At 35.6% G+C, this 121,896-nt stretch overlaps 5 protein-coding genes and 1 pseudogene across 16 annotated transcripts; 3 read left to right on the top strand and 3 right to left on the bottom strand.

Moving 5' to 3' along the window:
- Window positions 1-321: 321 nt before the first annotated feature.
- LOC114245193 (uncharacterized) lies at window positions 322-14,796 on the bottom strand. 3 transcript variants are annotated; one of them, XR_016323158.1, is made up of 8 exons: window positions 14,415-14,796; window positions 9,272-9,502; window positions 8,902-9,190; window positions 7,334-7,660; window positions 6,734-6,896; window positions 3,479-6,647; window positions 2,509-2,839; window positions 322-1,553 (listed from the first exon to the last, which is right to left on the bottom strand). XR_016323158.1 is itself a non-coding variant. In XM_028177269.2 (8 exons), exons 1-8 carry the CDS (start codon window positions 14,478-14,480, stop codon window positions 2,567-2,569), a joined length of 4,344 nt encoding a protein of 1,447 aa, XP_028033070.2. In that variant the 5' UTR covers window positions 14,481-14,796; the 3' UTR covers window positions 2,014-2,566. The 3 variants fall into 3 exon arrangements, 2 of the variants coding, with proteins under 2 accessions (XP_028033070.2, XP_028033061.2); XM_028177269.2 differs by lacking the exon at window positions 322-1,553 and having other exon boundaries at window positions 2,014-2,839; window positions 3,479-6,177; window positions 6,352-6,647; XM_028177260.2 differs by lacking the exon at window positions 322-1,553 and having other exon boundaries at window positions 2,014-2,839.
- Window positions 14,797-15,576: 780 nt separating this feature from the next.
- LOC149503466 (uncharacterized) lies at window positions 15,577-21,207 on the bottom strand (annotated as a pseudogene).
- A 4,981-nt stretch (window positions 21,208-26,188) lies between these two features.
- Window positions 26,189-39,428, bottom strand: Cypl (peptidyl-prolyl cis-trans isomerase-like 1 Cypl). 6 transcript variants are annotated; one of them, XM_089727726.1, is made up of 3 exons: window positions 39,182-39,416; window positions 29,164-29,393; window positions 26,189-27,377 (listed from the first exon to the last, which is right to left on the bottom strand). In XM_089727726.1, the coding sequence occupies exon 3, from the start codon at window positions 27,374-27,376 to the stop codon at window positions 26,933-26,935; it is 444 nt and encodes a 147-aa protein (XP_089583852.1). In that variant the 5' UTR covers window position 27,377; window positions 29,164-29,393; window positions 39,182-39,416; the 3' UTR covers window positions 26,189-26,932. The 6 variants fall into 6 exon arrangements, with proteins under 6 accessions (XP_089583852.1, XP_089583849.1, XP_089583855.1 ...); XM_089727723.1 differs by having other exon boundaries at window positions 29,164-29,359; XM_089727729.1 differs by lacking the exon at window positions 39,182-39,416 and adding an exon at window positions 29,452-29,594 and having other exon boundaries at window positions 29,164-29,359.
- LOC149503465 (uncharacterized) lies at window positions 31,126-32,707 on the top strand. Its single transcript, XM_089727714.1, has one exon. It carries the CDS (start codon window positions 31,286-31,288, stop codon window positions 32,705-32,707), a length of 1,422 nt encoding a protein of 473 aa, XP_089583840.1. The 5' UTR covers window positions 31,126-31,285.
- A 1,442-nt stretch (window positions 39,429-40,870) lies between the features above and the next one.
- RhoGAP68F (Rho GTPase activating protein at 68F) lies at window positions 40,871-70,344 on the top strand. Its single transcript, XM_028178004.2, has 9 exons — window positions 40,871-41,228; window positions 41,862-41,978; window positions 50,343-50,464; window positions 54,616-54,773; window positions 55,690-56,007; window positions 57,917-58,155; window positions 60,308-60,508; window positions 64,189-64,295; window positions 66,184-70,344. Exons 1-9 carry the CDS (start codon window positions 41,180-41,182, stop codon window positions 66,352-66,354), a joined length of 1,482 nt encoding a protein of 493 aa, XP_028033805.2. The 5' UTR covers window positions 40,871-41,179; the 3' UTR covers window positions 66,355-70,344.
- Window positions 70,345-75,507: 5,163 nt separating this feature from the next.
- Window positions 75,508-119,666, top strand: rno (PHD finger protein rhinoceros). Of its 5 annotated transcripts, none has more exons than XM_028180443.2 (6): window positions 75,508-75,841; window positions 76,622-76,930; window positions 79,743-79,937; window positions 83,237-83,453; window positions 104,184-104,373; window positions 106,020-119,666. In XM_028180443.2, exons 2-6 carry the CDS (start codon window positions 76,755-76,757, stop codon window positions 113,153-113,155), a joined length of 7,914 nt encoding a protein of 2,637 aa, XP_028036244.2. In that variant the 5' UTR covers window positions 75,508-75,841; window positions 76,622-76,754; the 3' UTR covers window positions 113,156-119,666. The 5 variants fall into 5 exon arrangements, with proteins under 5 accessions (XP_028036244.2, XP_028036257.2, XP_028036250.2 ...); XM_028180456.2 differs by lacking the exon at window positions 75,508-75,841 and adding an exon at window positions 75,971-76,054; XM_028180449.2 differs by lacking the exon at window positions 75,508-75,841 and adding an exon at window positions 76,004-76,318.
- The last annotated feature ends 2,230 nt before the right edge of the window (window positions 119,667-121,896 follow it).

Below are 121,896 nucleotides of genomic sequence, written 5' to 3'. Positions count from 1 at the left end.
AAGCTATTAACATCTGTAAATAACCATTTAAAATATTTTTTGTGTGAATTCAGGATTGATTGAATTAAATTCACGGCACACTTAATAAATGTACTATTTTCAGAAATCCTTTAGCAATTTCGGCAAAACATGTGAAAATAATCTCAGCACTAAAAGGGTTAAGTTACATCACAAACATTTTAATGACATATAATATAATAATAATAAGTCACAGTCTGAACAATAAAAACAGAGTTATTATTTTAACACAAAACAAATTGTTACACGTAAAACAAACACTTATATTAAAAACTTACAAATTTATTTTATCAACAAAAATTAAACAGCTTTTATAAAACGAAATTTCAAGTCTATGGTTTATGTATAATTCTAATAGAACTATTCGCTAATTCGGACACCGAGCACGTATTCAAAAAAGTACAAATTCTCAACGACCCAAAAAAAAAAGAGCAACTTCTCCTTAGCGGATGGAAAGCAGTATTCACCAGATCCCTGACCACACCATCGGCTAACACAAAATACCCTTTTTTAAGCCTTGGTTTATGTTTAGTGTAATATTCCTATAAAAATCTATAGATAGACCTCGTCTTAATCTTAAATGTATGAATGAGAGTGAAGGAATAAATGAAATTCTTCTGAGCTATTTTAATTTGATTAGGATGTCTTCTTTTGTAAACACATTTACCATATGGAAAAAAAAGTCCACCGGTTATCGTAACGATAGTCGTCAGAGCAAATGCGCCATCACAGAATACAGAAAGGGGGCTTTATAAGCGAAAGGGGGTCCAACAGTAGATAATATACAAACTTCGCGAATTTGTCAAACACAATATTTAGTCTCTCACAGAATTTACCAAGCTGAGTATTAAAAAAGAGCTGCACATAAAAGTTATAAAATTGAATCTCATCAAATATTTATTTACAAAATCTTTAAGGTCACATAATAATATATTTATTTTGTTATATTCCCAAAAATTACAGTTAGCAACTTCTATTAATTATTCTTCTTATTTAAGGATTACTTGTGGTGCTATTGAAAAAGCAGAACTCGGTCTAGATATTCATACCAGTGCTGCACAAATTGTACTGGATACATACTTTAATGAAAAACTATTATTTGTAATAAAAAGTTACTGAATAAGTTCAATTTTATCATTAGTTACAGATCTTCTACCAAACATTTCTTTAACTTTATTTTTAAGGATATTAATTAGTATAGTTATTATTGGAATTTAAGGAAAACTTTTAAAGTAGTACCAGCAATATATGATATATGAGTATTTTCAAGAAATGAATGTATTTTGTACTTTTAGCGGGGTAGTTACCGCGCAGCAGGAACTGGTTTCTCCAGTGTAATAATATAATATTCAATTAGTCTGAGTAATTTGTAAGAAGGAATTACTTGCACACTAACAACTAGAGATCTTAAGTAAAAGGGAATTTCCTTTTTTTTGCTGTCTTTGTAGGCAGACGAGCATACGGCCCACCTGATGGTGAGTGGTCACCAACGCCCATGGACGTCATCAATGCCAGAGGTACAGCCAAGCTGCTGCCTACAAAAAAATGGATAGTACTAGATAGTGCTTGGTTACTTGTATAGTCGTATTGGACCCCGCACGGCTAGGTACCACCATATTGTCTACTTCAACCTGTACTACTGTTATATACCACAATAGAGACTTCATCCTTTTAGCGGTAGGCAGCGGCTTGGCTCTGCCCTGGCATTCCTGACGTCCATGAGCGAGGGTAACCACTTACCATCAGGTGGACCGTATGCTCATCTGCCTGCTAGGGCAATAAATAAAAAAAAAAACCTTATAGCGAAGAGCGGCGGTCTTCATGTTGAGATGTCTATGGGCTACGATAACCGCTGTTATCAGGTGTGCCTTGACTATGTCCACTCATCAAACGCAATAAAGAACATAGTTTAGGATGTTTATTTTTGTTCCGGACCGTCATTTTTGAGTCTTTACTCTATCTCGGCTTATCGTTACAATACAGGTACTCTTTTTAACTATTTAATATCATGTTTAATTTCATCTACAAAGGGAGATGAACCTGCACCTCATTTTAAATGGTAAGTGTTTACTGACAATAATGCCTAAGACTCAGCCAACAAATTCCTACTGCTAAATACTTTTAACCTCCCTTAAAGAAGAACATGTCATAGCATCTAAAAATTTACGGAGATTCAGAAATCTCTGGAAACACTCTGGACACACCCAGTCACTGGACTGTCACTGGACAAACCCAATGTTTCAGTTATTCTGGATGAATATTGCTTTAGGGGCATTGTGGTACACTAGAAACAAAAATGTAACTTTTATAATTCATTGTTAATTTCTCTGTTCTATTTTGGGTAATAGTTTGGTGTGGTCATATAAAATTTATCTCTATTGTATATGTACTCGGTGCTTACAAATAACGCGAACCATAAAGGATGTAGCTTATTTTATTTCTTGTGCACCCTTACTGGTTTGCAAAAACTAACATTAGGAGGACACTTACTAGGGGTAGTCATTTCAGAGTCCATATTGCGATCCCAGTCAAGGATCGCAGACGTTCCTCATCGTTGCGGGTTTCGACGGATAGCCTTTCTCACCCGACGTACAGCTGTGTTAGGAGTCGGTGCAGTGCCCATCTTGAATTGAACCTGCGGCGTGGTACCCGACATGCCTCCAAAATTATACACACTAGTTTGACCCTGTTGCAGTTGTTGCTGATGCTGCTGCTGTTGTTGCTGCTGTTGTTGTTGTTGCTGTTGTTGTTGTTGCTGCTGTTGCTGCTGCTGTTGTTGAGGAAGTTGCGGCTGTTGCAGAGGCTGAGGCGGCTGCTGTTGCTGAAATTTATAAGGTACGTCTTGGTATGCGAATAAAACACTACTCTAATCATTTTAGACAGATTAAAAATTACAAAAATGTAGTACAATACTATAATTTTTTCGTAATCATACTAATATATACAAACTACATCATTACGCGGCATAGTATTTAAAGCATTAAAAAATCAGATTCTATGGGTCTTAGTGCGAAGTGGCTTACAAGCTCACAGCCCACTGGAAGTGGTCACCAGAGCACTGCAACCCATCACGTCGTACGTCACGAATGCCGCTACTTGAAATTACTACCTTGAAACAGACATGGGGGTGAAATCTCAATGTAATGGATTTATGAATCTCAACCTTCAAACCTCAAAGAATTATGTTGGAAATATACAAGATTAGGAAATGTGGTTGCAGTTTTCCAGTATAATACTCAAAGAATGCTGCTAAAGATTGCGCTTTTTACAACACCCCTAGGAGTAGGCGGGGAAATGTAAATCTAGGTTAGAAAACACACTGCTAGTAGAAGTTTTAAAACAGACAGTACCATTTTTACTGTTTTAACCAATTATTCTGTATCGTTTTATTTTTTCTGTGTGCTAAATAAGTTAATTTTGGCTTGTTTATTAATGTATAAAATTTTAGAGTTATTATTACCTGTCCAAATCCAAAAACTCCTGGAGCTTGTGAGGCGCCGAAATTAAAGGTTGGTGTCAGTGCCGGTGTTAAAGATGGCATAGATTGGTTCTGGTTTCCAAAAGTTGGTGTAGACCCGACATTTGCTGTTCCAAATAGTCCCACAGAATTGCTAGGAGGTACAGGGCTACCGAAGATATTGGGTGCGTTTTGGTTCTGTGCTGGGCTAGGAAAGAGATTTGGTTGACTAGCAGGATTCTGTTGTGTTGCAATTCCGAAAATATTCTGCGTCGACTGCGTACTGCTGCCAAATACTGAACTCGTATTATTATTATTAAATGGCGATAATGATGATGGCGCACCAAAATTAAACGCAGCTGGTTTTTGCAAAGGATTAGCTGTCGTACTTGCTGCAAACAAATTAGAAGTGTTGTTTGAAGTACCCCACAAATTTTCATTCTGAGTTGATTGTCCAAAGAATCCACTTGATACTGTATTACTAGCAGGTAATCCATTTCCACCTCCCAATGTATTTCCGGATAATGCACCACTCGACCCTAGAGGTTTAAGTACATCACTGCCTATAGAATTGCTTACAGGCATAACAGTATTTCCAATTGTATTGCCATTATTAGGACCTATCATATTGCTGCCACCACTTAAAGCATTTCCAGTTAGACCATTGACAGTAGGAATTATGGTACTTGTAGGTAAAGCAAAGCTACTTGTCGAATTTCTGTTGTTTCCAATAGGAGAAAATTTATTTTCGAAGGTGAAGTTCTCAGTTTTTCCCAAAGTAAAGTTGAATTTGGGTTTCTCTACAGCAGTCGAAGCTGGTTTAAAAGAGTTAGCAGTAAAACCAAAAACGGGGGAATTTGCCGTAGCAGGTTGGGATGTCGTAGTTATTATATTATCACTATTTTGAAATAATGATGCAGTGGAAGCTACAGAAACATCACTTGCGGGAAACATAATCGAAGATGTGCTATTTTCTGGTTTTTGGAATAATGTAGAACTTGGTGTGGGACTCTGGAATACAGGCGAAGCAATTGAATTTTGAAAGGGTGATTTTTCAGTTTCAGTCTTCTTGAATAGAGAAGCATTACTATCAGTTTTGAATGCTGGAGTGTTAAATCCTTTTTGTTGAAATAACGAAGTTGCTGGTGCCTCCGTAGATTTCACTGTCGTTTGTACTGGTAAAGCAAAGGAAATTGAAGTAGTAGCCACAGTAGACGGGCTCTTAAACATGTTAGTCACAATATTTTTACTGCCCGCCGAGAATGTGAAAGTATTATTCAACAGTGCCTTTTCACTTTTTTCTCCAGATTGTGTGTGTAAAGAATTAGTAATTGTATTTTTATTCTCATTTACAGATACTGTTGGAAGTGCAGTTACAACCGCAGGTTTATTATCACTTGGCTTTAACAAGTCACTTCCCAATTTAGGATTCTCAAACATTGAAGTATTGACATTTACTTTTGTCACTTCTTCTTGTTTGTCTTTTTCTCCATGAGAATTGCCAGCTCCTACTTCTGATGCAGTGGAAGCTTTTGGGATTCCAAATGAAAACTTCACTTTCGTGGCGTCAATATTTCCTTTAACATCATCAATTTTATCTTCAGATTTCTTAGAAGGCAAAGTAAATGTAAACATTGGAATTTTTTCCAATGTGTTACTTTCAGAAACTTCTGGATTTGTCTTTAAAGCAGCACTAGATTCCTCAGTTTTCTTAACTAGATTAACTTGTTGCTCAACAGGATTAATGCCAAACTTAAATGAAGTATTTGGATTAATCCCGAAATTAAAAGATTTTTTCTCTGGAACTGAATTGTTAGATGACTCAGCTCCACAGCAGACACACGATGTTTTCTCATTATTGTTCCTAACCAAACAACTTTGGCATTCCCATGTCAGATTTTTCTGTGAATTCACAGTGGAAAGTAAATCATTACGATTTATAGTTGATGCTGAAACATTTAAAAGTGAGGAATTATTATTTTTAAGGCCAGGCTTTGATCCACCACAAGCAGCACATTTTTCTACACTGCTCTTATTTGTAATCCAACAGTCATCACATTTCCAATCACCATCTGAAATACTTGGATTTCTTTTTTCAGGGGGCACTTCAGAAATTGTATCATTAGTGTTGGCACTGCCACAGCATTCACATTTAACTGCTGTTCCTTTATTCATAACCCAACAGTCATTGCATTTCCATTTTCTACTATCATTTGCCTCAGATACAACTGGTGCGGGTAGTTTGTTAGAATGGGCACTGCCACAGCATACACATTTTTCTATATTTGCTTCATTCAAAGCCCGACAATCATCACACTTCCATGTTATCTCATTACTTTTTATACTGATGGCATCTGCTTCTGATTTCTCACATGTTTCACATTTATCAATATGAGCTTGTGTGTCACTAAGCTTGCAAGAACACTTAGTCACTTTCCCAACAACACTTGACGGCCGTGTGACCCCACAACAAACACACTTGTCAACATCTTCTTTGTTTTGTACCCAACATTCAGCACATTTCCACTCTGGTTTTGAGTCTTTGAGACTGTTATTAACTTTCTGTACTGGAGTTTCCTTTGTTATCCAGGTGGTGTCCTTGTCTGTAGATTTCTGTATGAAATTCTCTTTTGTAGACCAAGCTGAAACTGAATCCTTGGAACTTTCAGTATTTTTCTGCACAAATGATTCCTTTGTTGCACCTACAACAGGAAAGTCATTTTGCTTATTGCTGGCAATAACTTTATCTACTCCGCGTTCCGGACTGCCGAAAGTAAATTTGGGTAGTATGGCACTTTGTGTTGAATTCTCTGTAGTTACTTTTACAGGGCTTGAAAATTTGAATTCTGTGCTACTTATTACTAAATCAGGTTTACTTAGAAATGCTGTAGATGAACTTGTAGTGGTTCCAGAAAGGGGGTTTGTATTTTGGGCTACAACCAATTTGTTCACTGATGCAGCAGGCGTAGATGTAGATATTAAGTTGGGCGTTGAGGAAAATGGTTTGCCTAAGGTAAATTTAGGCATATTATTTTTATCAATTTGCAAAACTCCTGTTGGCAGTTGAACTGGAGTCAAAACATCATCGAACTTATCGCCTCTATTTGGTCTTGTTAATCTAGTCTTTACTTTTGTTGTCAAATTGCTGTTTTGTTCGTTAACAGCTAATTCCCTGCAAAGAGAAATATGTTAACATTTCATCCATTTATATCTTTTTATTCTGTTTAGAATTTAACAATTTAGGTTAAATATACAAACTTTTGTGTAATGGTTGTTGGATAAGGGCTAAACTCTGGCGCGGCACTACTATGTGAGGCAATAAGTTGTCGTGCAGCACTTGTTGAGTCCATTAAGCGAGATTTCTGTTTCACTCGTAAAATTGAAGCTATACTTGGAATGTGCAGTTCTTGAGTTCGGTAGGCTGGGAAAAAAAAAAAACTAAGTGCTTGGTGTTTTATACATTATGTCTAAAAAAATTAAAGGAACATTAACACTAATACAGGTAGCTAACTTGAATTATGTAAAATTGTCATAGGTTGATTCATGTGTATGGATACAGATTATCAGCTATTACAGTTATATAGTTCACCCAGAACAGGCCCAACTTAAGCCTATAGACATCACAATGTGAATACCCGAAACTCATCTTGAAACATGAGGTTGAACTCTGAATTGTACCATACAACAGGTGTTCCATACTACAAACTGGAACGCGTAATTATTTCATAAATAAGATAGTAGTAACTACCCATGCTGCATTACAAGATTAAAAGTCACTCGGTAACTGGACATTAATATCATCCCAAATCAAATACCTCAAATTCCCAAACACTCCATAGCCTCAATTTCTTTACTCACCAGCTGGTTTAATTGTATTTGCGGTACTATTTATACTCTCATTTCTAGGTGACTTCTGATATCGTGGGATTCTTTTCGCTTCCGCCAATGGAGAGGAATATTGTTCAAGAAGGTCCATTATCTTTCTCGCAGAATTACTCATTGTTACTGTCTCATTAGCTGGAGATTCATTTATATGAGCGACTTTTCTTTGTTTAATATTGGGCTGATTCATGTAGGATGAAGAAGCACCCCCATACACGGTTCGTCCTGAGTAAAAAGGCGAACCAAGGAGACTAGCTTTGAATGATGGATTTCTATCTTTATGGACAGTTTTCATAGAATTTGCTAGAAAAATAAGAAAATATTAAAATTGAAAAACTAACTTTTGTCGATTTTATTAATGTTTATTGTAACATTAGTAAATGTCAACAACGTCAAAAAGAACGAACAAGTGAAGGACCGAACTTATCTAAAACAAACAATATGCTGAAAATACTTAGGTCACATCAATAATCCTCAAAAGTAAAGTATATTCATTATTGTGCCAAAAAATATTATCTCAAGTAATAAAGGAGAAAAGGCAAGTTCTAAATTTAACAAAACTATAGTAGAATTATTTTGTCCCTGCAGTTTGGGTCATAAAACATAGCCCGGCTAGGGCGGTGAACATGTTGCGCGGGCGCAACGCCATAATCGATAAAAACAAATGAGTCATCGAAGGCAAGTACACAGCGGCGGGGCGGTATACGAAGGGTGGTGAGACATTGTTATGTTATGAGTCATTTGTTGTACCTACCTGCAAATTATAGTACATATTATTTTTGATTTTGTGCATTGTAGCTCTCTGAATTTCTTTAGTGACACAATTGCTACTCGTTTGTTTTGTACCAAAACGGCAGAATTTATTCAAAGTTGCTTGTTGGCAAAGATATACCAGCACAAGCACGTGTGTTAAAATTCAATCAACAATAACGTATTTAAATTTTTCACTGAAATGAGAATACATCCCGAAAAGTTACAGTGTTCATTTCTGCCGTTCTCGTTACTTACTGCGGCGATATGTGGTGTAAGTGTTCGATTAGTGATTTTTTCTTTCATTTTTATCACTAAACCACAAAAATGACAACTAAATACACTATCGATACCACTTATCGACAACAATAATGCGCATCACTATGCCCGTCCATAAAGCTCGTGAGTGGAAGAGAGAGCGAAATACTCACTGCACCGCTCCGATTTTTTATGACCCAAACTGCATGGACTAAATAATTCTACTATAGTGAAAAAATTAGATACACTTAAAAAAGTCAGAAAATCATGGTGGAGGATGGAATGTTAACAAACAAAATAATCTAGAATCTACATTGGAAATCTACATCACAATGGATTGTTTATTCTTGCATTGGTATCAGATTTTTGTAATGGCTTAAGAAAAAAACCAAGAAGATCTACCACAAATCTACCCCAAAGATATTGATTCTTACCTTTGGAATTCAAATTATGGCATAGTTATATTGCTCAATAATAACTTTAGGTAGCCCCTTTGATAATCAAATATAAATATAATGCAATTTAATATCAATTACCTTGTGCAGTCTCACTATTATTAGTAGATAATTCAAATATAGATTTCCTCTTCACAGCTACAGAATGACCAATTGTTGAAAGTGTGTGCTGTTTTTTAAATACTGAGGAAGAACTTGTATCCTTTCTGTCCACATTGGAATCATCTATGGAACGAATTGTACTAGAAGTCTGTTGCGACATAAAGTTAGTATTTTGTCGAAATGTATTTCGCCCAGGTGTTGACTGTATAATGCTAAAGGTTGAGGAGCATTGTGAATTGGCTTCAACTGTAGTCGGCACAGAATTCCCCTGAAAAAACGTTTCTCTTATACCAAATGACAAATGTACAAAGTAAGTTAAAACAATTTCAAATTTTAAAAAAATTCATACATCTGCAGAACCAAATTGATTGTATTTTCCAGGAGTACTAAATCGCATGCGTTTTGCTGGAGGCTGAGTGCTGACAGGACTTTCTGGTGATTCATCTTCAGTGGAAGAGTCTGTGACATCAGCTGTTGGTGTTGCTCCATTAGCATTTGACGTACTAGGACTACTGAACCATTTAGTAATGGTACTTGGCAATAAGCCTGACATTCTTGCTGTCACATTTTTCACGAATGACTGCAAAAGGGATACAGAAGCTTAATAGAATTTAGTAAAAGAATACACTTCATTATTTTTTTAACCCTTTTAGTGCTGAGCTTATTTTCATATATTTCACAGAAATTGCTAAAGGGTTTCGGAAAAAAAAATGTACGTTATCAATTATTAAGTGTGCAATCGTGATTATTTTTCTCAAATGTAGATGGATCTTCGTAATTCTTGCTGTTATGTGTAAAGGACATATCAAACTACTCAAATGAAACAATATTATTTTACTATAACTATATTTTTATTAGATAAAAAAACAAGAAAAAAAAAAAAACATTGACATAAAAAATTTCCCACGCAAACCCAATGGACTCCCTTTTTAAGGCACCCACAAACTGGCGAAGATCGAGGCACTCCTTTTCCTCCTTTATTACTACACACTACACAACGGCGAAGCATCGTCTCTGATAACTTCTCTAAGCCAAAAATTTGTTCAAATCTGGTAAGTGTATCTGGAATGTTTTTACTAGTTTTGATCAGCAGAGAAGGAAAAAATTAATCAGAATATCCACTAGGCTTTTCAATATCGGCGGATAAATGTTTTGATCCAGATATTTCGAAAAAAGGAATTGTTTCATTGGAAAAATTGTCTACAGGAAGTTGCACAAATATACCGGTATCAAGGTTGTCCAAAACTGTAGACTCGTCATCTGAAGACTACCAGTTTCGCTACAAATACGCATTCTTCGATTTGTAAACATTCTAATCTCATTGTCGCTGTAACTATTTTCATGAAGAGAAACATTTTCACTCAAAGATTCACAAGTATTTTCATCAACACTATTTGACAAATCTGACATTTTGCAAGTAGAAATAACTTTAACTTAAAAAAAATAAAAAGATCAATACATGAAAATAATTTTAAATAGTTATTTAAAAATGTTACTAACTTATTAATAAATAATATTTAAAAAAAACTCCAAAAGCATCCCTTTAAAGAAAATCTAACTAAAAAATACAAATTAAATTTATTGTAAAAAAAAGAGTGGAGTGCATGGTATCAATAGTTATAAATATTTTATTAACAGATATGAGTAGAAGGATTATTCATTTTGATAATAGCTAAAAATCACCCCATGGTTTTTTTATATTAGATTTATTTTGTATCTTTTAGTTGGATTGTCTACAAAAGTCTGTTTCTTTGTTTTTTTTAAACTATCATTTATTATTCATTTCTTTAGGTTAAGTAGTTTTATGTATCATAAGTTATTCATTAATCAAACTCATCACTTAAACACCACAGTTTCCAATTAGTTATGTGGAAAAAGAAGGCGCTCAAATTAATTTATTTGGCTGCCGAAAAGTAAATAACGGGTCTTTTTAAAACATTGAATTGTCATCAGTCCTTGATAAGTATGCTAAATTTCGAGTTAATTCGAAGTTTTGAAGAGGGTCAAAATCACGGTCAAAGATTCCGTTACATACATACTAACATACGTACGAAGCTAATAAAAGCGTATTAAAAACGTTATACATGCGCGCACTAAGACACGTCCATGCAGCTCGATACCTACCAGGTGTACCGGTATGACAGCTTTTTTTTTTTTTGGGACAATAAAATACTATTTTTTTAATGGAAGTGTAAAAACATTTTTTTTAAACTTATTCGCCATTGCTAGCTACACATTTTTCCCTTCTTTCATGCAATTTCTGGATTCCATGTCAATAAAACTGTTTGTCTTTTGAAGCAATCCAATTAATTACCCAATTTTCGATTTCTCATAGGAATCGAAGAGCTATTCAGGCAATGTTTCATCAATGAAAACAAATACTAGTCAAGGAAGGAGCTAAGTCCGGTGAATACGGTGGGTGGGGTAGCAGCTCCCAGCTTAATGCTTTGATTGTATCCCGAACCGGGTTTGCTTTGTGTGCAGGTACATTGTCATGTTGCAATACTACCTGGCCGTATCTTTAGCCCAATCTGGTTGTTTTTCGATCAATGCATGGTTCAAATTGATCATTTGTTGTCAGTAATGTACTAATTAGATCACTAAATTTTAGGAGCTTATGATACACCACACCTTTCTGGTCCCATCAAATACACAGCATTGTTTTACTGCCGAATCGTTCTAGTTTTACAGTCGAAGTTGATAGTTGTCCCGAATTAACCTGCTTAGGTTTCTGAAAAAAAATCCATTATTCATCGCCAGTAAAAATCCGATGCAAGACTCGTTTTCTATTGTATCTTTGAAGCAAAACTTCACAGTTGGGTTTCGGTTTTGTATCTATCTGTCATTTAATTCATGTGGTACCCATTTTCCAGAATGGTCAGAAATTGTTTATTGTGCAACCCTTTAATTGCCATTTGTTTCTGATTCAAAGTGTCATCTTCATCCAATATTGTTTGCAATTCAGTCTATTCAACAAACCTTTTTTGGTAGTCTTCCACATTCTTCATTTCTCACATTAAAATCCTTATCTCTGAACCCTCGAAATGATCTCTTGTAAGTTGCTTCTGATAGAGCATGATCGCCATATGCCTCGACAACCATTCAATGCGACACTTTGTAATCGTCGTAGCCTAAAGGATAAGCCGACTGATGCATTCGTATTTAACGACGCACCGTTGTTAGTATTCCGCAGGCGGGTACCAATTTTTCTAGTGAAATACGTGGACTGTGAGCTCATCTACCCATCTATGCAACAAAAAAAAAGGAAAAAAATTGTATCTTGACGCTCACTTCATACCGGTACACAGAAGGACATTCCCGGTCATCGTTCTCGTCGAACCCGTCGCTTGCGACGAAGGGCTCGATGAGTAAATTAACCCTCAGACACAGCCCACTGAGTTTCTCGCCGGATCTTCTCAGTGGGTCGCGATTCCGATCCGATGGTAGATTCTGCGAAGCACGACTCTTGCTAGGGCTCGTGTTAGCAACGTCGTCAGGTTTGAGCCCTGTGAGCTCACCTACTAGTTAAGGTTACGCTGATATAGCCTCTCAAGGCTCTCAGCTTAGGTAGGAAAAAAAAGCAGACGGACTAAGCGTTACACACTGTAAACACATTAAAAGAGAGTAGATCTATTGACGGTTTGGACTCTAAGGGTTAAATAAATATTCCTTGCTCTAGCTAAATCAAACAATCTCACTAACAATGGTAATGCCGCTACCCACATTAGCTATGCTTTAAACCTCGATACCAAACGGCTTTACAGTAAAAACAGAACGAGTAATACGAAGGTGCGTTTTATGCTCGCGGAATGGGAAATATAGGATGGAAATAGAAAAATAAATTATTTTTGTTTTCTAATATATTCACCTGCAAAAATACTTACGAATTCATGTTTCACATCTTTCAATTAATTTGTTTATGGGTATAAATATGTTATATATTATATATAATGGGGCATAAAAAATATTTTGTCTTTATCTTCAAAATAAACCGAAACTGCATGCTTGACTTCATCATCGGTGGTAAATTTCTTACCCCGCAGCTCTTTTGTCATTTTTGGAAACAGGTGATAATTACTCGAGGCCAGGTGAGTAATTCGAGTGAGTCAAAATATCGAAGCCCACCTTATGCTGATCAGCCGACGCAATATGCTGCTCTTGTGGACGGGCGCGTTGTCTTGCAAAAGCAGTACATCTTTCGTAAATTTTCCCCTTTCTCTTTAATGACTTCTTTTAATCGCTCTCATATTGAAGCGTAGTATTCTCTGGCTATAGAAACACCTTTATCTTAAAAGTCGATCAATAGTATTCCTCCCGATGTCCCAAAAGACCATTGTCATAAGTTTCACAGCTGACTGTGACACCTTAAACTTTTTGGGTGACACTGTGCCTTTTTTATGCCACTATAACAATAAACTCATGTTTCGTCTCCAGTAACAATTCTACTCATTACACCATCTTTGTCTTCATTGCAGAGGTCCAAAAATGAATGTGAACACTCTAAACACTGCCACATTTGCGTTGACGTGATCATTCTCAGCACTCATCTTATGCTGACCTTAGTCATACCAAGGTAATTGTGCAGGATTTTAAAAATAGTTGTATCAGATACTCCTACTATTTCTACGAGTTGTTTGTCTTAGCATAGTTAAGACTTGAGATGAGTTCTAGCATGGCCCACCTCCATGCTCATGCCTGATGACCTCTGGTCGTTTTCAAGTGATTCCCTTCCTTTTTTAAATAAACTGTGTACATTTGTACATAGTTTACATTTGTACACCATGGTTTTTCCTGAGCAAGAGTTGTCGTAAACCAATGACATCTCATTCAGTATGGTAGGAACTTATTTTCTTTACTTTTTAAGGAACTTTATAGCTGCATGATATTTAATTTTATCCATATTACACTTTTCACTCCCAATTATGTTGCTTGGTTGACAATAGCTCAAAGACTACTCTGATAACAATGAAGCCTCATATTTATATTAATTATGAGTCACTAAATAAGTTACAATCTTAATGATCATAATCATCCCCCTCCAACTCTCATTGCACAAACTGAAAAACGCACCCTCATATTTTTACTTGTGTAGGTTCATAATTTTCACTAGTTCATTGATATTTTGCATATGCATTGCATACCCTTGCAAATTCTTCTACATTTAACTATATTTAAGATTATACTAAAGTAAAGTTCATGGTAATAATTAATTCATATAAGGTTCAAATGAATTAATTATTATTAGTAGCAAAAAAAAATCGATGGGAGTAGATTAATTTTACTTGTGTTACAATTGAGGAAAAATCCAAAACCGAGTACCATATGAACTTGTTACTACAAGACGTGACTATCGCAAAAGCGAGCTTATCCGAATTCGCGATGACTCCACTATAGTATAAGCACCATTCGCTAAGCTGAACATGGAAATACAATAACGCGTGTGGAGTTTTTGTAGACTGAAAATATATGGAAATAGCAAAGCGCGTACTTACGCTGTTAGAATTGCCAGTAGAAGAACGCGTTCTCTTTTCCTTGCTTCTTGAAAACACCATACTCATTTTTTATCAACTTACAGCACTGATGAATACTTTCAATGTGTCGTATTAAAGATCTAATTTCTGACTAAATTTATTCATAACTGGCAAAAACGTGACAAACATGGCGTCGTTAAAAGTGTCAGATTAAATGCTGTGCTCAACGGGAGGTCTAACAAATTTTCACGGCTCTTTGTGGGACGTAATAATCACAAAACATGAATGTCACTCGCCACCAATAAAACTTATTTATATTTGAATTCACTAATAATAAATTTAACGCAAAATTGGATGAATTTGAAGAATTTAACCAAAACTATCCATCCGCTGGCATTAAAATAATTTTTTTTAAAGTATTTTATGACCTGGTAACTAAGACCTTTAGGTCAAGTCTTTTTTAATTTAGATTCTTATTTTTGTGAAAAATGATAATATGGAGTGAAATGAAATGAAGACGATTAATTTGAGACATTAATCAATTGAGATGAAATTAAATTAAATGAGGTGATATGATAAGGGATTATATATAATCTCAATAAAATGGTGGTCATTTACTGAGATTTTTTCAGTGGACTTTTTGGAGAATCTCGAGAAGCTACGTCCAGCAGCTTTGTTTCAATTTCCCACATTTGTGCACTTTCACAGATATTAAAAAGTGAATAAACCACCGCTATTACACATTTAAACCTGAAGAAAGACTAAATAGACAAAATAAAACAAATCACACAACATCACTCCTCGCGTTCCCGGCAAAAAGTCCTCGCCAAATATATTAAGTGTATAATCTATGGTCTTCGCATTAAATTTAAATATTTTTTTAAGGGATTTGATGACCCGGTTACTGAGTTCTTTAAGTCAAGTCTTATTTTAAATTATATTCTTATTTTTATGAAAAATGATAAAATGAAATGAAATGCCTATTGCTAGAAAATGTAAGCTGTTCATAAGCATGCTCGTATTGACCATACTCAAAAGCACGCTTTTTAGCATGCTATTTTAGAGCATGTGTAACAGTATCAGTGTAAAAGTAACAGTTAACAGTATCAGTACCGGTAGCAAAGTTAAAGAACACTCCGATAGAAAAAAGACAACTCCTTTGAAAACTAAGCACATCTTCTTCTCAGTCGCATGCACTCTTGGCAGAGTGGTCGTGGTCATCACTTCGGGTGGTGGCGCGCTTCACCAGACGTCACCATTCCTCGGGTACCGCGGCCCTTCTTGTGCACTCGTTAACGGGACCGTTTAGAGCTGCCTTTATTTGGTCGGTCCATCGAAATGGTGATCTGCCGCGCGGTCTTATACCCTATATCATGCCCTGCACCACAAGACGCTCAACTGAGTCGTCACCACGCTGCGACACATGCCCGAAGAAAGTGAGAATGCGACCCTGAACGATGGAGGATAATCGCTGCTTGATGCCGAGTTCCTGTAGAATTGACTGATTCGTTCTGAACTCCGTCCACGATATTTGCAGCATTCTTCTCCAGCACCACATTTCGAGACCATCTATCCTCTTTTTCTCACTTTCTCTCAATGTCCAGGTCTCAGCAGCATAAAGAAAAATGGGGAAGACCAGTGCTCTTACAAGTCTGATTTTAGTGGCTTTGGTGATATTTCGATTTCCCTATATTTTCTTCAGCCTGTCCATGGCTGACCTCGAAATAGCCATACGCCGCTTGATTTCATCAACGCACCCGCCAGTGTTCGACATCAGTGCACCTAAGTAAATGTATGAATGTACGACATCGCAGTTCGCAATTTTTGTGGCCTCTGGCGAGTTATTATTAGCACGGTCGACAATCATGACACTTGTTTTGTGCAGTTAATTTTAAGTCGGAAATCAAGACTAACGCGTTCCACTCTACCGAGTAGCTCTTCCATCTGGCTGATACCTGACGCGACTAAAGTGATGTCGTCTGCATAACGAAGATTTAAAATCTTCCGACCTCCGATAGTTATTCCATCCGACCAGTTTTCGAGGGCGATTCTCATTATAAGCTCCGTATATATATTGAACAGGAGCAGTGATATAATACACCCTTGGTGAACTCCTGCGCTAGGGTGGAAGTGACGCGACAGAATGTCATCTATTCTAACTGAAGCTGCTCCTTCCTCACAGAGTCGCCTCAGCAGATGGACCAAGTTTTTGGGGGTACCCATGGCCAAAAGAGTGTCCCAAAGTTTTGGCCATTTGACAGAATCAAACGTCTTAGAGAAATCCACAAAGCATAAGTACGTAGGCTTGTTGAATTCCCGGGATTTTTCGATGATCTGTCGAACGGTTAATATTTGTTCTCGTGTACCTTTACTCTTCACAAAGCCGGCCTGTTCAGGAGCAATTTCTTTAGAGAGGTATGATTTAAGGCGCTCGTTAACGATACGCAGCAATATCTTGCATGCGTGTGGAATCAACGCTATGAGACGGTAATTACTGCAGCTTCGAGCCTTTTTTATGCAGTGGGACGAAAACAATATGAACCCAGTCTTGGGGCCAAGTTCCAGACTGCCATATTTTATTACACAGGGTATGGAAAATTTCAACGCCATACTCCCCATATGCCTCAATCGTTTCAATTGGAATGGCGTCCTTCCCTGTGGCTTTCCCTTTCTTAAGATGTTTTATTGCAGCCCTAACCTCATTCTTTAGAATGCTCGGCTCTATCTCTTCATCTTGAGGTGTTGTTGGATCGAAACAGTGCGAGTTAGGATCTTGAAACAGAGATTGGCAGTACTGTTTCCACGTTTCGGAAATATCCTCAAGGTCTGTTACTGTTTCACCTTGTGAATTCTCAATAGCCCATGTTTTTGAAGATAGAGTTTTAGTTAGGGATTTAATTTTCTGATGAAGATCTTTTTTTTTTTTTTATTGCCCTTGTAGGCAGACGAGCATACGGCCCACCTGATGGTGAGTGGTTACCGTCGCCCATGGACTTCAGCAATGCCAGGGGCAGAGCCAAGCCGCTGCCTAAAATCTCGTGTTTCATGCTTATTAGCGTGTATTTCTAGTTCAATACAGAGGTTTTGGAGATACTGATTTCGGTCCCGTCTGCATGCCTCTTGTATTCGAGCTGATTTAGCATTTAAGGTCTTCAGATCAGCTCCCGATGTCTTCAATCGTCGTCGTTCCTCTACAAGAGCAAAGGTATCGACACTCATCCAGTGTTGACGCTTATGAGTTTCATTCGGTACCTTTGATGCAGAGACTGCAGTCTGCTCGGCTCTAGTAGGTGAGCTAGTAGGTAAGCTCACGGGGCTCAAACCTGACGACGATGCTAACACGAACCCTAGCAAGAGTTGTGCTTCGCAGAATCTACCACCGGATCGGAAACGCGACCCACTGAGAAGATCCGGCGAGAAACTCAGGGGGCTGTGTCTGAGAGTTAATTTACTCGTCGAGCCCTTCGTCGCAAGCGACGGGTTCGACGAGAACGGTAACCGGTGCTTGAAGTACCTAGAAGCACCGTCAGTGGATCGGGAGGATCCGAGATGACATGTTTTGGACGACGTCGACTGCTTTCCATTTTTTCCGCAGGATCGGGAATGTAGTTATCGGCGGCCACGATGAGAGGGTTCTCGTGTCGTGCCGCTTTATCGAAGTGGCGCATCGACGCCGACTGTAGATACTTACTGATGGACTCTAAGTCCAGGTCGTCATGAAGGTCGACGTTCCTGACGAACCACGGGGCTCCGACGGCTATCCTGCAAAAACGGGATTGAATGATTTGGAAAGATTTTAAGTGAGTGCGGGCCGCGTGAGCGAACACTACACTTGCATAGGTCATGACAGGGCGTATGCAAGTTTTGTAGAGAGTCACCTTATTTCTAAGGTACATTTTACTTCGTCTGCACATCATCGGGTAGAGACGTCCTAGAATGAAGGCGGCACGGTCGCGTACCGCCTTAATATGAGGACGGAATGTCATCCTTCTGTCGAGGGTGACGCCTAGATATTTGACCTTCGGGGCCCACGGTATGGGCTGGTCGTACATCGTGATTGGGCGAATGGCGTGTATTTTGTTAAATTTTATGTCATGTTTTACCGAAATATATTTTATTATTTTAATATATTCACATAGTAAATTTGTTGCAATTAATGTGCATTGTAATTGTTTCTGTAATTAGCAATTATATTGACTTTTTTACACAATAAGTAACAATTTTGTTTACACTGTGGAACGGAACGTGAAATGACGCATTTTTTATAGTGTCTCTTATCTGTCTCTGTCTGTACTAACTTTTTAAATAAGATTTAAATATAAAATAGTAAAATTGCTCGTGTTGTAGAAATAAAATTGCAAAAATATTCGAAAAATATCGAAAACCGAATCAGAGCACCCCACTTTCCACCTGGTCTTGTCTGCCCTACCCCTAGAGTGTAAATAAAAAATCGGAGGCGCGGAGGGAGAGCAGTCTTCACCCGCTGTGACGGAACACGGAAACAGTGCGAGGCGGAGCGGCTGAGGCTGGTCGCCGTAGGCGACCATCAAGCCGAAGCTGCGGAGCAGAGCACGAGTGACCGTGCTTCGGCACGCAAGGGCAGAAGGGCTGCTCTTCCCGCAGCGCCGGAGATAAGGCGAATTCGAACAAAAGCTCCCTTGGAGTGTAACTAAATAATGCAGTTTTAATCTAAAAAAATAACCATGGATATCTTCATAGCCATGGGGATCTGCGGCTTGGTCTCCCTCCACAACTCAAAAATAATGGACCATAATTGAAATTTTAACCCTATGTTGACTAAATAGTGCTATTCTAACATCAAAACATTAACCGTGGATATCTTCATAACCATGGAGTTCCGCGGAGTGGGGATGGTGCAGGGGATTAGCCCTTACTCCCCTCCCTCTCGACTCAAAAATTGATGGACCCTGAACTAAATTTTAACTTTATTTTGACTAAATAGAGTTATTCTAACCTCAAACATTAACCGTGAATATCTTCTTAACCATGGGATTCCGCGGGTGGGGAATGGTGTAGTGGGTAAACCCCTAAACCTATATGTAGGTACCTATGTAGTTTATATTAAATTATTACAATGGACTTTTTGGCGGGAACGCGAGGAGTGAAGTTGTGTGATTTGTTTTATTTTGTCTATTTAGTGTTTCTTCAGGTTTAAATGTGTAATAATGGTGGTTTATTAACTGTTTAATATCTGTGAAAGTGCACAAATGTGGGAAAATGAAACAAAGCTGCTGGACGTAACTTCTCGGGTTCCTCCAAAAAGTCCACTGATAAAATCTCAGTAAATGACCACCATTTTACTGAGATTATATTTCATCCCATATCATCTCATTTCATTAAATTTCATCCCAGTTGATTAATGTCTCAAATTAATCATCTTCATTTCATTTCACTCCATATTATCATTTTTCATAAAATTAAGAAAATAAAGTAAAATAAGACATGACTTAAAGGTCTTAGTTACCAGGTCATAAAATCTCTTAAAAAAAAATTATTACAATATCCTAGCGGTTCCATCTGGAAAAGGCAAAAGTAGCACACCGTACAGCCTATTTTTTAAGTAATTTATTTTATTTAAAAAATTGTATCGAAATGCAATGCAGTTGATTAATTTTAGCCATTAATCATATCGGATGAAATCAAACTGAAAATAAAACAGCCTCAGTGAAATGCTGCACTTTTGGCAAGACTCCTAAAAGCTACGTCCAGTGGCTTTGTTTTATTTTCCCACATTTGTGCACTTTCACAGATACAGAACAGTTATTAAACCACCGTTATTATACACTTAAACCTGAAGAAATACTAAATTAATAAACAAAACCATTCACACAGCTTCGCTCTATGCGTTCCCGCCAAAAAGTCCCATTAAGTTGTTGGAAAATGTAAATTCAAATGTATTTTTGAAAGTCATTCTTCTGCCCAGGTTGATCCCTAAAAGTATTAGATATGTTTACCACGAAATTGCCTCTTAGGATACAGAAAATTAAAGTTATTATCATTTAAATATTCTTTATTTCTATCAATCAACATACAACGCACCCATGAAATCGTGCATCTCTGTAAGTACAGTGGTAATTTTTCAATGCTCTTCTTAACTAATTCAGGTGTACGGGAGCTAACAAACTCCATAGGCATTTTTTTCGTCTCACGGATATTGATTTTTTTACACCAAGAGTTATATTTAAAAAAAAGTAGAAGTCTGCGGGCGCAATGTCTGGTGAGCACGACGGAAGCCACTTTGAGAAGGCGGCACTGCACGAAAACTCCCTTTTCTTTGCTGCCGGAAATTACATCCCCGATCCTGCGGATCGAATGGTTAACAGTCGACGTCGCCCTAAACGTGTCAGTTCAAATCCTCCCGATCAACTAACAGTGTTTTTAAGTTCGAGCACCGGTCACCTTTCTCGTCGAACCCGTCGCTTGCTGCGAAGAGTTCGGCGAGTAAACTAACCTATTGACATAGCCCACTGAGTTTCTCGCCGGGTCTTTTCAGTGGGTTGCCTTTCCGATCCGATGGTAGATTCTGCGAAGCACTAGGACTAGAGCAACACCTCCAGGTTTGAGCCCCGAGAGCTCACCTACTCGTTAGGGTTACGCTGATATAGCCTCTCAAGACTATCAGCATAGGTAGGTAGGGAAAAAAACGATGGATGACACATACTTCCAACTCTAGCTCTTGTAGCTTCGAGACCGTCGGCTGTTGTGTCGTATGAGGTCGAAGGTTGTTGTGTAGGAGCAGCGGGAACGAGCGATTAAACAGGACTGGCGGGATATTAGCGATCTTCTCCATCATTGTATCCAGTTCCTTACAATACACATCGAAATTCTGTTATGTATATATATGTATAATATATATAATATGTATAATATATATATGTATAATAATGTGTCCATATTGATTAATAGATACAAATGTGGTGAATACAAACACTAATCGATAAACAAATGAGTGAATTAACAAATTCCGTATTTATAAAATAAAATTGGTGGCCGAGACCTGGAGCTTATAGATGGATGAGCAGCATATTCTTACTGCAGTAAGTAGTAAATTAACATATTATCGCCGAAGAAGGCTGGCTGGGTCGTGAGCGACCGCGGTATATCACTGATAGTCAAACTTAATAGTACTAGGGAGAAAGCGGAACCTTACGGGATTCCAGCCGATATTTGACGGGGGATAGAGCTGGTTTCGTTGACTCGATACCTAAACCAACTAATTATACTGAGATCTTAGACTTCTATCTCTTCTATCTATGTATTTACGTTGTAGGTGTGTATGGGCTCCAGTAACCACTTAACACCAGGTGGGCTGTGAGCTCGTCCACTCATCTAATCAATAAAAATAAAAAAATAAACAGGCTATTTGATAAGTATGAGACTACTTTTGCTTAGGATGTATCCACCTTTACTCCGGAACTTTTATAAACAGCCATTGTAAAAAAAACAGTCATTGTAACATGTAAAAATAGTTGGTGTGCAAAATCTTGATAACAATTAAAACACACTTTAATAAAAAAACACTATCCTGTGTAAAAAAAATTAAATTAAAAAAATGAGAAAATTCGCATTTCTATTTTAAATTTTTTATTTCCACTCGAAATCGCCAACTGCCCTTTTATTATCTTATGATTCTGATTACTAATGTTAGTACTGAGAGAGTAATAATAAACTAATGTAAGTTATACAAAATCAAAACTGTTCTATAAGTTTGAAAAATTTTTATACTGGGCGGGAGCTTCGAGAGTGATGTGCTGAAAAACAATATTTTCTTGGTTAAATATTTTTGTATTATGCGCGACACGATAACCCTCTTATTGTGGCCGCCTCCTATTGTATACCAACCATCGATTGTAGATCGATGATATCAACATTACCGACACAAACGACGCGGCGACGAGGCATTTCACGGCCGCTGTCGCCCTATACATGTTTTATCGGATTCTCCCAATCCACTCTCGGCGCTTTGAGGCACCCCAAGTTCCAGTAACCGTTCTCGTCACACTCGAAGTCTGACGTGTAACCTAACCCATAGACCCATCTATAGTTTCTCACCGGACCTTCTCAGTGAGTCGTGATTCCGTTCCAGAGTGATAGATTTAGTGAGGCACTGCTCTTCCTAGGGCAGATATTAGCTATGTCTCACAAGTTGAGCCCCGTGAGCTTGTCTAGATATTCAGTGAATCTAGTATAACCTCTTGAGGTTACTAGCAGTGGATTGGCAAAAACAATAGAAGCTATTGATATTTTAGTATCTAAAAGTACTATATATCAAAGTAAAGTTTTTACACAAAACTGATAAAATCTAGATTCCAGAACACAATTTCTGAATTTGTTTCAAATCGTAGGTAAGTAGTTTTAGTAAATGGCTACAATTTTACCAAATATAAGATTTAACATATTATTATACCTACTGGAGGTTTGCATAGCTTTGTGTATAAAGAGCTAAGATTGCAGCAACGGGAACCCGCAGGGCGCAACTTTTCTCGCACTTGTATAGTAAGCGGCAAGTAAGTTGGCAAGGTTTTGATGTAGGGGGGGTAATGTCGCGCATAGTGCACATTGCAACAAAAAAATGGTTACTTTTATTGCCCGCATATAATTTAATTTAATTTTATTAAATATTTTATTTGCCATAATTTATTTTCAAGCATTTGTGTTTAGAAGAAAGTTAAAGAAAAGAGAGCAATTCGTGAAGTGTATTAGGTGTTATAAATCAAATACAATTAAAAGTTAAGAAGTTTATTTAAAAAAATATACTTAATATTAAAAATTATGTGTCGCCGTCGTCACTATCATTTTCTAATAGTGGATTAAATTTATGGTAGCACCTGAGCTGGTGGAAGGAGTTGGCTCCTCATCTTCGACATAACGAAAAGTGGCTGTCGTCACTGGCGTAAATAATAAAACGCTCAGTGACTGAATCGACTATATGGTCATTGGTATTTGGTCCTGACATTGCAAACAAATTTAAAACAATAACACTCGTAACAAAAACTAAATTTAAAACAATAATAACAACTCGTAACAAAAACTCAATATAAACAAAGGGTTCCTACAACTTTAGTATAGTAACCGGCAAACTTCTTGAGCAAATGACCTTGACTGCGCAGAACCGAATTTTAGATCACTTTGGTGGTGAGGGTGAGGCGCGACGGCAGGGGAAATCGTATCGAGCGCGTTATTGGTAGATCAGTCGAACCTTGCGTCCCGCACCGCGCCCTCTTTCCGCTTGCTCCCAAAAGTACGCTTGCGTACAGTAAAAATTCTGTCGTTATTAATTGTTACGTTATTTGTTATAATTGCTTGTTGACTTTGTTGCCATTGCTATATGTTGAGTGTTTGTTGATTTTTTATAAAAAATAAACTATGCCGCGACAAACTGGTGTAGTATTCAAAAGAAAGGGTAGAAAAATTGTGTACGACGTATATTGCTTCATTATAAAACAGGGGAAGAATGATATGGAAAAAGTAAAACAGACTTCGGAAGCAAGAAAAACATCAGTGAGTACTGTTAGGTGCATTATTAACGAAGCTAAAGGCTCTCGCCGTGTTTCGGACTCCGGGTAAGAAAAGATCAGGGAAGAAGAAAGTTACCAGAATGGATAGTTTCGTTCAATCTGTAATAAAAAGATGTAATCATAATAACTACATAACAAGCAGCGAAACTCCGTATCGTAGAAAGGCTTCGAAAAATTTAAAGAAGATATAAATTTTAATGGCTCGGAATGAAGCTTACGACGAATTATGAAAGAGTTAGGCTTCAGATGGAAAAAAAAACAGAAAGTAATCGGAAGCTGGTAATTGAAAAAAGTAACATTCGATTACTACGAATCGAATATCTTCAAAAAATAATTAATTATAGACAAAAAAGAAGACCGAATCGACCGAGTTGTAAACTACACCGATGAGCCCTATGTCGACTCATCACGATGATAGCGACTCGGGTGATGAAAACAGTGATGATGATGATGGTCAAGATTATGATAACGAAAAAAAAATTACAAATACCAGCTTCGCTTCAACTGAACGAAGACCTGGCAATAGCTCTAGTTTTGACTTAATAGAAGGAATATCTAGTTTACCCCAAGATTAAATTATTACAATTATTAACCTATATTTTTTGTTGATGTTCTAATAAATATATAAATAAATACATAATATGTTGATTTTAATAATTTAATAGCATTATGACGCAGAGTAAATAATGTTTTTGCACGTGAGTGTACCATGCGCAAACTTACCCCCACTACGTCGACAAATGCTCAAGAAGTTTGCCGGCTATTATAGGCGCATGTGTAACCGGGAGCGAACGGAACGTGGACACGGTGCGGGAGTGGAGGGTCGACTGACTCACCAATCGCGCGCTCGGAACGGTGCTACGTCTTTCCCGGCGTCCCGCTTGACAACCAAAGAGACCTAAAAAACGACTTCTGCGCACTGAAGTAGGAAACCTATGGAAATGAAACGTCAACAAAAAATTCGTGCCACTGTGACGTCATCTGGCCACAAAACATGGCGGTTTTAGTGCTGCCCAGAAGATTTTAATGTTAGTAGGTTTTATCGATAAACGTTCTTGGCTCATTTTATTTTAAATATTGTTGAGTATGAATATATTTGTAGACTTTATACTTTAATATGAAGTAAGTATATTTTTATGTGCAAAGATGATGTGATTTAGATATTATGTGAAATCTAAGACGAGTTCGTGCTTCAAATTTGCCAAGTAAACGATATGACCATTTTTTAAATTTGCTACACTGACTATTACAATCTATTTTAATTGTTTTGCTGACTCCGTAACACACTACCGCAGCGCACCTCAAGGAAAGTGCGCCGCACCATTTGAATCACTCTCACTTGAGAGTGATTCAAATTTTAAACTTATCAAGGGACCGCCTGATTAAAAAAACACCTACAGAACATTTATTCGTTAATAAAATTACAAACGTCATTCCTTTTGACTTCCTCTCTAAAATCACTTAATTAATAAATATTTAACGAATTTACAATAGTGTTTTACTCACTGCGGAATAAAACTATTTTATTTAAATAGTTCCGACGACTTTCTTGAGATCCTATAAAATATGTTTTAATTATTATTTTTGTATGTTTTAAGCATGATAAAGTTAGAAATTTTATATAAGCAATCATATTAAATCGATATCAAAGTCAATAAATAATGTACAACCCAAAACAGACGGCCGAACTGACGTGACAATGACATTTGGCGCGCTAAACATGGCGGATTTTCGGCCTCATTAGACGGAGACGGAGACATTTACGTATATTCATGTTTCATTTTATGTACGCACTGAAATACTGTTATATTGTTTTCCTGCGAGTTAAAGTGCTGAGTAAGAACGAGATAGATATATGTTTATGTGTGTGCCTTCAAAATGGGTGCTATTTATTTAAGCAATTGTACGTATAGAACAATATGTCGTGTCCCTACTATATAGGTCTATGCTTCTGCGCATCTAGCGACTCTTGCCAAGTTACGTGCCGGGGACTTATACAGTTTATATTTTTATATGTAACATAATGCAATGATAGGGAAAGGATGGGTATAAATATATTGTTATTCCAACTTAAGTTCCTGGTTAGAGGCCTCTCATTAAGAGCATGCATGACTTCATGATGATAAGATATGAAAACAGAATCGAACAATAAGTACCGAAGAACTTTTCTTTTGAAAGTAAGTATGCTATATGCATACTCATGTATGTACAAATTTCGATGAATACAAGTGTGTGTAAAATTAAATTTATATGATATTGAAGCCAATAGATTTATTTATATTAAAATTACAAGCATCAAAAATACAAAACAGTAAAAGGCATAATATACTTAATACAGTGAAAGATGAAATATTTTACAGGAAAGAAACATTTTGCCAACCTTTTATCTTTAAAAATGGCAAAGGCTACAATCAATTCCTAATTTTGCCCCCCTTTCATTCTGAATGCTTCCAGACATAACAAGAAAGTTAAATAACAAAGTTAAATAAAAACTACGATATTGCATTCCTTTAATTATTTTTTTTGTTATAATCTCTAATCAGTAAAGGCATGATCCATGCTCTTAATTTCGCAGTAAATGTTTTGTTGTATTGATCATATACTTAATATATAATAGATATTCGAGCAGTATAAGAGCATAACATACGTAAAAACAAATCCATCCCCTATGGAAGGGGGAAATGCCATTACAATTACTTCCAGAATCTGTTAAGTTTGTTGCAATGCTGCAGTTTCACATGTGTTCTTGATTTTACTTCCCAGTGGCCCTTCACGCTTTATATTATTTATTGTATAACCTGGCATTTTACTAGTAGTTATGTAATGAGGATTGATACAATTTAATGGCTTCATGGTAGGTACCTAACATATAAAATATCTTTAATCAAACAAAAAAAGGCAAATTTTAGTTTAATTTTTTATTTCTTCTGGAAGTATCTCCTTCATATTGATATTTAGGGTTAAAAACTATATTATTATGCTCTTAAGAATATAAGGAAACTATTTCGGAATGTAGGCTCTTTCTATTCGAACATCGTCTACGGGGCAATCATTTTTATCACACTCTACTAACCCAATTCTCTTGACAACAGTCATTCCGTTTTGCACTCTGCCAAAAATTGTATGTTTACCATCAAGCCATTGTGTTGGAGCCAATGTTATAAAAAACTGTGATGCGTTTGTATTAGGACCAGCGTTAGCCATAGACAATATACCTGCACCAGCATGTTTTAAATCTGATGTTATTTCATCTTTAAAGTGTGGTCCATATATTGATTGTCCTCCTTTTCCTGTTCCAGTTGGATCACCACCTTGAATCATGAAATCTCGAATAACTCGATGAAATTTAGTGTTGTTGTAGTAGCCTCGACGTACCAATTCCATAAAATTTCTGCATGTCAAAGGTGCATGTTTCCAATACATTTCCAGCATAATTTTTCCCATTCTGAAATTGATAACTTATATTTTATAAATTGTCACTTTTATATTCTTTCAATAAATGTTTTTACTAAATGAGTGTTGGTCATGGATATATTATTATAATTGTTAAAAAAAGAAAACTGGTATTTGCCATAAAATTTATAAGTATGTAGGAAATTGTGACTTTATTGCGCCTTTCATATTTTATTGATTTGTTAGTTTGGGTAGATGTGCTCAGTCTCGATGCGATCTTACAAAATCTGCACCAAGCCTGTTATATTATTACCTAAGCCAATAGACTCGATTATGATTGCCAATATCGGCTTTGCCACAAGGGCGAATATTCAGTAGAAAATCAAATGCGTATTTTTATATAATGAGAGAAAACAAAGTTGCAAAACTAACAGGATGCATAAAACTTGACCTACTTCTGTAACATGTCATTAGGAATATTTAAAAAGGGCCAGCAGTCAGATGCCAATTCTAATGTGAAACATATTTTGTTCTCGGTAATTTACTGGTTAATATTGTGACCGTGCTATTTTTAATATTTTATTAATCATCATCATCAGCCCATAGACTTCCACTGCTGGACATTGGTCTTTCCCAATCGACACCCTTTGAAGGTCATTGCACTGCGAAATTAAGGAGTGTCCCACATTAAGTTTGCTGCTATACAGTCTCCTCTAAATTTTACTATGAGTGTCAATAATTTTGATTCTCTATTTCTATCAAGGTTATATTGTACTGTTCTGTTTATCATCTATATATATGGTTATTTTTTGTTGGTGCTTAAGTGATATTACATTCGTGATTTAGCGAACAGATTAATATATAAAATGGTCTCATCAACCACCATAGTTTGTTAAATTAATACCAATAAAATAAGAAAATACTCTACAAAGTTAAACAAAGAAAGCTCAATAACCTTTAAGAGTTTTGGATGTGCCTATTGATTGGAATTAATCACCAGGGCCGGATATAGGGGAGTGCAACCGGGGCGAAGCCCCGGTGCCTCCACAGACCGAGGGCCCCGACGATAGAGACTAGATAAAAAATCTTTCAAATCCAACAACTAAACACTACTAAACATCTTTTCCTTCTCCTTTGATATTCTTTTTTTTATTGTTTCACTGTTACCTACAGTACTTAGTACATACACGATTATCTTATTGTTCAGTATCAGAAATAATTAATCTATATTTGTTCACTCCAATCAGGCAATCAGTAAAATATCGAAATCTCAAATAGCCCTGATAAGCACTTGAAATTTACTACCCATATGTGGATAAATACGGAAATAAGGAACAAAAAGAGAATTTAATTCGAACCAAGTATAATCACAGCAAAATACCAGAGATGTACAGTGTGGACAAAAGGTATTAAACTGTTGTCTTGCATAATGATATAGATCACTGCCATTTGAACTTTACCAAATGTGTATAATAATATCTGACCTGAATTAATAAAACATTTAAATAACTTTACTTAAGTTATTGTAAAATTGTTTAGTAAATATTAGTGCTTTGCAATGGATACACCTAGTATTAACCTCATCATAAAGGAGGAACAGAAAATGAAGGTACTTGAACGACAATATTTTATGCAGTGTAACAACAACAACAATGTCAAGAGATGCAGCGTGAAGTTTTCACATTGTTTATCGACTTCGAAAAGGCCTTTGACAGTGTCAGTTGGTCCAGCATTTGGACTGTTTTGAAGAAAAAAGGCGTGCCCGACAAGCTCATAAATGTCATAAAAGCGCTTTACTATGGATCGTCGTGTAGAGTGCTCCACAGGGGAAAACTCACGGATAATATCGTGGTCACCGCAGGCGTCAAGCAAGGTTGCTTGCTGTCTCCCCTGCTGTTTATAGTGGTGCTTGATGATGTGATGCACAGAGTCACCTGTAAATGCCGACAAGGACTGCCTTGGACCGCGAATGAAGACCTAGAGGACATCGACTTTGCTGATGACATTTGCCTACTAGCAACCAATCGGCAGCAGCTACAAAACAAAGCAGATGATCTAGTAGATGAAGCTGAAAAGGTAGGGCTGCGTATTAATTTCTCAAAAACAAAAGAAATGCGCATAAATACCACCGATTCGGCTCCTATGTCGATCAAAGGGAGGCACATCGAGCAGGTGGGAAGCTTCTGTTACTTGGGCAGCATTGTGGACGATAGGGGAGGCACCGAGGCAGACCGTTTAGTCAACTTAGGCCAGTGTGAAGTTCCTCAACCTTAACAAGACGAACAAAGGTGAGGATCTTCAACTCAAATGTAAAGTCTGTATTGCTGTACGGGAGCGAAACTTGGTTTATTCGCAAGGACTTGATCAAAAAACTTCAAGTGTTTGTGAATAGGTTCCTGCGTCAGATTTTGAAAATCTTTTGGCCTGAGAAGATCACTAACAAAGAGCTGTGGAGGATCACTAAGCAGACACCAATGGAGAAGGAGATCCTTACGCGGAAGTGGCATTGGATTGGTCACACTTTGAGAAAGCCCGATACCCACCTATCAGAGAGCACTGACCTGAAAGTGTCTGGCAAAAGGAAGAGAGGCCGCCCCAGAACAACTTGGCGTCGCTCGGTGGAACAGGAGCTAGGGTTCTTGGGCATGACGTGGGAGGAGCTAGAACAGACTGCCCAAGACCGATATAAATGGAAAAATTTGATTCGAGCCCTACACCCCAGCAGAGGGTAATAGGAAAGAATGATGATGATGATGAACAACAACAACTACGGCACTTTATCATAATACTACTAAAGTTGACACAGATTACTTGCTTTGGCGATGCTCGACTTCTGCGAGTCCACCATCTCGCAAAAGTTGGCGGCGGAACGGGAGAGGGAGAACTCTTCCTCCCTCTCGACGCCGTGCCGCCACCGTCGAGCCAGGGGTCGGAGGAGGGCGTTTGTCCAGCTCCGGCCCCTATGAGGAGGCAGTCTCCTCCCGGTGATGGTCACGGGGCGACCTAAGGGGGTTGAGACTGCGCCGCACGCTATAGTCACTCTAGCGCGCTGGCACCAGGAGGAGTGGGCGACGCGTCGGCGACTGCGGACTGCGATGCGGTCCGCATTTTCGTCGTCGCTGTCGTCGCCGAACATACTGTGGAAGAGCAACCCGGTCGGAGGTGTATCGCGTTCTGACCCGGCAGGCTGGTTCTGGCCCAGCGGGGTATGCCGGAACAGCAGCGGCATCGCCCGGGCGGCCTGGTAGGGCCGCTGTACCGCGGAGACCGACGTCGTTGGTCGTCGACTGTCGCCTCGACGACCCGTCGGTCGGGCGTCCTCGGGATGGCGCCGCGTGTCTGGTTGTAGTGTTGACCGCGGGAACCCCCCCTACTCTGGCCGGGTTTTGACCCCAGACGAAGATCGGACGTCGGTGTAAGAGTGCAGGGGAGTCGTTTAGTGGGTGGGCCCTAAAATTCTTTGAGCCCTCGGTCTGCTCTCAACAACTGCAGATCGTTGAGTCTCACATAACCCGCGCGCCCCTTAGGTGCGGGGACCGTGCAGAAGGTTCAGACCTCGGCCCGAAAAAAAAAAAGATTATTTGCTCTTGCAATGGTAATGTTTTTTTTGAACATTTGCATGTATGCTTAATTTCTTCCAATTAACTTTTTAATGGATTTGAACATTTGGGATATCTTTTGATTAATCTCAATTGTGAGAGTGGCATACAGTATATAAAACAATGCAATATTTAATACAAAAAAGTCATAGTTTCTCATTCTATAATATTTAGTTTTTTTTCTTCGGGTGACGTCGAGTGTGAACACAAGTGTCTTCGAAGTTTCCCGGTGTTTTAATTAATAATATTTGTTTAAATTGCTGTTGACTTGCGCTACTGATTCGTGTTGGTGTTGGTATATATCTGTTGTGCCGTGAGTGTAAATATATTGTGTTTGTTATATTATTAAAAGGTAAGAATCATGGATGACCCGCACGATCCCGGGGGAGGTTATAAAGGACCACGTGCGCCCCACTCACAAAACTTTTCTTCTCAGATGGATATAGATCCACCCAATTCCAGAAAACGACCACCACAGTCTGAGGAAAACATTCCCCCTAAAAAAACGATTACTAATCTTTCACAAACTTCGCCGTCGATTCAGTCCACGTACACACATCCCGATTTTGTTGAACGTAAGACCCGATACTGTGAAGATGACATTGCCCCTTTTTTAGTCCACGTTAATAAGACGGTAACAGATGTGTCTGCTGGTCCCACCTTGAAACCCATCAAATTCGGACACTTTCTATTCAGAAACAGCATAAAAAATGTAATACAGGATGGTGTGAAACGCATTGGCCGCAACAGGGTTTCAGTGGAATTTAAATCTGCTGCTGCGGCTAACGCTTTTCTAGAACACCCAGCACTTCAGCCGGCTAAATTTGAAGCGAACATCCCATCTTATAATGTTACACGAATGGGAATTGTGCGTGATGTTCCAGTAGAATGGACTTTAGAGGAGCTGGTCCAATCGGTAGAAGTTCCTGCTGGCTGCGGTGCAGTCATTAAAGCACGCCGCTTGAATAGGAAGAAAATAGAAAATAATGTCCCTACCTGGATACCTACCCAATCTGTAGTTTTAACTTTCTCTGGTCAAAAACTTCCAAATCGGATTTTCTGCTTTTTTACTTCTCTCCCAGTTGAAGTTTATGTCCTTCCCATTATCCAGTGCAACAAGTGCTGCCGATTCGGCCATATTTCAACGCAGTGCCGATCAGCCCCTCGTTGCTTTATTTGCTCCCAACCCCACGAAGGAATTACCTGCTCGAAGTCATCCCCTCTATGCCTGTTCTGTTCCGGCCCCCACTCTGCCACTGACACATCCTGCCCAGAGCACAGTCGACAAAAATCGATCAAATTAGTTATGTCACAGGAAAGCATCTCATATTTAGAAGCATCGGCTAGGTTCCCACAGGTGAGAAGATCATTTGCAGATACTGCCCGAATGACTCAATCATTTCCGTCCACGTATCCTCCGACAATCCACACTGATCTCTCTCAGCCACTCCATCCCAATTCTCAGTCCTCTTCTTATAAGAAGACTGTTAATATAGCCCGACGCCCATATTCTGCTGCTCTAAGCCCAGGCTACGATAGAGAAGCCCACTGTCGTATTGTAGATACTCCAGCCTCCACCACCCCCAATGGATGCGCTCTGTTATCTCCCAACCCCCCTCAACAAGAAAATCTACTAGAACTTCTCTTGTCCACCCTCATCAACATCATTTCGAAAATGAATGATGTAGCCCTACCGAACAACGTCTATCAAAAACTGACTCAGCTGATTTCGATTTTCAACAATGTTCCCAACAATCCTACAGTGGAATTGTCGCAGCATTAGATTAAAAAAAGCTGAACTGATTTTTCTCATAAATAAGCATAACCCCTTGATTTTTGCTGTCCAGGAGTCACGCCTACTCCCGGGCTCCCGCTTCAGGGTTCCCGGTTTTGCGTGCCTCCGGGATGATAAGAACAACGGAAAATGCGGTAGCTGCATTTTAGTTTCGAGATCCATCCCATATTCCCAGATCACCCTCCCTCCACATGACAGTAACTGCTTCAATGTAGTGGCTGTTAGAGCCTTAGATATATCTTTTTTATCCGTTTATATACCTGATCCTAACATGTCCATCCTAACAAATCTATTCTCAATCATTGGTGCCCTCCCCCCTCCTGTTGCTGTATTGGGTGACTTTAACATCCACCACAGTTCATGGGGTTGTTATCAGAATGATTCCCTATCCTCCGCCTTCCTTGACCTAGTTGATGACCACAACCTCTGCATCCTCAATGACGGCTCCCCCACACGTAGAGTTCTTCCTGGCCAGAACCCAAAATCCGCTGTAGACCTTTCTCTATGCACTCCAGCCACCTCTTCGCGCCTCACATGGCTTACGCTGTGCAATACGCATGGTAGTGATCATTTCCCCATCCTTATGTCCTTTCCTGACTCCTCTAATTATATACTCCCTCCTCGCAACCCTCGACTTAAATTTAATTTGTCTAAGGCGGACTGGACCCTGTTCTCTCAGTCTGTTGACGCTCTTTTGGTTCATCTTTCCCCAGTCCCCCATGAGAACACCCATGCTGCTTACTCCATCTTTAGGAATGCTTTACTTTCAGCAGCAGAGACAGCGATTCCTACTAAAAACGCTTCTAGGGGTAAAATCCCATCACTTCCCTGGTGGGACTCTGACTGCTCTGATCTATGTAAACAACGTAAAGAAGCCGAGATGGAGTACGCGTTACACATGTCTCCAGCTAATTACATAAGTTATAAAGAAGTAGCTGCAAGGACAGTCAGAACACTATCTGAACGAAAGAGACTGGGCTGGAACATGTTTTGTGAGTCTCTTTCTCCCAGTTCCCGCCCTTCTTTGGTCTGGAATAATGTCAGGAGATTTCGCGGATCCGTATCTGTAGACCACAATTCTTCTTCGAACGACCCATCGGTTTGGATCGATTCATTCTCATGTCGACTTGCTCCCCCTTACGTTCCCACCTTAGCTGAGTCCTCTTCCCTTCCCCCTCCGCTTTCACCTACTCCTGATACTCTTGTGGCCCCTTTTTCTCTGGACGAACTAACTGCAGTTTTGGAGTCTCTTAAGGACTCGTCCCCGGGAATCGATGGAATACCTTATTCATTCATTGTCAAATGTAGCTTTACGTCCAAATTAATATTTCTAAACATATTAAATAATATTTATTCTTTAGGAATCCCTCCAGATGAATGGAAAACCCAAATAATCGTCCCTATCCTCAAGCCAGCAAAACCTAATAACGAGTCAAGTAGCTACCGTCCCATCGCCCTATCATGTACCATGAGCAAAATTTTAGAACATCTTGTTAAAAATAGATTGGAGTGGTTTGTGGAGAGTAGAGGCATCCTCCCTGCAAGTCAATTTGGCTTTAGGAAGGGATTGAGCACTATGGATAGCGTAGGTTGCCTTGCAACGGATATACGCATTGCTCTCTCTAAAAGAGAGTCCTTGGTCGGGGTTTTTCTTGACATTGCATCCGCATACGATAATGTCCTTCTTCCTGTACTCAGGCAAAAAATGCTCCAGCTGAGTATCCCAGAGAAGATGGTTAACTTCATATCTAATCTATTTTCATCTAGAGCCATTTTAATTTCTTGCCAAAATTCTTTACTTCCTCCTAGACTTCTATGGAAGGGCCTCCCTCAGGGATCAGTTTTAAGCCCTCTATTATACAACTTGTATACCTACGACCTAGAACTTTCGGTAAATTCATTCTGCAACGTACTACAATATGCGGATGATTTGGCTCTATACGTCTCAGCCAGGGACTTAGGGGATGCCTCTGCTCGCCTCAACTCCGCTATTAACTATCTCCATGACTGGTTAGGTAATCATGGTCTATCCCTTTCAGTTGAGAAGAGCAGCGTAGTGACATTTTCTCGCATGCGATCTATTCCCGACGTCATTGTCTCGTTTGATGGCAAAATATTCCCAGTGCGAAACTCAGTAAAATTTCTCGGAGTTGTTCTTGACTCGCGTATGACTGGTGTCCAACACATTAACCACATCATCAAAAAGTGCGAAAAGAACATCCATATTCTTCGCTCCCTGTCAGGCGTATGGTGGGGATCACACCCCTACACTCAAAAACTGTTATATAACGCCTTGATTCGCAGCCATTTTGATTATGGCACTCACATTCTAGAACCTTGCAATAAGTCTGCCTTAACCTCCTTGGACAGGATCCAATCAAAGTGCCTACGTATCATAATCGGAGCAATGAAGTCTTCCCCCATTAACGCCCTTCAGGTTGAATGTGCAGAACCCCCCTTGCACTTGAGGAGACAATACTTATCGGACAGATTCATTTACAAAAATTTTCAGCTTTCTAACCACCCCCTTATTTCAAAGTTACATACTCTTTCGGAACACATCTATTTCAACAGTTACTGGAATCATAAGTCCCACCCATGCCTCTTCACCAGTTTTGTTAAGTTTATCAGCCTCCCCTGTCCCGTCTATCAATGTAGGTTAAATCCATTATTCCTCACACCTTATAATGCAATTCTATACCGTCCGGACATTGTTCTAAATATCGGAATAAATAAAGATGACCCCGGTGCAAACGCCAAATTTAACTCTGTCGTCAATAGTAAATGGAACGGTTGGCATACTATGTTCACTGACGCATCAAAAATAAAAGCTGACGGCTGTGTAGGCTTCGCTGTCTGGATACCGGAGTACAAAATCATTTTAAACTTTAAGTGTCCCCCTCAAGCCTCGGTTTTTACAGGAGAGGCGCTAGCTATCCTTGAAGCCCTGATGTATATAGAATCACATAAGCTACACAACACGGTGATATTCACCGACTCTAGAAGCTGTCTACAGGCAATCCTTGCAAACCAACTCAGATCCAAGTCAAAACTCCCTTTTGTTCTGAAAATTAAAGAAATTCTTTTTCGGTGTCACGTGTCTGGCATAAAAATCACCCTAGCTTGGATCCCGGGACATAGCGGTATAGTGGGTAATGAGGGTGCTGATCAGTGTGCTAAGGATGCCACGACAATAGGTAGTGATATTCATTACACAACCTATGCACAAGATCTAACGTCTCTAGCCAAGGCCGATCTCATATCGCGCTGGAATGAAGCGTGGAACCTTTCGAAGCGCATTAAAGGCAAACATTACGCGGATGTTCAAGACTCGTTGCTCGTTCGGCCTTGGTTTTTTAAATACAGGAAAGCCAACAAGAGAGTCACGTCCACAATATGTAGGTTAAGATTAGGTCATGCTTGTACCCCGGTTCACCTAGCTAAAATAAGGGTCAAGGATAGCTCCCTATGTGAGTGTGGGCTCGACGAGGGATCAGCAGAACACATTTTCTTTAACTGCCCTAGAAGACCTTCCCTTTACGAAGTTCTACCGGACATTATCCCCAGACCGACGAATTTCAAATCTTTGTTGAGCCTTGTACATACAACTTTTGTAAATATTTTATGTGAATATGTTCACCAGAATAACATTAGACTATAAGTTGTTTGTCCTTACTAATCTTCTGACAATCTTTTCTGTAACATATATATATATATGTATGTATATGTATATATACATATATTGTTTGTCCTGTTTTAGGTTAGTAATTCAACAGTTGATTACTTTGTAAAATAATAATAATTAAAATTGATGTGACCTTGTGCAATCACGAAGCCCACCCAACAAAAAAGAATCCAAACTTCACCAAAAGACATCAGCTGAGCATAATCAAAACCACAGACTATAAAACTTGACTTTGGCGAAATCAAAAAGGACCGCCATTACAAAAGAAAATGAAATATAATATTTATCAAAAAACGAATTTTGAGAGATCTAAAACATTGTAAACCAAGCTTAGTAGAAATACAGTAAAGAAAGTGTTTTGATACATTAGTGATTTTATTGTTGCATGATCATTCATATAATAATTATTATTATTATTATGCCGTCGCTTCTCTTTTCATTCAAAGAAAACAGTGGCTGAAATGATCAAGGGCTCCAAAAATGAAAATGAAATGAAGTGTCTCGATTGGTTCCCTTGCTAAAAAGACGGTGATTTCCACATTCAGGAAAGCCTCCAAAGGCACTGAGTTGGAGGCATTGCTCGATGAGGATATGTAGCAAAAGCAAGATCAGCTTGCTTCAGCATTATTACTAGCCAAAGCTATATCCAAACCATTGCATGCATTGGGAATGATTCAGAAGGAAGTAGCTTGGGTTCTTTATGAGTTGAAACCAAGAGATAATGAGCATTATCTTTTCCGTGAATAAAGGATCCAATGGTGTAAAAGTAAGAGTTTTCTTCATCACATCATGATAGGTGATGTAAAGTGGATTCAATACAGCAACCCAAAGAGAAACGTATCTTGGGGACTGTCCAGTCACACATCTACATTCTCGGGTCAGCTGAATATTCATAGTGCAAACGTTATTTTGTGCATTCAGTGGAACTAAGTCGGTGTTGTTGATTATGAGCTGTTGGATCCAAACAACATATTCACTAGGGAACAGTATTGAACTCAATGCAATTAAGGCGAGCACTATACAAGTAAAAATTATCACGATACCTTCAAAGGTATGATAAAATAATAATTCTCTTGCATGACAATGCTGTCTCATGTTGCCAAAACCTGCCTGGAAAGGCTAACAGCACGACTTGCCCCACCCACCATCTGATTACACTACTTTACAAGGTTTTTTACCCAGAGATGAAATTGATATGTATCGGTAGAGTTATAAACCCTTACTTAAAAACTGAAGCTGGAAAAAAATTTGGATGTCCAATTTTATAAATATTGATTATATTTATTTTTTATCATTTTCATACATTTATCTCAAAAACAAATAAAAAATGGGTCGTTTTACTTCTTCTTTTATACTGATTCATATCAGTTTCCCTTATTATAGACTAACAGTAATTCACTAACATATTTTTATCCCAAAATCCTTGGTATCTTTCCTCGAAAAACTTTAAATCCTGGTGAAAACGTTCGCCATGCTCATCACTCACGCTTCCCAGGTTCTCAGGAAAAAAGTCCAGATGATAATGTAATAAATAAATTTTTAATGAAATATTCACTCCCGTTCTTTGGTAATTTCTCAGTAAATTGGAAATAATATCTGCTTAATTGTTTCCTATTCAGATTTATTGTTTCCTAAGAACTTTTTCACTAATGCTTTAAATGAATACCAAGCATCTTTTTCGACATTGTATAAGTTACCATCAAAATTTTCATCCTTTAATATTTTTCTTATTTGGGGACCCACAAAGATTCCTTCTTTGAGTTTTGCATCAAATAAACTAGGTAAAATGGTTTTTAAATACTTTAAAGCTTGTCCAGCTTTGTCAAGTGCTTTGATAAAGTTTTTCATTAATTCCAGTTTGATGTAATAGCTGTAAGCTTGGTAATGATGGATTAAGAACTTTTTCAGAATGTAGCACAGGTTTTGTGACTGGTGCAACGTCAGGAAATTGCATGTGCTTTCGGTTTTTGTTGTTAAAACCTGTAGTTTCAGTTAGGCAGAAGTAATGGTCAGTAGTATGATTTGTTGGTTCTCTCCATTTCATTGGGATGCCGATTCGTAAATGTTTTCTTTTTCCTGTAGCCCAGTTCAATAATATACTTCTGCAATTTTCGCACACTACACCAGGAACCCATTTTTTATCAAGGTTTGTTACCGATTTGAAAATAATGGAGCTAAGCTCGTTTTACGTGATTCAGTGAGTGGTCTCTTCTTTTTTGACAAAATAATTTGACCACAAACATAGCAAAAGTTATTTGGGTTTAATTTACACTGCCTTGATGATATTTTAAAGCAAATAAAAATGTTGGAATAACACTTATACGCAATAAAAACAATCTATAAACTCAGACATGGCTAACAAGGTAGCTTACTTAGGTGAATTCTGGTGAATGTGGTTATATAAAAAACTTGACGTGATACAATTATGAGACATATATTTTTGTAGTAAGGGGGTCGGTAGAAAACACACCCAATATGAATTATCTTTGGGTAACAGAAAAACTTTTTTTTTGTAAAGCAGTGTTATTATTTGTTCCGTTTGATGGGATATAGTTTGGCTGATTAATAGTTCCGTTCATACAGAAACATGAAAAGTGTGAAATAGAACGAGTTATTATGTATACTTTTTTTGGTTACAATTAGAATTCAGAATGGGTTTTGTTTCATTCGTGATTTATAAGATTGCAATCTTAAAGGCGGATATTACATATTTATGATATCTATTACAAATGTTGGATAAATGGTATTAGTTAATGTTAAAGTTTTGAATGACTTACGTCGTTTCAATTACAACAACGGGTGGTTGCCATGATTTATCCGGTATACCGGCATTCGAATAACCTAGCATGTTCTTATTTTTATCTTGTACAGTAGATAACTCAATTTACTCAATAAACTAAAAACCTACATAGATATTAAATAGCGTACACTCAAATTTTTTTTGCATAGATTTTAAACTTTAAACTTATTTGAGAGTTGTTTGATTACTTGAACCATGGATAATACAGAATGTGTTACAGACTACCTATCGTTTTACATTTCAGAAGGTTAGTTGATTTATTTCATCCATTGGATAAGCAAAAGAGCCATAGCTCATTCAGCCAAATCTTATGTAACAATGGCTGAAATTAAGTAAAATTTTTTTATTGCTTAGATGGGTGGACGAGCTCACAGCCCACCTGGTGTTAAGTGGTTACTGGAGTCCATAGACATCCACAACGTAAATGCGCCACCCACCTTGAGATATAAGTTCTAAGGTCTCACGTATAGTTACAACGTCTGCCCCACCCTTCAAGCCGAAACGCATTACTGCTTCGCGGCAGAAATAGGCAGGGTGGTGGTACCCACCCGCGCGGACTCACAAGAGGTCCTACCACCAGCAATTACGCAAATTATAATTTTGCGGGTTTCATTTTTAATACACGATGTTATTCCATCACCGTGGAAATCAATCGTGAACATTTGTTGAGTACGTATTTCATTAGAAAAATTGGTACCCGCCTGAGATTCGAACACCGGTGCATCGCTCAACACGAATGCACCGGACGTCTTATTCGTTAGGCCACGACGACTTCCCATAGAATGGATGTTACATGGATAAAAACTGCAATAACGAAATCAACAGAAATTAAATGGAATTAAAAGAGGTGAAATAGGAAAACATAAGCATTGGATGAAATAAAGTAACACAGCACAGAAATAAAGACCATTAATAATGCTTAGCGCTAAAGGATCGGCACCACGCGGGGCTATCTAAGTTGTTCACATACTCCTTCATATACTCCTATTTGTGCCTACTGCCTATCTATATGTAGTCGGCGAGTATCTAAATGAAGGCATTAGAGAATCCATAATCGACTTTTTTATTATTACTTTATGTTATTCATTTGTTTGGATGGAGGTATTTTTGTTAACCTAGAACCCTATAGTTTCACCAGAACAGATGACTGAACTCGAGGAATTGACTGGAGGAGGACTCTGCGTCTATTATATATCTATTATATAACCCATACATATCTAATCCTACTATAAAGATTGGTTGTAACATTAAGATTTCTTGCAACAGGAAATTCGTATCAAGATTTAAAATTTAGTTCTTCAATATACCAACCCCTGATGATAAAAATTATCCCTGAAACATGTCGGGCTATTTATAAATATCTGGCACATTAAATAAAGGTGACCGAAATTAATACTTTTTATTTTAAAGTAAAAAATCATGAAGTAACTAAATGCGATTACACCTTCCTAAATGCGTTTCTAATTAGGCTTCTAAATAATCATTTAGTTAGTCCGAAACCATCCTTGCTACTGAATTTAGTAGGCCAACTTACTTAATGCTATTACGCTTCACTGAATTCAGTAGCGACTGAATTCAGTCGACTAAATTTAGCCAACTGTATTAAGCCTATAAGCATAAGACGTAATTTCTTAAATTATTCTGTGATTGTAAAGCCCATTTTGACGTATTCCTTTCAACGTCAATGGAATAGAGCATTTGTTTTGTCTGATAATCTCGAGTTTTACTCTTGTACAACTGTGGAATCGGAAATAATAAAGCTACATAGTTCTTAGATAAATATGTAGGTAGTTGCTTGCATTTTAATTTTATAATTTTCTTGTTAATTTCAGATTATAGTACATTTTAAACATTAATAAGACTGGAGGATAACGGATTTATTAGCTCGAAGGGATATTGTCTACGCATATGAAGTAACAGCAAATTGTTTGATTTCGAGAAACCATAATAGTATAGATTTATTTGATGATTCAAAATGGACCCGGAACATCAACCCAAACTTAATCCGGTCAGGGCCTTTCAAGGTATGTGTAGTATATTTAGATATGTTAGCACTTTAGCCTTTACACATTGACCTAACTTAGTACGTCGCGCCCCGCCTGCGCGTGAGGTTGCGTGCTCTTAGTGTTGTTTAGAGAATCATTCAGTACAACCCTCTAACTTGATGTGAATGTTCCACTATTCTGCTTGCTAATTGTTCCCTAAAATTCTTTAATTATTCAAAATGAATATTTTCAATTGTGCCAGAAATAAGTTTCGATCGTGGTTTTCTTTTTTATTCCCCAAACGGAATAACTCCTCCCAGGCTGCTGCAGCAGAAAGAGCAACAAGTTAGTGGGAAGTTTTGACTGTATATGAAGTTAAGTTTTTTTATTTCATTTTTGAGTTCATTTTATTATTAATGATCAAAATTTAATTTTGAGTTTATTGCAATTATGTTTGAACCAGTTAGCAAATATTATTTAAAATTATGTGATTGGAAAACAAATTGGAGGCATATTTGATAGAATATCATCCAAAATTGAGTTTTATTTATTTATGGTAAATATTAGTTTTTAAAATTATTTTTATTTTAAAAATGTGTTTGTTTTTTTTTTCTTTAAGCCTTTTTTGCTTAAATAATAATAAATATGTATTTTAAATAAATTTCTTTTTAGTTCTACATGGTTGTAATGGGGAAACAGAGGAAAATTACACTAGTCTTTCTGAGTACCATGACTATGAACCAAGCCTTGAATTTGATGACTCTGAATTGATCCATGGACCTGGTCTAGGTAAGTATTTAAAGGTTATTTAACTATATTTGGAATAATTGTGGTAGGTGTTATAAAATATAAATCTAACAAAACAAAATAGACATAGTTGGAAATTTTAAAAATGAGCTTAATGATTCGGTGAGGTGCACTCGGAAGCATGAATTTTATTTTATATTTATAAAGTTTTATTTCCAAATTAATAATGTAACAAAAATCATTAATGATATTTTTTTAAATTTAATCTGAAGTAAGTTTTTTTAGTAGGTTTTGGACAGCTAGGTCACAGCTTTGGATTTTTATTAAAAATGCAATTAAGGATTAGTTTGTCATGTAATTAATATTTACAAAACTTCCATTACCTTTGGTTTTTAAACTATAGTGCTCACTTGTAAAACATGGCTTTGATAAAAATATGCTTAAAGTTTTTCAGCATTGATACTCTTATAATATTTCCATAAAATTTTGAGCTGGCTGGATGCAATTCAAATTTTTTTATAAAATTTTCCTTTGAGTTGAATCTGGATATTACTATTTTTAATCCCTTGTCACTGCAATCATCTACAGTCCGTTTCCAGATATTATTTTTACATCTTACATCTACATATTGTCTGGCATTGGAATGAGCTCAGCTCTACATTGTTTACCAAGAGCTGTGACATGTCCTTTGTCAAATGAGGCGTGTGGAGATTACTTAACAGTAGGCAGTGGCTTGGCTCTGCCCCTGGCATTGCTGATGTCCATGAGCGACAGTAGCCACTCACCATCAGGCACCTACAAGGGTTACAAATAAAATGAAGGAAACTTGATCTTTGGGATGTGTTTTTAGATATTGGGAAAAATGAAAGTGTTTGTAAAATTATGCTCAATATTTCAGTTATAAATCAATGAAAATTTCTGGAAGAGGGCAATAATTTATACTTACATTGAATCATTAATTCCTAGACCCTATAGTAGGGTTTCTTCCATTGTAGATGCTTCCAAAAAATCAATCTTCTTTTACCTTACAATTTTTTGATGAGTCGTCGTGGCCAAAAGAATTAGACGTCCGGTGCATTCGTATGTAGCGATGCATCGGCGTTCCAATCCGTCGGCAGGTACTAATTTTTACCATGAAATACGTACTCAACAAATGTCCACGATTGACTTCAACCTTGAAAGAATAACATCGTATAATAAAAATGAAAGCCGCAAAATTATAATTTGCGTAATTACTGGTGGTAGGACGTCTTGCGAGTCCACACAAATAGATACCACCACCCTGCCCTGCTGACGTGAACCAGTAATGCGTTTCGGTTTGAATGGCGGTGCAGCCGTTGTTCTGTTAAAAGTGAGACATTGTGTCCTTATGACAGAACTTATGAGACCTATGACCTTATAACCTCATGTTTCAAGGTGGGTGGCGGCATTTACATTGTAGATGTCTATGGGCTCCGGCAACCACTTAACACCAGGTGAACCGTGAGCTCGTCCACCCGTCTAAGCAATAAAAAAATAATAATAAACCTTTGAATGATTTCTTGGGTATTCTCATTAAAATTTTTGTCAGTAACTTTATGTATGCTGAGAATCTATACTCTTTCCTCATACCCGATCCTGTGGAGCGAATAGTAAACAGTCGACGTCGCCCTAAACACGTAATTACGGATCCTCCGATCCATTAACGGTGCTTTTAGGTACCACAAGCACCGCCCTCGTCGAACCCGTCGCTTGCGACGAAGGGCTCGACGAGTGAATTAAAACATAGACACAACCCACTGAGTTTCTCGCCGGATCTTCTCAGTGGGTCGCGTTTCAGATCTAGTAGATTCTGCGAAGCACTGCTCTTACTAGAGACAATGTTAGCAACATTCCCGGTTTGACCCCCGTGAGCTCACTTACACGTCAAGGAGAAGCTGAAATAGGCTCTCAAGGCATCAGCATAGATGGGAAAGAAAAAAAAACTCTTTATGAGAATTAAAATACAACAAACTTTATTTTATATAAAAGTAATAATTACATTCTATTTTGAAGCATTTTCAATGCTAATATTCTAAACTTGAAGTTCAATAATAGTTTATATTATGCATAAATTATTGCATTAGAGCTTAGTCTTCACCGAGTTGTATTTAAAAGTGACGTACGCTAAAGTCTACTTCGACACTGCTACATGCATGCCCTGGTTACTCCATTGATAATGAACTGACAAAGTTAGGGCTGGGCCCCCCAAAGTACTTTACTTATGATAATATTTAATGGAGAAAAAAAATCTGGATCTGTGGTTCCCAGTATAGCTTTGATGGTGCAGTAGTATTCCTCGCTCCTCTTTGGTCATCAGTTTGCAAAATCGAATGACAATATAACATTAATATAACAATTTCAACTACTCTTGTACTATGACCTTATACTTAAACAATCAAATCGAAGCAAACATCTATTTGCGGTGATAAATTATGCAATGGCACACCAGAGTTGCATAAAACTACCTTACACATAAGGCAATTTTGTTAATAAGCTTTATGGATTTGTGATTCTCCTACTCGTTACCAGCAAGTAATTGATGTATTAATCTGAACGCGTTGGGTGAGCAATAATTTCGGAATGAGCTTGGAACGAAAGCTGTATATTCGTTTAAATTTAAGCTGATGGATTGTTTCGTTCGTCGATTCGTCGTTACTGTCGAGGATTTTATGCACAGTAGTCAGGTTAAATTACATGTCACGATGAGGGCGTAGTTCAGTCTTTGAAGTGGAAGTTTATTCATTTGGAAAACAAACACTACCTATAGTTATATTCACAGTCAAATATTAGTAACGAGTATCACAAAAACTATAGTTTCTAACTCTTTTTTTTTTCTAAACACGGCACCGGATGAAGTGATAGTGTATCGGCGTGTTATAAATATTCAAGAAAACGCGCTGCACCGTTTTTGTTACTCGCTTGGTCTTACGGATTGAATATATAAATAGTAATTACTTTAGGTTTTAGGATAAATTTTCAGTTGTGATATCGTGTGCTTTGGGCTAAATCTTCAGTTGCGATTTCCCATTTTTCGTCTGTTTGAAAGAAAATATTTTGATTTAATTCTAAAAATATCTACGTTCAATAGAAAACTTAGAAAATTGTGTATTTTTTTGTGATTCTTGAATTTATACGCCATAGCAGATTTCAACCCACAATGTTTACGTTGAATCTAAAAATATTATGCTTTACATTGGAACTTCTCAGAAAATATAATAAAAGATTTTTTTTGACAGCTCAGACGTTGTACCACCTTAACTTATTCAAGGTCATTTTTACTTTACTTTCTGCGATATTAAAATTGAAATCGCAATATGTAATTCAATAAAATATGTGTTGATGAAATGATTAGAGTCCACGATTGAAAAATTGCACAAGTAATCGATCTGGATGATGTATCAACGTGCTCTTGTTCTGATTGTTAGATACAGTCCCCTATATGTTAAAATCAACTGGAAGGCCGCGATGTCGAGTTCAAGGTTTCACGATTGATTCTGATGAGTGATTTTGGTGTTAAAATTGAATATACTCTCAAATGAAAGAGGGCTATGCCAAAATATCGCTTCTACGTTATATTATATATGGATATAAATAGGAACATGGACTGCAATAAATCATGAAAGTATTGTTGTAAAACAGAACTGAGAGTGCAGTCAGCAAACGTGGGTTCGTATTTTTCAATATATTATGGAAACTGGTAACCAGTTACGTCAAGCGATTTCCTCAATCCCTGTAAACAATAAAGTCCCCAGAGACCGCTTTACGAATGAGTATTGCTCAATCACGATCAATAGGATCTAATGCATGTATCGGGCTTACCCTGTAACTGTGTTGTTACTAATGGATGAAGACCATGGACTAGATCCGGTTGTAAACTAGCCTTGGGAGCTTTTTGTATGTCTTATCTTCAACGCTGGCTTACTGGTTCGTGACACTCGAATCGTGAATAAAATGTAGTAGCCGCGAAAGCTGTAATATATTTTAATGTAAAAAAAAAAGAAAATAAGAATAATGAACTCGAAAATAATAGCTTACACGTTTTTAATTTATGATTTGTATTACGAGTATAATACTCAGTCATAATAAAAGTTTTGCACGTAACAGAACCACCTGTTACTGAGTTATCTGTTGTATTAGATTAATGTAGGTCATTTCGCACGCTCTTCTTTTTTCGACATCGCGGAAGTAATGAAAATTATTAAGGTAACGTTTTATATGAGATGTACAAAACTTTAAATTCGACTTTGAAAACTATGCCAATATGGTATTTTGGTTTCGGTTTCGTTTACCTTGGGTTTAGTTATAACATCAAAAATGTTCGCTTAAGTAGAACTTTTATGAAATGAAAGTAAATTTATTTCATAAATAGGTTATGTTTTGTCGAAATCATATACCTATTTTGTACATACCTACATGATTCCCTGTATTTTACAGTCAAACATATCATATTGATAATGAATTTTAATTTTGTATTAAAAATAAAAAAACAAAACATTTACATATTGTTTTACCATTACACGTGTCGTGCACTATGAAAAGTAATTTAAAACAAGAAAGTTAAAGCTAACAAATTTACTTATTCATATACTACCTGTATTTATTCAGTATACTGTAGCTGAAAGGATAAGCTCGCGATTTATCACTGTCTTTTCTATAATAAGTCATAGTAATACGTTTTTAAGTATACATCGAAATGATGGGCTTCATAGTGTGAATTTTATACATAAACATTTTTCCTACACGGCACACCGAACAAATAGAATGCTTAGAATTATAAGATAAAAAAAACAGCTATTTTGTAATGTCTGAAGATCTATTGAGTATTACTTAAAAAAATAAAAACAGTAATAAGCGTATAGACATAAACAACAATAATTCTAAAATACCGCAATATATGTTTTATTTACTTAAAACAATCTTAACGAAATAATCATGTTATAAAACATAAAAGAAATCAAATTGAAGACTGCGGGTAGAAGAAAAGAAAATAATATCAGCTGGTAAGCGATATAAGCCGAGTTACTGTTGAGAACTGTTAAAATATACTATTATTTTATTTATCAGCTTAGAACGGCTCCAGGCTGGAGCTAACTAACGGGTGTAAGAGGTACTTGCTATAAATTTAGGTTGCGGCTTAACGTAACTCGAACTCCCTAAATGCAGAATAAAATTGCACTCAGCACGTGTAAACTATCCCGTTTGAGAGCTCGGGACCGTTAGCATTTCATCCTGCATCCACGGGTTTGTGACACGACAATGTCAAGGTTAACGCCTTAATTAAACGTCGATGTAAATCAAGTGGTCGATGTTCGTGACATGTAATGAACGAATTTATTGATGTGCGATGAACTGCTAAATAGAGATGGTAGTTTGAAATTGTCATCGAGGCTAAATGCACAAGATGCACGGTGTATGTATTCTTTCCCAATCGCAAGTACGATACTTGAAGTGTATTTACGTGCGATTTCCAACGATTTAGAAATAACATCGCGTAATAAAAATGGAACATTTTGAATAGTGAATTGGCGGTAGGGCGTAAACACCATTTTCCCTATTTCTGCCGCGATGCAGTTGTTAGGACCAGTGAAAAGGGACAACCGTTATGCAGCACAACTGAGACTTTGACCTCATGTCTCAAGAGACAGGAATTCACGTTCTGATGCTCATGACCAATCCATTGTGAGCAGGTGGGCCGTGAGCTCGTTCACTCATCAATAAATAAATTAAAATAATGCAATTGAGTGCGCATAGTTTGTAAAAAAATTGCAAGCCCTGGAACCTACCTAACAAGCTTGTACGAGAGTTAATCAAAAAGTTTGTACAAGCGCATATTATCAGAACCAGTTGTTTAATTGGAAAAGTCTCGATCACACAGTGTTTTCATAGTTTCACATGCTTTCGACATACCGCTCGTAATTATTAAATTATTTTGTGCAAATATTAAAAAAAAACACTCACCCGGAGAAAAGCGACTTGCAACGTTAAAGGTGTCTTATAAAAAATTAATATTGATTGATGCTATACGATATTGTAAGGTTTACTTACTGTGTTCTTAAGTTGGAAATGTATATCAAGTTGTTTAGGTGGTGCTCGTCTGAGGCGGCCTTCGACTCTTATTACTGAAGAACATGTAAAAAAATTTGAGCATCTAATTATAGAAGACACGCTTAGATAAAATCCTAAAGAATATCTTTCAGTATTTATTGACTTCATTTTAATTTACTTAATGAGCTTAAAATGACATTCGACAGGTTGCGTACCGATCACAGGAAGAACTTTTTCTTCAGTTTTGGCTTACTTAAATAGAATATTTAAATAGAATATTGTACTAACGACCGAGTAATATGTATAAAACGTGCAAAACTAAATGCTCAATGATCAAAATATGCGTTTAATGTAATCCGCATTAATTGAAAGTAATTTTTCATTTCACGTACCATTATATACTTTCATACTTTCTTACTATATATATATATATAGTATATATATATATATATATATATACTTTCATATAGCATTTATAGTTAGAAAGAAAACACAAATTTATAATTTACATTCAAATTCAATCTGAATGTTTTTTTTTTAGGTCGTGTATAAAATAGTAGTTTTAGACGATGTTGCTTGATGTAAATAGATTAGACATCAAATGCATTTCAGACCATACACATTAATTACTGTAGCGATTGAATTCCGATATGAACAGTGTTAATCGAGATCCTAAATTTAATTAAAGCATAGTTTCCCGAACCAACGGAATTGATTAGGTTCAAACACAAAGCTATGTGCGTTATAATGGCTTGAATCGTTTGCACTATATTTGTTGTGGCATGTGCATTGTGTTTGGCCAATAAATGGAATTCATAGTTGCATGGTATCCGAATTAAGGTTTGCTTTGAAGGTTTGAACTTTTGTGAATTTTGGATCAGACCGCATTGTTTATGTGGAATATTTCGATTTCGGTTTTTGTTTTTAAAATACTAGACTTTATCCTCTTCTACACAGGAATATCAAAACACATTAATATTCAAAATAAGATAAGCGCACGATGCGGCTGGCCTTGAGATGCGAGATTTCAATTTCTTCGGATAAACGCTTAAAGGGTAACTTTAAACTAAAATGCAAGATTGCTTTGCGATATAAACAGGACCTTGATACCGGTAAACAAGGTCACAGTCAGACTGAGCACATATAACATGCCCTGGAACTTGTAACCTTCAGTAATAATGAAATAAATTGTGAACTCTCAGTAAAAGGAATCTATAATCTTGTTTTATGGAAGTAATGTCTTTTAAAAACAAACGTTCAATGATAGGTTGTTGATATATTTTATAGATTTTTGAGTTCGTCACAGTTGAAATTAGCAAAAAAACAGTTTAATTTATTTACCTTTTAGTCTGTTACTCGTTTGTTATATCCTGTTTTATCTTTTAGTTTTTTTGTTGTTGAATGCGATTACTTTAAATGAAAACTTGGTTTTCATTTAATCTTCTTATTCGTTATAACTCTTGACATTATGTAGCATTGGAGGGAACAGATTTGATGTCTTCCGATTTTTGCCACCTCTTCCTGCTCGAAGCCATTCTACTACACTGATTTAAGGGACCTCTCACTGTAGTCTTGATTTGGTCGGTCCATATGAGACCTTCGATTTTTATACATTCTTAATTTTTTTAAGTTCAAACATTATTAACATTAATTCATTATCATAGATTCTTATATTATTATGTATATAGAGTCAAACCGATATCATAGCATTTAAGTAATCTTTTTTTATTACTTAGATGTGTGCACGAGCTCACGGCCCACCTGGTGTTAAGTGGTTACCGGAGCCAATAGACACCTAAAATTTAAATGCTGCCACCAATCTTGAGACATGACTTCTAAGGTATCAGTTTTTACCGAAACGCATCACTGCTTTACTCTAGAAATAGACAAGATGGTTTGCGAATTTACAAGCCGTCCCACAATTAGTGATTATGCAAATAATAATTTTGCGGGTACGATTTTTATTCCCTCCGTGCGTCGTATTCCTCGGTGCTGAGGGTCGTGACCTTTACGGAGCACTTTTTTTAGGACTATGTTCCTCCATTCACTCCTGTCCTCCGCGCAGTGGATAGCGACATTGATGCTGGATTCCAAAGTCGTCTTAATCTGATCGGACCAGCGCATCAGACTACGCCCCCTAGGCCTCTTTCCTTCCACTTTGCCGATGATGAGAAGTCTTTCGAGATTGTCACCTTTTTTTACACGATTTTTATTACACGATGTTATTCTTTCGCCGTGGTTAGTCGTCAATCGTAAAAATTTGTTAATTACGTATTTCATTGGAAAAATTGGTACCCGCCTGCGGGATTCGAACAGCGTTTTAAAAGGATCGTTTTTCAGCACCATTGCCACCGGAGCTGCTAGACATTCCAGAAGAACTGTTAGATAGAACAGCCAACGACGGCACTATCGAAGAGAATTTTGAAGAGGAATTGGCCCGGGGACCCGAGGTTTACACTGAGGTAAGAGTCTTATCCATAACAAATCGTCTTTTCGCATTAAAAGTGTTCAATTTCCAAAGATATTCGAAATTGAGTTAATATGCGGAATCATTTGGTATCACAAGTATTTTTCTCATAAATACTATCAATAAGAGCGAAGTTTAGTATTAGTTTTTTTTTCTTAGTTGCCTATATTTTGACTACTATTAATTAAATTAATTTATAATTTTATCTTAGTTTAAAAGACAGATAAGGTAACTGGTAAAAAAAAATGTTACAAATATGATTAATATTAAAAATATTACATGTTAAACCTTTAAAACACTCTCCTGTAAAATTAGTAAGTTTTGAGATTATACAGTTTTAATGCGAGAATACGAAATGTCAACCTGAACTGTATTTTTAGTGTACATATAGTGATGTTCCGACATGTCCCCCATTCCGCCCCCGACTCGTAGACAGGAGACCGACGATATTCTCATAGCTCAAAAAAGTATATTTGAGTTAATAGTTTAATTAAATCTTTCAATTCAATATTCACCGACCTCAATCTTATTGACATTGTGTTCGTTAGATTTTTCTAGTCGTTTGAAGCTAACTTCTACTATTAACGTATGTATTTTTATATATTATACATATTCTTTGTTTTTTTTTCAATAATTTAATTTTCATACATACATAGCTGATATATTTTTTTAAATATAAGAATGTATTATTAAATCTGAACTTCGGCGATAAGTTGGGCGATTCCCATAGGCTTTGTTGCAGTTTCGAAATTGGACATCAGTGGGCCCACCTAGTATTAAGTGCTTATCAGAGCTCACCATCAGCATCAGCTTCACCGACTTCGAGACTCGAGCTTGATATATCAATTTACGCAAATTACAAAAAAAGTTATTACGCAAATTATAATTTTTGCTGGTATCAATTTTCATTATGGGTACGATGCTATTTCTCATATCGCGAAAATCATTCATGAACGTGTACCTTATAAGTGCTTTATTGGAAAAATTGTTACCTGTCTACCTGGTAGAATTGTACCTGTATTTGAACAACGTCGCAGTTTTTTTTTTCTTCCTAAGCTGATAGCCTTGAGAGGCTATATCAGCGTCGTCTTAACTAGTAGGTGAGCTCACGGGGCTCAAACCTGATGACGTTGCTAACACGAACCCTAGCAAGAGCCGTTCTTCGCAGAATCTACCACCGGATCGGAAACGCGACCCACTGTGAAACTCAGTGGGCTCCGTTGCAGTCGCGTTGCTTGATAGGAGTACCAGTCCTCTTATCCTTTAAGGCCACGAAGACTGCGAACATGTTTTTTTAAGATTTTGTAAGGTGACACAAAGTTTAGTAAACGAGTTTTTCGATCTTTAGAGAAATTACCAAGAAAAGCTTTGCACGAAATATCGTGAACGTAGAGTCTCGCCAGATAACAAAAAAAAAAAAAAAATTACCCATGTGTATCTTACATAAATATTTTAATTTACGCGCCATTCGTTAAAATGTTCTTGTGGCGTCAAAATGGAGCAAAATGTTTTTATTTATTTATTCTATCCGCCTGGTATCAGTGAACTGTTTGTGTGCAGAGCTATTGATAGGTATAATGAGGTGTCCTTCGTATAATATCAAGAGGCGGCCGTACACGTAGTTACACATACTTTAAAAAGGCGATCCAGAATCGAAAACATCTTTTAAGATAGGTAACAGAAGTTTTAATGTGAATAAAAATTGAAATGAGTGGAAATTAATTTTATTTTTAAAGATAGGACTGATCATTACTACTTAACATTAGATAATTACAAAACGAATAAGATAGTAAAATTAAAACATTTTCTTAATTTAAGGAAACTCGCAAATGCTAAGAAAATGCTGACGAGAACATATAATTTTGTAAAATTCAATAATATTTCAGTAAACCGAATGACCAAGTTTTTGGTCAAAACTCCAAGTTCAAGGATGTTATTTATCAAATAGTGACTGATATAATTATTTGGAGTCCTTGAAATATTATGTATAAGATTAGCAGTGGAAATTTTTACCACGAAGAAAATGCATGTTTCACTAGATAACTGACCACAACGTGTATATTAGGAGTTAAAGTATGAAATTGCCGATTTGTACTGAAAAATTGAAATTCTTTTTTTTTCCTTTCTAATATTTATTTAATCAAAATATCTACCATTATTATCTACACATTGCTGCCATCTAATAGGCAGGTCATTTATGCGATAGAACTCTGGTAATCTAGATTCTACAAACTGTGTGAAAGCATTTTGTACTGCCTTTGGGAAGAAACTTTTTAACACGTAGAAGATTATCCAAATCACGCAAAAAATGGTAGTCCGTTGGAGCAAGGTCTGGCGAATACGGAGGGCGACGTATGGTTTCTAGTTGCAGTTCCTGTAGAGTTAAACCGGTTTCTCGTGCTGTATGAGGTCTCGCGTTATCATGGAGCAATAATGGCGAAGATCGATTCATGAGTCCGGGGCTGTTTCACTGCAAGCCTTGCTATCATTATTCGGAGTTCGGCACAGTAGACATCTCCCGTTATTGCTTGACCAGACCGGAGTAAACCTGAGACCACTAAACAGTTACCATTAACTTTTTATTGGTAACCTTTGCTTTAAGACACTGTTGTGGCGGTTGACCTGGGCGAAGCCATTGCATTTTTCGCTTACGGTTATCGTAAAAAATCCACTTTTCATCACCAGTCACAATTCGATCCAATATTCCTTCAATTCTGTATCGATTCAACAAGGCAACATAAGTTTCAACACGCGTTTCTTTCTGCAGATCAGTCAAATCACGAGGTACCCATTTTCACATTTATTTTATTTTATTGATATGACGCAAATGAGTCAATATTGTTGGTAAGGTAACGTTAAACCATGCCGCTAATTCCTGGCTAGTTTAGCTCGGATCAGCTTCCACCCTCTTTTTCAATTCATTGTTATTCACATGTGCGGGCGTTCTTCCACGTGGTTCGTTCTTCAAAACAAAATTTGCATCACGAAAGCGTTTAAACCAAAATCACACGGTGCATTCGTTAGCAGTCCCCTCTCCAAACGCAATATTGATATAGCGAGCTGTTTCTGCAGCGTTAGTTCCGCGTTGGAACTCGTATTAAAAAATCACTCGAATTTTCAAAGTATCAATTTTTTTTGTCTAAGCTGAATAAATAAAACAACTGAAAGACGATAATCGAATGTTGCACATTTTTTAAAAGAAGAATCTCATAGGTACCATTTGAAAAAAGTTTCACTCAAAAATCTCAAACCATAAAGGTTCTATGTTAATTCGAAGTACCTATTACAATATAACGACAATTTCATACTTTAACCCCGATTACCTACAGATTTATCTACGTTTCAAGAATAGAGTGTGGAAAGCCAATAGAGATTGAAAAGTCGTCGTTGCCTAAAGGATAAGACGTCCGGTGCATTCGTATTGTAGCGATGCACCCGTGTTCAAATCCCGCAGGCGGGTACCAATTTTTCCAATGAAATACGTACTCAACAAATGTTCACGATTGACTTCCACGGTAAAGGAATAACATCGTGTAATAATAATCAAACCCGCAAAATTATAATTTGCGTAATCACTGGTGGTAGGACCTCTTGGGAGTCCGCACGGGTACCACCACCCCGCCTATTTCCGCCGTGAAGCAGTAATGCGTTTCGTTTCGAAGGGTGGGGTAGCCGTTGTAACTATACTGAGACCTTAGAACTTATATCTCGAGGTGGGTGGCGCATTTACGTTGTAGATGTCTATGGGCTCCAGTAACCACTTAACATCAGGTGGGCTGTGAGCTCGTCCATCCAACTAAGCAATAAAAAAAAGAAAGATTATTTAGAATGAGCGTCAATTTCATTAATTGCACTGCGTAATCAAAGTTTTGTTTATTAGAAGAAAAATAGATACATTTTCCTGCAACAATATTTAACATTCATTCTACAATAACATTATATTTAATCAATGTTTTTGTTTCTGTACGTAAATTTGTGTTGGTTTAAAGTTACTTATTTAATTTTAATTTATGTTATTTTAGTTAGTACATAATATTATATGATCAATTCCTAAATAAAGACCACGCTTTTGGGAACTAGCAATTCTGGGATCAACTCTAATATATGTAGATTCTAAACAATAAGATCCTTTTTCGTTTTTATTAGATTGCGGCGTCTGGATTAGACGAAGAAGCATTCTCCGATTTGAACAACCGAGGGGTTGTAGAAGTAGTGGGCGATGATGAGGTCGGACGGCGTGTGATCGTCGTGGCAGCTTGCCGCCTGCCACCCAGCAACGAGTTGAACCCAGATCAACTACTCAAGTAAGTCATTTTGCATGTATTTTTCTGTTCTAGATGGAAAAAAAAACTTACGGCTCCATTAGACAGCAGACTTGAGTGGTTTCCGGAGACCATAGCGATAACGACGTAAATGTCACCAACCATGATCTTGAGACGCGAAGTCTCAATTGATTTTTATAAAATTAGTAAATTCGCATCTTTAAACAAGATCGCATAACTGCTTTGTTGCAAAAAATCAATATCTTTTTTTCTATTTTTTTGAGAATATCAATCCTAAAAAAACAGTTTTGTGTACAGGTGGCTTTAACTTCAAATAAAGTATACAGATAAAACATCGCATTTTCTATGTAATTCGAAATATCTATTACACAATTTTACAAATTATTACAAATGTAAACTTTATATTCATACATATATGTAACAATAAACAGTAAAATAAGTTATAAGTGTTGTAAGTTATAAAATTACGATCTGCGATCTAATTCGTGACAACTTAACGGAGATTTATAAACAAGTTACAAGAAGATTTTCTTATTAATTTTTATTAGAAAAAAAACTTTATATTATTTATTACCTACTTTATACGAAATAGATCCTTAAACACAGATGTTTAAAATTTATTTGTTGACTTAACTTCGTTTGTTTTAGTTAGCTAGTTTTTAAGACCAAGACCTAAACGATATAATGCAATTAGTCGTTTTAATGCATCATATCATTTCGTTCTAAATTAATGCGGATGGGATCTACTTAATTCCATTAACGATTGGTAGGAAGGCCAATCCTGGAATTAACCATTTGTGTATTCATTGTACACATTAGGAGACACGTCGATGCAACATAGATTGTAGACATAAATGTAGTTATGAATTTCAACGAAGGTTTTAATTCGTCAGTGCTATTATTAATTATTATTTTTCTTTTTTTCATTTATTTTAAGGTATCTAATGTTCACACTTGATAAATACGTTGAACAAGATTACAGTGTTGTATATTTTCATTACGGCCTAAATAGCAAGAATAAACCACCTCTCTCGTGGTTGTGGAAAGCTTACAAGGCATTTGACAGGAAATATAAGAAAAATCTGAAAGCTCTGTATCTTGTGCACCCAACAAACGTTATACGTGTCGTATGGCAAATGTTGAGGCCCGCAATAAGTGTGAAATTCGGAAGGAAAATGATGTACTTGAACTATTTACATGAGTTACACCAGTATATAAGTTTGGAAAAACTTTGTATTCCTGATTCTGTACTTCAGTGAGTAGTATTTAAGTCTGTTTATTTTTGCTAACCAAGTACTAACAAACGGAAGGATTCTCGCCTGCTTGACTCATAATAATACTGGCTGCTCAGTACACGTGCATCGGATCTCGTGGTCCGGGTGTTTCGTCTACTTAATTGCCTCTAAATAATCTAGATTGTAATAGTTGAAACTATATGACACGTAGTTCCCAAAGAGTAGAGCCAAATTAAAATCTCATAAAGTTTGACAAATCGTACTGTTCCTTGGCAATATTATTATTTTTTGCAACCTGTGACAATTTCTTATAGTTATAAAACCACTAATATTTTTACAATTTCACTACTAATTGAATTTAAAAAAAAATTATAGTTATATTTTGTTTAAAAAAAAAATACTTTTAGGGAATTGAACTTGAAATAGTATAGATACATATTATAATATAATTAGTCACAATTTGCACAACTAGATTGTATAATACAGAGCTTAAAAACTAATTTCCATTGCAAGTAGTTTAATATTTATTTAATAAGTAAAGTGAATTATGTCTTATGATTATATAAAGCCAATGATTGTATGGTGGTATGTAGTGACGTAGAGATTTTCTATAATTATATTTCTAATTTGTAATTACTATGTATTTGTTCCTATGACGTAGCTTTACCGCGTGTGCTTTATTTTAATGACGATGACAGTCGTGCAATTTTACTAAACAAACTAGTGGTGGCCATCGTGTGAACAACGCGTTATGTCTAATGTTTTTAGCGAGAGATGTGTGTGGCCCGCGCTTAGGAATATTGACTGATGAAATTTACATACAAAATTAGGCTTCAAAATTTGTTTTCAACAAAATATCTTGTATTGATCTTCTCCTAATTATAAATTCGTGTTAATTCAGATACAAACATTTTAAAATAATATCCTTCCTTATTGTATGGTGAAGTATAATATTGGCAAATGCAAAAGATTCTGGTAATCGTAACACCAAGTAAAGCGTTAGCTTGCCTGCTAATTAATGTTTCAATGACAGTCAATGAATTCAGCCTTTCGATCATACTATTTATATAATGGACTGCAAATGTAGAATGCCCAAGTCGATTCTGGCTCCTTCACTAAAACCCGTCATTTGATATAATTTTTAAAAGTAAGCATCTAAGTAAGGATCGCATCTGCATCGGCATGCTCGTAAACGGTATTAGTAGAAGGATAAGTAGGCAGCGACTTGGCTGTGCCGCTGGCATCTAGGATCGACGGTAATCCCTAACCATAAAGTGAGGTAAAGGTTGTGGCATCAACTGTGGTTTTGTTGCGGTGAAATGATAACACCAATTACAATTTTATATTTAATTAAAGAGCTATCAAATACAAATGTTAATAGCGGAGCGCCCAGCGTATGACTATCTCGAACTCAACCGAATGAAAAACATTTTGCGAGTACCGTCGAATCACTACATAGTATAAAACAAAGTCGCTTTCTCTGTCCCTATATCTGTCTGTCCCAATGTATGCTTAAATCTCTAAAACTACGTAACGGATTTTGATGCGGTTTTTTAATAGATAGAGTGATTGAAGAGGAAGGTTATATTATAACATCCATTAAATAGTGGAGAAATCAATAATAAATTACAGTTTCCGAAGCGAAGCGAAGGCGGGTCGCTATTATTATTATTATTATATAGTGCGATGCTCCAGCGCAGGACCGTACTCAGCGCAGGACCGTACTCAGCGCAGAGCCGCACTCAGACTCGCTACATGGTAAACACGTGTTTCTACAAGGGCATTAAACAAATTTAGCAGAATTGCACGACTGTATTCACTGAATGCAAATAAACGTTAAAAACTCGTATATCGTTTATAAGCTTTTCGTTTATTTCAAGTTCTTTAATAAATACAGTTGTATTAAAACAGTATACTGGCATGTAACAGATACGACAAAACGTTATTGTCGAAAAGTCCCCGAGCTGCCGAGATTGCTCAGAAGGTACTCGGCCGTTTCCTGGGCTCGTCTTCGAGTGCTAAAGATGATAATGGCGAGAAGACCCCACGACCGAAAACCCAGCAGTTCGGTGTCTCCCTCCAATTTATCAGGGCCAACAACACCAATGTAATCGACGGTATACCACCTATCGTTCGTCAGTGCGTTGAATTCCTCTCGCGGCCTGACGGTAAGTCTTTTTCACATTATAACATACATCTTTTTTATTTTTATTTATAGTTACTAACTGTATCCGTCCACTTCGCTGTGCATTTAAAATCTATATATTAATACGTGAAGGAAAAATTTTGTATCCCTTTTTACGAAAATTGTGCGGACGGAGGAGTATGAAATTTTCCACACTTATAGAGAATATAGAGAAGAAGTGCACAAAGCTAATATTTTTCTTAAATAATGCATAAAAGATACATTAAATCAATAAAGAAAACATTACACACACTACATACCATGTATTAGATGCACACATGCATGCAAACTATTTATTGTCAAACTTTTGTTCTTGACGTCTGTTGTCAAATTGAGAATAGAATATGGTTAGTCTTTGTTAATATTTTTTATAGTGGGCGAAATTTGTGATTATAGAAGTATAAAATACAATCATAATAGTGTACAAACTTACAATTCCAATTAATTATAGCCGAATTTCGACTACTGCGGGACCTCTAGTTAACATTATTATCTCTCACCCTCACAAAGATTCTCATCATTAACGCCCCTACAACTGGTATAGGGAGTCCAACATTCATATAAATATTAGCCTATCCATTAAGTACATGTATTTTCTACATGGATACCAAGTTTCAAGTCAATCGGATGCATGGTTCAGTAGTTATAACGGAACATCCGTAAAAACCACTGTAGATTTATCTATACTAATAATATTATAAAAAGGAAAGATTTGTTTGTTTGTTTGTTTCGAATAGGCTCCGAAACTACTGGACCGATTTGAAAAATTCTTTTTCCATTAGAAGCCGACATTGTCCCTGATGAACATAGGCTACTTTTTTAATTTTTTTTTTTGGTTTCATGGTTTGTTTTAATGTTTCCGAAGCGAAGCGAGGGCGGGTCGCTAGTATATTAGTATAGATATAGATTTGGAATAGGCAAATACGTAAATACTCTACGATTTTGTATAATTTGTTATTAATGTTACGAACTGTGATTCCATATAAAACAACAAAGAGATTTTTACCGAGCAAATTGTGTTAAACTTATATACTTTTTTTTTTTTCAATGTTTGGTTATTTTTCGCATTTCGACTCCGATCCGACGTTGGTTCTAACATAATCAATGATGTATTTATCTAGTGTTGTCTAAGAAGGCTTCTATCGGTCAGGCTGTCTATACGCAGTAGTACCCCGTGGCGAAGCGGTGAAAAAATTTATTGTCTCCACTTGCGCTTTCCTAGTTATATTTAATCCTGCATCGGGGACTACGAGCAGCGGGGTGTACTTAGTAAGGGCTCGATACTCAAAACCATCCCTTAGTCCATAAATATAGTAACGCAGTTTAGGCGATTAAAAATAAATTCAAATCTGGTTTCAACGATAACTTTGAACGAAAGACGATATATGGAATTCTCGAATGGATTAAAATAATGTTTTTGTACTAAAACTAAAATGTAAAGTTTCAAACTTTTTTGAATATGAGCAAGTATTAACTTGGATGAACCTTGAGTCACGCCTACTCAAATTTATACAGTATGCAGTTGTTATTTCTAAATATATATTTTTTAAGTAAAAATATCGATATCAGTTAGGTCCGGACAAAAATACATAGCTGATACTATTAATACTCTTTTAGCGTCGATCACTTAGTACGAGAGTAGGCACATCCTCAAATGACACATTACATTATCAAAATTTAATTATTACTCAGTATATACCTACCTAAATAAATTAACCAGATAAAAGAAAAAAATGTTACATTAAAATGTATTTGAATGATCTTGCATTATATAATATGTACACGATATGAACGGATTAAGTACAAGAGTTAATAAGCGAATTTAGTATTATAAATAGGCGCATAGAAATAATTCATGATTTTACGGCCAAGATATTATTTACTACATAGTTGACGCTTACATTTTTGTTTTACTCCTGTGTGCTTATTGCGAGTTTTTAACGTTCTCGATAGCGTAAAAGTTAACTCAAATTTGTTTGCAATTGGAACAGCGCCCCTAGCGGAAAACGCAGGCAAACGTTCCAACTCCATACAAACTGGAGTTAACTTTTACGCTATCGAGAACGTTAAAAAACTCGCAGTAAGCATCGAAACATTCTAGATTAAAATAAACAATCGAAACGTATTTTACACAGCCCTGGAGACCGAGGGCATTTTCAGACGGTCTGCGAACATGGTGACAGTTAAGCAGCTACAGAATAGCTGCAACCAAGGCGAGCCAATCTCGTTTCGCGATGACCCCCATATCGCGGCCGTTCTACTCAAGACCTTCCTGCGTGATCTCGAGGAGCCCGTGTTGACCTACGACCTGTACGAGGAAATCCTCAAATTTCAATGTAAGTATTAACACTCAACTCGAATTGTGTGACTTTAAGTATCATACTTATATTGGGGGGAATAGGGACTAAGGGTAGAATTGGCTTTTGTGAGATTTAAATTTGTTGAATTGAAAATAACTTTTATTTAGTGTTTGAAAATTTTTAATAATTTAAATTAGGCATCGGAGTTTTGTAACTGATTAAAGACATTGAAAAGTTAATTCCCTAAAGGTAAGTACCTACATAACAACTAAACAGTGCCACCCCTATCGAAAAACTCTATTATCCCCATACGTGAGCCGATTCACCCTAAAGTCAAGGTGAATCACGTCAAGCTAGTTTTTTAAGATTTTGTGTATATTTTCCAATCAACTATGTATTGTATATGAAAATTTAAACCTTTATTGGTATTACCCTTAAAAAAACCGCTGAAAATTTGTGTTGAAATTCAAAAGCGTCCCGATTCCCCCCAATCTATTGTAAATTAAAAAAACACTTAATTAACGACGCAAAGGTATTCAAATCATTCTGTTCCTTTTCTGGACGACGCGCAAGCCTTAAATATTGTTACAATTAAAATTAAAATAATATTAAATATGAGTTCGGGGCCTGTCTCTGTTTCTTAAATATTCTTGTGATATTGAAATGGAGTGGCGTGAAAAAGAGAACCGAAATACTATGATGATAATATTGTACAAAGTGGTTGGATGAAGACAAATTCTGCTGTTGAATATTTCTGTACCTGATAAGTATAACGAAACGTCCTCTGTGACAGAATGATAATCGTCCATGTATTATTTGCATTAAAGCGAAGATATCAACAGTGAACGAAAGAAACCACAGAAATTAGGCCCGAATGCAAAAATATTCTATTCAGAAAAATAAATTTAATTATTAAAAGCATTTGGAACATTTACAAATTATTGTTATATATTATAAAAGCAGGATTTGCTGCATTTATGACACGCACATGATACATATCCGATAATTTATATAATGAATACGGTCGTAAAATCAAAACAAAACAACGCAAAAGGAGGTCAAAGAAGAAGAAAAAAAAACCGATGCGAAAGTTATTACTATTGAGTAGCATTTTAATAAGCAGCGTGACCTAGTTTATGCAGATATTCCTACGGAAACTTCTCAATTAATAAGTAGAGAATAATGTACGGATTATCCGCCTTCAGTAGAATTGTTTGAAATTGTTTTGAAGTGCATTTCCGCAGGCTACCGCGAAAGCTATCGTCGGGCTTCTGTTGTTTTCGTACACAAGTGTACCCCGCCGACGGCCACAGAATCTGTTATTACGTAACGTTGTTTCTATTGTGTCAAATGCTGCAAGGTTTATTGCAAGACCTACGATGATTATTTATTGTGTTTATAATACTAAAGCAGAAGACCTAAACTGCCATTTTATTTACTTCAATAGATTCGAAGGCTCTTTGAAACTAACAAGACACCTGAATTATTTTATAAAAAAACTAAATTAAATTCTCCTTTCTTCTTCTGTTAAACTCTTAATAATTTCCAACTCACATGCTACGGGCATTGTGCGGGTGTGGTATCTTCATGACTACATGACAAAATGAGTCACGACCTGTCCCGCGTCACTCAAATTAAGATAGTAATGCAGTTTGCCGTCACCTGTTGAATCGTACCTTTAGCTATCAAGGTGGGATAGTCATATTTTCCTAAAAAGTTTTCAAACCACTACCCTGAATGTATCAACGTCAGATTCTTGAGACGGTGTCCATGACTGGCTTTTTCAACAAGACTAAGCACCGGGTCGGAATGTTTGAGTCACGAAACCGTAGCCGAAAAGCGTTTTTGACTTCATTAGGTCTGTACACTGACCTAGGTCTAGTCCCGATCTTAAACAGCTTGGTCATACTTTATGGTCTCTGGTATAATTAAAATTCTGTCCTGGTGAAACTGGAAAAGCCTCCGGGCCACCAGTAATCCTTCAATACTAAAAATATATATTATTAAGGCTTAATCTCTTTTTTTCTAACACTTAACAGTTAGGTAAAGTTTGAGCATGGCATAAATAATAAAATGATAATAAATAAACTCAAGATACAGTAGAGTAAAAGCTCTACTATATTGACGGGATATACGTTATACGGAAAAGCGCGTTCACAAAGGGTATTTATTGGTTTGGATTTCCCACATATTGGAATGCTTTTATCAATGTGTATGTACCCGCAAATAAAGAAAGCTTTAGCCGCGAAGTTAAAAATTGGGTAGCATTTTTTTAATCCGCGAATAGTGAAAATGCAAATGAATGAAGTGCGAATAAGGAGCTTTTACTACATTTTTGATTACGTTATTGGCCATAAAAAAGAGTTATGTGACATGCCCGAATCGCCATTTGGAGTTTAAAATATCAAATACCTCGCAAGATTGACGGTGACAAATTGTCACATGGAGAGAGTGCGTGTTTCAAACGATAAAATCTTTTTCAATGCGATATTTTTTAGGTTTTTTCAAATCTTATTAAAATCAAATAAATATATATTAATTATATTAGTAAAAAATAATACAATGAATATTGTTTGTTACGCAAAATTTTCCTTGTAACAATATTTGGTGCAAGTCTAAATGTTTGATTTTAATTTGTTAATTTTTATTATGCATTAAAAAACAACTGTAAACTAAACTTGGCCAATCAGACGAGATAATAAACGTAAACAAGCGGACCGTTACTGAGTTACATTGCGATAGCGAGGGATTATTATCTCTGTCCTTATCACTCGTACGCGCAGTTATGGCGTCAGTTGGTCGACAACAGCTGTCGTTGTGTGTTTCGTGGTACAGGAAAGCACTGAGTACCGCAGTTGTCAACATTTGGTCCGCCATTTTGTGAACAAGTTCATTCCTGTTTGGATTGCGTTCGAAGTGATACATATTTTTTCGTTTCCGTATTTACTTGTTTGTTGTTGTTATTATTCCGTTTTTGTTAGTTTTAATTTTTATTTTTGCTGTTATTGTGAGTACTTAGTTGTTGATTTTAATTATGGATCCAACGTGTATCTGCTGATAAATGGCGAAAGTGTGGATCATGTTATAAAAGTCGTGGACAATTTTTATAGCAATATTGTCAACATGATTGATTATACAATAGATAGTTTTATCATAAACACAGCTGACTCGGACTCTTCCGACGAATCATCTTTGTCTAGTACAGATGAAAAAATTCGAACTTTGTAATAATTTATTTAAATAAAAATGTTTTTTACTCCTGAAACTTTGTTTACATTTTTTATCTCGTCTGGTTGGTACTTTACACTAATATGATTTCATTGGAATTCTACACTTCAAAGAAATTTAAAGTAAAATATTCTCTAGAATCTCTATTTCTTTTAGAAAGATATTGTGCTCTCTTATAGAGGTAAATCACCCGGACACACTTAGATATCGTCGCTGTCAAACCAAAATCTGCTATGTGCAAAAACTCTATTTTGAATTTACGAGTAAAAACATTTTCGTATAAAATTTCATATGAATGTGAATTTTTAAGAACTATATCAAATGAAAGCTATAGATAAATATTAAAGCTATAGACACATGACAGTTTTTTTTATACGGTAGATAGGGCTATGAACTATACGAAAAGGTCAAAAAGTAAAAATCTCCAAAAGTGCACATAGCAGATTTTGGTTTGACAACGACGATATATGGGTTTGGTGGTGTTTCAGCGTGGCCTAACGCAGAGAAGCCGCGCAATGTGAAGATACTGATCCTGGAAAGACTTCCGATTGAGAACTACAAGCTGTTGAAATACTTGTTCCAGTTTCTGTGGAAGGTACGTATGTAATGTATCGATGAATTTTGTCACGTGACATATACAGACTTTTCGAATCGAAGAGTACACGAGAATGCTTCTGAAAGCCCCTTTCACACTGTACTAATTATATTTATTGGTCATAAATTATTCTACGCTACAAAACATGATTTCATTCAAGTAATTGAGTCCACTAGTCGACCAATCAATGTTAAGCTATTACTTTACTCGCAATTAACTGTTAACATTTCCGTTTGCACACTAGATGGAATTTTATTTCGTTACCATATTTATAACGTTTTTTTAACATTAGTTACGAGAGTGACGTTAAGCATTTCATTTTATATATATTACTGCAAATCACTACATAGTATAAATCAAAGTTGCTTTCTCTGTCCCTATATCCCTCCCTATGTATGCTTAAATCTTTAAAACTACGCAACGGATTTTGATGCGTTTTTTTTAATAGATAGAATGATTGAAGAGGAAGGTTTATATGCATAATAACATCCATTGAATAGTGGAGAAATCAATAATAAATTACAGTTTCCGAAGCGAAGCAGGGGCGAGTCGCTAGTTCCAATATAATAGCGAAAAAAACTGCGAATGTTAGACTAGTAGTGCCATCTGTTATCAAGAAACAGAAACGAAATATGTATACAAAATACACTCGTGTTGTTTGTTGTTAGCGAAACTAATATTAATGGGATTAAATTCGAACACCACCTTTAATTTTTGTTTCCCTCCAAAGTTTGATAAAATTATCTACTCTAATTATATGCATCCTTGAGTAGTTCAACGCTAAGCTCACGATTAATACCTGCAACAGGAACAATATAGCACGGATCGATAAAACCAGCCAACCTATTTCTCGACATAGCTGTTATTTGTATGCTAATTAGACTAAGATCCCATCTTCATGTTTACCTTCATGCATTCACGTTATCATGTTTAAGGCTCCATACTATTGTTAATCGAAGGACTTTGGCAGTCGCATTACAGACAGCGAGTATGTACTACACCTATTTAAAAAAAAACACGACAAATTAATATTTTTAGTCCTGATATTATTTTCACTAATTTTGCATAAATTGTTTAAGAATTTATGAAATGATGTAGCTTTCAAAATCTTTATCTTAAAAAAAAACAATGATAAATTTAGAGCAAAATAATTTTTAATGGTTACGTTATAGATGCACGTGCTAATAAACGTTCGTACAGGTCATTAACTAATACCTATAATCAATGTGAGCAAATAGTCGGTATAGACGCTCCGCACTTTACACGCATTAATAGAGAGTCGATCTATCGACGATTCGCTCTCAAAGGGTAACCCTTTATAACTACTTATTACTTTATAACCTATTGTTATAGTTATGTTAGTATTTTTCTCGGTTTTCGCGAGACGTTGACGTATTTACAAATACCTTTACGATTTAACCTCGCCTTTTATGTTTTTATTATATTATTTATGACGTTTTAAATACTTTACAGTTTTTGTAGTCACGGAAGACTATCAATAATGTTATTTAAGTTTTAATATTAAGGTTTTAGTTATTTTAGTTTTAAAATATTATAACAATTGTTAGAGTTTTTACTGGTGGTAGGACCTCTTACGAGTCCGCATAGGGAGGTACCACCACCCCGCCTGTTTCTACCGTGAAGCTGTAATGCGTTTCGGTTAACGCCGTTGTAACTATACTGAGACCTTAGAACTTATATCTCAAGCTGGGTGGCGCATTTACGTTGTAGATGTCTATGGGCTCCAGTAATCACTTAACATCAGGTGGGTTGTGAGCTCGTCCAACCATCTAAGGAATAAATAAAAAAAGGGTAAATAATAATATTTAAAAATAAAACCTTGTGCTAAACATGTATGTTTTGAATAACCCGAATATGCGTTCGTCAGGTAAAGGATCGAAGCTGTCTGAACAAGATGACCTGCAGCAACCTGGCCGTGGTGTTCGGTCCCAACCTGGCCTGGCCTCCCAGCGGCCAAATGTCCCTGCAAGCGATCGCGCCAATCAACGCTTTCACCGACTTCACCCTGGAGAACCAAGAGTCGATCTTCATCATCTAAATATTTCCGACCTAATACTTTCGAGATACGTACACACACACACACTTTGTTTTTGTTTTTGTTTTCTCGATTCTCTTCTATATTGTTTCATTTAAATTCTAAAATTTTTATTGACCTCCTAACCGTGATTAAATTATGTGAATCTAACAAATAGAAAGCAAAAATAAAATTCTACGTAAATGAAATGATTGCAAAACGTGTCCAGTCGAATTTCTGAATGAATGATCATTTATGTTTATATTTGAAATCTTTTTATTTACTCTAAAATTCCTTAAGGCATTTAAAAAAAAAAAACAATCCAATACATTTCATATTGGTTTTACACATTCCCTTTTTGCATTCGATCCTCACGTGACACGTCAATGAGCCTTATACGATTATTAAGTACCCACGTTTACAATTGGATTCCAAACTAAAATATGCAGCTTGCCATATCGGACCATATCGAGAGGTGAAAGGCCATTTAGTTTAAGAGACGTTTTTGAAACTACAGGAGAGCCATTTAAAGATTAAAAATTGGAAAAAAAGCATGAAAAAAATAACTTAAGCTATTTGAATGGTGTAAACTTAATTAAAATGAATTTAATTGATAAAGATAAATTTCGCGTATTTAATGAAATGTCGCTTTCACCCCTCGAATAATTTTTTTATCTAGACCAGAACCGTACTGTTTAAGGAAAAAAATTGTATTATTTTATTTTACCTAATTCATTGGAGCACGTTTGTGGCGCAATACCTGCCTTTATTTATCATATTTTTTAATTAATACAATAAAAACATTTTAATTTTCGATGTACATTTAAGAGAAACTTTCTCGAGAATGAAACCCGGATGACAGAGCGCTCATTTCTGCAATTACATTTAAAAAAAAATGGCGACCTGAATATAAAATATTCATTTACAGAAACGGTAATGGTATCTACAAAAAATATGTATTTTGGCCTATTAATTTAGTTTATTAATATTGCTTTCCGTTTTTTTTTAATTACTTTTTTCTTGGAACGTTTACTTTGCATCGTGTATTGATATTTATTTACAATTTTACATAAATATGATTACGTTTTGTTGTGTAAATGTCTACTTTTCTTAAGTAATTAATTAATATAAGTTTCTATTTTCATAATAAATCTTAGTAGATTATATAACTGATTTGGAGATAAAAACTTTTAAATTTGCTACATAATTTTCTTACTGGTAAGAGATAATATTGTAATTAGTGAAATGGGACACAGGGATTTTGAAATGTTTTTTACTAAACAAAAATTTGGATCCGACCTATTGGTGATTCCATCCACTTGTCATTATGTCGTACGTCCATTATGTTCATTAACGAAGATCCATTATTATTTTCGCGGGCTGTAGATGTTTATTTAGTTTTAATTGGATTGTGTTTCGCATTGTACAATGAAAATTAATTTAAATTATGTCACAACTCCCTATTGGAATATGGAATTAGTCAACGATAAACAAATTTAATTCAGTAACTAAATTTACTCATTATAAATACTTAAAACTCCAGGAACTATACGTGTGTACGACTTCCGCCTTTGATTCTGAATTTCAATTTTATGTCGTGTTATAATTTAATGCCAATTTGACATAACCATGGCTATTCCGTGTTCGACGTTTGACAAGTTTATATTCATCGAAAATTAGCTATAAGTTAGCATCGTTATGAATGTAGTAGAAATTAGAATTTAATTCATTCATGTATACCAAAAATAACAAAGAATAGGTTTAGTTTTTTTTTCTTTTATGTTGTACAGTAGTCTGCATTATTGTTTATCATATTTTTCATTTGTTTCTACACGTTCGACATTTGTCATCGAACACTACATACGTAATTTGAGAAACTATTTTTACGGTTTAATCTCATTATTTTTATTGAAATCTCTACTAAATGGTTGACATCTGCTCTGTTAAGTACCTATACAAAAATCGTTTTCTTCCGGAATTTCTGTTTAATAGTTCCTCTCCGTACAGGGTTGCCTGGAATAAATCGCTTTAAGCGATAAGACCGCTAATTAAAACACGTTTAACTGCTATCATACAGTTTACTGATAATTCTTTACTTGCGGTGTTTTAATAACGATTTATCTATTCCGGTGTAATTTTTAAAGTGTGTCAATCTGTGTACTGTATGTAATTTTTTATGATTTACATATATACCTAAAGAAGTCTTATTCTTAAAGTGATTCTATAGAGTGCATATTGGAATTGTTTTTCTCTTCATCTTCATCGTCATTATTATTATTATTAGTAACTTGACATCAATAATAATATTAAAAGTACTAGAGGTGATTGCATATTAAAAATTTCTCGACTTTATCTTTTTTATGCCAAGAAAAAAAAATGTCGTTCGTGCCAACGAAAATTGTAAAATTAAATTAGTAAATTCGAGATTAAACTGTAAATACTAAAAATAACAATAGTGTGTTAGACTGTTATGATATTACCTAAATTAATTTATTACTACACCTGTTTATCTCTGTGATCGTCACAAATGTAAAAGTGTGAATCCATAATTTAATTTAGAATCAATAGATAAATAAATTATAGGGGACGCATCTGACAGTCGTCTAGCCCTAAATTAGGATTATTCCTTGTGGTACGTGAATCAGAGACTCGATATACATGCTTATATACTTATCAGTGGATTCATATATAAATAAACAAACACGGTGTAAGCGATCTTGTTCTTCATACGAGCGTTAGACTGAAGTGGGAATCGAACCAACGACCCCCGAGCTAGCAGGCAAGAGTGCTACCGAGCCACACATCGGCGATACATACCTAATATCCAAAATTCTGTTTTTTTTTATATAATAACAAGATGTCAACTGTTAAAAGGTAACATAAGAACGTGACTATTTATGTATTTAAAAAACTACCTACCTATTACTATTTTTACAAATTTTATGAGGGTTTTATATAGTATTTAATAGGACTTTCCTTAACTTAATCAAATCACTGAGTTCGTAACGTTTTTAACAGAAGTTGGAACAGAGATATTCAAGGTACCTATTAAATTACTTTTTTGAGTTTCAATAATTTTATTACACACAGTTTGCATTTGTAACAGTCAAAAGCTAATAGCTAATAACCCCAGGCAATCTTATATTATGATCATATTTATATTACTGTAATTACTATTTTAAGCCAAGATCGGACAAAACCGATAAACATTATTGAAATATTGTAAACTTTGTCATCACATCACATCACATATACTAGTTTGATTATGATGACCGGTGTGTGAAATTTATTTTGGTGCCATCTTAGAGTTCATGCATACATTATTAACACTGTTTGTGTCATTATTATCCAAATTCATTGTTTAGTTTTGTTCTGTCATGAAATGTATATTAATAATATTAAATTAGGCAATTTATTGTAACCGTACCTTTAATTTACTTTTAAATCATTGTTTTTTTTCAAATGTTTATGAGTCGCAGAATCTCTTTTATCTAAATTTCGACATTCCATACATACCTTCTAAACTATTTCTTTCCCCCCATATTACATGATTGGGATAATGTGTGTAGATGTTAATGTTAAGGATAGATGTTAAATATAATAATATGTATTAGATAGTGATTTTTTTAAAAGCGATACGTATATTCGCTTTATAAAAGCGATAGTTACAGTCTTGGGGGTTTTACATTTTAACATCATAATAAGTGGTAATAATAATCATCAACAACTTGTTATTTTAATTGTAGCATTACAAGTGAAGTACAGTGTAACTAATAGTCACAACAGCAAGATGTTAATTTGTTGAAAAGTTGTATGAATTTCCAAAGCAGTTGTAATTTCATCAGAAGAAATTTATAGTTGTGTTTTTCACTGTACTTGAAATTATTTCATATTTCTTGTTAAATGCGTAAGTTATCATATCTAGAGTAAAAACTTTTAAAGTTAATATATCAACTGTTAACATAATATAAAACTTCAAAACTTCAATAAAAATATTAGTTGAATGTGTCATAATAGTTGCGTTTTTATTTATAACAATATCAATCCTACTTATTATAAAATTTATTTGTACTAACATAATAATTATAAGCTCTAATTATAAAAGATAATAAACAATAATCAACAAGCTGTACTAATACAATACAATAATAAACCAAATACAAAAAATTTACCACGAAAAAATAAATTTAACATAACAACTCACAATCCAGATGATATTTAGCAGATAAATATTGTCTTAAAGTTAAATCTTGAATTTTAGTAATATTTATATTATTGATAAACCTAGCAATAATTAACTAAAGTGTATATGGATTAACAAAAATTCCGAATTTATAAATTATATTACGTAATGTACCATTAGAATATAGAAATGCTCATTCTAATCAAACATTTAGATTACCTACATACAATTTTGATAGGTATATATATTTGAATATTTACTGATAGTTTCAAAATGTAGTCAAAGTGTGGGATGCTTTTTCTAGCTTACCAAACCGGCGTTGAAATTAAATGTCTAATTTCTAATCATATAGGTAAGCATAATGCTCACGGACTTACTAAGTTAGTTGAAGCACCGTACCTCAGGTAGAAATTGATTTGCAATGATACAATAAAATAAAAGATGTCTGAGTTTTTATTAAATGTTCAGGAGTAAAGTATAGCTATATATTTTTAATTAGACTGTACCTACCTACAAATGTTGGTGATTGCAATGATTTTCTAAGAAAAATATAATAAAAAATATTGTTCTATGTAAAATGGTTGGTGCCTGAATCACAGATAACAAAGAAGGAAGTTTTTTAAACATTGAATGTGTAATATTTATAATTATAATGTTATTTCAAATGGATGAAGGGACAAATTATAGCAAATAAATTAGCAACAATATGAAAAAAAGGGCAATGCAAAGAGTAAGCTATCCTTGACACAGTTTAAGTTACAGTGCTTGAATAGTAATTAAAATTAAAAAACAAATCCTCAGAGTAAAGACACACTTTAAGTTGAATATGCAATAAAAATGCAGAATAGTGGTAAAGTTCTGGATACAATAATATAACAAAAAGAACAATGGATTATATGAAAACTTGATGATCAACAACTTAAAGAACCATGATTCAGGTTAGGATTTTCAACTCTAAATCATATTTAGCACTGAAACAGACCATTGAAGTCTCAAATTTGAAATTGTAAGGAAAATTGTTTTACATTTGTATTCTTTTCTTATTGTCTTTTAGTAATCAAACTTAAGCAAATAACTAAAAAGAATAAAAATTTTTATATAACCTGAAAAATATGTTTGGTGTAATAAATTCAAACAACTTAGTAAGCAATAACACAACGCATTTACTTAGGATTGAACTTGAACAGTAACAACAGTCAATCAACAACCTGTTTCTGCAGAAGTCAGGTTCACTCCTCACGGCTGTAATATTTATAGCATGGAATATATGTATGGATTGTGTGTATTAAGCTCAGTAAATAAGATTCGGATTTATTATTATGAATAAACATCCACTACTCTTTTCCTCTGTGCTCATACAATCCGTATGGAAAGACGAACTTTAAGTTACAAATTGAAGTATGCCATAAACTTTATGATAACTGCTTGGAAATCTGATGTTAACCATTAAGAAGTTTAAGTGGAAGTATAGATGCTTAGGTAAAGACCAAGACCCAAAAATAAACAGGTCCAAAGCTATGTTTGTCAGTCTGCAGCCTCCACTAATGAACCCGTTTGTTCCATATGTCCAGTCCACTGCCAATTCAGGTAGCCGACTCTCTGAGCTAAGTTTAGGACTCAACATTTTTTGAGAACTAAGAGATTGAACACTTAGCTTTTTCATACATATAATATGGTCTCAAAGGCACCGCCTGGAAAAGCTTCTCATTCTTGATCAAGTGGGGGGGAACGAGCCAAAGGCAGGGCCACAATAAGATGGTCGGAGACTATTAAGAGGACAGTTGGAGTCAGCATCCAACAGGCAACCCACCTTGCAGCAGACTGATCTTCATGGAAAGACTTACATATGTGTTGTTGTGATCCTCAGTAATGAAGGAACAATGAAGAAGAACTAAACTAAATTTAAAATTACACAAAGCAAAGTTCTCTGTTTAGTAAATAAAGACTTTCGATGATTACATTTATTCATTTAAAATCATTCATATTTTTTCTAAAAGTTCCAGTTTGGTAAGTTATAATGTTTGTTCATTGAACAACAAACCGAAAGGACAAATAGTTTGTATAATATAGTATTTGATATACTATAGTAAAATAAATAGGTAGGTACGTAAATATACTAACATTTATTTTGAAGGCTTCCAGCTTTGTGATGGTATATGTATGGTCTGTGATACTACTTTATCAGTAACTGTAAGCTTAATTCATTGGTTAAGGTATTTATTACCTAGGTAAATTCACTGATAATCTACAAAAAAATCGTCATTTAATTTTTTCAAATAACCAATTGATGCACATAGTGATTCGGTATAATAATTTCCGTGGTTAGTTGAAATCTTTTGTGAAATTGTTACTCAAACTTCAAATCAAACTACATTAGAAATTTTCCTATGATGTCATTGACTGGTGTCATTGACAGTAGACAAGTAACAAACATGTAGGTAACAAACTAGCAAAGCGAAATGGGAAAATATTAGCTATTAAAACAGCTACAGCGAGTGTTGCCACTCGCCAAACATCTACTTTCAAAATCATCAAGGTAAATGGTGCCATCGCATAGATTTTTTATGGATGGAAGTGTCACGGCTGGTTAGGACGGATGGAGCGAATTCAATGCTTCAGCCTGGAGGAGAAGGCTAATAATAGAGGAGGCCTAAAATTTCAAGGGCAGCTGTTTCGCGAGTGCATCTACCACCGAATCGGATTCGCGACCCATTGAGAAGATCCGGCGAGAATCTCACCGGGCTGATGCTATAGATTAAGATGCAGGTTGAACTTTTCAATAAGTTCGACGAGTATCCTGGCCTGTTTTGATTGCTGCTAGTAAAGATCCATGATGACCTTTACAACATCGAGGGTGTCTGGGTTTTCATCGACGGTGTCTGTCATACCGAGTATGTGGATAGCGATGATCATTATATCCTGTAGCGTTTCCAAAAGGGTAATCCGCTTCGAATGGATTTGAAAATTAGGTCGTTTTGAAGATCAACATTACTTATAATATATCATGATACTCCAGACCCTATCCTATGCATAAACGAGACAGGCCCGTCTGGGTGCGTGCATGTGGGTCGCATAACCGACCACTGCGCTCGCATCTCGCAGTCGCGTTTGTAAATGAAAGGATTTAAAGGTCCGAATAGGACTTTAAATTACGAAAGTTAGTCTAGAAGTTCTAGTTGATAAATAAAACGATCATCAAGTTAGCAGACCTTATAAGAGTTTTCCCAAATATTCTCAAATATATTTTAAATTATTATTGATTAGCTCAAATAATTTTTGAAAAATAAAAATCTGTGAGTGGGTAGATTGTTCACATGCTCGTTGAAAGCTGTCGGATTCGTATTCGTTCTCGCTTCGTTAATATTACATAACTCGTAAAACTTAAATTTTAAGAAAATAGAGAACTGTCAGTGTCCCTTTCGAAAGGATTCAATTTGAATGCGAAATGGCCACGAATTTAAAATATTGTATGTAAAAAAATTATGACAAAAATATTATGTAGGTTAAAGTCTTGGTGTTTAGTGGTTAATGGAACTCATAGATCGCACATTGAGATTTAACGTTGAAACTTTTATGGTATTATGTAAATCTCAAATAACAAAGCTTAAATGATAATAGCTTGTTCGCCTATTAGGGAGCATCCACTGATTTGTTTTTTTTTATTGCTTTTGTAGGCAGACAAAACAGCCCACGAGATAGCTAGCTTCGTTTTTTAACATCAACCACATCAATGGACTCAGTCAACCTACTCTCTATTACTAAATAAATTGTTTTGATTTCAGTTTGGAATCATTCCTAATAACAACCGCAATTTTTATACCTTTCTCTATAAAAATATTTTTGGGAACCTACCATTTTTAGTTATATCCATAGTTATTTATATATATAACGTCATAAATAACTAAATCACAAACAATATTTTACATCAAATTAGAACATCTTATCTTTAAAGAATTTGTATGGTTCAAATAAGCTAATTACAAAGCTAGCTTATTTTAGACACTATACTTTACAGTCGTAAACATCACACTAAATGTTAATAAATAAAAAACTATTTTTGAACTAATTTAACTAATTTAAGTTTATACTAAAACCTATTTGTAACCTACTAGCTTTTGCCCGCGACTTCGTCCGCGTGGAATAGTTATTTTGGCATAACGATAAATTTTACCCGCCTCTGCATTTACGTAGAAAGTGAAAATATTTTTGACTAATAGAATGCTAAGGAGCTATTGACTTTAAAAGTGGAAGTTATTAATTCGACCATAATTTTTTATCTAAATACGTTTGTTCACCGATTTCTCGAGAATGCTTGAACCGATTTGAATTGTTTTTTCTTTTTTGGTCGAAAAGGTAGACTTCTCGAATAGTCCTGTAATCATCAAGATCTGATGATGGGAGAAATCCAGAAAAATCTATAATTGTCAAAGCCTATCTTGTAGTGATTTGGGTGTTTCAATTTTGTAATGATTAACGTATTTATTTGTATAGGGATTAATATCATCTTTATAAAAACACCTTCACAAATAATGCTTTATTTTAGAACTATTTTGGTTAGCATAAAGTTTCTGAGATTAGCGCGTACAAACTCAAACAAACAAACTTTTCAGCTTTTTTAATATTAGTGTAAATTTGTAGGATAGTTGCTGAGCTTAAATTAATAATAATAACCAATAATAATTGGGAAATAATCACGCGCGGTTGTCCGGCCCAAAATTAGGATCCCCTGTATTATTGACACCCAAGACTGACATACATATATAAATACGTTTAAATAAAAGCTAAACACCGAAGCAAAGAGCAAACAAACCTCATCACACAAATTGTTCCCAATGTGGGAATCGAAACCACGACCCCGGCAGAAAAGCTAGGACCGCTGCACCACCGAGTCATCAAAATTAATTTTAATACTATTAAAATAATATAGCAAGAAATCTTAGGAATTTTCATTTTGTTGATTTTAATTTTTTGTCGATTGGTAACATTACTGTTAAAGCGCCAACTACCGGTAGATTTTCGAAACTTCATATTGATAACTCTCGCTCTATGTTCATGTTGTAATTTTATTCTTAGTAATTTGTGCTATTTGCCAACAATATCGAGTTTATTGAATATGTGCTCTTGTTTGGTTCACTCTCGGTTATAAAGAATTTAATATCTGGGCTCCATGTATATGTTATGCGGCAAGTTCCTTTCAAAACCAATGACATTAGATGAACTCGATGTGCGTTTTGGCCATTTTACTTGGCTTGCGTTGGTGATTCGTACATAGTCACGTGACCACAGTGGTTTTTGGATCAATGGCGCCAAATGACTTTTACAGAAAATGTATGTAATAAAATAGAATTCATAAACACTTTTCTAGTTTAGAAGTGAATATTTAAGTTGATTTTCATATACAAGATTCACATTCATACAGAAATAAAGCAGAAAAGGATGCGTATAGTCACGTCAATCTGGCAACAAACAGTGCTGCTATCTATGTTGTCAACTTTGTTATGTAGTGTACAATGGATATTAACCGTGAGATAAATATTTACGGTAAATTGTAATATAATGATTTTATGGATACGTTATAGTGTTTAGTAGGTGAATTAACGGTGTGAGGTGCGCAAGTGAAACATTTTTGGAAGAGGTGGCACGCATCCTGCCGCTATTTACAATACCCCTCTACCAGTGGCCCGCCATACATTTTAGTCGTGCGATAAATGTGAAACGTCAAATGATTTTGTGGATGAAATTGAATTCTTCTTTAAAAAAATGAATACCAGAAGTATGGTTTATTATTTATTTTTGTTTGTAAAGGTAATGTTCGAAGTAACAGCAATCATAAACTTGCGTACAAACACAAATTGAATTGTCGATTTAGACTTAAATATCGGGAACTGTCGTGTTTAGATTCAATGAGTGATCGAGACATATGTAAACATTGAGTGCACATTGTTTTGTTGTTTGTTGTGTGATTCAGGGAAAGTGTAATTGTCAAACTTGACAGGAATGTTTTTGGACTACAATTTGTTGAGATGAATCTTGACTTTCAGTTAGAACACTTTGCACTGTGGCTCATACCTCTTGCTATTTAATTATAAAAAACTTTCCTGCTTTCAGGTATTGGGAACGCAAACTGAAATGCCATCATGTAGTGAATGATGTGACATTCTACACGATGCTGCTACCACGTTCTAAGTGCAAAGCTGTAGTAGGATCGTGAACATGTAGGTTGTGGACATTAGTGCGAGAGATGTCGATGAGAGGCACAAAAAGGGCGACAGTGACGCGCGGCGAAGAGCCCAGCACGTCTAAGCGCCGCAGGATGGAACCAGAGGATCCTCTCTGGCAGCTACGTCCTGTCAGTGACCTCAAGATGTCATCAATATATAATAGAAGTGCCTCGGAGGCACCTGCAGAATTATTCAGGTTTGTGCAGCACCATTTACTTTTCCTCATCATGTTTTAAATTCTGCATTAGCCTCTGACATTAACATCTTAGAATTTGCAAGCTATGAATGGTGCAAAATTTGTGTAACTTTGTATAGAAATTAAAATCATTGAAGCTATTTTAGCTGTGCGAAAAATATGTTAATTTTACTTGAAAGAATTTAAAAAAATCTTTGCGTCACTGTTATTGAATTATTTACTCTGAAATTTAATAAAATGAGTAAAAATAACGTAAATTTAATGTAAAATATCACTATATATTAAAGAACAACTAAGCAGATTAAAATAATGATCATACAAGAGACAACTAGTAGACATAACATTTATAATTAAAATGCAATGAAAGCGAATTTGTTAATGAAATGTTATAAATATAAAAAAAATAGTTGGCATAAAAATAACAAGGTAATACATAGTGATGTTATTCAGTCAATTTGTAACTTAGCTATAATATACTATAATAAGTTCTCATAAATTCAATTAAAATTTTACTATCTTCAGATAACATAAGTAAAAATTTAGATTGTTTTTAGTTACCGTATTAAGACTGAATTTATTTATTTTGCTGTGCGACACATCAATAACTTCTGCAATGATTGCATCTTGCGAAAAATCTTTGGGAAATTAAGCTTGGCCTAGACAAATAATGAGCAATATAAAAAAAATTATTAAAGAAAGTGGATTTGCTTCTCAAAGAAATTTGTTTTTGAAATCTACATTTATTTGAAATAGCTCTGTAATGAAATATACGTTTATCAAAGAAAAGCTAAAAAATGCCATAAACGATAAAATAAGTCTAGTAACAAAAATTAACAATAAGACTTCAGATATGAGAGTGCACCAATCAATATAATCAAAGTAAAGGGGGTGATTTGATTGTTTCTAGAGTTGCAAGCTTCTTTGAATTACAATGTTCACTTATTTCCTCTTAATATTTGATTTGTGTGCTGTATCAAGCCATGTCTATGATTTGGTTATTATTTTAGAGTTAATTATAGCTTCTATAATTTACCTAAGCAGTTTATTTGTAGCAAATAATCTATATAAAATAAAACCAACTTAATGTTTAAGTTACTTTTTAGAGTACAATCTTGTATCATAATTCATTTCATGTCACAAGGTAGAAAATACAATGATGTTCACTTTTGTAATTGAATATGAGAGAATGATAGGTAACTTAGAACAAGCTTTTCATAACTAGTCTGTTCTCATGTATTGTCTTTCTGGAACTGGAAACTGAATGGAAACAAATGAAAACCAAAAATAATAGCAATTAGTTAATTCAAGCACAAGCTCTTGGCATTAGTAATAGTTCATAGATAATGTTTTGTGATCCCTTAACTAAGGTGAACATAGCTTTTGAAGATTTACCTTATACAACACATGCGAGACTCTGCACATTGTCTGATTTTAATTCTGCCAGTGCGTTTCTAGGGGTCTTGTTTGGCATGTACTATCTGGCTATGGAATGGCTCTCCTCCACGATGTTTCCTGAGGGCTATGACATGTCCTTCTTCAAAAGAGGCTTGTGCAGAGTATTAAGTGGTAGGCAGCAGCTTGGCTCTGCCCCTGGCTTTGCTCGAGTCCATGGGTGACGGTAACCACTCACCATCAGGTGGGCCGTAAGCTCGTCTGCCTACAAGGGCAATAAAAAAAAATACTATCATCATTTTCAACTTCATTTACAAGAATGGTACCCTTACATCTTCACTATTTTAGATCTTTATAGGTCTTAAGTATTCAAGAATAAAAGATGTACACTTCAATATCATGTTAATCACAATTGTTGAAACTAGATTTTTATAAGGAAAATTTCAATGTAAACCTTTTTGTCGAACTATCATTTACTTCTGTATAGGACATGTACTCATATTTTAAGTAACGTCAACTGTCTAAATTACTGTTGTAGCTTATGCTTTAGTAATTTGGACCAGACTAATAATGAATTAAAAGAGCTTTTAATGTTATTGAATCAAAATAATCGCAGACATGGTTTGACAATTTGATAATTTTTACTTTAAGTAATTTTAAAACTAGTAAAATTTCGTCTTATGCAATGTTAGCCAAAGCTCCTTTCTGTTATTGCAAAGCAGTCATGTGTTCTAATTCGGGTAAAGGGTCATTTAGTGATACTACATCAAACTTTATTATGACTCCATATTGTATTGGTAAAGACATTTATAATGTGCTGTCCACAGGCTCTGGGATCATTAACACTATGTACAGCATTAATTCATCTGCTCATCTAAGCCAATTACATAAGAAGTACATTGTTAGAAAAAGTCCCACCCCTCCTGGCTGAGCCTTTGCTTGTCCACCTGTCCTGGTGAAACTAGAAAGGCCTCAGGGCCACCAGTACATCAATCATAAAAAATAAAAAGTACATTTAAGTTATTTTGGAGTTATATTCATATCATAAAGATTTCAGACTTATCTTGTGCCACTGTCTTTTTTCTTTATTAGTAAAAACCATATTAAAAAGTGTTAAACTTTTAACAAATATGAAAAATTTCTTACCTAATTAACTAAGTATAATTACATAATTAAAACCCCTAATTTACAGTGTACCTTACAGTGATTTTTATAAAATCTACAATCTTTGGAAACAGTCTTAATCTGTGTTGGTTTATTATGGATTATGGATGATATTGTTGCTTAAATGTTTACAGAAAAGTTTTAATATTATTCACGCTTTGCTGCAAATTGCACTAGACGAAATTTATTGATATACTTTACTAACATTGTTTTACTTGTAGGGTTGTCCCTAACTGTGGCCACATAACCTTTGCAGAAAAGACCTAATCAGCGCGATGAAGTTGCCTGACAATGAGCCGTTGACGCCGAGCGAGTACTGGATCATCACTGATACTTGGAAACAAGACTGGGAGAGAGGCGTGCAGGTCCCCGTCAACCCTGACTCTCTACCGGCACCAAAAGTCAAGATCATTGAGAATCCACGTTCTCCAAACTTCCAAGAATTTCATTTGTAAGTACTAAATTGTTATTAAACCATTCAGCTCATTGTGAGTGATTTTGAAATAAGTGTATATTAAGTTATTTTGTTCTTATACATTTTATCTTCTTTTATATTTGCTAATGGTGTTAATTAGTTACTAAAGCTCTTAGATAGCACCACGCCTGTGCCTCCAGTCACCGACAGAACCAGAGTCAGCCACGAGACACGAGGTTGTAATCTCAATTGTATTGTATAAAGGCTACCTTGCACTACCCATCACGCCAGAATGCTTAGCAGATATAGGCGAGATGGTGGTACCTATCTTGGGCGCTTATGATGCGACAATTGTATATTTTTATTTGTATTTTATTAGCTTATTATATTTGTACTGTTAAAACTAAGACCTTAGAACTCATATCTCAAGGTAGGTGGCGGCATTTACGTTGTAGATGCCTATGGGCTCCAGTAACCATTTAACATCAGGTGGGCCGAAAGCTCGTCCAACCACCTAAGTATTAAAAAAAACATATATATATATCAATTTATCCCTCCCCACTTACCTGGGTAAACATATATATTCGGAGGCCTGAGCTATTTTTCTTCGGCACCTGAATTTTCACTACTTAAAAAATCCAAAAAATGTCAGAAAAATCAGAGGTGCTTTATTATAAAATCAGAGATGCTTTATTATGCATATTAAAGTAATGGTTGTCAGTAGAATTCGGTAAGAGTGCTTATTCGTTTTCCAAATCATTGTAGGCATTTTTTTAAATTTTATTCACAAGTTAGATCTTCAATACTCAGTGTTTTACAATAAACTGAAAGTACACTACTTATAATAATGCAAGATGCCATGTGAGCTGTGAGCTCTTTTAACCATTAAGAGTAAAAAATAAAAGTATTGCAATGATCAAATATTATATATATTTATGTATGATATTTGACACATACTTATATATTACTATTTCCTTTATGTATTCAACAATTTACGACCTCTTCAATTTGTAAACGGATGTTCAGTTAGTGCAGTACTCATATATAGGCTGTGGTCGGCACGGAGCGTTAGATTTGTGTGCAATTTGCCTTGTCGAATTGACAATCTCCTAGATTCACCACAACGTCATAGCGTATTCTATGCACATGATTCGGTTGTTAGTTTTCGGGGTTACCGTTTATTATTAGGTATAAGAAATGGTTGTCAAAGCTAAAGAGGTAGTTATGTACTTCAATATTATTGCATAAACGGTTCCCTCAAGTTCAGTATATGTAAAGCTATGACATGCATTTCCGAAATGACCAGTTTCGATTGATGAATGAAGACATTTTCAGTCATATTATGTAGTTGGTGATAATACTCGATTATCGATAATCCCATTCTCACGGATCGTTTGGAGCCTCTGGGTCTGCGGAGGGACTTCGGTTCCCTCTGTATTTTGTACCGTATGTTCCATGGGGAGTGCTCTGAGGAATTGTTGGAGATGATACCGGCATCTCGTTATTACCATCGCACCGCCCGCCACCGGAGTAGAGTTCATCCATACTACCTGGAGCCACTGCGGTCATCCACAGTGCGTTTCCAGAGGTCTTTTTTGCCACGTACCATCCGGCTATGGAATGAGCTCCCCTCCACGGTGTTTCCCGAGCGCTATGACATGTCCTTCTTCAAACGAGGCTTGTGGAGAGTATTAAACGGTAGGCAGCGGCTTGGTTGGCGGCCCCTGGCATTGCTGAAGTCCATGGGCGACGGTAACCACTCACCATCAGGTGGGCCGTATGCTCGTCTGCCTACAAGGGCAATAAAAAAAAAAAAATACTCACTTCTAACTAACTACTTGCTTGGGCCGATCGCAAGAAGCTGTAATGGAATAAATTACTATAGATTAATCATCAGTTACCAGTATTTTATTTTGTGTAGCAAGTCAAACGAACGTTCCCAATTATCGTAAAGGGCCGGCCCGTATTACCTCAGAAGTGATAATGATGAAAACGAAATAAAAGTTATATATTTGAATAAGTTAATGAATGAGTACAAAATATATTTAACGAGTATGTATATATCGGCGTTAGGCAAGTAAAATAAAGTGAACGTAAAATAAAAAATATTTTTCCGTAAGAATCCGCGATAACGTAATTTAAATATAGAGTGTGTAATAAAAATGCTTCCGCAAAGTCAAAACCTGTCTGGGATATGATTTTACTTAAGGACGAAGGTGCAATTCTTAGTACAAAGCGAAAAATCGATATTTCTTTAGTACACGCTATGCGACCAGTTTCGAAAATCACATTATACAGTTTATTTGAATTTGATTTGAATACACTTTTCTGCATTCAACATGTTAATAAAAAGATAAATGTATGTAACGATCGTATGACCTAAGGCTTTAATTTAAAATACACCACAGTTTTCATGGTAATAGGCGATTTGACAGCTAGCTACAGTACCAAAATTCATGCATCAGAACTTGTAAAACGAAACTAAATATTACAATTATTTCTGTCGTAAAAAATATATATTTGATTCTGAATAAATGGGTACTAAAGACGTTACGATAGTTCGTTTAATTGTATTTATTTTTAAAGCTTGCCTGACTTGCAGCAACCTAAATATCCACCATCCAGATTTAGTTTTTGTAATATTTTGTACTGGGTTTGTAGATCCTCATTGTTATTAGCTTAATTTCAAAGCAAATGTATGGTATTTTGAATAATAGTGTAGTTCCTATTTTGGGATGGATATGGTTAGTGATACTAAAGCTTATTTCGTATAAAGGGGTAGTGATGAAAAACGATCAGTTGGAACGTTATGACGTTGCGTTATTCCTTAAATGAATGACAGATAATTTATTCCTAATTTTATATAAAAATAATTTAATATAATTTATATAACACAAAATCGGGTGTTAAAAAATAAATTTTGATTAATAATTGTGTGGGAGTTTCTTCTGTTAGATGCAATCCACTGTAAATTGTTGTTTCGCTTAGGTTTGTATAATTAGACAGGCAAAGGGAACATAATCCATAGAGCAGAAACTTGTAACAATGTTAAAAAAAAAAAATTTTTGTTTTTCGTCTATTTGTTACTTTGTTATCAACGCATAATGTGCGAACATCATTAATTTTGAAGAGCTGCGTAATCTTGTCTGGGAAACCTAGACGCGAGTTTTACTTGCACTTATCCGGTTTTTTTTAATAGTTCAAGTTTGCGGACATTCATGCACGTTATAGTTTATAATGACGTTAATAATAGTTATAAAAGGTGTAGTAAAAACTAACAAACAATGCCCAAATTGGGTAACACAAATTTAATAAATATTAATTATCTTTAACAGGCCTAAAGACAAATACATACATTTAACACGGGATGTGAACTACCAATCCGATAAACACATTTTGAGCACAACGCCGGCTCGCGCAGAGGCAGCCTGCAGCTATGATTTAGACGCCACCGACATAGCTTGGCTGAAGCTGCTCAATTCCGAACGAGCCAGAGCTGGAGCCGCCCCCATCAACGAAGACCAGCTCGAGAAAGTAATTGAAGAGTTAGAGGTAAGTGTTCTATTTTTTTAATTTACTCCCAAGAAACTCCGAAGTCAATGTTAAAATTTTAAGTTTCATTTTAAACCACGAGTTGAGGACTTCCGAAGAACCTCTCACCCGAAATATTTCTCTTTTTAGCATAGAAAATAATGAATATTTTCCTGTTCCAAAATAATATCCGAATTATTATACAACTAGCGACCCGCCCTCGCTTCGCTTCGGAAACTGTAATTTATTATTGATTTATCCACCATTTACATATAAACCTTCCTCTTCAATCACTCTATCTATTAAAAAAACCGCATCAAAATCCGTTGCGTAGTTTTAAAAATTTAAGCATACACAAGGGCAGACAGATATAGGGACAAAGAAAGCGACTTTGTTTTATACTATGTAGTGATACCAAAACAACAATTTCCTACTCTGTGACACTTACTGTTGCCCTAAATAGCTCTTTAGTTGAGCTATAATCATTGTGTATTACACACGTCCTAGCTCACGTCTAATAACTAAATTATAAACTCATGTGCGCCAACGTGTAAAACTCCTCACTGCTCTGGTCCTGCTCTGAAGTAATTATGAAAGTGTTTTCCATTACATAGTTACCCATTATGTTAAAATTATAGAATTAAATGTTGCTTCGTATCGTGCAATATGTTCAGAACTCTCAAAAAGGTACAATGTATTCATTCTCATTTGTAAAGTTTAACTTAAAATATTGGATTAATACATTCACAATCTGAAATATGTATCAGATATAAATCAAGCTGCAATTAGCAATGAGTCGAGTTTTGGTCGCGTATTTTACGGAACAGAAGAGAGCAATTTAATTTCATCGTTTCACGTACTCAAACGAGGTGCGTTAGTGTGTGGTCATTTCGGTACGGTAATATCAAAAAAGTCGATTAGAATAGTTAGTAGTGTTAGTAAAAAACTAGTGTCAAATTGGTACTGATAATTTGAGTTCGACGGCAGTTAATATGATATTTTTAAAATCTTGGAAGTTTTTATTTTTATTTCTAGTTTTACTATAAAAATTTAAGCATTAAAATATTTCATTATTAAATATTTCAGATCTCCATGCTAAAGCTTCGTACTAGCCAAAGAATCACAAGGTTGTTTTAATATAAAATACAGTCGAGTTTAATAAATACCATCTCGCATTAAATATAAGTCCTCATGAAGCCTCCTAAATTTTACAATTATTAATTTCTCAATAAACCGTTACCTAATGGGTAGTTTGAAATTTTTGTCGAACTAAAATGTCCTTTATTGCTTGCGATGAAGTTCTGAATTTTGATATATCTATTTGGATTCCTCGACTGATTCTTGTAAAAGCTTTCAGAAATGCGACTTGATTCTGTTCAGGCGTAAATATTAATATTTTACTAAGTACCAAATATGTAAGAACTACGAACACTCAGAATAACAACGCTTTTCAGTATCATTGTGAAATCTGTACTCTATACTAATATATAAAACAGTGGTTTTACGGATGTTCCGTTATAACTACTGAACCGTGCATCCGATTGACTTGAAACTTGGTATCCATGTAGAAAATACACGTACTTAATGGATAGGCTAATATTTATATGAGTGTTGGACTGCCTAATAATAATGACAATAAACAATAATGTTAACTTTAAATGCCCACAGAAGTGGGTGAGTACGGCTAGTTATTTATAGAACAAAAACCATTCAAAAACTTCAAAACCACTAATATCGCATTAGTTATTTAGGTTTTCAATGGTCTATTCGTTTGTTTATTCTTATTTATAACTAGCAACCCGCCCTCGCTTCGCTTCGAAAATTTTATTATTGATAGTTGAGTCCCGCGATGTTACCCGCGGTTGTTGTTGTAGCGCGGGTGACGCCGCGGGGCAAAGCTAGTCTAAAAAAGTAGCCTAAGTTACTCCTTATATAATTAGCTACCTGTCAGTGAAAGTCCCGTCAAAATCTGTCCAGCCGTTCCAGAGATTAGCCGGAACAAACAGACAGACAGACAGTAATAATGACAGTAAAATAATAATGTCAATTTTAAATGCCCAGCGAAGCGGGCGAGTACGGCTAGTATGTATATAAATGGCAAGAAATTCAAAACTGTTTGCAATTAGTAATAGATTTTAGCTCCGTAGTTTATTTCTGTACTTTGGGATTCTGTAGTGTACGTTTGTATGGATAAAATCCATTTCAATCTAAACCGCATTGGCAGGGAAGTCGCCTTCCTAAATTCCAGCGTTTCCTGTACATTTTATTTCTAAACGTTATTGCGGCTTCAAATTCAAGTTCCGCTTTCCGTCTTGGAATTCAACGAGATTTTAAATTGAATCTTGACTGCAGTCTGAAATGCTATTTAATAGGATGGCGCAGAAATGAAGTTAAAACATCACAAATCGCAAAAAGTTATTTTGGTTTTAATTTTCGTTCGGCGGGTAGTACGCTCATGAAAATTATTTAGTTATAAGGGTTTGTGTTCGCACTGTTTGTCTCATCTTGTATATTGCAGGTAGGACGTCCATTGTTTTTTTTAAATGCACCATCTTTGTATCGCTGTTCTGTCAGCGCTAAATTCGGAATATAATATAATATTATATTATAGTGGGAGCTTATCTAAATTTGGCTGTGTGAAACTGTGGTTTCGTTGTTAAACACCCGATACGTGTAATTGTAGTGAGATAAGGTGCAGACCAATATCCACGTTATTTACTCAAAAATCATCGAAATTTATCTAGTAGTCGTTGTGGAGTAACGCATAAGACGGTCGTTGTTCTCGTATCGAGTAAAGTTTTGATATTCCGCAGGCATGTACCAATTTTTGCCCAGAGATATAGCTCACTGAGTTTCTCGCCCGATCTTCTAAGTGGGTCGCGTTTCCGATCTGGTGGTTCTGCGAAGCACTGCTCTTGCTAGGGTCAGTGTAAGTAATACTCCGGTTTGAGCCCCGTGAGCTCACCTACACACGTTAGGGCGAAGCTGAAATAGCCTCTCAAGGCTATCAGCATAGGTAGCAAAAAAAATATCTGTAAGAATGTACATACTTGATACGCGATGTCTGGGTAACCACTTTAGAGCTTGTAGACCGTGAGCTCGGTCATTCATCTGCGCAATGAAAAATACAGATTTTACATATTATATTTTGAAGCCTTTGGTGTTTGGATCTTTCCTCTTGTCTGTTTGCTCCAATTCGCTCAAGTGTCGGGGTAACGTAAGGCAGGGCGTGTTCATTTATCTACCCATTTACGTGGAAAAGGGTTCTGTCGAATCCTATAGACACCACTGGTCTATTATTGCAACCAAATAAATTTCGGAGCATATGCTTTTAATTTTTTTTTCGTTTTCTTTTCTTAAATTCTAAAGAATAATCTCTGCCTCCTAGATAAATCGCTCTAAATTTGGTTTACTATCTTGTGACGTTACAAATTGGAGTTCTAATTATGTTTGTTTGCGACGTCCGTATGCAATAGTGAATATTATTACAGCACTGGGATATTACGTTAAGAAAATCATGTGACTAGAAGGAATCGTTTTGGAAAGGTTACGTAGGCTACGTGATTTTTTCAAACAAGTAAAATTAACAAGTTAATATAACTTAAATTATTATTTAACTTTACTTTTAAGTTATTTTATTTGTTGGATATAATACTGATTTTGAAATAAAAGAATTGTGCTCGGGGTTAATACGAGGGGAAACTGTATTGTATGTGTGAGGTATAAAAGTATGCAGGGTGCAGCTGATTCGAAGATTATTAGCCCAAAATATGTTTGTTATAGGACTTTCGATCTGAAAATTATGCACTGCTCCTCTTATAATAGATTATAATAATTGCTCCAACTTCTCGACTTTCGCAATATTTCTCGACCTTCTGAGACGATGTGATCATTTTATATGATAACATTTTGTCGGAAAAGAATAAACATATTTAACATATTCATATTATAATTTGCGTTATTCCTGGTGGTAGGACCTCTTGTGAGTCCGCACGGGTAGGTACCACCGCCCTGCCTATTTCTGCCGTGAAGCAGTAATGCGTTTCGGTCTGAAGGGTGGGACAGCCGTTGTAACTATACTGAGACCTTAGAACTTATATCTCAAGGTGGGTGGCGCATTTACGTTTAGATGTCTATGGGTTCCGGTAACCAATTAACACCAGGTGGGCTTGTGAGCTCGTCCACCCATATAAGCAATTAAAAAAAAAACAACCGGTGTACATTAGAACAACGGAGAGGTCGTGGTCCGATGTACTGAATGAATAAATGCTCGGCAAGGTCCGGTTCGTTACATGTCTTACAGTTCTGGCTGTGACCCTAACCATCAATATCCGAGATACCGGTTATGTGAGAGGGGGGATTAGCCATCGCATCGTTCTATCTGAGAGCACATTTGACCGCTGATAGTCTTTATTCCGTTGGTGTCACAAATATCGCGAATCCTTTTAGGCTTACGTATGTACGTGGCTCTTTGAAGGCGGCAACGTTGGCGAATAAACACGAAATTTAGTTTACTTGTTCCTTGTACTTGTAGACCTAAGGTCCAAAATAGTCCATTGCTACATGAAGTTATATTCTTTACGTATGCTGCAAACTAGGTGAATGAATATATCCATTTCTGTAGAAAGGTAAGACACATCTTTGTTTTAACATACTTGTTGTGTCAAATTATTGTCGAAGTAGAATATATATGAACAAGCAAAATTAATTACCCATTTCTTGTGTTTGTTAACCGATTTTCTTATTATTATTTTTTGTACCTATTTAACTTTATCCATGGGCGACGGTAACCACTCAACATCAGGTGGGCCGTATGATTGCTTACAAGGGCAATAAAAAAAAAACTGCACAGTAAATAAATATAAATGTTGAGGTGTCAGTAATCATGATCATTGTGTGAAGACTACTTAAGGTAAAAGATCCTGCCAATCACTCAATCTTGTTTGTTAAACTTAATTAAAATGTTTAGCATTTGTGACACTGAAATGTTTTAAAGAACCGACTATGTATAGACAGTTGCTTTTTTTTTTTTTTTTTTATTGCTTCTATGCACTTCACCGGAAATTCTAATAAGATTCAACTCGTCTCGACTTCGTATTTTGTAAGGATAAAAAATTGCAAAACGGTGTATGTTATTTATTTCGTTATAATGAAATATATTTTTTACGATTAAAAATATGTATGCGAAAATTCATATAAAAAAAATCTTTATATAAGTTAAATATAAACACTGCCCTGGTACGCTGCTACTGTGCCTAAATTTAACATGGGGTGAAAATCTATTTGGTTTAAGCGATATATTCGCCTAATACGCGACATTTATCTTTGTAATTAAAGGTCCGTCTTATTTGGTATTAATTAGCATCAACAATTCGATGATTTTAATTAAACTTCAATTATGTTATAGCTGAAGAAGTTTTTTTGTCATGACATTTTTTCCAACTATTAATTTTTAAATGGCTCTCCTGCAAAGTTGTAAATGTGTCGCTTAAACCAAATAGCCTTTCACTCCTCTATATGAAGATTTGTTGAACCGCTTCCCGCGATGCCTAAAGTTTACGTTTAAAAAGTTCACGTAAGTGCAAGTAAGCAATACTAGTTCAGAAATTTCGACTCCTTAATTGAATGAAGTAAAGAACATTAATTTAAAAAAAAAAAACCGTGTTCTCAGGTGAAATATTAAAATATTACTGTAAAAATAATTGGGCGCCAAAAAAATAAAAATTTCCCACTTAAGTATTTGTATATTTTTCGTAAGAACAACCCAATAATCAACTAACAAATTTTTGTAGGTATTACATTGATAATGATAACATAATATTATATCTGGGACATAGAACACTTATATCCATGTCCAGTGCTATCACGCGAAAAATAGTAGTAGGTAGGTTTGAGACAAGTCGTACACCATTTTTTCTTCGGAATGTAGTTATTACTCTTCATTAAATCATTTGTACATTTTTCGATTGTATAAAATACATGATATGGATCATACACATCTTAAATGCCCTCTGTGATTTTGTTAATAAGGTAAAGTTCGATGAGCAAACTTATCTATGATTAGTCTGTGCGAACTGATATATGTCAGAATATAATGTTAATTTGAAAATTATAAAATACGATTGAACTACTAAATTGTTTCTAATTATGCACGTCCTAACAGGTTATGGGCCCAGGACGTTTGCAGAAAGTGAAATAGAAATGATTTAACGATTAATTGTTTTAATAGGCGTAATCCGTTGTGTCAATTATTTCCTGATTTTTTGAAGTTGAAGAAACTACAAAATGACTTCTAATATTAAGATTGATCGACTTACGGGTGATAACTATGACACCTGGAAGATTCACATGCGAGCTATTCTGAAGAAGAATGATTTGTGGGAATACGTATCAGGAAAAATACCTAAACCAATACATTCAGATTCTAAATATTCTGAATGGAATAAAATGGACGGAAAAGCCGAATCGGACATATTATTAGCTGTCAGTCCGAGCGAGTTAATTGCACTGGATGGTTTAGACTCCTCTAAAGCAATATGGGACAAGTTGAAATCTATGTATGAGTCAAGCGGGCCAGCGCGAAAAGCGTCATTACTAAAGAGACTTGTATTAAACCGTATGCCAGAAGATGGAGACATACGAAAACATATTTCTGATTTTTTCGACTGTGTTAAAAAGCTTAAAGAAATCGGATTGATAGTGATAGATGAGTTGCTTGCTATTTTATTACTTTATAGTTTACCGGATTCGTTCTCAATGTTTCGAACAGCAATGGAATCGCGTGATGATTTACCATCAACTGATGTACTGAAAGTGAAGATTATCGAGGATTATGAAGGTCGGAAGAGTAAGATAATAGACCAGAGGGCTATGTTCGTCAAGCGTATCAACATTAAATCAAATGCCAACCCGAAGAAGAACTTCGAACAGCACACAAATAAAAACATTGAGTGCTATCGTTGCGGTCGTCTTGGGCATATGGCGAGAGAGTGCAGAACTAAAAACGTGAGTAAGCTTAAACAAAGCTCACATAAAGCAGAATGTAATAGTGATGATGAGCACAAGACAAATATGTTAGTAAGTACCACCAAAGAGGTGATGATAGCCGAGCAGAGAGCTCCTGTATGGTGTATTGACAGTGGATGTACGGGACATATGTGTAACAACAAACAATTGATTAAAGATTTTACTCGAGTTGATACAGACTTGAATTTGGCTAATGGTAAAACTACAAAAATTAGCGGCTCAGGAAAAGTCAGTATTATGGTAGACACAGGCAGCGAAAAGCGCCATGTTGATATTAAAAAAGTGTTCTACGTGTCGGATCTACGAACCAATTTATTATCAGTTGCGAAGATTACAGATCACGGGTTTGAAGTTCGCTTCAATAAAAAATATGCAATTGTCATAGATGACAATAATAAGGTTCATATGCGAGCGGATCGAGTTGGTAACTTATACCACGTTCGAATGAGCCAAGATGATGTCAATAATGTTGAAATGGTGAAAAAACCTATAGATATGTGGCACGAGCGCCTCGGCCATCTTAACGAGCGTGATTTGAAGGCAATGGCGAAAAATGGCCTTGTCCATGGCCTATCATTGAAGGACAACGAAAAATTGTCAGAGTGTGAAATATGTATAAGTGAAAAACAGACATGCACGCCTTTTTCTAAAGGAAGCGAAGATCGTACAAGTGAACTATTGGAGATCGTGCATACTGATGTGTGCGGACCAATGAGACAACAGTCTATGGGCGGTAAAAAGTATTTTGTCACGTTCATCGACGACAAATCAAGATGGTGTGAAGTATACTTTATTGCTAATAAAAGCGACGTACTTCAAGTTTTCAAAGATTACAAGGCTTACGTGGAAAAATTGACAGGAAAGAAGATAAAAAATCTACAATCCGATAACGGTCGAGAATACATTAACAAAGACTTTGATGATTTCTTGAAAAAAGAAGGAATAAGACGGAGGTTGACGGCACCTTATACGCCTCAGCAGAACGGGATTTCGGAGAGAAAGAACAGGACACTGCTAGAGATGGCCCGTTGTATGATGCGTCAGGCGGGAAGCCCTCCTGTTTTTTGGGCTGAAGCAATTAATACTGCTAATTACATAAGGAACCGGTGCCCAACTGCAGCTCTTGATGGTCAAATACCATTTACCCTGTGGAAAAGAAAGAAACCTACCGTAATCTACATGCGCTTGTTTGGATCGAAAGCGTATTATAAAAACAAAGGAACGCAGAAGGGAAAATTCGAATCAAGTTCAGAGCTTGGAATATTTATGGGCTATGATACTGAGTCTAAAGCTTACAGAATACATGATCCTAAGACTAGAAGGATCGTCATTTCTCGCGATGTGAAGTTTATGAACGAGACAGCATTCTGTCATGAGTATAAAGAAATACGAAATGATGAAGAAGAGAGTTTTGATGATTCGAAGATAGTCGTTGAATTGAAAGGACATGATCAGAAGAAGGAAGATCGAAAAACAAACCCCATGAGAGGGAGAGGAAGACCAAGGATAGTTCGTACTGGCTTAGTGGGAAGACCGCGCAAAGAGTATAAACCAGCTACTAACAGTACAGAGAGTGAAACTGAATCGGAGTATGAAGTAGATAATGAAGAAACGACAGCTGGAATTGCGATTATGGAACCTAAAACATGGAAAGAAATAGAAAAGACTGATGACGAACCTGAATGGCGAAGGGCTTTAGAAGACGAGTATTTGGCACAATTAAAGAATGTTACATGGGAAATAGTCCCACGACCGAAAAATAGAAAAGTGATTGGTAGCAGATTTGTATTTCAAACAAAGAATACAGGGAAGAAAGTACGGCTTGTTGCAAAGGGATGTTCTCAAAGGCCAGGGGAGGATTTTTCCGAAACCTTTTCTCCTGTTGTAAGGTCTTCATCTGTGAGACTCATAGCTGCAGTGTCAGCTGAGTTAGGATTAGAGATGCATCAAATGGATGTAGTAACAGCTTACTTGAATGGTACTCTCGAAGAAGATGTATTCATGGAAATACCAGATAAACTATCAGATGTCTTAGAAAGTGTACTAGCAAACCAAAATATTGGATCAAAAAGGAATATTATAAGAGATAAGAATATACTTCATACAGCTAAACGCTGGAACGAATCATTGAATGAGTGTGAGAATAATGTGTGTTTGTTAAAGAAGTCTTTGTATGGTTTACGTCAATCAGGATTACAGTGGCATAAAAAGTTAGTAGGAAGTTTGAAGAATATTGGTTTTGAAGCATTACCACAAGAACCTTGTGTGTTTGTTGCGCAAAGGGATGAAAAAATGATGTTAATTGCTATTTATGTAGATGACATTATCCTAGCTACTAATGATGAGGTGTGGTTGCATGATGTTAAGCGTCAGTTATCTAATTCCTTTGAAATGAAGGATATGGGCAAAATCAGTACTTGTTTGGGTATCGAATTTTCACGTGATAAGGAGCATAGAGTGTATTTAAAGCAAGGTGCGTATATAGATAAAGTATTAGAGCGTTATGGTATGAGTGATTGTAAACCTATATCAACACCTATGGATGTGAACGTTAAACTAGAAAAACCCAACAGTGTAAACAATGATGTTATGAGTCAGTACCCTTACCAGAACCTTATAGGTGCCCTTATGTATTTGGCTGTATCTACCAGACCGGATATAGCTTATACTGTAAATTATTTAAGCCAATTTAACACTAATTATGATGTACAGCATTGGAAGGCAGCTAAGCGAGTGTTGAGGTATTTGAAAGGTACATCAACTTTCGGCTTAATGTATGAAAGGACAGGTGTACCATTGTTTGGTGTAGTTGATGCAGACTGGGGTGCAAATACGATCGATCGAAGGTCATATTCCGGTTTTGCATTTATTTTAGCAGGTGCCCCAATTACCTGGGAAGCACGAAAACAGCGTACCGTTGCATTATCGAGCACAGAAGCCGAGTACTTGGCGCTTTCTGAAGCAACTAAGGAAGCTATGTATCTCAGAAATGTGGTAAATAATATTGGTGTAAAATGTGGTTGTGTGACATTATTTAATGACAACCAGGGTGCTATGAAGCTTGCACAGAGTAGAAGCTATCATTCTCGCACTAAGCATATTGATGTTAGACACAATTTTGTTCGAGATATGTGTGAACAGAGTGTGATTGATTTGAAATACTTGAGTACAGACAAAATGCCTGCTGATATTTTGACCAAGGGCTTGTGTGGGACGAAGCATTATGAATGCATGAACAATTTAGGAATAATGGAATAATCATAATTGTCTGTGATGTCTGTAGTTAAGAGCTCACGACTTTGAGGGGAGGTGTTAATAAGGTAAAGTTCGATGAGCAAACTTATCTATGATTAGTCTGTGCGAACTGATATATGTCAATATAATGTTAATTTGAAAATTATAAAATACGATTGAACTACTAAATTGTTTCTAATTATGACTTCCTTTGATTAGGCATAAATTCTTGATTGGCTTTCTTCAAAAGTTACTTTATTATGCGATCCAACAGGTTCTGTTCCAGTCTGTGATCGAGGTGGCCCAGAAAACAAATTTTCCCTTACTAAACGACGACTAATAAAACAGCCCCTACACTACGATGTTGTCAATTAATGAATAATAAATACATATAAATAACAATGTGACTGAGTAATTAATTGGTCATGAAGGGAATTATTAAAAAATAAACGTGATCCTACCGTGTAATAATGCTTTAAACTACTTACTAAAATAAAATAAATTTTAACCTTTTTGAAGAGTGTTTGTAATTTAATTCGCGAATTAATGCTTTATTTTGAAAACTAGCGACCCGTCCTCGCTTCGCTTCGGAAACATTAAAACACACATGAAACCAAATTAAAAACAAATAATTTTTTTTTTTTAAAAGTAGCCTATGTTCATCAGGGACAATGTCGGCTTCTAATGGAAAAATAATTTTTCAAATCGGTCCAGTAGTTTCGGAGCCTATTCGAAACAAACAAACAAACAAATCTTTCCTCTTTATAATATTAGTATAGATATCACTATTAAAATACTATAATTTAGTAGATGTATAGTGTATCTAAAGGAGCTAAAAATCTAACTAAGCACTAGATTGGATGCAGGAAATGCAGTGAGGTCGTCGAACGCTTTGTCCGACCTCGTTACAGTAATTGGTCATTCAGCAAAGATGTCCAATTGTTAACACACTCCCGAACGGGATGGAAAATGACCTGTTGATAAATCACGTAACCTTAGACATATTATTTTTATGTATTTACTAGCTCTTTCGAAATTTTAATTCTTAAAAGCAAGTCATTTTTGTTGAGAGATGAAAAATGGAATACAAATGAAAGTACTACAAAATATTGCAAAAGATCAGTTTTTATTTAACCAAATTCGTAGCCTATAGGATGAGACACCCACCCGGTCCATTCGTATCGATTCTTAGCTATGCGACTACACTGTCGTTCGAATCCCACAGATAGGTAATCATTTTTCTAATGAAATACGTACTTAATGTGTATTCACGAATGATTTCAACGTTGAAGGAATAACATCGCATAATAAAAATCAAATGCGCAGAAATTACAATTAGCCTAACTACAGGTAGACGAAGTAGTAATGCGCTAAAGGATGGGGCAGCAGTTGTATATTACATAGTGGGTGGCGGCATTTACGTTGTTGATGTCTGGGGACTCCAGTAACCACTTAACCCCAAGTGGGCTGTGAGCTCATCCGCCTATCTAAGCAGTAAAACTGCTAAAATATAACAGTCGCGGTAACTGTCCTAATTTAATTAAAACTACTATGTAACTATTGACTGATTATATCTTAACGTCAACTTGGCTGTTAAGTTGTTGCAACATAAAGTTAGAAAACAAAAACACTATTGTCTTGTTTTTAAAATCATAATTTATAAGATTATTACGTAAGAGCTGTTATGATTAATCGTCGACATGGTAAACCAGACAATTTTTTTTTTAAAAACTGCATTCGATTATTTAATTAAAGTATATAGACATATTTATTTATTTAACGATAATCCTCGTTTTGTAATTTTTTTCCATATCATTGAGCAAATAACGAAATATTTGCTATCACCTTCTTTTTAAAGACTGAAACTACCACCACCATCCTTACAGAACACGAAATTGATTAGGATTATTTTCTGTCAAAAAGATTGAACTTGTACAAAAAGCTAAATTTAAAATAATAAAGTACAAATGATATGTATAATTGGTGATTTGAATTGGTACTTTGGCGCGGCGTTCTACAAGTGTAATTAATGTTTTTTTCGAGAAAAGGTTCCTGATCCATTTATACATACATGGCGTTGCCAATGACAACCGTCGGGGTGCTCGAGTTATTCCCGGGCGGCTGGCGTTTATATACACAGACGGGCTATAATTATGTGGATCTGAAAGACTTATAGCCAGCCAGCCACATTATTCAGTCGCCGATATCAGGATCACTAATTTAATACTAAAAATTAATTTTGAACAGTAAGGTTTCCTCTGAAACCGAAAATAACATTTAGAAATGGTTTTTTAACAATTCATGTATGAATTGTTTTTTTTTTACAGAAAATGCTCAAGTTCATTTATATTTTAAAATAATTATTAATTCCAATTTTTCTTTCATGTAATTTTACTGAAAATGATAAAGTTTATTTTTAAGTGAAGGAATTCTCGTAATCTGGTTTTTATCTTAGTTGTTGAATGTACAAATCGCAAAAAATTGGGTTTTTCTCGTTGTGTTAAAAGAAAGGAGTTATTCTTAATGAATAATAAGAAACCTTTGGTAATAATACTCGTAGTCTTTAAAATAAATAATGAATCCTGCCTGGATAGGTTAATTAGTAATCGCGTTCCAGATTTGTCACCAGACCGTCCGCCACTGGAGCAGAGTTCATCCATACTGCCCAGCAGCACCACTGCGTTTATTCACAGTGCCTTTCCAATCTTTTTGTCAGGAGTCAATCGACTTTGGAATAAACTTTCTTTCTCGTTGTTTCCTGGGCTCTATGGTTTATCTTTCTTCAAACGAGGTTTGAAGGTGCAACGGCCTGCATAGTTGACGTTTATGAGCGATAAACACTCACTATCACGCAGGTAATTTGTCTACGTACAAGAATTAATCCTTAAAAATTTGCTTAGTCCATCTACCTGTCCATATTACAGCCATTGAAAATTAGTTCAATGAAATGATTGCCCAGATTATATTCAAAGAGATTTTAAAAAAAAGGTTTTCTATGATTATCTATTGATGAAAATGAGCGTGTGTTAAAGTCATGAAGTATTCATGTAAATTATCTGCTATGTTTATGTTCATATGAAAACCTTAAAATAAAACATGAGAATATTTCTTTGGAAAAGTTATGTTCTTTGGAAAATTTATTCATTTCTTAACATTCTGTATTTTAAGTGTTTATTTTAATTTTGATTTCACTTGTCTGGGCTCACAAGTAATAATAGAGCAGTTTTTATGGCTTAACCTGGCGAGCAAATACGAAAAAAATATTACTTCCTAATTAATAATTAATTCAAATTAAAACGGAAACACTAATATAAAGGATATTTCTTGGGCTTCATTCCATAATGCTAATATTGTTAAAATTCAGAACATATTCAGATATACTAAAACATCTCTCCAACCTATAAGGTGCACTCGATTTGCAGCGAGACGCGCGCCTATCGACTCGGTTAGTGGCAAATACGTCGCGTCACAACTGCGTTCTAGATTATTTTAAAATGTAGTGTCCGCGAAGTACGATTGCGTGCATAATGAGAAAATTCATACACCTGTTACAAGTAGACGTTAAATCGACAATTAATAAACATTCTGTGTAAATTGCAACAGGTCAAGGTTGTACAAAATGAGTGACGACCAGAGTTCGCTAATCGATATGCATATGTAACGTGCATCCGATTGCATACGTAGTGTTCCGTCGTGATAATTTAGATGGGAACTGTGATTGACGACAGATGAACAGGTGATTTATTACTTTGGACAGTGTGTGTACAGTTTATAATTTGATAATAAGATTCGCCGTGCTCTCTGTGGTTATTTTGTGTAGTAGTTTTGAGATTATGAGAGCGCGCCATTGTTTCAATTAAGTCTCGTAAACGTAAAGGCAATTATTACGTGTTGCTTCACGCCCTTTGACTTGCATCTTTTATTAGATTTGTACAGTTCCAATATTATTTTTACTGTTTCCGAGCACTAAAATTACTAATGTAAAATGTTTTTAGCTTTTATTAAAGTGCAAATATATCAATAAAAGCCTAAAAAGCCTTTAGGTAAATTAAAATTCATTCAATCAATATTTGGTAGAAGAAGTCATAGTACATTTTGTGACTTTTCATATTTAATTTTCGCCTAATGTATTTAAACTTCGTCAAGATCAATTTAAATACAGACATCACGAAAAATTAAGAAAATATACCTATTTTCACGGAATTTTAATAAATAAAATATATTATTATTAAACTGTAAACATATTAATCGTCCGTAAAGTGTTTGAAACGTAGGAACTTTTAAATGAAAAATAGTAAGGGCTAGATTAAATCGTCAAATTATGTAGTTTAATAATATTGAATTTTATGACTTGAGAATATCAGGTAAGACTAGAACCTGCTTTGAAGTATATAACAGATATATAGGAATGTACACAATAGGAAGAAACTGCGTTTTTAAAGTTACTTTATTAAAAATAATATTAAATTATCAAATAACATAGACCCATTGTCACTATAAAGCTATTTCAGGAGTCAATTTCTTCTGCAAAATTTTGTTGAATAAAAAACACGTCTCCCGGTTGTCGGAATTAGACTATAATTAATTGAAATTATAAGTTTCTGCACTATTATGATTCTATTGTCAAAGTCTATGTTATAATCACAGATTTGGCCAAGACTATACTTTAGACCAATATTAATAAAGACAAACAATATTTACTTAGTTCTCAATTTGACCACAGATTATAAGCAATAAGAAAAGTTTGTTAATAAACAAATAGTATGCATACGTGTGTGTGTCAAATACATGGTAGTATGTGTAATGTTTGTTTTTATTGATTTAATGTATGTTTTATGCATAATTAAAAAAAATACTAACATTCTGCAGTCCTTCTCTATATTCTCTATAAGTAGGAGAAATTTCATACGCCTCCATCCGCGAAATTTTCGTAAAAAAGGGTACAACGTTTTTGCTTCATGTATTAATATATAGATACTGAATATATACACGAACGGAAGCATAGAAAGATACTTAAACTTTTTTTTAAATTTTAATGTGATCAACCCGTCAATTTGTTTCTCTTATCTCATTCGTTGCTAGCATTTTCTCAATATGATCATATCTGCAAATCAAGGAAAGCTTAAGTGATTTTATGCTATATCTTATGTTTTTGGCATCTTGCCATTTCTAGTGAGAGATTATCATCGAAAATAATTCATGATGTTTTGCAATATTACGTTTTTACTGAAAATTATGATGAAAAATGATAATATCCGCTGGTGGTCGGAAAATATCATACTTGAGATACGCCGATGATACTACCCTCTTGGCGTCAACCAGAGACGAAATCGAGGTGCTTCTTCGCCGGCTGGAGACCAAAGCGTTGGATTTTAGACTTGCGATCAATCGTGATAAGACCAAAATGATGATCGTAGATCGTGCTAACATCAACCAACCGGAAGTCCAACATATAGCGGGATGCGAGGTAGTTAATAGCTATGTATATCTAGGCTCCACTATCACCAACGCTGGAGGCTGCGAAGATGAGATTCGAAGACGTTGCGCCGTAACAAGATCCTCAGTTGAGAGGCTAACAAAGATTTGGAGAGACCGCAGAATAACCAAAAACATAAAAGTTCCGTTAATGAGATGCCTGGTCTTTCCAATCTTTCTGTATGGGGCTGAGACGTGGACGCTGAGGATGCCAAGACCGTCGTAAGATTGACGCACTGGAAATGTGGTGTTGGAGACGTCTCCTCAGAATTCCGTGGACCGCGCACCGTACCAACATTTCGATCCTGAAAGAGCTCAACATCAAGGAGAGACTATCGTCAGCAGTCCAAATACGAATCCTCAAGTTCTTCGGGCACATGACTCGTAATGAGGACTCCATTGAGCGGTTGGTGGTGCAAGGGAAAGTCGAGGGCAAAAGATCTCGCGGACGATCTCCAACACGATGGACTGATCTCATAACATCTGTGACTCACTCCAACATAAATGATTGCTCTCACTCTGCGAAACATCGTGCCACATGGCGTCGCATCGCGAGAGCATCGGTATCGCAGGACCCGACTGATGCATGACCACGACCACTCTGTCAAGAGTGTATGAAAAGGAAGAAGAACTTACAATGAAGGTTTGTTTATGTTGACAATTTCCAGATCAATGTCAACCTAACCTCGGATCTCAAGTATCTCTAATTAGCCATCAATATGTCCTCCCTCCACCCACAAGACGCCTGTCACCTGCAAACTTTATTATATTGTGTGAAATTGATACTTTCTATCTAATGACGTACAAAGCATTTTCTCAATTAGAAAGAAGATAATACAATATGTGCACAACACATTTATACAAGCTAGGTAGCTACCTTAGAAAAAAAAACCGTGCGTAGGTGTCCAAGCACTCTTGAAGGCTTTAGTTTCTTCAATAATTCAGTACTCTGGTAGCTTTCTGCCGTGACGAACGCTTATCTGGTCGGATAAATAAGCTTTGTAGTCGTATAGTATTCTGTGAACTTGACGTGTGGCTGATTACTGCGCGTCGCGTCGTATTGTGTTTACCTGCGCTTTTCTAGTTAAGGTGATGTATTTTGTAATCAACCCAATGTTTTTTTTTGTTGTTGTTATAAATTTGTATAATAATTGTCAGTTTTTCTTAGGAGGTCGTTGTGTATAGTGAATAGTTTAATAATATTCCTATTGCTACAAAGGAAATTGAAAACGCATTGTCGGAAATGAGAGTCGGGTGCATCCGGTATTGTGTGTGTCGCTTTAGGATTTTGCACAAAATAAATAGCATTGATTTCTCTGTTAATATTAATTCAATACTAAGGTTCTGCTGGCGTTTAATTGTTTCGAATAATGATTTACTCGAAAATATGAGCTCCGACAGTGGGTTAGTGGAATCTGACTTTTTAAATACCATAGGGGCGGACCCCTATTGTAATCTATACATATAAATAAAATTGGAGTGTCTGTTTGTAATATTGAAATAATAGCTTTTTACTACATGCATATACGGTACATATACCAAAATAACATTTTTTACAATTTTTGTGTCTGTCTGTCTGTTTGTTCCGGATAATCTCTGGAACGGCTGGACCGATTTTGATGGGATTTTCACTGACAGATAGCTAATGATATAAGGAGTAACTTAGGTTACTTTTTTATACTAGCTTCGCCCCGCGGCGTCACCCGCATTTATTGTTGTAACATCGCGGGACTCAACTATCAATAATAAAATTTAATGTTTCCGAAGCGAAGCGAGGGCGGGTTGCTAGTTGTAAATAAGAATAAACAAACGAATAGACCATTGAAAACCTAAACAACTAATGCGATATTAGTGGTTTTGAATGGTTGAAGTTTTTGAATGGTTTTTGTTTTACAAATAACTAGCCGTACTCACCCGCTTCTGTGGGCATTTAAAGTTAACATTATTATTTATTGTCATTATTATTAGGGAGTCCAACACTCATATAAATATTAGCCTATCCATTAAGTACATGTATTTTCTACATGGATACCAAGTTTAAAGTCAATCGGATGCACGGTTCAGTAGTTATAACGGAACATCCGTAAAAACCACTGTAGATTTATATATTAATTAAGTTTAGAAAGTATAGATACCGTCTCTTAGAATCACCACGTAAATAATGAAATACGTACTCAACAAATGTTCTCGATTGACTTCCACGGTGAAGGAATAACATCGTGTAATAAAAATCAAACCCGTAATTACGGGTGGTAGGACCTCTTGTGAGTCCGCCGGGGTAAGTACCACCACCCCGCCTATTTCTGCCGTGAAGCAGTAATGCGTTTCGGTTTGAAGGGTGGGGCAGACGCTGTAACTATACTTGAGACCTTAGAACTTATATTTCAAGGTGGGTGGCGCATTTACATCGTAAATGTCTATGGGCTCCAGTAACCACTCTTAACACCAGTTCGGCTGTCAGCTCGTCCACCCATCTAAGCAAAAAAAAAACTAAATGCATAATGTGAAATATCGTGAAGTTAAGAAATTTAATCCTTTTGATAACATGTTTTCGCTTACGATGCACTGGCTTCATGTAGGTACCTTGCTTATATTGGAAATGCGCTGACAGATTCTAGGAACTCACCTAAGTTTTATACGTTGAAACGCGGATCATCATAAAATGTTTTGTTAGTTCGTTCTCAGATTTAATATCCCTCGAGTATCATATTCTTATTATTCAAAGGTTGCATTTATACAGGTATACGATTCTTGGATCTTGATTTTTATTTTATGAAATTATGAAGAAGCTCTGCAATTTAATGCTTGAATACTCAATAAGATATCGTACTTATTAGTGGACGATCGACAATAGACTTTTAATTGGACTAAAAACGACTCAGAATTTGTCATATACAAATTTTCTTCAGTAATAAATTAAGAAAAGAAAATAGGAACTTGTCACATCGCAAAATTCAGATGTAAGAAATCTACAGAAGTGTTTAAACTAGTTTTCAGGCAGGTTATATATATCCTATAGATATTTATCTTTTTCGTGTCGCTTTTCAAGTGTAAATTTCGTTTCATCGAATTTTAAATCACAACGGAAAATTTTGAGTCAACTTCCTTAATTGAAAAGCATGACACGTCACATTCCCTTTCGAGAATCTAAATTCGTATCGTCTTTAACGCAAGATAAAGAATTCGTGAGTCTCTTAATGAAAATCAACCCATAGACGAGTAACTTCTCTTTATAGAAACAATTTCTATAATTAAGTTACCGTTTGTAGGATCCAAACTTTCATTTGCACTGACAACCATCCAGACAACCAATGCATTCTTAGAACCTGACAAATAGAGAATCAAGACCGACGTATCGACAAAATGCTTATCTTTACGTTTCTATTCACAGCTAACTCAATTCAAAGTGTAGATCTTTTCATTGTTTTTCATTGTTTCGTAACGACGAAGCGTTTTAATTAGCGTTAAACTACTTATCTTCTTATCTTCTACACTACTTATCTTCTTAGTGCTGTTTGTTTGCATCATCATTTATTATTTCCATACTGTTGATGTATTATGTGTATGTAAGTATATTAGTATGTATTGTGTGTAAGTATGTATATTGGTATATAATAATAAGTATATATTTCATATTATATGTAAACGGTATATATTTTGTTTATTGTATGTATATATTTTCTATAACGTATTATCTATAGTACACCGCAACATACCTGCTATATTTTTTTATATTTTCCAGAATTTCTATAAATTATACGGTTGTCTGGAAGAGATCGCTTTTAGCGATAAGACCGCCTATTGTACAAATTTATCTGTTTTCTGATTGTTTTTTTGAATGTAAATTGTGTTTTGGTGTGCAATAAAGTGTATTCTCTCTCTCTCTCTTCTCTTAAAATAAACGCAGAATTATGTATTTCGAATATAAACGATAGCACAGTTTCAGTAAAATAGGCCATACATTCCATAGAAAATATATCGCCCTAGAATTATATTTGTTTTTCCTGGGATACATGAGACAATAATTCGTTGCACTTCTATACGAAATTTTTTATTGTTTTCATATCTTTCTACTACTTTTTATTATTTTCTATTGTATTTCTAGCATATATCTTTATAGTATATTTATGATGGGACTTACCGTAATACAGTGCTTGAGATTAGAATTCCTTTGTTTGAGTGTTGCATTGAAGTTTTGATATGTATAGACTCCGGTAACCGTACAACTATAGGTAGGCTGTGAGCTCATGCCGGATCTTCTCAGTGGGTCGCGTTTCCGATCCGGTGGTAGATTCTGCGAAGCACTGCTCTTGCTAGGGTCAGTGTTAGCAACCCCGGTTGAGCCCCGCGAGCTCACCTACAAACGTTAGGGTGAAGCTGAAATAGCCTCTCAAGGCTATCAGCATAGGTAGGGAAAAAAAGTGAGCTCCTAAAATAAAATTGCATCGAATAAATGTGAAATAAGAATGAACTCAATAATTACCTATTAAGATATTAAGTTGCAATATAAGTCTTTGGTAGCAGAATCCCTAAGGAAAATTACTTTTTTAACTGTGCATTATAATGTGACATTGTTTAATTGACAATTGATTGATTAATGAATTGATTGACAATTATTATTGAGTCAATAATCTCCGATGCGTTGAATATTTTGCAGTTTTCGTGATCATTCACGATCAGAATTTACTTGAGCATGGGCGTAGTGTTATAAAAGGAAATTCCTGTTTTTAGTATTTCTTTTGTTTCTTTAGTTCTTCTTATCAAATTTAGCTCGGTTTTTGTAGGAAGTGATTTTCGTACGTCAATTAAATAGGTATTAATTATCTTTTTTCTTTGCCGCCTACGTGTTTTTTATACGATAATTTTTCATACGTATTCAAAAGCATCCGGACTTGCTCGTAAAATATTCAAATAATTGTACAACAATTTGAGATTACTATTCCCCGATTACAAAGCAAAAGTCGTTCTTAACTCAATCTTGTTCCTATTATCTATGTGTTTTGTGATATTTTTCAGATTCGAACATGGGACAAAATTCAAGCTATAATGAAGTCTGAAGAGGGCCTCGGTATCGAGTACGACGAGAATGTAATTTGTGACGTGTGCCGATCGCCGGACTCTGAAGATGGAAATGAAATGGTGTTCTGCGACTCTTGTAATATTTGCGTTCACCAGGCTTGTTATGGCATAACTGTTATCCCCGACGGTAAGTACGAAGAGGCTACGAACTGTCAGTCAACCGACTGTCGCATCATCCATGCTGCCCACTAACAACAACACGAGGAGATCGGTATGATTGGACCGTAACTGTTCGATGTTCATAGCATTTGTGTCTTAAATTAGAACACACTGGCTGGGCTTACCACCGTTTTGAATCACATGAATGTAACTTCTATTACGAATATAATACACCTTTTAAAAACAATGTAATGGTTTCTTGTTAGTAAATAATAAAGAAAAACTTTTTACAGGCACAAATAATAAACAGAATTTATTTAATAAAAAAAAAAACAGTAAATAGCTTTAACTTCACTGCCCTTTGCTTTTTCGTGTTGATTAAATCTGCTCTTTTGAGTAGTTTCACTGTTGTGACAATTCACTTATACTTAATTACTTGGAACGGTCAAAATTCAAAGCATCGAATGTAAATTCACGTTACACATACGTAACGATATAGTACATATTGTTTTCGCAATTATAATTGAAAATAATATTGCTGTGTTGGTCTCGTGTGGTCTGTATTAACCAGTGTGACTGAGGTGTGAATATATTTGCAAAAATTTTTGATGCTTAATTCTTGAATTCATTCAATATTTTGAACAATTAAAGTTTCACTTACTCAATCTACCTACGCGCTCCTGTTGTTATTTCCTTGAAATGCGGCTTTTCATGTTGTGTATATATGTATATTTATGAATTAAAACTTGGATGATTTTTTCATCAAACCAAGTTTTAATTCATTTTACCGGATAATATGTTTAATTAAGGCAAATAATTTACATTAATGTAGTTATCGGTTAATGGTAAAGGTTAAGGTAATGGTAAATGGTTAAGAAAATGTGTCAAAATTTTCATTCATAAATCATTTAAATAGACACGATTTGCAACTTACGGATTTTTTATTTAATAAATACGATTATTTATTAAATTATTTATTTAGTTAAATTAACTTGAAAATGGTGGGAAGAAGATTATTTTATTATTTTCGCGTTTTACCAGGTGGTAAAATGCGAAAATAATAAAAATTTGCAGGTGCAAAGAAAGTATAATTTTTTTCTCACCTCTAAATGGATTTTTTTTAATGACTTCTTATGAGTAAATAATTTTGTAAAAAATTACATCATCCCGCAATTTGCATCACCTTAAAATTGTATGTCTCCAAACGTTCCTTTGGTTTTAGTATACCATAATATGCGAAATGAAATCAGCAAAAAAATAATAATGATATATATTATATTTATACGAGATATTAATTATTTCCTTTAAGTCTCAGAATCATTTAAAAACACTTGGTGTTTATTTCATTTATTTATATTCTTACTCATTTCGATTAGTTTGAACAGTTAGAAGAATTGCAGTGACACATTTTACAATAGTAAAATTAAAATAATGAGTATCCATTAGCTTGAAACTTAACCTTAATATTCTATCACATTTATATTTATTTAAAATGTAAAATAAAATAACATATTAATATTCTACCTCATTAAGGGTAACTCAAAAACTGTGCGTGTTTACGCAATTATGTAAATAAAATAAATTTATTTGAATATAGTGAGTTCCAAATTATTAGGAGAGTTATGTAGAAGATATTTAACAAGTACTTATTTAAGCTAAATTGCTGTGTTTCAGGTCAGTGGCTGTGTCGACCGTGCGGCGACGGTGTAAGACCTGTCTGTGTTCTGTGCCCTAACCTCGGTGGTGCCATGAAATGTACTCCACTCGGGCGGAAGTGGGCACACGTCAGCTGCGTCTTATGGATTCCAGAGGTGTCTATCGGTTGTGCTGAAAAAATGGAACCTATTACAAAAATATCTGCTATACCCGCGTCCCGATGGTCGCTCGTATGTGTTCTTTGCCGCGAACGTAAAGGGGCTTGTATTCAATGTTCTGTTAAAACTTGCAAAACAGCTTATCATGTTACTTGTGCGTTTAAACATGGTTTAGAAATGCGTGCGATAATTGAGGATGAAAATGCCGACGACGGCGTAAAGTTACGATCTTATTGTCAGAGGCATAGTGTTAATTCGAAAAAAGAAAAATGTCCAGGTTCAGGTTCGGAAGAGGAGGAGGTTAAAAGGAAACGCCGTAAAGATATGACTTCAGAGGAAAAAACTCAAGCTCGTGCCGCGCGATTGCAGGAGATAGAGCGGGAGTTTGACAAACACGTGAACGTAAAAGATATCAGTACGCATTTATTAGATGTTGATCAGGATGCTATTCATTATATTTACAACTACTGGAAATTAAAAAGGCGGGCGGGTCACAACCGTCCCCTTTTGCCACCTAAATCTGATGATAGTGAGCTCCTTACTCATAGACAGGAACAAGCCGACCTCGATAAAATGAAAATGTTTGTCCAGCTCAGGCAAGATCTTGAAAGGGTTCGTAATTTATGTTACATGGTTAGTAGGCGAGAAAAATTGTCTCGATCGTTTTTTCGTATGAGAGAACAAACATTTCATAAACAAATCTCACTTTTATCTTCTGGAACTGCTATTCCAGACCATGAATTGACAGCTATAATAGAAGCAAATCACGGTCCTTCAATATATGATCGACTTTATTCTCATCCCAATGCCCCTGATCATAAAAATGACTTTGACGAATTAATGGCGCGAATAGCTCCGCCTGAGTCGGGTGACGAGAAAAAAAAAGATCGCAATGGATTAGTTCGAAGTTCGAGAGCGGCAAATCCCTACAAGAAACACTATGTTAATGGATCGCGTCGAAGTGGTAGTATGTACAGTGGTCTCTCTAGTGAAGAAAGTGCACCAGAAACGAATAGAAGACATCGCGGCAGGACTGGTTCAAGTACTGATGAGGAAGAAAAAAAACCTACTACTTCGCCAAAAAAAAAGATCTCTGCAAAATCGAAGAGTAAGAGATCTCCAAAAAAGCCTGAGAGAAAGAAGAAAAAAGTACCACAATCTAAAGCTTTTGTTGAAAGCAGCAGTGAGGATGAAACTATAGTAAAAACAAGTAAAATAAAAAAGGACAGAACTCGTAGTAAGACCCTACAACAAATGGAAAAGGAAATGACTGCAGGAAAGGTGGGACAGTCTGGTACTGACAGTGAAGATTTGATGCCAATGAGAACTACAAGAAACAATAAGTTTCCTTTAGATATCTATTCCGATAGTAGCGAAGATTTGGCACGTAACAAATCAGATTTCAAAGTTGCAGACAAAGTAAAGCTTGAAAAGTCTAGAAATGATAAAATAAAGACTGAGAAATCTCCCATTGTCAATGATTCACAACAATCACTTCCTCGAACTAAAGCGGCTATGAAGGAGTTTGTTCCTTCACAATCTGAAAAAAAACTTAATGCAATTGAAGATGAAAAACCTGCCCCTAAAAAAAGAGGCAGGAAACCATCAAATAAAAACGAGAAGGACAAAAAAAACATCCCTAAACTTGAAGTGGATAGTCAAGTAAAAAATAGATTAAGTGTTAAGTATCTAAAGAAAAAGCACAATCCAACTGATTTGATAGTTCCCCAAAGACAAGCAGCAAAAAAAGCTTCAGAAAATATGCGTTCAACTGCTGCCGTTAAAAAAGAAGAACTACCACCGGAAAAACTTAGCGAAGACTCAAAAAGCAAAATTAAGTTTAAAGACAAAGCAAAAGATAAAGAGATTAAAGAAGTCCCAGGTAAAATCAATAGAAAGAAATCTAAGGATGCCGAGAAAGAAACAATAGCATATGTTCCTCAAAGACAAGCAGCAAAGAAAGCTGCTGCACATATCAAAGGAGGACTTGGTAACAAGCAACCACTTCTTGAATCAGATAATGATAAAAAGAAAGATTTTGCACGACCTGAAACATCCAAAATATCACCCAAGAAAGAGGAAATAAAAGTTATTAGAGTGCCACTAAAACAAAGTTCTAGTTCTTCTTCAAACTCTAGTAGCAGCAGTTGTTCATCGTCTTCGAGCTCGGAAGAAGAACAAGAGAAACATGAAATTAAACCAATCGCCAAAGCGCCAGAAATAAAACCTGCTATTAGAAAACCTTCTATGTTTTCACCTCAACCAACTACTAGACCGACAGTGGACTTGCCCTTTCTTGACAAGGTGTCCAAGCCGTTGTCTTCAACGAGTGCTTCGAGTGATACCGACAGTTCAAGGGACTACAACAGATCAGGATCTGAAAGTCCCACTCCAAGAAGACCAAGACGAAGAAGGAAGGGGAAAAGTATTTCAACTGATGCGTCCCCACGCAAGACCCTTGACAAGAAGCTTAAAACTTCCGAACGGGGGTTCGAGTGTAGGGTACCATCACCGTCTGTTGAAAGAGCGGAATCAATCCGAACCAACAACGCGCGTGCTGCCTCACGTGCTCGGACCAGAAGCATTACTGCAAGCGGAAATTTGTTTGATAAGCCTGATGCCGGATCTAGAAAACCATCCAAAGACGACCCAGAACCTACCCTTGGACCAGATAAATCTACGAAAGAGAGCAACCAGTCCTGTGAACTTCCGGCTTCGGAGTGGAAAGCGAACGAGGAAATAAAGCAAGAGATAAAAGTAGAAGTAACAAATTGTGATGAACCAGTCAAAAGCGAAGTTACAATAAAGCCTTTGACAAAAATGCAACCTACCTTAAGTGAAGAAAAAGGTGAACCACCTGAACCACAGCAAATGAATGAGGCTAGTCCTAAAAAGAATGCTGATTTAAAACAGAAATCTTTGACAAATAGGCGTATGAGTGTAAAGGAACCAGTAACTGTTAAAGAGATTAAACTGCTGCCAGAAGAAATACGTCATCCCGTAACTAAAGAACGTAGAATGAGTAAACATGAAGTTAATGCCATAGGAGAGCGTAGTCATTTGTCACCGATAAAAAAGCCTGTTTCTATTGAGAAGGTAGTTCAAATGTTGCCTGAAAAGAAAAGCCCAATTCCAATCAACGATGTATACACCGATAATGATAAAGATTGGTTACCAAAAGCACCCAGTCCAGTTGCGCTTCCAACGCCGGTTGAAAAACCCGGAGGACACGAAAAATATATGACCGAAGACAAGTCGCTAGACTCTGACTCTGCAGACAAAAGCAGTGTTAAAATGATTGCCAAAATCCAAGCGAATTTAAATGAAAACACTATGATAAAATCTCCAAAAACTCCTATGGATGCTAGGACAGCTACATTGGATTCATTAGATGTTGATCATGCTATGATAAGAAACATTAGAAAGCGTTCCATATTAGACCCGGAAAGAAAATTTATAGCTCAAGATGCTAGTCACGTCCAAGGAGTTGAGATATCGAAAAGTGCGAAGATTCCATCGGCCGTAAATCCTAATAGGTCAATGTTTTCGCCGCAACCAAAAGAAAATGACTTTGATTATGAAATGGTGGCAATTGATGATGGCTTTAATCACGATGATATTATGAAAAGATTCGGTACCTACCCCGAATTTTTATTTAAAGAAGATACAAAAGAACAAGGTGTACAGGAGACCCTTAATCTAGTTGACAGACTGAGAATGCAACTCATATCGAAGAAAAATACTGTCGAGGTTTCTGCACAAGGAGAACCGTTCATAGAAGCAAAAGATGAAAAGCCCGAAGACTTAAAAACTATTAAAAGAGATTACGATCAAGAACCGGTACAAGAGAAAGAAGAAGCATTAGATTTGCATAGCGCTAGAGATCTTACAAAAGAAGCTTGTCACCCTGTGAATCATAAACCGCATCCTATACCACACACCGACTTGGCTAGGGATAACAGGGAACACAAGTATGACACAAAAGATTACGATCGTCCTATAGCAATGACTAGCGGTGATAAATGGTCAGCCGGTCCCGTTGCTATGACGGTACCGCACGATCGTGATCCCGATCATGGTCATGATCGTGAATTACATGCTGTTCGAGGTAATGACCAAAAATATGATCATATACCTTATAACGATGAAATGAAAGAACCTCCGACGGTTCAATCGGACATACAATCCCTGTCCGAAACTGGTGACACAATATCTGTGTGTAAACATAGTGATGATTCCCAGTCGATTTCTGTTGTGGACCACTCTGTTAACAGTAACGATAATGACCTAACCCAGGACAATCAAAATTATGATAATAATAATTCTTTGATACATTCTGATTGCGCTACAATCTCATCGCCGTATGTAAGTCAGGATAAGTGGAGAGAAAGCAAGATTACCACCAGGCGATCTTCTGCTTCGAGCACTAATTCGGACGCATCCATTTGCTCTCAAAAAGCTGCTTTAAAATCACATTTGAGTGCATGTGAAATATCTGCTCGTCAAGTTACTATAATGCCTGAAATTGATTCATATCCGCCGGTCCCAGCCTATTCATGTACCGTGGAACCATCAATGCCCTTAAATCAGTATTCTGCTTACCCTCCGAATGCTTCACCTTATTTAGGTTCATTATCGTTACCATTATTTGGGAATCCAGCCTCGCAGCTACCATTGCCTTCGCCCGGACCTCTTTATAGTGGATTGCCATATTCAACCACTCCTTTAATGCCTCCAAAACCTTCGTTTACAATGTGTGCAGCGTTTACATCCTCTTCTCAAAATATGGCTCTTACCACAGCAATGATAGCTTCACCTACACCAAAAGGTTCCGAGTCACCACGTGATGAAATCGATGTTACGGGTAGTGACAAATTTACCATACATGTAGCGAGTAGTCCAAGTATCAGCGTTGATTCTTACGAAGCTAGCAATAAGGCTCCACCTACTAAAATGTCTAATGATAGTCATGACAGTATTGTAAGTATAAATCATGAATCAAAATCTCCATCAAAAACGAAACCAGTGACGAAGTTTCCTGGGAAGTCACCAGGGAAAAGTCCTGGATTTTCACCTAAACAAAGTGATACGTCAAAGGGAACTAAAAGATCGACTAACAGAAGTAATAGGAACCAACGTGGTCGAGGACGTTCTAAGAGTAGAGGTCATGCCTACCCCCCTGTTGATTACTCAGGAAACTCAATTCAAAGTAAATTAGTAGGAACAGTATATGACTTTCATGAAGAAATTGCCAATGATAGTGTTGATCTAAAAGCTTTACGAGAAAGACGAAAATCAGTAGATTTATGTAAATCCGTTGATGATAGGAAACCTGATCTATCTTATAAGGACGTGTCTCGGTCGCCTACCGCTGTATCTTCTTCGCCTACTACAAAAATGCCTAATATTAACGATACAAAAGAAATAAAACCTCCAACTTCTGAGCCTGACGAAAAACCTACTTCTCCTTCTGAGAACGATGCTTCTGAAGATGGTCCTGGCTTTTCACGCGTTCATGCGGTATTGCCAGGTCCAGTTGACATGAGAACGTACCAGTCCGTCGAGAAACCAGTTCCTGCTGCTGCAGACCAATGTCATTTGCTAGCTTTTGCGAGCGGCACAGCGGATCAGCATTTGCCTGAAATAGACGAAGAAGTGGAAAAAGAACTGCACTCAGCGTTAATGGCGAGCAAGCCTGGGGAACATTCACCGCCGCAACCTAATATCGCGCTTGAACACAATGTCTTACCCAAACAAATTTATACTCCTCAGCATCCGAAAGTTTCGCTTTCAGATTCGCGAAACCAATTGAAAGTAAAAATAAAAGGACCATTTTTGGATGCTAATTACGCAACAAGTCACAGTCAGCCCCAGGTTGCTCCCCCCACACCGGCGCCCGTACTCGATACCAGCACAAATGTTGTGAACACGATTGGAATATCGGCTTCCACTATGATGACTGGTTCGACGAATTTGAGACGTATGAGAAAGAAGGAACTATTGCGTCAATATTGGACGCAAGACATGAATATGGACGATCCGGCTGCTACATCTGCGATGACGTTACCACCGCCTGCCGTTCCATCGCCCCTCACGAGGGCTGTAATCACAATACCTAAAGCTGTTGCGTCGATGACCAGTATACCGACGCGAGAAGACTATAAAATTGCGGAAACACCCGCGGAAAAGAAAAAGCGAAAGGTCTCAAGTGGCCTTTCTCGCGAATTACGTCATTTGGAGGTGAGCATGAACGATGACGTTGATCCGTCAGACGATATTAAGTTGTCTTCTATGGCTAGTTCCTCCAATCAAACGCACAAGAGAAGAGGACGTGCTACGACTAAGCCAAATAAAACTACAGCCTCACAGATCGCTCCGAAACTTAAAATCAAAATCGGTGCCAACATAGTGCAACAAGTTAACGACGAAACAACCGGCGACCAGTTTCGCCCTCCGAAAAAACGGTCGATACACAAAACTTGCTTAGAAGACATTCGACGGGAGAACATGAAGTTCCGTCGAAAGGTCATGGCCGATTTCGAAGAAACGGAAAAGGCCAAGAAATACAAGCCGAGCAAAAGTGAGAAACGTAAAAAGAAAAAGGACAAAAAATCTGAGAAACTTCAAGTGGTGAACAGTGAAAGTGAAAGTGCTACTAAATTAATAATAAAGATAAAGCGTAAAAAGGATGAGATTTCTAACGTGAACGCTTTGACCTTGGCGGGACCGAGCGGCGCCGTGTCGGTGGCGCCCGAACCGGTGCTCGATCCGTTCGGCTACGACCCGACCGCGCCAGACCCGCTCGCCATCGACACGCCCTCGTACATAGAGGCGAGCGCCGCCATGCGCAAAGTCCGCACCGCTAAGGTAACACCGATTCGATTAAAATTAGCGCGCAGCTCACAGGGCTCGGGCTACGTGATGAAGGAGGCTGTAGAGCCATCCGCCAATGAGCCCATGCCCGTTTCTATCAATAAACACTGTGAAGTGAGGTGATATAGAAAGCGCCGCCGCCGCCGCAGGTATTAAGTGGACTGCCTTTCGTGCCGATACCGGCGAACGTAAAATCTCGTGTACAGTTAAAAAATATTAACGTATAGTGTCTGTATATTTTAAAATTAATATTATCTTGTAATGATGTAGTTTACTATATTATTTATTTGTATAAATCGAAAGCTCAATGTCTAACTAAAAGTTATTCTAAGATTATTATAATAAATCTTGTGTGTTGTGCATTGAGGAATGCACAAATAAATTGAAAAAAAATAAAATATAATTAATTCATAATATATATTTTTGTTAATGTTACTGTTTTCTTTGTGCCTCATATTGAATCTCATTAATTTGTCTTTCGAAAACGTATGTATATATGGATGTTAAGTATGGAACGCTTCGCGCGTTACTTTTCGTTATCACAAAAAAAAACCATGTCGACACATCTGCGTGGTGCGTGGTAATGAGGGAGCGGCGAGGTTGACTTCCGCTTTCATTCGATATCCTAATAATCTATCTAACAAATGATCCCTAACGGCCTACGTCAATAAACTATTTGGATATCTTATTTTTATACGATGTGTTTATTCACATTATTTTTAACAAAAAGGTACAAACTAAAACGCAACATATCAAATAACAACGAACACAGTATATTGTAAACAAATAAAACAAATCTTATCATACATTTATAAAATTAGCTCAATGTTAGAATAAATTTATACAATTCTTTTTTATTAATAATTTTCATTGAAACATGTTGACATATTATTGTTTTTACAATTCATTTATTTGCATATTATTATTTTTACAATTCATTTATTTGTATAGTAATTTTATTTGATTATCCCAATATTATATTTGACCCAATAGTAAGTATTAAATTAAAAAAAGCGAAGTCAACCTCTCTGACCTCTCATCAAATTATCATCACTCGGTATTCACCAAAGAAATTTAAATCAAAGTTACTTACTGATAAAGGGCATTAAAATAATTTGAGTATTTGACAGAAAAAAAAAACATCCGTACGATTATTATTGAAAATAGAATCCATGTTAGCCTGATACTTTTACTAACATGGTGTGAATACTAAGTGTCAAAAATGTATTATTGTAATTATTTATCGAAATTTGTATTATAATTGTTTCGACAGTACGGTTCAGTTCAGAGCGGTTAGTGTGTGATATTCAAGAACGCTGGACGTTTCCTGATTAATCTCATCGTGTTTGTTGTTCTAAACTTTGTGTACTGTCGACCTTTAGATAATAAAAATGTGAGTTTTCTTCACGACCAATACTGTAAAGAAATGCAATTAATATTTTCATGTTGTGAATGTCGTAAGCGGTGTGTTTCGCGAATAACAATAGGATATAGATAACTAGAGGCCTGACTGTTCTAATCGATGTTTAAATAGAAAAACCTAGGAATTTTAATAGTATTACGAAATAGCTGTGTGAACTTGATGTAAACAAACCATTTCATTGACAAAATAATCGAATAAAGAATTTACCGTCGTCTATCTGTAACAGTTTTAATGTAAAAATGAACCAATTTTAACAATTAAATAGCTTTAAATGAATAGTCGGTGTAAAGTAGAAAACATTACAGAACATTAAAAAATATTTGACACTTTCTGTAGGCGGCGACCAAAACTGTCTTTCGTGTCTAAATAGTCGTATAAATTTATATTTATAAAGTCGAGCTTCGTGACATAAAAAGCACAGATGTTAAATTGTACAGTTCAATTATACTTAATGGGTTCGGAAACCCATTGTAATGTAAGATGTTGTTGTCATAAGCATTAATTGAATTTTAGGGCACTAAAATAAACTAAGTATAAAATAATGAAATCGTTACATTAAAATTATAGTTATATTATATGAACGGATGTTAGAATATTAACTCGAATCTGTAATATCTCTGAATTTGAAGGCTTATTGTACATACGTAATTAATTATACTATGGTTTGTTTGCAAGAGTTGTAGCACTATTTCACAGTAGTAGTAAAAGAGAGAAAATAAGAATAGTTTCAAAGTTGAAATGTAAATTGAAAGTCTATGGTAATTTTAGAATTTAGACATTAAATCCTTTGTGAATTTGATTGTAAACGATAAGACTTCGCTAAAACTAACCGATAACGACGTTTGAATATGAAAAATGACGTTGGATTTGTAAAAATAAAAACACATCGGAATTAGTAGTGACATAGCGGTTTTAATGAGATTTATTGTAATTTAACACTTTAAAGAAAATACATTAGTTTCTTCATCGCACTATTAAAAATCTTCATCACTACGCGGATCATTAAATGAAAGTTATTTCACAAAAAAATACATATGTTATAAATAATAAATGAAATAAACGATATAAGTATTAAGTCATGACTGATTCGGATGCTTGTTTGAATGTGATTGTGAATACAAAATGGTTTGTGCAATATTTGGCAATACTCATCGCGTAGTCATGGTTGTATGACCGTAGACGTGGTCTTAGTTATAAGTACATGTTCGTGTATAGTAAGTACAGTGATGAAGCGCGTTCATAAAGAAATCTTCACATTGTAAATAGTAACATTATCATTAGTCAGGCTTTGTTCAGAATACGTGATTAGAAAGAATCATGTTCTTATCAAATTTTACAATATAATATTATTCTTTAATGTAGCCACAGTTCATGTTAGATATACGAAATAATAATAATAATAATAGATGTTTGTAATTTTTATTCAAAGAAATAGATATGTTTCGTTAAATCTTACTGCTGACGTTGCGTAATCTGGACACTGTCTTAGTCGAGTAGTGATTGTATCAAATTTAGCCTTAGCCGACATCGTACGACATGTCTGTCCGGAAGTTCTTCTATTTCTCTCTAATACTCTTATTAGAACAGGACGAACGATCGGGATTTAGTACAAATTGCATGCGCGAATGTTCTTCCGGCGCGTATTGATTACTTTCCGAGAGACATTTTGTATAGTGTGGGCTTGAGCTAAAATGTTTCGATTAAGTAGTGATCACACTGAAAGGTCGTAGCGATGCTACTGCGGCGACGCGATACGATCGATAGTCTAGGCGGCACCCTCTGTGCCAGTACTACCATGCGACTTCGTATTAGCCTTTCCGTCTGGTTACAATATAAAGAGCTTAGTAATAAAATAGGTAAGACGAACTTGTAAAAAATGTACAATAAGGTTGTCTGTACTGATTTGAATGACCTGGAATTATGAATTAATCTAATTTATTTATAAATGAATATTTTTTTACTACCAATATTGTGATGGTTTTTAGTTATATTTTGATTGATAAACGCGAAAAAAATACAAGAGTCAAAGACAAAACTGAACTAACCGGTAGAATCATTCGCTGTTAGTATTCTTTATATTTATTTGACATAAGTTCCTAAATCAAATAAGTAAAAAAAAAACAATTAAATTGTACGGGTTTGTATAAATGTGGCTTAAGACGCGTCGCCACTCGCGAGCCGCTTGTTCGAACCCTAGCAATGTACTGAGTGCGAGAAAAAGATAACTTCGTCAATTTATTTAATTAACAAGTATTTTATGAGTGTTCTGAAAGGTAATAATAATTTTATACTTTTATATTTTTTTGAAACACTTATTGTAAATAATTTATCGAGTTGACATTTATATTATTTAATTTTGAATGATAGTTATAATATGACATGTAGTATTTGTGAAACAAAGAAATAAAAAAAAACATTCGTGCATGCATTTATCTTATTTTTAATTCTTGAATGGTGCTTCAGAGAGTATTAGTGCCGGCTCTACAGTCAGTTGTATCACAAGATTGTAAATATTGATCGTGTAAGAAACTTTATTCGTAAATTGATCTTAAGTTCTAAGAGTAATAATTGATCATTGAAAGTGATCCAGTTAACTAATTTCCTTAGCAATTGTTACCATAATCAAAAGTACACAGTAATAAATTTTATGTAGAAGAAAAACAATTATTTTTTATTGAACAACCTCTATTTTGATTTATACTGTTTCCCATTGCCCCCTTGACTCTGCACAGTATATGCAGATCTTATTGACCGTAGCAGTATTTTAAGGCACCATTCCTCAAAAAAATCACCACTTATAGTCGTAATTTTCATAGTCCATTCACTAACCTTCTCGGGGATTTCAATAGAATCCTGTGTGTTGTAAATAAGTTTTAAATGCATGCATAAATATCCAATGTAGGTATTAAGTTATTATGTCATGTAGTGCTGAGACACTAGGGGTGTTCGTCAACTTCACGAAGTAAGTATTATTTAAACTGTAACATCGAACCTAATAGCATTCGTGTGAAGTCGGCGATCAACTTTATTGCATCGAATTTATGATAATATTTGAAATGCAGATACGAATAAAAAAAATCAATTTAAAACAATTGTTCTTTATAGATGATCCATTAGTGTTTGTGACCTTGAAAAAACAAACTGTAATTTTTGTTAATAGCATCACAGAGTATTGCACTTATATGGTATAGATTGCATAAATTAAGATTTTATAGAAGTATTGTTGTAGCGTTGCTATGAATTTATTAGCATGCGTTGGGTTTTCGGATGGTTTTGCTAAAAGCTTGTTTAAAAAATGTTTTATGCAATACTCGAGAGTTCTAAATACGTCGAGATTCGAAGTTATGCGTGTGTTAATAATTACATAACTCCAAAACTAAACAGTTTGCACATTTAAGACAATAGTATTTTTTCGTAATTTTACATTAATCAAATAATTAGCCGTTTTTTCTATTAGCATTGAAATGTTGCAATTAAGAAATATTCCGGCAACTATTGTCTACTTAACGTCAACAACAATTTCACTCGAGTCGACCATTACCTATTGACTGTGATTTGTTTTAATTTAAAATTTGAATAATAATAATTGTATACTTATTAGAATTTAAAAGAGAGAAAAAAAACTAAAGCCTGACCAGAAAAATAAAAAAAGTAAAAGTTGTTTTCATAATCTTTAAATAATTTTTATATCGTATTAGAATTATTGACGATTGTTCGCAAAAGGATTATCTTAAAGTTCTTAATCATTATTAATTTGTTTACTGAGTTACGATCGATACGAAGCGCGTTGACATCAATTGACGGGTGGTGTCAAGTGTGGCTGGCTATTGTGCACTAAAAGTAGTATAATTTCCTTACATTTATTGTTTTTTTTTTTTCTGGTCCGTGTAAAACAATATTCCGACTTGCAGGGAATGACTTTTTTATTGTACATATGTAGTAATATGCGAATTCGTTCTGTTGAAATAATTTACAAATAAATAAATAAATGTGTATTATGAATTTTATTAAAATAATTTTGCATATAAATTATAATACAAACGAGTGTTTATAAAAAAATTGATTTTTTTTCGGTAGAGTCGTGTTATTTATATTTAGATTTTCGTGCTCTAAGCGCATGATTTTATATGAGTATTTTAATTCACCGAGTGTTAAATATTATAGAAAATGGTGTTGTACGGACATGTAAATATTTAAAGTATTAGTGCGTAAGCGAAGTTAATATGTGTGTGCACTGTTAATATAAATGTTTATGTATGTGTTAAACTTGCGTATATGAGAAGCAAAGTAGTATTGTGTGTGTTAGTGCGGGTGTGACAGGACGAAAAACACGGCCCTAAAAGTATGAGACATTTTGGTTTAGTTAGAGAGCTTACTCTATAGGAGCCGTGTCTTCGCCATTAGTTGTCTAAATGCTTTAACGACGCGGACAGTCTCAGTGGCTAGGTCGATGACCTCGACTCGAGCTGTCGGTGTTGCGGTGTTGACGTGAAGCGATGGCTGACCCTCTCGTACCAGTCATTAGGTTAACATTGTCCTAACATATATTATTTATATTATTAGACGATGTAATCAGTTAAGGTTTAGAGGTAAGAATTTAATTTCTTATACCAATATCCGTATAAGTATTATGATCAATATTTCCATTGTTTTTAAATGAGTTAGATACTTTAGTAACTAAAGGATAAGTGTAACTTGTACAAAACTACTTATGTACAGAGTGTAAAGTAGGATAGTGGAGGGCGTGATGTTTTGTCGTCGCTCCTTCTGCTAAAAATTGTGACGCGGGTCTTGTAAATATTGTACAAGTGGTCTTGTAATATAAAGTGTTTTCAATGTGCACATAGTCTCCTTATTCATTAATAAATTTTTTAGATCAATTAATCGTTCCATTTAATTTTATTTCGCAGCCTTGCACATGTTTATTTTGGATCCTCGACCTTAGATCTTGATCCTTTACCTAAAAATCCTATCTGCCCGTAGAGTTAATAATGACGTAAATTGACGTAATTGTTGTAATTATAATTCCATGATTTATGCAATACTCGTGTCCAATATTTTAATTGTATCAATTAAAATGTATCCATGAAATTTATTAAATTAGTTTAAAAATATGCGCAAAATAAATTATAAATGTAATCTTAGTTTGATTGATGCGCTGTATATTTTTTTGTGTTAATTTTTGTTTTGAATATAATTTTTATGTAATTATTTTGAACTATAATTTTGACCCCGCTTTGTTAAATAATCTATTTAATAAAAAAAATATTTTTGAGTTCGATATAAGTAAGAAATTAATTATATTTTGTTATTGAAAAATTAAAACAATGTAAATTTAAAAAAAGATCTAATTTTATTTATTTATTCGAAAGTATTAACTGCCTGGCTAACGGAATGCCACAAGGTCAATAATAGGTCATTATGTAAGGGCTATTACAGCACTATATAGGGCTTTTATAAGTAGTCAATAAAAAACCAAACCAGTTGGAATGGAACTAGTACCCTAAGAGTTTCATCTGCAAGGTCTCTTAATATATATATGGCTACCAAATTCTCCAGAATTAATATAGTTTTATATTTTCTGCCTATGCTCCTGTGCAGAAACACACGATTGAAACAGAAACACAATATATAATTGAAATCTTGTTACACATGTCATTTTGTTCTTTTCATCTGTCGTTTTTGACTATCTTAATAAAAATTTACATATGTTCGTTCTCTATCCGCACCTAAATCATTCATTGGATTGTTAAAGAATTTGGTACCGCTATTTGATGCACACCATGAAAGACTTATAATAGAACTTAACTATATGTTGAATTGAGGATGTGAGGAGGCCGGTAACTTACCAAAATCTATATTCTGACATTAAAATAGCTTAAAATCAAATTAGTCTAAATGAAAAACATCTAAATGAAATTACTTACATGATAAGGCGATTTGGGCATTCTGTTTTAAATGTTAGAAAAACATTAAATTTTGCGGTAGTATTGTTTAATCCCATACATTTTATACATAACACTCGATGCATTCGCAACATATAAACATAAGCTAGTAAATAAATAAATAAATCAGACTCCTTTTACTTGTGCTATAAGACCTCTCCTTTACCAAATTTCATGTTTATAGGCCAATCGTAAGTGCTATTTTAGTGGTTTTTGTGAGCTAGAAAATATGGCTATATCTTTTCATTACGTTGACCGATAAGCTAGAGATTTATGTGGCTTTCTTCCGCCATACACTTTGAGTACTTTGTTCTAATTTCAGTATTTGGTACTACTTTCAATATAACACATCTAGCGGTTCTTGGTTTTTAAAAACATGTTCCACATTACTAGGACTCTCAATGTCTCAATTTTTATGATATATAGAGACTTGGTTCGCTTTGACTAATAATATGGTACATACATATGGTTCCTGCCCCTTCGCACTCCCTAATTACTTTTTTGCCTATCTACTGCTAGTAACTTCAAGGGGCTAATATAGAAAAAGCTAGCTGCGCCAAATATGTAGGTAAGTTCACAGGGCTCGGGGAGAACTTGCTAATACTAGCGCTTACAAGGGCAGTTATTCGCCGAGTCTACCACCGGATCGGAATCGCGACCCACTGAGAAGTTCCGGCCAGAAACCTAGGTTGTGTATGGTTAAATTGCACATGGAACTCTTCGACGGTTTCGACGAGAATGGTGACCGGTGCTTGGAATCCCCAAAAGCGTCGAGAGTGGATCGTAAAGATTCGAAATGATTTGAATTGAAAATTTGAATTTGAATTTAAGGCGGCGGCTATTGTTAATTGTCCGGTCATCTAGATGACCGGACAATAAACAATCTAGATCCGGTATGTAATTTGAGGTGGTCACGATAAGAAGATTATCGTGTCGCGATAATGCGCGTTAAGTTATATGGGTAGGTACTTTGCGTTGCTTAACAGAAAGAAAGGGATTTTGAACCGCATTATCCGCTTTTTGATAATAAGTGGTCGTTTTGGGTAGACCTAGGTAGTGCACCAAGCGAAAACACCCTTAAAAAAAGTCACGGTCACTTGGTTTAGTGCCGGTATAATTACTACAGGTAAAATGACCAGCATTCTGTGGATGTGTATTGTGAGGAACTGGCCACACTCATGGAGGAGCTCGCGAATTTCCACCCAGCCTTGGTTAATCGCTTGTCTCCGCTGTGCCTACACGACAACCCGGGGGAACCACAATCTGTGACCACAAGCCTTGAGATGAGGTTAATGTTTCAGTTAAGTTAAATGACCTAATTAAATTATGCACGTTGTTTCAAATCTCAAGAACATGGAGATTCAGCATAATTCCCCCCTATAGTATCACGTGCGGTTTTTTATTGATTTTACACTGGTTATTTTAACTCAAAGAAATTGATGTCGTATCTACAAATAGTTTCTGCAATATTTTGTTCTTAAACCGGTGCATGTACC

Source organism: Bombyx mandarina, chromosome 01 (genome assembly GCF_030267445.1).
Source record: "Bombyx mandarina strain Sakado chromosome 01, ASM3026744v2".
NCBI lineage: Eukaryota > Metazoa > Arthropoda > Insecta > Lepidoptera > Bombycidae > Bombyx > Bombyx mandarina.
Note: the sequence above shows the minus strand (reverse complement) of the source record. Positions and strands in the feature narration are given on the sequence as shown.

Excerpts from the sequence above, each read along its gene's own strand:
- LOC114245193 (XM_028177260.2), bottom strand. The coding sequence starts at position 14,480 with ATGAGTATGGTGTTTTCAAGAAGCAAGGAAAAGAGAACGCGTTCTTCT. Across the intron at positions 9,191-9,271 it reads ATCAATTTGGTTCTGCAGAT|GGGAATTCTGTGCCGACTAC; the intron begins GTATGAATTTTT and ends ACGTTTTTTCAG. Across the intron at positions 2,840-3,478 it reads GAGTTTTTGGATTTGGACAG|CAACAGCAGCCGCCTCAGCC; the intron begins GTAATAATAACT and ends TATAAATTTCAG.
- Cypl (XM_028179420.2), bottom strand. The coding sequence starts at position 39,252 with ATGCTAGGTTATTCGAATGCCGGTATACCGGATAAATCATGGCAACCA. Across the intron at positions 27,378-39,181 it reads GTTGTTGTAATTGAAACGAC|AATGGGAAAAATTATGCTGG; the intron begins GTAAGTCATTCA and ends TATCAATTTCAG.
- LOC149503465 (XM_089727714.1), top strand. The coding sequence starts at position 31,286 with ATGGATGACCCGCACGATCCCGGGGGAGGTTATAAAGGACCACGTGCG.
- RhoGAP68F (XM_028178004.2), top strand. The coding sequence starts at position 41,180 with ATGGACCCGGAACATCAACCCAAACTTAATCCGGTCAGGGCCTTTCAA. Across the intron at positions 54,774-55,689 it reads AACCCAGATCAACTACTCAA|GTATCTAATGTTCACACTTG; the intron begins GTAAGTCATTTT and ends ATTTATTTTAAG. Across the intron at positions 58,156-60,307 it reads ATTCCTCTCGCGGCCTGACG|CCCTGGAGACCGAGGGCATT; the intron begins GTAAGTCTTTTT and ends TATTTTACACAG.
- rno (XM_028180443.2), top strand. The coding sequence starts at position 76,755 with ATGTCGATGAGAGGCACAAAAAGGGCGACAGTGACGCGCGGCGAAGAG. Across the intron at positions 79,938-83,236 it reads AACTTCCAAGAATTTCATTT|GCCTAAAGACAAATACATAC; the intron begins GTAAGTACTAAA and ends TATCTTTAACAG. Across the intron at positions 104,374-106,019 it reads CATAACTGTTATCCCCGACG|GTCAGTGGCTGTGTCGACCG; the intron begins GTAAGTACGAAG and ends GCTGTGTTTCAG.